This window comes from Falco punctatus (genome assembly GCF_963210335.1).
Source record: "Falco punctatus genome assembly, chromosome: 10".
Taxonomy (NCBI): Eukaryota; Metazoa; Chordata; class Aves; order Falconiformes; family Falconidae; genus Falco; species Falco punctatus.
In genome coordinates this window covers 29810313-29954491 of record NC_137590.1, presented here as the reverse complement: position 1 = coordinate 29954491, position 144179 = coordinate 29810313, and the positions used below count along the sequence as shown (strand labels likewise).

Sequence of the window (144179 nt, the reverse complement as noted above, 5' to 3'; positions counted from 1 at the left end):
GTGCACAACTGCACAGCTGCTTTACCCTCGACATCAGCACCAGCGGGTCCCTGCCTGGCAGCGGGGACCTGCGGGACTTGGCTGGGCTGGTCCAGCCATTTCAGGAGGTGCTGAATGACAAATAGGCAGGCACTGAAAAAATACAAATGCGTCCAGCCCTCTGAAGGATTTACTCAGAGGTGACCAGGTTGGTACAGCTAGCTTTCTGTTTCGGCTCCCTGCAAGGACGTTTAAGAATAAACCAGGATTTGGCTGTAACGGGAGGCTTGGGGAGTTCCCCAGGCACAGCCCAGAGCACTCCCTGCCAGAGTCACCGCTGGCGTGAAGCAAGGCCCCCAGGAGCACTGCCGGTGCTGCCAGTACCTAGAGCTCCTGCGCAATAGAAATCCAGCCGGATATTTACCCTAGCCTGTCCAGGCAGGCAGATGATATGAGGTTGTGCTGCGAGCCGGTGTCCACCACAGCCTTCAGCTCCTTCCCCGCACACTGCAAGAGCAAGCAGAGATGGGAGACAATGTGGGACAAGCACGGGGTGTCCAAGCTCTCCACGACACACACACCGGTCCCTGCTGAAATGCCAACATCTCATGCCAGCCCACCCCAGCTCCACTGCATGCTCAGTGCCCACAGGGTATTGCCTCATCCACCCCAGGCACCCGAGTTGACTCTTGAGCTGCTTTTTTAATAAGTTGGTGCTGCTAAACAACATGGTGTTGGGTCCTGAGCCCTTCCCGGCAGCATTTGCCCCTGCAGAGAGCAGAAGGGGCAGCCCCGGCAGGAGGGGATATTGTGGAGACCAGGAAATACAAAAGAGCATGGTGGTAAGGAGGAGCAATGTGAAATTACTCTTGGGGAAAGAAAAGAGGGATGTCACTTGAGGAAAACAAACAGGCTGTAAGCACAGGGATCTGCCACGGATAATTACTCCCCAGTGTTTCAGCGTGCTGCCCCAGCCTGGCTACTCCCTCCACCCTGATGTCCCAGGGAAGACATCCATCAGACCAGTCTTCTCTGTGATACCCAGGTGGGCATCCATGCCGCAGCAGCCCTGAGCTGCAGAGGAAGAGCATCCCCACAGCTGGGGATGACGGCAATGCGACCCTAACCGTGAAGCATGGAGAACAAGAGCACGGTTTGAGGCAGTCAGAAATAACATTTGGGGGGGGAAAAAAAACAACCATGAGGCTGGGGAGAGACTGTTACCTGGCAGCTCACCACTATGAGCTCTTCGTCCTCCATTTTCCCGGAGCCGTCTGGTTTGGTTTGATTCAGCTTGTTTGTCTGCGCTGAGGTATCATTCTTCAGGGTCCAGCTGCCTCGGCTGCTTCGTAATTTTGATAGATTTGTCTCCATCAGGCGCTTCTGCAGGATATTATGTGGTTGCTTTAAGAAAAAACAAACACAGAAGAGCAGGGTGAAGTCAGAGGAAAGCCACGAAGTGACCTGCATCACCAGCCTGTTGTGGTGCCCACAAGCCAGCACCGCTCCATGGGAGGGATGCCCTGAAGTCTTGCTCTCCTCAATTCCCAGGCTGCATGTACTCTTCCTAGCCTACACCTGCTTGCTCTCCTCCCAGCTCTGCCTTACCTGGCTTTGACTAAAGAGAACTACTTTGTATTGGCAAGGGAACTATCCTTTCAAAATATTAACCAGAATTTGGAGGCATGCCTTTCATTTTCCAAACTCACATTCAAGATTTGATTTCATATAGGAATTAAAACAAGTCAGGCTTTTCCAAGCTGGTGTTTCAGCTGTAATCACCTTCATCTGTTGATAAGGATATGGAGAATTCTGCAGTGATATGAACAGTTAAGAGGTAACAAATTACCTTTGCAATTACACGCACCACCCAAGTATGAAAAAGGTGTACGGACTTACAGAACGAAGTAACTAGTGCCTTCATGGAGCACTAGCATTGCTGGCATAGGAAACACCCGTGCCCAGCCTCCCCCTGTGGCAATGCTTTTTGCGTGAATCAACACAGAATTTAAGAAGCTGGTTTGTTGGTCTGTGCATTGGCTTTTACAGGTGGGAGTGAACGAGGCACAACTGCAAGAAGAGAGCTACAGAGGGTGTCCACTGTCAGAGCTGGTCTGGCCTTTAGATCAGAACTTGGTCTATAATTGCCCTACATCTCTCTTCCCTCCACCTTTGCACTTAGCTGCCGAGGGTGAGAGAATGGGACCCGTCCCAGATGCCACGCTGTGGGATGGAAAGGAGAGGAGGCGAAGAGGTAAGATCATCTGAGGGAGGGAGGGAGGTATTCTCCTAGGAACCTGCAACGTTTTGTACGGCAGCTTCTTGTTTTCTCTGTCATTTCCATTTGCTCTGCGAGAAGCACGCTCCCTCTCAAAATCTCCCTCAACCGCTTTCCCAAAAGCCTTTTTATGTTTAATGTTCATCACGGATGGATGCACATGCTCTGCTGGAGGTGAAATGACTCTGCTTGATTATCTGCTCATTTCTCTGCTCAGCTAATCTCCCCCCGCTCCCATTACTGCCCTTTTCTTCTGATTTTAATTTGTCCACAGTGAGACCTTCTTACCAGTTTATTCCTGAATTTTTGCATTCGTATTAAATACGTCTGTGTCTGCTGAGACATTTAAACCAGCAAACCTCCTCATCTTGAGGGAATTTCAATGGGATCAGGATAACTTGGAAAACCTCAGGCTGTGCTACCATGCCTTGGTCAGCGCGCACCGTGCGCAGTGCCTCATCTAGGAAACATAATCTGTGGGGCATGTTAAATAACAGCACTCACAAAAGGCTAATGCAGCTTGGCATCATCCTAAAATAACTGCAACCGCATCAGTGCTTCAGATCCTGCTGTAGGCGTAACACAGGCTGTTAAACCAGACCTGACTGACAAGACTGGGTAGATGCAGCTAACACCAGTGGTCCCCGGGACATGGAATCTCCTTTTTTCCCCACTTTTCACTTTTCTTACTTCAGCATACAACCCGTGACTTTAAAAGAAATAAAATTTGATGACCTCTTTGGGTTGCAGAGGCTTTCGCTGCCCAGCGCACCAGAGTGTGTCCTGTGCAAAGGCAGCAATGCGCTGCACTCCCAGCCACGGCGAGAGATCGGGGCCGATGCTGTGCCATCTCCTTCATGCACAAAAGGTAACCAAGCTCAGCACTGCTCTGGTGACCACTGCCTTCCCAGTGAGACCAAACAGCAGAAACTAGTATTAGAACTACATTAAAGGCAGGCAGACTGGCCCCACTAGTAATGGACCCTGTGCTGAAGGACAAGCGTAGCGGTTTGGAAGCGAGGGCTCCCTTACGTGAGGCAGAAGCCATAGGTGCATGGTCAGCACGGTGTTCACCTCCAAGGCTCCTCAGCTGAGCAAAAATGCAAGGCAGGGTTTGCTGACAATGGATGGTATGTCCTTACCCTTTATGTTTGCCTGCAACTCAAGCATGCATCTGGAGAACTAATTCTTCACATCATCAAAAAAATGGGGGAACAGGGGACCGGAGAAGCAGATGGGTGAAGTCCCCGGCTGGCCAGAAGACAGCCTGTCACACAGCGGTCACCTCCTCACACCCAGCCCTGCTCACCTCCTCACACCCAGCCCCGCTCGGCTGGGACCGAGAGCAATTTCTGAATAGCATCATCCAGGACAGTCTGGGTGCTCTTCTGATCTGCCTGGCCTCAACCCCATTGCCAGATACCTTTGAAAGAACATGCTGGCGAAAACAGTCACCAGCACGCTCATCATTGCTCTTTTAATTGTCATTTACCCTTGATTTCAACCTAAATTCCTTTTGCTACAAATTCTCTTGTAGATCATTAACCAGTTACATACGTGGGTTTTCTCAGGCCCTGGTTTTATGAATCCTATATGGGATCTATCAGCAAAAGGCAAAAATCCAGCACTCAGAGAAGACGAGCTGCCACCACAAACGGGACTGTCTCTTGCTGATGCTTGCTCTTCTGAGAGCTGCAGCGAACCCTGCCTTCAGGGGAGCAGATATTCCTTACGTTGTGCTCCAATACAGAAATAATCTAGCAAGAGGGGACCGAAAAGGTTCCCCACAGCACTATCCTGTCTCAGGCTATTAATTTGTTTGCTTTAACTTGTATTTCCCTTGACTTGTGTGCAACAGAGTGAGGATGTTAGTCACGGAGATAACTCAAGTGATGGATATGTACTTGCTAAACAGGTAACATGCCAGGGGACATTTGCAAATGCACATTTTGCTGGAAAACTGCAAACAGACCATGTCTGGGAGGGAGGGAGAGGAGGAAAACCTCCCTGTGACAGCAATGGGGAAGGTAGCCCTGTTCTCCCTCCAGCACAGGCTGGACACATAGCCAGGACTGGTTTTGAAGTTACCCAGATTATCTGGTACCATCTTCCTATGCATTGCACAAAACTGTTGAAAGTCTTATAAAAAAATAATATACAAGTGCAAAAAGAAAAAGTTATTTCCTAGTGTCATTCAGCAGTTGTCATAAAAACAAACCAGATTTTTTTTTCACAAGGTATCTCCCTTTCCATCCCTGAGACTTTGCAAAAACCTATAACCCCCTAAAAAAGTGACAGTAGAAACATAAAAGGAGCGGAGACAGCAGCTACCGTTGAACCTATTTAGCGCTCTCTGTCAAAACCACGAACAGTTCTGTCCAGTTTTGTTCCTTTCTGAGTTACAAGCAAGCACATTACCGCTTTTGCAGTGTCCATCTCTCTGGCAGGTTTCCCACTATTTTGGCTTCTGGATCTGGGGATAACAAGACCTGTCAACAAGAGTTTCACTCGGGTGCAAACGAAAGGCAGGGGAGATGCCAGCTCCTGCCCTCCCCGAACCCATCTTTGGAGGTTTGCTCTCTCTTCTGTACGTAGACAGTAGAAAAAGTTTTAAAGCACTGACGGAGCTCAACCCAAGGAATAAGCAATTTCTCTCCCTTCTTCCCACCCTTCATCCAAACTCACCACTTCTACCAGCAGCCTGTGCTCGCGTTCTGTCAGCCCCTCGCGCAGGGGGATGAGGTGGGACAAGAGATGCCCCCATGCTCCTGCACCGCTGGGTGCCCTGGCAGCAGCCCAGCCTCTGACCAAGACAGCGCACGCAACATTAACTTGGTTTGCATTGCAACCAAGGCACCACAAACCTGAGGGAGTGCACAGGTGCCCAGTGAGAAAGCGGGGAAAAGTGAATGCGCTGCCATTGCTGCAATGTTGCACCAGCGACAGGAGCGGGGGATGGGGCCACGGGGCCACCCAGAGCTGTGCTGAGGACCCAGGCACCCAGGAAAGCTCCGAGGGCATTTGGGGAAGGGGAAATATTTTTTGTTTGTTTGTTTGTGACTATTTAAGATGTTGTTTCCCAGCTTGTAAAGTGATGCAGGATTGTTTCAGGCAAAGCCCCTGCAAATTGCTCCTCAGGGTGAGGGTGAAGTGTCAGAGCACGAGGAGCAGCTGCCACCACCAGTGCACCCTGCCCAAGGCAGGGGGGCACGATTACGGTGTCGGGAAGCCCAAATCCCAGCTAACGACCATCTCATGCCAATTTTCTGGGCTTTGGGGAAGGGGCTAGTAGTGAGGCATCAAAACAAAACCATTTCTGTGCTATATATCCAGCCCTGCATTTGCCAAGCCCAACACATATAGTGCTATACTGTGGTTTGGTCTTACACTGGGAAAACAAGGTGGAATACCTAAAGGGAGTGAGGAGCTAGAGGAGTTCAGTCCAACCCAGAATAATGCACTGAAAAATATTGAAGGCTTAAGGTACATAATTGCAGGTATTTATCAAAGCTGCCTACACAGGGCATCACCAGGAGAGAGACGCTTCAGGAGCTGAACAAGGGCACACAAGCTGGGGGACGCCGGCACACCCCCCCGGTGACCTGCTGCCACCTCGCTGTGTGAGGCACCCCCTGCGCTGCAGCCAAAAGGAAGGGGATTTCTCCCCAAAATTGGAGCGGCCACTGCCAGCTGTCACCCTGACAGACAAGGTCTGTCCTCACCACCTGTCCCCATCCCCGAGGAGCTGTTACCTCCTCTCTTCTCCTGCCGAGGCTGCTGGAACCCGCCCGGGAAACCCTGCATTAATAATGCCAGGCACATCAAAAGCCCTTCCACCCACGCCACCGCAGCCCTCACGCAGCTTTAGCCACAAGAACGTGCTGCTTTGTTCGGATGCGTGTGGTTATTCACAGGGAAGGTGTGCAAACGCCCTGGGCCTCCTGATGTGCAGCTCAACCCCTCTGGACCTGGACCTCTTGGTTTGGGGCCATGCCCAGGTAGGGTCCCACCTTTTGGAGGCTCTGGGTGTTTCTCCAGTCTCAGAGACACGCAAGTTTCTGCTTCTCTGAGGGACAACCGTGACAACTGTCCTGTGACATCCAGGTGGCCGCAACACTGAGGAGACACGGTGGGTCCTCCTGAAGTGATGCTCGCTGCCATCCCAGCCGCGTGCAGTGTGAGCGTGGCAGTGCTGGCAGCGCTGACCCACAGCAACGGCTCTGAAATTCATGGCTGCTTCCCTGGGGCTGAGCATGTGTCAGCACTGTGGCTTTGGGGACTCCCCATACAGCCCCCAGAGCAGGAGGCTGTGGCCAAGGTGAGCCCTGGCAACATTTGCCCCGTCCCATCCCCCCTTGCTGTGGCATGGGGACAAGGCGGCTCTGCAGTGGGGTGGCCCATACCAGCTCGGTCCTCACCCCATCCCCGGCCAGAGACCCACCACGGCCAGGGCAGGCAGCACACCTCCTCTTTGTCCCGGGGGGATCGGGAGCTGTGGACCTCCCCAGGGCTCCAGCACGTCCCTGGAGGGACCCCCCATGCAGCCCGTCCCCGCAGGGGCTGTGGGTGCAGCAGGGGCGATGCTGCAGCTGTGGCTCAGCCGTCGCGGGCGCAGGAGCTGCGAGGAAGCCTGGATGCTGTTTCTGTGATGGGGCCATGGCACGGAGCCCCGTGCTCTGTCCCTGACCAGACCTGTCCCTCGCTGTGGGAACAAGGAGCTCAGTGCCCCTGGCTCCTGCTACCTGTCGCCTCTCGTCGGGGCAGAGCAGAAACCCCTGTCACCAGGGTCTCAGCCCTGCACACTGTGGGCTGCTGAGCCTTGACACGCTATTCAGACCCTGCAGGTAACAGCAATAACCCCACCATCACACTCAGAAAGGCGCTTTGTAGCTCCCCGATGGGGAGCCGCTGATCAGGGGTGACCAGGAAAGCTCTTTCTGAGCCTTTCCCTGGGCAGGAGCTTCACTCTCTATAACTGCAAAAGATTTGGGATGTCAAAATGAATCGCCTCCATGCACGCTGCAAAGAACAGCCAACTCATTCCACTTACCTCAGCCAGGCAGAGCTAAGCCGAGCCCAGCTGAGCAGGAAGGCAGTGGCAGAACAAAACTACCCCACTCACAATAAAAAGAGTCATTTTTTCTATGAACCGGTATCAAGCACTGAAAAAAGCAAATATTGTATGTAACAAGGTGCAAGAATTTTGCAACGTTTGGCCAAAAAAAAAGTAAAGAAGCTTTCCTCGGTAGAATATTTTTTCTAGATTTTGCTCCTCACATCAGAACTTTTGATATTACATTTTAAGTATCATTTCCCATTAGAGAAAGCTCAGACATTTGTGCACAGTAGTATTTATAAATGCTCTCCAGCCCCTGGACACGATGAATAATATTGTATGTTAGCTACAGGATCACATGGATCATTGCCTACATAAATATTTAAAACCAAGAATCACATATATTCAATTATTTTTTTAAAAAAAATCATATATACATAAGCTTTTATCAAACTCTAATCTCAGCAGTTTTATATTTTGAAGTATTAGCGACTGCACTTCACTGAATCTTACACGATTATATGTTGTGCATATACATGCATCACAAACTTATGGGTATATATGTTTGCATTATATGAAGCCATTTTGATTTACTCTGATTCAGAAAGGATTTTTGTACTGGAAACAGCATCCCATTTTCATGTCAATGTAAAAAAGAATGAAGTCCTTTAGATCTGAGTACCAGACATCTGAAAGCACCTACTAGCAAAAAGCAAGCCCTGGTGACAACTAGCATCATATTTCTACTCCCTCCCTTTTACATACAAAAGCCTCTTTTTTTTAATCAACTTCCACAAACAACAAACTTCTCCTAACAGAAAAATGGCATGAAGAAAACGTCCAGACACTGCCCTACCAGCTACTTAAGTCTCCTTCCAGAAATCACAATAAAGTCTTACGGTATCTTTCGAAGTCCCCAGCTTCTTCAGCCCATCCAGAGGGAGGAGATCCGCAGAGTCCTTGTGAATAAACTGAACCGCCTGCTTCATCCTCCTCTGCTGGCGGAGAGATGCTGCTTCCCTGATCTCCACTTCTTTTCTACTCGGCTCTGTCAGGATACCCGAATAAAACATCTTTCCACCCGCGTGCAGCTGGCTTCTCAAAGATGCGCCTCTCCGAGAGACAGAGCCAGGGAGATGCTCTGTCGCCTGCGCTTTATAACCGGAGCCCGGTGACGTTTGGGGACGGGCAGGTACGCCAGCCAGCGCCGCCGAGCAAAGGAGGGGTTGGGCACGTTGCAGTATGTTGCACAAACGACGGTGGGTGAGCTCAGGCTCGGTCTAAAGGAATAAATCGGTGCTGTTCCTTCTCACTGCCCCTCCTGAAAGCAGATCAGCTGCAGGCATCCGGCAGCAATCAAAGCCCCCCAGCAGCTTCACGGGCAGAAAAGACAACACCGGAGTGCTGGCATGGTGCTCCAACGCTCTCCTTTCTGCCCGTGAGGCTGCTGGGGGGCTTTGAGAGATGCAGAGAGCCCCGGGAGGCAGCACACCTCCCAGCCAGCCTCTGCAGGCACAGCTTTTTTTGGCTTGGATGGGTGGTCTGAGGTGTCCCAGCAGGTGAGGGCTGCCCGACACCCACACGAGCCTGGGTGCTGCTGCCTCACAGGGCGGGGGGATGCCGCCCCGCATGGACCACGCAACCGGCCACACTGAGCTTTGCTCCCTTGTGCGGGGTCAGGGCAGGCTCTGGATGCCACTGGCCTTACCGCAGCATTGCAGACACCAGTCTTCATCCTCACTGTCTACTCAAGGCCCCAGAAAGGGTAAAGACTGTCACAAAAATTGTCCCAGTGAAACTGGGGCAACCCAGCATGGTTTTATGCAGGGTTCCTATACAGGTCAAAAGTTCAGGTACAGCATGATTTCACTGGTCCCCGGCATCCACACTATAATTACTAATCAGAGTAACACTTTGCAAAGTAGCTACGGTTTTGCAGCATTGTTGCTGCTTGTCCGTTGATCCAGACGTTGCTGGAGTCCGTCTTGCTACAGTCACTTATCTCTGACACCAGGTGATGCTGGGACAATTTCCAGGACATGTTTGAGGGTGAGGATGCTGGTGTTATCTCAGTTGTCCAGGAGTATCCTTTATCCTTCACGGGCAGCTCTAGGCTTCCAAGAAGCAAAGTCCCTACTTCTGGTCCAGGCTGTCCTTTAACTTGTTTTACTTAAGCATGCACAATACCAAAGTGTTCAGGTACAGTACCAAAATTCTGCTACCTCGTTACATTACAGTGTATAATGTGAGCTAATAAACATCAACAAGCTTAATACAGTTTCATAATGATTGATATAATACTTAGGGAAGGGGATTTTCTTAACAGGACTCACAGCACTTGTGGGTTTCTTCCACTGTAACAGTGAGGTTTTAAGTGATACATCATCAAAAAGAAACACTTTTTATTTCTTTTTTTTTCTGTTTGGTTGGGTTTTTTTCTCCAGAAGGGCCCACGTACTTTCAGCAGCAGAGCTGGGGCAGCAGGCATTCACCCCAACCTTCCACTTCCCAAGTAATTTGTTGCAAGGAACAGGCACAGGAGAAAAGGCAGCCATGCCTCAGAGAGACAGCATGGATCTGGAAGCACCCCCCATGGGTTTGGTTCTTGTTAAACTAACAGAGACCTTCAATGACCTAGATAAAGCACAAGAAGAGCAGAGCTTAGCCCAGGAGTTATGCCAAGCCAGACTTCCAGGGCAGTCCCAGCCTTCAGGAGGAGCTGGGGTGCTGTGCACAGCCCAGACCCACGCTTGCTGCTCACCCAGCCACCTTCAGCCTTTGGCCAGCTTCAGGGAAACACTCCTGTCTCCATCGGGAAAGGGCCAGGGGGTGCCAGGGGAGAATACTTTGGAAAGAGACCCAAAGTAACTTGGAGGGGAGAGAGGAAAAAGAAGGGCTCCCCTGAAAGCAGCCAGGAGATTCCCCTTGCAGCAACTGAGATACATTGGGGAAAAAAACAATAAATGAGCGCAATGCAAACACCAAGCAGGCAGAATCACTTAAAGCACAGCACCACAGCTTCTCCTTCCACCCTCCCCTGCGAGCTGCAGCCAGCCCCGTCCTCACTCCATCACCCCTGCAGCGTGCCCAGCCCCAGCAGCGCACAGCCAACCCTCGATTTCTTTTACCTTGGCACAGTTTAAACGTAAAGCTTAGTTGACACGAGGGCACCGAAGGCGAGAGCTGTCCCCTGGGGGGGGGTGACCAGCAGTAGCACCCACGGCCCAGGTGCCCCACGGCCCCTCACCCCGGCAGGGATGCTGACATGGAGCAGGGCTGGTACCCAGCGCTGCAGTGATGCCAAAGCAGCAGCATTTGGTGGGTAAAAGTACACATCCCAGCTCTGCAGCCACAGCCGGGCTCTACGCATTTCATACGTTTCTCATATGACCTGCGAAAGAGAGGGGAAGAAGGAAAAAAAAAAAATCAAGTCAGAGTGCAGAATACAATAAACCCCAAACGTGTTATTTCACAGCCCCACGAGAGGGCTTGTCACGCATGAGCCAGCCCGAGCTCAGCGATGGTGTCAGTGTGCAGAGGGGTAACAGGGCTCAGTCCAGCGGGGGATATAATTCTTCCTCCCTGCGCTGACTTGGCCCATTACATCACAGGACCTTGGTTCCGCCACAGGCAAACACGCCCAGGAGGATAAAAGCACCTTATTTGTCACCTTGGGAGCTATTTGGCACTTACCTGGCTGATCAAATAGAGACATCTGACTACATCCGCACTCTCCCAATGGCAAGGAGGAGCACAAGAAAGCAGAAAGACTGCCGCTGAAACCAGGAGACATTTTTTAAGGTAAAAGCTCCGTGGTGGAGTGGCAGCCTGCCTGGCGTACTAGCAAATGCCCAGCCAGCTCTGCCTCACGGCAAGAAAAGTGAGGCTGCAGGAGCAGGTGGAGCACGAGAAGACCCCCTTGCCACAGCTCCGTGGCTGCAGCCTGTGTTTGAATTCAGCAGACAAGCGTTTCGCCCGAGCCCTGCAGTGTCACTTCTGCTGTGTGTCGTAAATGTGCCTCTGCCAACAGATCGGAAGAAAACCTGCCCAGTGCTCAAGAGTAAGAAAGGGGATAAAGGGTCTAATTCCCCTCTTGATTTTTAATCCTGGGAAAAAGGAAAGCAGAAAGAGCAGTAAATCGCTGCTCAAATGACTCAGGACCCACGCTCACACTGAAACAGGGGCTTGGTTTGGATGCTTCAAAGCCGCTGGGTAACTTCTGAGCTGGTCACTTGCTTGTGGTTAGCCGGGGCATTTTGTGTTCCTGAAACTGTCACCCACCTGTTGTCTCTGTATGTGTCTCCTAAACCAGCACAGCTCAGCCACTTTCCCACCTGCTCACTGGAGACGCATCTGTGCACCAGCATTGCCCCTCGCTCAAGGAAAGCCCCGAGGGACAGAACGGCCTCCCCTGCTCCTTCCCAACCCCGGAGCCGCACGCACGCTTCTCTGCACAGCGCCGAGGCCGATGTCAAAGAGCTGTGATGGAGAAAATCCCTGCAGCCTGGATACGCAGGATAGGTGGCACGTGCCAGGGACCGGGGGCAACTGGCCCCGGCGGCTACCAGCCAAGCTGCCGCACCTTTGAAGCCGGCTCTGCCCTGCGCCAGAGCATCTGCTGGCCCAGCGAAGCCGACAGCAGTGGTGGGTTTGTCCTCAGTTTCCAAACCCACTGCAAAGAGAAAACAGAGGGAAACGGTGCTTTCCGCGGCCTTTCCAGCACAAACATGCCGCAGGGAGGGCAGGGGACACCGGGCACGGGACCCCCTTAGCCACCCTACAGGGAAGAAGCAGCGACACAGGCCCTGCCTGTAAACACAGTTTGCTTTACACATGATGTCAACCGACCGAGCTAAACCCCAATAAATTTATACCCCTGTTTACAGCCGATTTGTACTGGCTCAGCACCCAGTCACGCTTGCAGCTTCATCAGCATAAGGAAAGAAGAGCCGCAGATGCGTTCACACCCCCATTTCAGCTCTTCTCTTGATGAAAAGGAGAGCAGCAGTGGGGAAGCGGGTCCCTCCTTTATGTTCTTCTTTTCTTTGATTTCTCATCTTTCCTTAAGAAGAAATAATTTGTTAGTGGTTGCCATATCCTGAAGAGATACAGAGATTCCCCAGAAAACTCAGAAGAAAGGACAGAGTGATATAATTTAACAGAAACAGAAGCAGCAGCAAGCAAGAGTCCCAGAAAGAATAATTCACCCCAGCTCAAAGAAAAAACTTTAAAAGAGTCAGTTTCCAGAGGGAAGACTGTGAAGAGCTCAAGAAAATGAAACCACAATAATTAATGTAGGAAAACAAGTTATTCTGTCCATCAGTGCAGCATATGTAAGGGCTGACCCTTCCAGGCACTAGCACACTCAGACAAATAACTCAAATAATGTGGAGACTAGAAACCAGCCTTTTTCTAAAAATGTTGGATACAAAAATCCAGAAGGATTCAGTGAGCTGCTTAATCATCATTTGTAGCCAGACAGACTGCAGACAGAGCTGGAGAAACCCCGGCACATACAAAGGCAGCATCAGGTTGAGATTCTGGAGAGCTGTGTCCTGTTATTTGTACCGTAACTCCAGACCCACCATCTGCGTTTCCAAGAGAAGGAGGGTCCTGGGCTGGGGCACGGGGCAGCTCTCCCAATCCACCCTGGTGCCCGCCAGCCCCCTTCCCCAGCGTGCACCCTGTGCAGGGCAGGAGCCACGGAGCGGGGACTGTGGTGGTGCCGGGGGAGGAATCTGACACCGTGCAGCTTCTCTTAGGGGGCTGAAGTTATCCTTCTGCTTCTCTTCGCATATGAAGACAACAGGTGGGTGACAGTTTCAGGAACACAAAACCTGCATGTGTCAAACAGATTCAAATGGCAAGTATTGCAAGAGCTCCCTTACCTTTATATTTCCTGTTTTTATTAAAGAGGTTGAAACACATTCCTAAAAAAATAAATAAAAGCACAGGAAGAGTTGGTCAAGGAAACAAAGGGTACGCTTCCCAGCATCTCCTCCCAGGTCCCTCCGTGACTGCCAGCTCCTGGCTCGGAGCAGTTTGTGGCTGATGGAGCATAAAAGCAGGTCCTGCCTCTGGAGCTTGCAGAGCCGTGCTGGGAGCTGCCGCACTGGGAACGTGGGCAGAGGCCTTCCAGGTCCCAGCGAGCCGGGGAAGAAATGGCAGGGTGGGGATAGGGACAGGGGGGAGCTGGCAGGTGGATTGCCACCCACTGGAAGGGATGAGAGGACAACGCGCATGGGAGCTAGTGTGGGGGACAGAAAGCCTGGCCTCCCCGACCTCCACATCATAGAACTGGCAGGAACAACCGCAGTCCTTCACTCCTGCTCACAGGTCGGGGAAAAAAGGGCTGATGCTGCCCCCCGCATCGCTCCCTGGCTGCTTCCTCCAAGGTGAGATCCCAGCGCAACGCAGAAGATGTTGCTGCTACAGCTTAGCACAGGAGCAGACGTGGTCACTGGGTCTTTCAGAGCTTTCCATGGAGCTGAAGACACCAAGGGACTTTCCTCTCAAGCAAAAAGACAAATCCATACCCCTTTCTCTCCCAGCACGTCCCTTGCATGGCTTTCCTCAGGACCTCCACCTGGGCAGGGGGGCAGGAACCGGTGTACGTAAAGGGCAGGGGATGTTCCTCCACGCTAACTTCTGTTCATTTTGTGCAAGAATAAGATTATTCCAGTATAAAATTTTCAAAGTTATTAATTTTAAAGAAACATTAATACCTGCTAGTTCTCACCCTCCCACGTGTATGCTAGAGTTGAACGGTAAATATTTATTTTGAAGCAAGCTACACCTACACTCAAAGTGCCAGCCGTAAGTACGTCATTCAGAGTCCCCAAACCTCAGGGGCTTTCCCTTCGCCCTGCCCTGCAAAAGGCAGCCTCTGTGCTGCAGCCTTCCTCAGCTGCTGGGGCATCCCGCGCCAGAAATTTTCCATCCAGGTCATTAAAGATACAGGAGGGATCTTGTTAAGGCTAAAAGAGCGTAGGTCATGTCACGCTACACAAACACCATTTTCTTGCTCCTTTTCTAACCTTCCAGAAGCCCGACACCCACGAGCTGGGAGCAGGGGTGGGAACGCCGCTGCTGCTCCAGGTTTGGGGGGCTGGAAGGCAGGATGAAGAGGGCGCTGCTCTTCTTCACATCGCGTCCTCCACCATGCAGCGGGAACCGCTGAGGAGTAACGGGGGGGCTGCTGCTGCTCCCCGAACAGCATGGTGCTGGTGGGTGACACGCTGCCTCTGGGGGGGCGGGAGAGGGCAGGGAGACCCAGCTCGCAGCTGGGTTCTGCAGTGAGAAAGCTCACGCTTGCAATCGCAGGGTGAGGATGGGATGCCCTGGCTTGTGCCAGCGGCAGGGGAAGGCTGTGCTAGGTGCAGGGTCTGCGCAGACGCAGCTCAGAGCACCTGGGCAAAGCAGAGCCTGGCAGCGAGCCGGGAACCCCGGAGCTGCGGGGGCGCAGGGGGGGCACCCTCTGCCCAGCGCTGCTGCCCGCTTCTCCCACTGCTCCCAGCACGTCCCACCATAGCTCACAGCCAGCCCCAACAAAGGGATGCGGGCTCCCCACAGCCAGAGAGCTGCCAGGTGCTTTCGCTGTCACTAGCCATCGGACTAACGACACCTAAAAAGCGGAGTATCCAAGACGCCGATAAACAGCCATCGCAAGCACAAGAACAGCACCGTGCTTGCTCCAACAGAGCTATGCCATCATTTTCACCCCCCATGTATTTTCCTTGCCCCGTCAGCAATTTTTGCAAACTTTCTTCAGGCCAAGGGACAAAGGCTCTGCACAGCGCCCACCACACAGCCCCAGTTATATGCTGGCTGCCAGCAATCTTTCAGTGTTTCGTGGATACAAAGGAGTCCATTCTGGGTCTAAATACTCCAACACAACAATCCATTCCCATCCACCAACATGCTTAAGTACCTGCTTAAATGCTGTGCTGAACGGGGAATACAAGCAGAGGCTCTCTGGGCAAAACTCTTCCTTCCCAGCACAGTGAAAACCCACTCCTTTGCACGCAAAATGTCAGCACGCACACAAAATTGCGTGGGGTATCTGTTAGAGCGGACGGTACTGAAGCGAAGCCTTTTCAGTGCTTAATGTGTACATTACCCTGGGAAACTTAGGAGATGGGTGTTTGCTTTTAGATCTGCATGGCTAATTAATCACCAGGCAGATGGCCAAATTTTTCCTTGAGTCAACACCTTGAACATTAGCGGAGATGCAGTGGGGACAGACGATGGCCAGAACGACATCCTTGCCTAGCTACAGTCATGGAAGTAGTTCGCTAACCTGATCCTAACTTGGCAGCGAGGAATTTTAAATATTTACCCATGGATTGCTGCAAACACGGAACAGTAACCTGTCATTTTCTCCCTTGTACTTTCTTCTCACACCAACAAGGTATTCCCAGAAACAACCGGCACCACGGACAGGTGCCTTCAATGGGCCAGGAGAAGACCACATCGCATTCGTTATTTTGCACCGGGATCTAAGAAAGCACCTTGTCTCCCCTTAGCCATGGTGGTCGTGCCCAGGGTTATCTTCCCTGGAACGCCAGGACTTCACCAGCACGAGGCGCGGGCTGGCAGAGGCAGAGGCTCAGCACCCTGCCCTCACCATGCAGCGCCGGCAGCGAGGACGCTGCTGGAGCCTCACCTGGGTGTCAGAGCAAGCAAAGGTGGCCTGAGCGGGAGCAAAGTAACTACAGTACCTTACACAGCACACGGGACCTTCCAAATCTCTTGCCTTTGGGTGACAAGTTTTGAGCTGGCACTGGAGCATCCAGCTGTGGTGAAGCATCCAGCTGCTGTGAAGCAGTGATTGGGAAGCTCCCTGCCACAGGGGGGAACTCTTAGTCCTGGAAGGAGTTACACAAACCTCTCAAAGCTCTCTGCTTTTTCTTGTTTTCTAGCTAGAGAGCTCTCCTCTGCCCAAGCACAAAGCCGCTGCAAAGGCATTTCTCACTCCAGGTGCTTTGGAGTGGTGTGATTCCTAAAGAGCAGTGCCTGGGGAGAGGGAACTCCTCGGGCAGGCTCTGTGAAATTTACCTCCAAAAAAATGAGCGTTTTGTTTCTGGAACAGGACTAGTACGGGTCAGCCCCGAAACAGTGTTGCCTTTTTGCCTTTTGAAAGGTTCCTGTGTGGCATGCCCAGTTTACCAGGTGACGGTGACAAAAATGACAGAGCATCTCCAGTGATGAAGTAAGCGAGCTGAGCGGAGTCGGAATTTCCCAGCTCTTCTGCGGAAGCCCTGAGAACAGGTGCTCGCTTCAACTCCTGCCAGCGCGGGATTCACCAGCGAACAACATTCTCACTGTACTTCTCAAAAGACTGACTGTGCACCTCTTCTGCCTCCGCCAGTTAAAGGAGTATTCATAGAGGGCGTTCGTCTGGCAGATATTTCCTCCTGCCTAGGGAGCTCGGACCTAGGACAGCTTTGCACTCCAGCTTCAGGGGAGTGGAAGAGGGGGCAGATTGTTTTGTACAGGTTCTCTATCACGTCTGGAATTGCACTGGTTTCCCAACAGACCGATAGTCAATGAACTCAGGATCTGAATGCTTTAATAACTAAAAAAAATGATACGTGTGTGTATATATATATATGTACATATGAAAAAAAATGGAACTTAAAGCACTCAAACCTTGAGTCCATCAAACGTATCTAAATATCTTTACTTTGGAACTTTAAGATAAATCAAAATCTGAGCCTAGGTTGTTTTACAGTATCCATTTAAGATAAAAATATGATTTACATCAACATTAGAGGGGAGGTCACCACAGTGTTAGTCAAACACAGGATCTCTCACCTCTGTGGAGCTCTTATGTTTATTTTATGAAGCCAAGACTCCGCCGCTCTCAAGTGCTGCAGTGTAAGTGAGCTGCCATTGTATTCCCCTCCACACGGCGCATGCAAAACGGCAGCAGCTCATAACAGGTAAGATTTAATGAGACACGTTACTGGATACTCCGTGCTAATGTTTGCTAACGCACAGAATAGTCAACAGTACTTCCATGTAACTCTCCTAACACAGAGGTTGTGTTTGCCATGTTGCGGTTTGGTTAAATGCGTCCACCGCCAGGTCTGCTCCACTGAAAGGCACTTCAGCTTGTGCTGCGGGTGCGGACAGCGAGACACACGGCGCTATTGATGCCCCGCGCTTTGAGGTGTTCCTGCCCTACCTCGGGTGTAACTCACCGCCAGAGCATCCGTCCGGCCACCGACAGGAGTCAAGCCGTGATCCAGCCAAGCAGCCTCCCTGAAACGACTGAGGAAATCAGTAGCTGGTTATACACGCAATTTTATTTGGAAAGACAAATGTTCGGGGTCCATGATTCACACCTGTAAGAAGCGAGCGGCGGGAGGGATGGGGTCGGGCAGGGTGCCAGGGTCACTCGCTGTTCTTGGAAGCAAGTGACAGCAGCTGGAGTTGTGCCTTTGCAGCCCGTTCCCTCTGGCCTCCTCTGAGCTCTGTTCTGCCTGGAAGCCCACAACTGGCAACCTGCATGTTTCCTTGCCAGTAACTTGGGAAAGAAGGGGGATGGCCTTGACCGATGCTCAGAGCTCAGTTCAGAAGAAGGCCTCCTGCCACTGTCACCTGAAGGAGCAATACCTGGCCCAGCAGCACGGGTCTTTCTAGGCCCTGTCTTTACATTTTGTAAAAACAGAATAATGCAAAATATAAGGTCATATACAAAACCACTCCCTCCTCATCAACAAGATTGATTGGGGGCAGTGGTTGGGACCAAGAGCTGCTAAAAAAGAAAATCTGAACAGCGTATTTTGGCTAACGGTGCCAACGTTCTCAGAAAAGCTGCCTGGAGCTGGCTACAGCTGCCCGCAAGAGCCTTTCGTGCTTTGGCATGCCTGTCCTGCAGAGACTTGCCAGCGGACCGGGAAATACTCCTTTGGTTCCAGCCGAGCTGCTGAAGGCAGCCCAGGACAGCCAGCAGCGTTCCCCGCTCGCCCCCGCGCCGGGGCAGGAAGGCAGGAGCCGGCCACCAGCTGTTGGGTGAGCCAAGCCCCCAGGTTCCAGCTAGTTCAAGCTCTCTGCTACCAATGACCTATCCTGTTGCTGTTTGTCACCATGGGTCTCACAGCTTCGTCCCCTTTCTCAGGGCCACGTGCCAGCGGGGGGGTGGGACCCTGCTGCCCTACACAGCACAACCAGGGCAAGGACACAGGGAGCTGCCGTCTGCCAACACCCCCAGGAGCAGCATCCTCGTGTGGGCCACCACCACCTGCGCCTTGGTACCACAGCTACCCAGATCCTCAGAAATCCCATTGTCTGAGCCCTTCCCCAACATGCCAGGCAAGACCAGACCCCGAGAGGTGTTTGAGGGAGGGATGAGGCTCTAGTATCTCAGACGAAGGTGTGCCAGCGCACATGCCCACAGCATCCCTAAGCCAGACCATCTTCTGCACCAGGTTTTACTCCTCCATTAGCATATGTGGAAATGCATCCTGCTGGGACAGAGCGCTACGGGCCTTTGTCACACACCCTCAGAGCAAATGCTCAAGTTGGACATGTGCTGGGACAGGTATTTGTCATGTGCTGCTTTAGGCATTGCTGCATCCACCTCGCACCATGGACATGGCCGAGGGGCTTTCTGGACCAGCCGAGGAAGACAGCAATGCCTGCAGTGTTGAGTGTTCAGTTCCTAGAGCTAAGCTTCCTTCTTGCACTGAATGAAGTTGCTGTTCTCAGCATGGATGAGCCTTTTCAGGGTTTTATTTTTGTAAGTTTGCTCAGAGAATTAGCACCTACGGGAGCCGGGGCGCAATAGTTACGCTCTGTAAACCAGGCAGGCCCCCTGAGCACTTCTCTGCCGGTCCTGTTTTTAATAACTGGTACCTCTCAGCTTTTCCACACAGCCCCACACACCAGCTCTAGCTCAGTAACAGCAACTTGGGGGCCTCCCAAATTCATGAGCAGGGTTGTGTCCGGCTTGTCTGCTGGACAGAGAGATGCTGAATTCCCAGTTTTATGGAGCGCTTCCTTAATTTCCACATGAAACCCCAGAAAAATCATGATCCCCTCTCTTGCCCTCAGCTGCTCTCCATGGCTGGGTTTTACCCCAGCCAGCACCTCCAGAAGCCAGCTGAGCTGGCATGTTGCTACAGGTCTTCCAGCTGGTGGTGGGACATGTGTAGCTAGAGCCTGGTCACACAGAGGGCGTGAGGCAGATGCTAGTGCTAACGCAGTGGGAAGCAACTCCCAACCTCTGGCCCTAAACCCAGAGCAGCCTCTGTGGCTCGGCTGCTGTCAGCACTAAAAGGGCTTCTGGTACCTGAATGCAAATGTCAGGCTGTTTGAAGCCTCATTTGCTCTTGTGCTTAACCCTGACTCCTTCCAGCTGTTTTGGGGGCACGTAGACAAATGCAGAAAACCACATATAACAGCCGCCCACCCCTGCGGGCCCTTCGGCAACCCCCGAGGGCTGCGCCGAGCCAGCACGGGGTGCCCCCCTAGCCCTGTGCTGCCTGCTCCCTTCTGTGCTGCCTGCTCCCTGCCCTGCCCACCCTGTCACGCACCTCGAAGGCTCCCCTCCTTTGAGACCTCCTGTTCTCCCCTTTGCCCAGGCACAGGTTTGGTTGTGCCAGCCCTGTCACAGCCCCAGCACCAAGCACGGGGCTCCAGGGAGCCCTGCCCGTGCTCATGGGGGGGCCCCCAGCATCACCCCGCTGCCGGGACAAGGCACCCGGGGCCCAGGAGGGCTGTAGGAAGCAAAGCCCCTCGTTGTCGCACGGCAGGTGCCTGCCCCTGAAAACGCCACGCAGCAGCCCGGGCAGGCACTGAAGCAAACAGAAGCAGTGCCCCCAGCAAGTGCTGCACCCCGCCAGGCACCCACACGCTGAGCCCGCTGCACACACCCTGCCCGGCATCCCACTCCTCCCAAGTTTATCTCCCAGGCCAGCTTCCTGCTTTTTTAAAAACTTTCACTCATTTATTTCTGCTCCAGAACTGTATTTTTGGCTTTCTCCTTTCATGACAGCCATTCACTGTGAGGGCAGCCAGGCGCCGGCACAGGCTGCCCAGAGCAGCTGTGGATGCCCCATCCCTGGCGATGTCCCAGGCCAGGCTGAATGGGGCTGGGGGCAACCTGGGCTGGTGGGAGGGGGCCCTGCCATGAACTAGGTGATCTTTAAGGTCCCTTCCAACCCAAACCATGCTATGATTATGTTGCACACATGGCTAGCTTATTGTCAAACACATACAGAATAAACATACAGACACACGCACACATATACATGCATGTATTTAGCACACCTCTACACTTCACCTCCTGAACTTATTTCCAGATAGAGATTCTCCATCCAACTCACATCAAAGCTCCTGTCCATGCTTAGTATTTAGTTCCATTTCTTTTAGCACAGCAAGCGGGAAAGAACACACAAACCCCACATTCAGGCCACCGCTGCTCTATCAGATTCAGGAACAGAAGATGAAGCTTCCTCTAAACCTGGTCTAGCACAAACTTGCTCTGTACACAAGTGTTTCACAGATGTTTCTAGCGTTCTTAATTCAAGTATTCCATGTTATACCAAGACTAAGCAACAAACTGCATCTCAAGTGACCACTTCAGAATATTTCGCTGCCAATGCAACATTTTCTCTCCTTAAAACTACAAAACCCCTATTTCATGATCCCCAGAATCATCACAGATGGGAAATTTTATGGCATATGATTAGTATCCAGGTTTGTAAGTCTACATTGCCTAGTGAAAAAAGCAGGCTTCGCTTGCATTAGATCAAGCTTAGTTTCCTTAATGAATTCTCTATTTATAGACATGTTCAATAAGAAAAAAGATTTCAAGGTCATCTTTTATGACCGATTTTTTTTATTGTATACTAAACACGGACTTACAAAAAACTTTATTACTCTTCAGTATTTAATCAGAGCAACAACTGCACTAACATATATTTAAACTGAGATTACCGATTTTCTTTTTAAAAACTTAAAAGTGGTTTAACAAGGTAGTTTAAAAGAGCATCATGCAGAAAGTCACACATAATTTGCACTGACGTGGAAAGAAACTAGACGAACTTACCTTCTGAGAGTGGAACGTGTCCCTTGAATACTCAAACACCTTCTGCTCTCCCCACAGGTGCTGTATTTGTCTCACTGCTCGCGGGCACTCTGCAGTGACAGCAGAATGCACATCGTGGAAGCAGAGCTCCACAAGAGAGAGTGAACATCTGCTTATGAGCAAAAGAATAATTCAAACTAAATGGGCAGTAGCAAGATGTGTTGTAGGACAGGTTGGTTCCAGGGATGCCTAGAAACAAACTTAATTGTACCAGCCCTGAATTTAGCTCGAGTTCTTTAAGACTTACTTGTCTCCTCCAGCAGCAGCCTCGCAAGAACACAGTTTGAATGCAGCAGCATTAAAGGCAAGATAGAAAGTAGATGTACGTTTTAGTTGTGACAGGTTTTACATTCAGCACCTGTTGCATTTATAGGTTGTCATCTATATGCATAATAGAAAAAGCATTTGCATTTAAGTTTGTTTCATTCAGAAGTATTTGTGGACCACTATCCTTGCATTCTGTTCCCAAGGATTGTTGTAATACCATTCCTTCCTCCTTATCTGCATCAGACCTCTTCTGATTCCTTGGATTTAAATAAACTTCAAGTCTTGCTTTCTATATTCCACTACTACTTATTTCTATTATGCAAAGACCCAGAGGTCCCAGTCAGAATTTCAGCTCCCACTGTTCTGGGAGTTCACAAGATAGTTCATATTGACATCCCCTTTCCTGGAGGGTATCCGAGCACTCGTGTCCATCACTGCAATCTAGCAGGTGACAACATTCACAGTATCAGGAGAAATATTTGAATACCACCGTTTTCTGCTGTGATTAGCTTGTAGTCATCATACTTTTCCATGACCTCTGTATTCCTGTACGTCATTTACTTTGCTGCCTTTACCATATAAACCACTGTAGCTTTCTACAGCCAACAGCTGAATTACACAGTTGTATCCTCCAAAACTGCACCAAATGAACCTGGATGGCTACGCTGAGTTTAATACAAATCAGTCCTTGTCAAAGTCCTGTGATCAAAGGAAGCTAAGGGTCAAACAAACCATTTAATAAATTAAGGAGAAGATAGCTGGATTATTTTTATGAAAGTTTGATAGCTTGACTACAACTAATAATCTCAACTGTATAGCACAGAAACAAATACAGGAAAACAGTATTAAAAATTGTTATAGATCAATTAATTTATAATTTCCTATGACCTAATTCTGTTTTTTAATTCTAAAAACTGAAGCCAGTGGATTTAAGGAAAAGGTCTCATGAAACTGGTGTGATCTTAAAAATATTCTGGGAACTTGTGACTTAATACAGGTTTTACCTTATTTTTTTTTATTATTATTATTATTAAGTTTAAACAAGGGGGTTTGGGGCTGTGTGTGTTTATTTTTTTTAGAAAAAAACCAGCTCAATCTACAAAGTAATAAAATACTTTGGACTTACTTTAAGTAGTTTATTCCACCTTCATACAGCTGGCTGCAACAGGCCAATTGACTCCAGCTCATCATATAGGAGACATTTTTAGCATAATTAATATTAATACCAGGATAATTCTGGTATTCTACTAGCCAGAAATATGCGCACTACTAAATATATGAAGAATTGTATCTTTATGGGTATAGGTGCAGGCTAACAGTATATTACATGAAACAGAACATTATGGTAAGCAGACGTTCCCAAGGTAAAGTCTATCTGATGCACCGTAACTTGCTAGACAAGCATTAATTTTGTCACGAAAGTATTATTTAGCACAGCAAAGACAACAAAAAATATTACTTGAGGTTTTCATGCAACTAAAAGTTCACTGATTTATTTCTCTTATTAAGAGTAACAGTCTGAAACATTTTACATTAATTTACAATCACGAAAAAGATCCTTATGTTTATTATCTCATGTAGGTGACATGACGTCATCCAGTTAACGCTAATTATTATTTCAAAAGTTAAATCCTGTTTTATAAGGTTAAGCATTTTTTGAATAATTTCTTGCCAAAAAATAACATCAGTCTACAACCACACAGAAAGTAGAAATTAAAATTTCTACAGAGCTGCTACCATCGCTATGAAGATACAATGCCAAGTGTTACAACATTCTGCAAGTGTTTTCACTTCTCCCAATATTTAAGACTGCAAAAAAAATCCCTCTTCGCTTTTTACTGCACACATAGGATCTACAGTAAAAGGGAAAATTTTGGTTCATGACATTAGATCAAGGGTAAGAGAAGTGCTTCTGAGTCACGTACTTATTATGTAGAAACGAACGGGGCTGCGGAGCAAAAAAGGATTCTTCTTCAAGGGCAGGCTTTCCTCCTCAGCCTCGGACTGTACACCACACTTACTCCTCTCCTTGCACAGATGACAACGAAAATGGCCTGCGCACACGGGGGCAACGGAGAGGCAAAGCTGAGGTCCGCGGTACCGACCGAAGGCGAGCTGCTGGCCCCGGAGCAGCTGTGCAGAGCTACGACAGCGTGCTGACGAGACGAGGTGCAGTGCAACAAACCCAGAGCCCGGGTCAGTACCCCACGCACAGAGCATGAAAGCCCAACTTCACCAATTAAAAATATTCGGATGTTTCACCACTTTTGTTTTCTGGAACCCTGGTTGAAACCACTCACTCTGATTTGAGTGTTGGTCAGCAACACGCAACAGAAACGTTCAGACCTGCAGCCTTCTTGGGAGGGAACACAGCAGGAACTGGCACGCTTCCCTGGCAGAGGGCACACAGGGCACAGCGAAGCCACTCCGCTGGGCTTGGCCCAGAAGCTGGCACACCACGGTCCTCTCCTCCCAGCGCCCCGCCAGCAGCCCTCTAGCTCAGCCATGCACGGGGGGCAGAACCGCAGCATCTCATCGCTGTCAGCGTGCTCCACCACCACAAAGCGACGCTTGGTGGGTCATTGCCACTCACTGACACACCACATCTGGCGTGGGAAGCCACCAACAGTGGAGAGGTAGGGGGTGTCCAGCTAGAGGGAAACCATCTTCAAATACCTGCCTGGGATCTCAGCACAACAGCACGCTTCACCACAAAGGCAGCAAGCCCTTCCCACCACCCTCCCTCTTGCTCTGGCACCCCTTAGCCATTCCTCTCGCCGATCACACCGCCTCGTGCCTCCTTCCCGATAGCCTTGCCCTCCCTCCCCACGCGGGCAGCAGGACCCCGTTCCGGACGAAGCGTGCCAGCCAGGAACGCAGGAGGACCTGGGCTCCTTGCTCTGTTCTGCCAGTTCACCCCCTGCTCTCCCACCGCCCCCAAGCCTGCCTGCTCCCCTCCTCCGCGGGCCTGGCAGCCCCGTTCCTGGAAGGGGCACCCACCACCCTGCCACAGACACCCACCAGCAGCTCTTGAGCTGGAGCAGGAGCCGCAGAGCAGCCGGCCAGGGCAGAGCTCTCCCTCCCGGCACCGACACCAGCCTCTCCCACCTCCGCCCGGAGCGTGGCATCTGGCGGGGCAGCAGCAAGAGGAACACAGCATCACATCGCCTCATCCTGCCAGGCTCTGCTCCCCAGCCGTGGCCCGAGGCCACTGCCTCTTCCCGTCACACCACGACCAAGACGCGTCCTCGCCACGGGACAGGCTGCCTCGCACACCGCAGAAGAGGGCTGCCGCGGCACAGCAGTTCCCCGAGGCTGCATTTGGCAGCATTTGTGCTCCTGACAGCACAGAGAAGAGACTCGGGCCCCAGCTCTCACCGAGGGTTTCATCTGTCACACTGCGGATGTGGTATTACTCACACACAGCAGCCAAATACCACATACCAATGCAATGAAACCCAGGCAGACCTGACTCCGCAGCCTAGGAAAGGCAGCATTTGTGCTGGCCGCAGTAAGAAGTTTCAGCACCTCTCCTAAGGGGGCACGCAGAGGGAGTTTGGCACCCATCGCACCACGGGGCACTGCCAGTGACCAGAAGATGGAGGCCCCAAGTCCAAGCAGGACTGCGGCCATCTCCTTCCAGACAGAAGGCCCAGAAGGCACATTACACTGAAGAAACAGTTTGTGTGGCCAGAGGACAGCAATGTAGTCTGAAGCGCAGACAGGAAAGCACTGAGACAACATTTAGATCAACACAGTTCTCCCTACAGACCTTTCCAGAATAGCTTTATCTCACATAAGAAACACAACCTGAGGAAAAGGACACAGAGTTTGGGAATCTTGAAAGCATTTTGCCATAGATGACTTCTGTGGGCACAGTCTGGTTGAGGAGTATCTTTGTACACCTACTTCACTCCAGCAAGACAGGGAAAAGCTCTTCTCTGCTCAACAAGGTCATCACAAGGTGCTCAGGCAAGATAAAGAATATAAGGATTGAGGCTTATATAAGAACCTTATACAGGTTTAAACAGTGATGTACAAGAGCTTAATCTATGCAAAGCCTGCATTTAAAATGGGGCTTGTGTGTTCAGCTGCAGGTGCCTGGAGGACAGAATTTTACACCAGCTGGAAGAGCCAATGCCTCATGCTGCCCCAGGCCTATGCACAGGGACAGCACTGGAATTTAGCAAAGAATCTGTTCTGTTGTAACATTTGCAGCCAGTCCAAAATGGAAGTGTCCAGTGGGTCAGGGTCTCTTTTCCATTACTGTGGAGCACTGGCTTTATTCTGGGATCACTCCATTTAAACCAATAGGCCATTCGCAAGAACACAGTGTGATCCAGACCCAGAGCATTCAAGCTTGTATTCAACCCTTTGCTTATTCCTCCATATGCCTCATACAACATAAAGTTCAGAGAAAACTTACACCTTGTGCAATTTTTGGACTCACTGGTTTGGACTAAAACTGTTTCAATCTTAGCTCTGAATTTCCAGCATAGCAAAAGGTAAGAGAGACATCAATCTTGTTCTCACTTTCAGCAAGACCAAACATGAACCCAGCCTTGTTGAGGTAACGTGCATTAATGGCAGCCCAGAGTTTGTCCCAAACCACACTACTTAGCCTGTCTATCCTCGTTAGCTTTTAGAGTAACTGATGAAGCAACAGGGCAGAGCTCTACAAACTTCTGCTTGGCATCATTCAGTTACAGAAATTATGGGTAGTCTCTAATTCAGAGACCCATGAAGTATCCTTGGTACCCAAAAGGTATTATCTGGAAAGGAATCAAAATTTTGCTCGCCAAAATATTTATATTAGCTGAGAAAGCCAAACTCTGCCAAGAATGGAGCTGGCAAGCTTCCCTGGAGTTTCTCTGCCAGTGTGTAAAACACAGAAAGCAGCCCCACCTACCACAACCCCTCCGTGCATGCCCAGGGCTGGTTCGTTTTTGAAGTACAGTGCCAACTATTTGTAAGGCCTCAAAAATCTGGAAACTTTAGAGCGCAGCAGCCGAATGAAGGACCTTGGGAACATCTCTCTTGACTCTTGGGCTGTGTACTTGAAGTAGTTTTGTGGATGTGCCAACACGTCAAACAACGCTTTTATCAGTTTCTTGTCCTAGAAGGAGGAAAGCAGATTTTTCAGTAATTGCACAGAGGGGTAAGGGTCAGTACAACCAAGCTTAATGACTGATGAACTCATAAAAGATGATGGGCGTTTTGTTTTTCAAGTACTAATGTTTCAGGAGCTCAGAAACTAGTGGAGCAAGGCTGACATTCAGGCCCCAGGGAAGTCACTTGAGTTTCACTTCTGTCATCAGTGGCACCAGGACTTCTCCCCTCCTCATACTTCCAAATCCAGCAAACACGGGGGAGAAAGAAAAAGGAAAACACACAAAAAAAAAAAAAAAAAACCAACAGCAACCCAAACCCAAAACAAAACACAAAGCTGGATCTGATATCCGGCAAAAGAAAGGTTTACTTGGGATGACAGCCATTCAGTCTGCCCATGCAACTGTCCCCTAACCCACGTCAGAGAAGGGAAATCCACAACGAGATTTTTTTTTTGGCCCAGGGAGCAGAAGCCCATGCTAAGCTACAGGCTACAAGTAGTGGCACCAAGTGCTTCTCCTACAGATTAAATCCCACATCCCTCATTTTGCTCCACTGGTTCCTCCACAGCCTGCCTGAGGCTCAAGAGGCTATCTTCACCATAGAATTCACTAGCAGGTCCAATCCACCTTTAATCCCCCTGGACAAGGGGTCTCATTTCTACTGCTCTGCATGATCAGGGTGTGGTGATTCACCCCACTACCCTGAAGCAGCAAGTGTCTAGCGCACCAAGGAACAGATCCAAAGCAGAGCAGGAAGCAACCTCACTGGCACAAAACAGAATCATTTTCAATCAAAACCAACACATTTAGTGGAAGGAATATACCTTAAGTATCTCTTGATGGTTTTCAGATGCATAAAGTCTGCCATCCCGAACAATGTCTTCTATTAGTTCTTGGTAGTCCTCTACGGGGAATGCACAAGAGAGCAATTTGCAGGGTCACTTCACTTAAAACTCAATACCTCCCTCGGTTGCACATGTAAGCCCCACCCCCAGAAAAACCAGTGGCCCTCATATTAGCAGTCCAAAAATATTCCAAATGCTCTTCTGTAAAGAAGCTACAAATACTGTTTACTAAGAAAACAGTGTGTTCTGTCGAGCTGCTCAGCACCAATCTGTCAAAAGCAAAAGAAATCATAATGCACGTAGGACTGGGTGCACACCGTAACCAAGCAGCCGGCTTCAAACCAGCTGCGCTGCAGAAACTGTAAATACCCACAACCTGTTACTGACTCTTTTTCTCCAGTAAGAAAGAAAAAAAGAGAAGAGGAAGCTTTCTCAAAAGGCAACCCCCCTGGTCAATCAAAACTTGAAACGCTTCAGAAGAAGAGGTCTCCCCTGAAAAACTAATTTTCCACTGTTGATGAAACGCTGCAGAGCGGGGCGAGGATGGCTCCTTCACAATCAATCCAGCAAGAACAGAAAGAAGCCGTTACCATTTTGACATTGCTTATGCTGAAGCCCAAAGCCTCAGCTCCAGTTTCACTCCTGGTGACTCTGACAAGGACAGGGTGAAACTCTTGCTCCCTCAAGCTTCTTTTCAATATAGGTATTTTGCTACCTGATACTAGATCACAGGTGGTAGCAGCAACACAATAAATCAGAGGCACTTGGGCTCTCCCCAGTTCCTAACTAGGGGCAGTCCGCTGGCACCTGAAGAAACCCAGAACTGGGGAGGCACAAAAATGCACAAGCCCTAGATTCTGGTTCTGAGCTCCGCGTTTCGCAGGTCGGAGCCCAGAATCCCAGCTCTTTGTTAGGTCTGTTGGAAGACTGGAAATATGGTGGCATTTAAGATGGCCACGCAATGCAGAATTCCTTAAATTAGCTTTAAAAGAAAAAAAGTCACTGGAAGTAGTCTCATAGCGACACTGCTGAGAGCGCGGGGTTACCCTGCTGCTTCGCAGGGTCAAGGAGCCCGCAAGGAGTTCTGCAGTGCTGCAGCTGCACTAGTCCATACGGGCCCAGCTGCTCACAGCCACTTACCATCATACGTTACATAAGGAACTTGGAATCCTTTGGCACTGTTCCCTTCGTTCGACTTGAACTGGATCCACAGCTTCTTAGACCTCGAAGTGAAAGCTATAGGGCGTTCGTAGGTTTGGCAGGTTTCATACGTGGTCACTGAGTTGGAAGAAGCTTTCAAAGAAAAACATACAACAGGCAGTTACCTGACAATCTGTCATTTAAAGAAATTTTTACTCTTAAGTAGAGGCCGGCCAGGCTACATTTAGTTTACGTAAACAGCGATGCACGTGAGAAACCTGTGCTGCACACCAAGATAGATACCGTATGCCTCAGTAGATATTTCAGACTTACAGCTTTTTCGCATCACCAGGTAGTCTCCGCATTCATCTTCTATGGGTAGAAATATTTCTGGAACCACAATCAGAATACGGCGCTTTGGCGGTGGGTTAATATTCCAGGTGCACTCAGTGTTTGCAGGATAGTCCCCAGGGTAGTTTGGTGATTCAATATATCCAGTGTAATCTCCTAGCTCACCTCCACACTGCCTATCTGGAAAAGCAATACAGTAGGCAAGGCTAGGCAGCGAGGTCACCGGCAGCTCTCTGCCGTCACCGTCAGAACAGCACACGGGTGAGACACACAAACTTCTCTGTTCGCATCTGAGGCAGGTACACTTCCCTTTGCCAGCTTCACTGCACACTGCTGCTTGCTTCTGCCTGAAGCAACGTTGAGACATAAAAATACCGACTAGCTCCAGTTAACAGAGCAGGGGCTATCGACCAAGTCACAGCCGAGCAGCAAGGCAGTTGTAAGAGGAGACAGAAATGGTAGAGCAAGGATGCTCCACGTACTTACACCAGACACAATGTGTTTACAGAAGTATCAGCTGAAGTTTAACCCTAGTCTGAGTCACTCTGCTCGGGCACCACGCCTGCAGCAGCACCGAACAGGCAGTACAGCCGGCCCTTCCTATGCACAGATCAGCACCGCGGGCAGTAAGAGAGGGTGAACTCCGGTGCAGGATGCTTTGCCTGCGCTGCCAGCCGGGCACTGCAGCACTGTAACAGTGATCTACCAGTGTGACGTGCCCAGGGAATGGATTCTTTAAGTGAGAGACATGCAGCTCCCAGGAAAATATGTCTATGTAGGTATGTGTATGTATACGTCTGCGTGTACATAAGCGTCTCCAGAGATTTTTCTGAAGAGTCGCCTCTCTGCCCTCCACTTTCCCTCTTTAGTTTACCCTCAGCTTCTCACGCTACAGCTACCATAATCTAGAACAGTGGTTCTCTTTGTAATATCCTCTTTCAAAGCCTGTTATTAAGAAGAAATGGTTACTAGAGCTATTGAGTTTTGTGAGCCAACTTCCATTTCTCTTAATAGAAGGGAAAGAAATCAGGGTGCCAAGAACACGAGCTTTGCTATATCATGGGGGACAAGATTTAACAGCAAGACCCAGAGTGACCCAGCACCAACTGGCAAGACACAATCACCACTTACCTTAACAAGAATGATGGAACCAGTCTGTAAAATGGACTCTCACGGACCTCAGTAAGCCATGTGGGATGAGATGCAGGCAGGCAGCAAAAGAGATGCAATACCACTGCCCTTTCTCCAGGCTCCCTGGAGCAAAGCTAAATTTTGCCCTTAGGGCCACTCTGAACCTTAATGGGCCAGTTTTTTTACTTGTAAGAGATCATCAAAACCATCTTAATATACTTACTTTTGCACTGTGTTATATTTGTTGACCCATCAAAATCAGTAGTGGTGTTTCCAGGGCATGAAATACAGTAATTTTGTCCAAACTCAGGCTGGTATGTCCCAACTGTGCAGCGAATACACCGATGAGTTGTGGTATTATAAAAATGGCCAGGTGAGCACTGAACTGGACAGTAATTAAATACATAGCATGGTTAAAGAAGTGGCAATAGCACATTAGAATGTGATTTTATACATTTTTATAGGACTTTGCACAATTTCAGTAACTGAAATGCCATATTCATAAACTACAAGGGTAATAAAGCAGAACTAATTGAACAGATTTTAGTTTATCAGGTCACTTTGTGCAAGTTCAGAAGTCCCAAACATAACACTATAGAGCAGTTCTGTGTGGAAGCAGTAACAAAAGATATTGGGGGGCAAGTATAACCACCATGAATTTGTAAGCAGGCCACCAGGTAGAACAGTGTGTTACCAAATGGTCTAGACACTGACATTTGACTCAGAAGATGAACTGTAGGTGGAAATACTAAAAACTGTTTTTCTTTGCCAGCTCGTGCCAAGCAGCCTGTGCAGTGCTGCTGCACCCCAGTATATCCCTGTGATCAGCTCACCACAAGCAGAGGTGAAAGACTTTGGCCTTCTACAAGTGTCACACTGCAACAATATTAGTGACTGAACTGGTACGTTGCCTTCTCTCATGTTCACACCCTGTCTTGCAACAACAGATGATGACTCAGGGCACAGCCACCTCCACCAGATCTGCTGCTACATTATCTCATGATGTCATGCAAATCATCATGTTAGCTACACACATCAACTATAGCCTTCCCAGGGCTTGCTGGGGATACCTCCTGCATCACCAAAGTGAGATCCCATTCTGACACACAAACTCTTTCATAAACGTTAACAGATCTTACAGAAGTTTTAGACATGAGATAGACATAGGGGAAAAATCCTTCCTAGCACACTCACAACTTTTTTTCTAGGTCCCTGCATACAGACAGGAAGATTTCCTTCTCTCGTTACAATCTGAGGATACAGCACCCCAAACATCTTTGCAAATCTCTGATATGCTTCTTCTAATTTGATTTTGCTTAGCTATTCTGCATCTGCACCTATACCCATCACCATCTGTACTGAAACCTGACAGGAAGCAGTCAAGAGCATCAGTCATGTATTAACTTTGCTTTTAACTCCATCACCACCTTGCTTCTTTTTCCTTGCGGCACTGAAAAAAAATAATCAAAATAAAATCTTTTCCTATTCCTTTTACCTCATTTGGCAAGTTTACCTTTCTCAGCTCAACATCAAAATAATATACTACCTTGCTTTTCAAATGTACTTTTCTGTGCTGCACCAGTCCCATTTTTAAGGTACTTTTACTCACAAATAACTCTAGTCTTGTCGAGCTTTGTAAGCTAGCTCAGCCTGCAGTCCCTCCCTACACGCTCCACCCTCCAACGCAAATGCTTCAGATACAAGTTCCAAATAGTTCTTACATCTGTCATTCCGTGTCTCATGTGGCCTCTTTCACATGCAAATCCCTGAGCTCTTCATTCCAGTTAATACAAAAAATTCCTTTAATCGCCACTCTAATTTAAAAACTGAACCTCATTTATAGACCTGTTTTTGTTTAGGTTAAATAAAACTGCAATCAGTTCCTCTTATCATGATCCAAGGTTTTTAACGTGGTTTTTTTAGTGCTTTAACTTTGCAAAATTAGGTATTAAACAACAGCATCTGTGGATTTAGTGATTCTTCACTGAATAAATCTATTAGCTATCACATTATTTCCAGTAATATTAATTCTTCAACCATACTGCAAAATTCTTCTATCATGTTGCAATTCTCAATAGTAAACATATCTTAACTGACACTAGAGAAATCTCTTAATCCAAACCACTACCAAATGTTTGCATCAAGACCTTATTTCTACCCCTTATTTCTGCTCTATGGGAGATTTTCTATTAACACTTTTTCTTCAGGTGATTTTGGTGTAAGTGATGGTTTTTTACCCATGCTTTAAGACATTGAGCAAATCATTATACTGATTAACATTTCATCTCTCTCCATGGACACACAATTTTATCAGCATTTTCAAAGACAACTTCGTAGCTGTCCTTCATCTTTTTACATTTTAGATAACTAAGATGCTAACAAAATGCCTTCTTTTTTAAAGACGTGATCCCCACCTGATTTTCACTGCTGTGAGGAAAACCTGGGGAGCTGACTGCAAGTCAGCTCACTGTGATCAGATGTAGAGTGCTCTCTGAGGTACTGCAGGGCTAAGCTGAATGCTAGCTTTTTGGATATATCCCAAAGCATCCAAGCCACTTTCTCATTATGAAAGTGAAGAAACTATTTTCTGACTTATCCTCCAGGACTGCAATTCCCTCCTTCACAATTTCATGTTGCTGCTGTGCTCAAACCCCAAATGTCAGTAAGGCATACTAGTCTGGATTGTTTTTTCTGAGACTTTTTTTTTTTTCTTCCTGCTGTTCCTCTATATGACTTTTCACACATCAGCAACTTCACTGACCAACTTTCAGTATCTCCCAACCCCTTAAGTCTTGCATAAAAATCACTCATAGAAAGAACTGAAGCTTTATTGAGTTTTCCTGCAGCCAGCCCAGGCCAGCCAACTACGAGACCCCTGGAAGGATTGATCCCAAAGAGGAGAATGACCCTTCTTTGAATGACCCACTTGTAGCAGTTAGCAGTTACTTTTGCCTCGGAGCAACGCAGTTCATCAAATAAATGTTGACCTTACCTTTGGTCTCACAGTCCTGAAACAAGGATGCACTGCTATGCCTTGTTGTTAGACCTCCTCCGCAGGGAAAGCAGGATACTCTCCCAGCTTCAGGCTGGTATGTTCCAAGGGGACAGGGTAGGCAGGGTTTGAAGCCATCAGGAGAATATTCACCTGGTGAGCACTGATCTGGGAGAGGAAGAACACACTTGCTTCAACCTGTACGTTATAGGCGAAGGTAAGTCAGTGAGCCTGCACGGGACCTGAAACCCCGTGGTGAAACTGCTTTCCTCTTCGCTTGGGAAGTGGGAGCCAGAGTTCAGGATGGCAACTGATAGATGCAATGTGCCCTGTAAAACTGAAATAGACACTGACAACTTCTGGAGCTTCTTTGGAAATGGATTTCACATTTTGTCACAAGGCTACGCTGGACACGAGACCTGTCCAGTATCTCCTGTCATTCTGTACAATGCAATTATAGAGTGATTATCTCCTCCTTATAGCTAAAGGCTCTCAGACTCCTCCCAAATGAAGTAATTTAGCACTGGGCCTAAGATGCCAAAAATATACATCCAGATAGGTATTTCAATCTTAATATTATTGAATATTCATACTTCATAACCACTGGCATTACTGAAGTGTGTGAAAACCTCAAGCATAACAACTAATTGCGCAGATTCACTGAACTGAACATCATGCATGCCTCAAAGACTTTTAAAGCAGAAAGATTCTTGCCATTCCTCTGATAATGGATTATCTGTGCACTGGATTGCTGTGTTCTGTATGGTGCATAGATAGCACTAACCGACTGATTTTACTTAAACACACACCTCAATATTATCTAACAAGCCCAGCAATATTTATCGGTATCTCTGAAAAATTCTGGTTTTCAAACCTTTCACAAAAGTATTGGCTTCAGTGCCAGTATTTAATAATTACCCTGCTCTGGAAAGGCACAAAACACTGTTGCAGTTGTTCAGCTGTGCTGAAGAATTCTGTCCTTTTAAAGACCTGTTACGATAATAAACTGCTAGTTTTCGTTTATAGCGCCAATAAATCACTCAGTGAATAGCTGTTTTGTTAGGAAGTTAAATTGGCCTTGGCTTCGTTTCAGGATATATGACTAACAACAAGCAGGGCATTAACTACTGGTCATGATCAATGATGAAGAGTTTTGTTTATGGCCGATACACTGAGTGGAATAGTGAGTGTTCCCCCTTAGCTTAAAAATAAAATACAGCAGGTTAAGCAATGCTCTGTAGCTTATCAATGCAAGCTAGTAAAGAAGTCTTAGGTCTTGGTTCTAACTTTTGCCGCCACATGTTACTTCTGCTCTCATAAGGACACACATTCATTTGCTCCCACACTTCTCAAGTCTTTCTTCATTTTATAAACATTCCTATGGAACAGCCATCTCTGTGCTCTTGTGCAACTCAACAAACAAGACTGAATGAAGGCTTTCATTGCAAGGCTCCTAATAAGGTAAGGAAAGAGCACTATTTACAATTCCGTGACAAGGAAAGACAATCAAGGTTAGTAAAGGTGATTCTGAGAAGTGGCTACTGACTTCAGAAACCCAGAAGCACCAGAAAAACCACTGCGGATCTCCTTCCCTCAAAAAACTCCATGGCTCTATGAGAAAGCAATGCTCTGAGTGGCCTCACTGGAGACCATCTGCTCTCTGCTATCCCCTTAGCCTGTCTTTTTCCCTTCATTCTAATCATACGTCAAGTTTGGGGTGCTCTGCTTTTTTTGCAGAGAGTGTGTGTGTGCGTGTGTGTGTGTCTGTATACTGTCTGTGTAGAATGTATATATGTCTGTGTAGAATACTACTTTATACTGGCGCATGTAAAACCATACAAATTCCACCTTAAAACTTCACTTCAGGTTTCCTGAACTTGCTCAGTCCAGCATAACGCCAGGTCAGCTAACAGAGCTCAAAGGGAGCCTGTCCCAGGCAGGAACCAAACCCACCGCCGATGTGGGAACGTTACATTTGAGAACTTATCCTATCAGATCTCTCTTGACAACTTTATCTTCTGCACACTGCTTGCCTCGAAACCACGTGTTGTACAACTGTAGAGCTCCCTGTGGAATAAAACCGAGTTAAAATCTTCCAGGGTTATTTAGCAAAGTGCCTAACTTTTGTGAACTAGCTTGGAGAGAGGCAAGGCGAGAGGACAGAGGACAGGATGACCCAACACGGAGAGAAAGCCATGTTAACGACTACCCAGCATTTTCAGTGCAGACTGCTGCTTAGAAATACCTGTCTGGGAATCACAGAATGACTTGGGTTGGAAAGGACTTTAAAGATCAGCTAGCCCCAACCCCCTGCCATGGGCAGGGACACCTCCCACCAGCCCAGGTTGCCCCCAGCCCCATCCAGCCTGGCCTTGGACACTGCCAGGGATGAGGCACCCACAGCTGCTCTGGGCAGCCTGGGCCGGTGTCTCGCTACTCTCACAGTGAATAATTTCCTCCTAATATCTAATCGAAACCTGCCCCCTTTCAGCTTAAAGCCACCACCCCTTGTCCTATGACTATCTGCCATTATAAAACATCCCTCTCCAGCTTCCTTGGAGCCCCCTTTTAGGTGCTGGAAGGCGGCTGTAAGGTCTCCTCAGAGTCTTCTCCAGGCTGAGCAACCCCAGCTCTCTCATAGGAGTCTTCATAGAAGAGGCGCTCCAGCCCTGTGGTCACCTTCGTGGCCCTCCTCTGGACTTGCTCATACAGGTCCACGTCCTTCTTATGTTGGGGCCCCAGAGCTGAACGCAGTACTCTGGGGCTGCGTGTCTCACCAGAGCAGAGGGGGACAATCACCTCCCTCACTCTGCTGGCCTCGCTTCTTTCGAGCAGTCCGGGATAGGGCTGGCTTTCTGGGCTGCCAGCGCGCATTGCTGGGTCACAACGAGCTTCTCACCCACCAACAGCCCCAAGTCCTCAGGGCTGCTCTCAATCCATTCTCTGCCCAGCCTGTGTTTGTGCCAGGGATTGCCCCGACCCACGTGCAGGACCTTGCACTTGGCCCTGTTGAACTCCATGGGGTTTGCACGGGCCCACCTCTCCAGCCTGTCAAGGTCCCTCTGGATGGCATCCCTTCCCTCCAGCGTGTCAGCTGCACCACTCAGCTTGGTGTCATTGGCAAACTTGCTGAGGGTGCCTCAACCCCAGCGTCCATGACACCGACAAAGATGTTAAACACCACTGGTCCCAGAACCGACCCCTGAGGAATGGCACTCATCACCTGTCTCCACTTGGACATTGAGCCATTGACCACAACTGAGTGCAACTATCCAGCCAACTCCTTATCCACCGAGCAGTCCATCCATTGAATCCATGTCTCTCCGGTTTAGAGACAAGAATGTACTTCGGGACAGGGTCAAATGCTTTGCCCAAGTCCAGGTAGATGACACCCATCACTTTTTCCTCATCCCCCAACACTGTAACCCTGTTGTAGAAGGCCACCAGATTTGTCAGGCACGATTTGCCCTTAGTGAAGCCATGCTGGCTGTCACCAACCACCTCCTTATTTTCCATGTGCCTTCGCACAGTTTCCAGGAGGATCTGCTCCATGATCTTGCTGGGCACAGCGGTGAGACTGACCAGCCTCTAGTTACCCGGGTCTTCCTTATTTCCCTTTTTAAAAATGGGGTTTATATTTCCCCTTTTCCAGTTCAGCAGGAAATTCACCAGATTGCCACAACTTCTCAGATATGCTGGATAGTGGCTTATGCACTTCATCAGCCAGTTCCCTCAGGACTTGTGGATGTACCTCATCAGGTCCCATGGACTTGTGCACCTTCAGGTTCCTTAGATGGTCTCAAAGCAGATCCTCTCCTACAGCGGGCGGTTCTTCACTCTCCCAGTCCCTGCCTTTGCCTTCTGTGACTTGGGTGGCATGGCTGGAGCACTTCCCACTGAAGAATGAGGCAAAAATGTCATTGAATAGCTCAGCCTTCTCCACGTCCCAGGTAACCAGGTCTTTCATTTCCTTCTGGAGAGGGCCCACCTTTTCCCTAGTCTTCCTTTTATCATAAACTTACCTACAGAAGCTTTTCTTGTTGCCCTTGACATCCCTGACCAGATTTAACTCTATCAGGGCTTCAGCTTTCCTGACCTGGTCCCTGGCTGCTCGGACAATTTCTCTGTATTCCTCCCAGGCTACCTGTCCTCGCTTCCACCTTCTGTAGCTTCCTCGGCATCTTGCTGGAGACAAGCCAGTCTGACAGAGGAGTCCAGCTGGACAAGCAATGGGCTTGGTTCTGTGTGCCCATGGGATTTGGGTTCACAGGATAACACCACCCTAGGTGCCCACTCTCTGCTCAGAAATCACATCATTATCAGAGCCCCAGCGTGTAGAGTGGCCTTACAAGACGGCGCAGGCGAGGGGAACGCCAGCTGCTTTTACAACAGAAGTCACTGGTTTATGAACCAGCGTGCCTCCTGGAATTGGAGGGACTAGGCTAGAAGGATACATCTAAGAGTGCTCCACACATATTCACATCTGATGTTACTACACGCAATAATAACCCTTATTCTCAAGGGTGTTAAGCACCCATGCTCAATTTGACATCAATGAGACCTGAAAAAAGCAAGCAACTCCAGATTATGTTTATAAAGTATGTAAAATACAGAGACTGGAAAAATTAAAGTTTTAAATATTCAACTGCCTAGAAAAATGCATAACCCTATCTTTACCCCCATGACTTCTGAAACACATCAAATCCTTCAAGCCTTTACAGATCCTACATGCATATCAGAAAAGAGGTTAAGACATCCAGATACAGATTTAGCTGTTTACAGTCTAACGAATACTTACTCAATGCAAATATTAAAATTACTCGCAGTGATGCCCAAGCTTTAATGCCTCTTAAATATATCAGTTTCTTCACATGACTACCTCAAACTAAGCTTTTCAAAGTGGTACAAGCATTTAGAAACCCATTCCCTGTAAACTGCTCCCAGTTCCTCCCCATCTTCCATGCAGAAATGTTCCAACACAGGCCGCCCACCTAACCCCATGGGAGTGCAGAGCAGGGGTAATGAGGAAAGCCTGTTCAGAAGTTTACAGCACTTACCAGGGCCCAATTTAGCATAACAAACAGACTTGGTGTTAGGTTCAACTATAGTAACATTAATTTTAGTGACTTTATGTCGACACACAAACCATCCCATGGAAATCCATAGGACTGTGCATGAAATTAGGATGACACAAATGAATCCCCTCTAAGAAAAAACAAACAAACCAAAATGAACAATAAAAAACCAACACAAAAACAAAACAAAAAAACCCTAAACCCCAAGAAACACCTCTAAGAGTTCAAACTTCTCCTGTCATCTGTTTAAATTAAATCAAAAAATTTTATGAGCTTCATTTCACAAAACTAGAAATGGCACAGTCCCACCTGACACATGCAAAATACCCAGTTGAAACAACATCTGAAGATTTGCAAATAATGGCATTAAATCAGAATTCCAGTGGCTGGCTTTGCTTTTTTTTCAGAAACCTGATTGTTTTTCTCCACGTGAACAAAAGAACCAATTGCCTCTAGTAGACTTCATTTCTGAAGCCGCTGTCTTTGTTTGTCTTCAATACGCATTAAAAACCCAGTCTTGAGGCTCATGCAGCTGTTTTAAAGAAAAAAAAAAATACGTGAAAGCTTTTCTGATGCAAAAGCAAGAAGAAAAGGGGGGGGGGGGAGAAGAGAGGGGCCCACAAGGAATCAGGATTAACAGTTACAAAGACATTGAAGGGCTCTTCCCCTCTTTTCAACAGTTAGCCTTTCAGCGTTTGCTCCTATAGACAAATGCTGCAGTACCACAGTGGCTGAGAAGGTGAACCTCATAAAGGAGGTCATGATCCACCAATTCACCATTTCCTTAAGAATGATGCCTTGACTTTATAAGGAAAATCACCAACAACTGATGCAAATTGATTCTGAAGTGGCATCCTTTAAGTTATTGTGTTTTAGCGGTTCACAGATTTAGGTCACATGAGATGGTTACACAACCCAAGGATTTATGTCTTAGATCTATGATTGTCAGAGCAAGAACATCAGCAGAAAAATAGCACCCTTTCTCCCATTTGTTAATTAATTTCTTCTTGCCAGTTTTTTATGAAATTCTAAAAAAAAAAAAAAAAGCAACATGCAGTTCTCTGTAACACAACTATTAATTGTAACAACTGCAAAGAAAGGCAACACTTTGCTTTTCTCTTTGAATATCTCTCATACTTTGACAATACTAGTATAATTTTGTCTGAAATGTTAAGATTTTATTTGCATCCCCTTAACTAAGGGGACAAAACCTGATGAATGCTGAGCAATGAAATGCATCAACACTTCCCACACGAGGTAAAGGTGCTCAGCGTTTACATCAGAGCACTGCCTATACCAGTGCTGCTCACGCTTGCTGTTCTCTGAAGTGACAGCTGTTTGGATGAATCCACTTGCGACTACCATGCAAGCAAGGGCATGCTCACATCTTCTTTTATGCAGCAGTTTCAGGGAATGGTACTTTTCATTGTCTCCTTCCATCTCTCAAAGGATTCATGTATCCAACACAAAAAAATATCAAATAGAACAGGCAAGGTGTACTGTCAACTGATGTTGAATTGTGATACTGATGTGATCAGGGTATGACAGTTTTAAGCAGTGGAAAAGCAGCTAAACTGCTTGTTTCTCCCTCAGTGAGAGTAAGGCAAAAGCGTCTCAATAGATATCAACTTCTCTTTCAGTATGAAGGTTTCTGGTAAATCAGTTTCTGATAAGAAATTGCTAGTACCTGAACAGTTTGGTCTTTGGCTGTTAGATCTGTCTAAAGCCTAGCTCACACTGGAGAAGGAACACTCGTAGCCTGGTTAACGAATGAAACTGCATTCTCCCCAAGACAAATCTCTGGAAGAAGCGTGTAGCATATTTCCAGCATCCTCAGATGGTTGATCCAGTCTTAAAGCACTGTCATTCAAATAAGCATGTTTTTTACCAGAAGATCTACTTCAGTATGGAAAGGTCACACTCCTGCTACGAGAGTCCAGTTCTCTGGGAAGGTCAATGAAGGTTTCATTTTGCTATATGCATTTCCTGTGATATACATTAGTAGAGACCTACTGCTGGTTGCTCCTTGGAAGCCATTCACAAGACTTCATGGAATTAATCAACATCAGCCAGTGTTAAACACGCTTACTCATTGATACAGAGCTCACACAAAACAAGGTAGACAAATGCAACACTTGAACATCTAAAGCATCAGCAAAACCCAGGCAGAACTGTATGTTTAATAAACTGGAAATAAAACACACCACTACCACTCAGAATTAACAGTTAATTCCCTTTTAGCATCAATAGCTGTTTAAAGAAGAGCAGACACACACATGTAACCATTCAGCTTATTAAGAATGATGAAATATCTTGAAAATCACATCTAATCTGTTCCTGGTGCCTTTCTGGAGCTTTTTTTTCTGTGCTGTGCCCCACTGCAAATAGTACGAGTTAACATGGGAACATCAAGAAGAATACCGCCTCACCGACAGCATGAAACTGAACGAAGTTTAGCTTACTGCTGCAACTGCAGGCCAGTCACTCAAGACAAAATCTGTCAGAGCAGGAGCTGGACTTTCCTTCTTACACTGCTCAGCTACAACTAATATTTCAGAGAGTGCTGTGCCTGCAGAAGTCTACCACAGGAAGAGGAGCAGTACAAGACTATCTGAATCTATAAAACCATATCTAACCTAGCCATACTCCAAGTATCTTGTTTTAAAAAGTGTATTTGAAAACAATGAACTGAAACCTGCGCTTCACTCACTATCTGGATCACAGGAGACGTATAAATCCCTGGACTTTGTTCCTTCACTACTTCCTGCTCCTCTGGTCAGACTGAGCAAAATCCCTTTGCCAAATTTCTCTGCCTGTCCAAAGACCACATCTGCCACCTGCACTGAATCCACCCTGCTAACCTGGTATCTCTTGCTATGGAGTCACTTTCTCCCCAGACTCATTAGCATGTCTAGATGAGCAGGGCCCCAATCCTACCCAGAAGTTCCCAGCAGCTCTGCAAAACAATCAGATGAAAACCAAAGAAACCCCCCCGACTCTCCCACACCCCCCTGAGCTAGCTTCTTCTTCTTCTTCCACACTGCTCCCACTCCATTCTCCTCTCCCCAGTGTATTCCTTTGCTCCTTCTGACTGGCAGCCACAGCAGGAGCTGCCTGGTGCTGCCTTCACCACACACACATGGGGACAATCGGCTTTTTCTAAGGAAATGAGGCGTACCTAACAACACTGCCTCTGGGCATACTCTTATGCCCCCTCAGCAACCAGTGAACTTTCTGTCCAAGTTCCAGCAATCCGACAAAGGATGCGGAGAGGTTTCAAAGATATTAAGTTTCCGTACATTTAATGTAAATAAGCGAGGAACTTGCCGGTGGAGTAGAGTTCGTCTTAGCACCCCTGCGAGTAAAAGGCTACGGTGCAAGTTCCATCTCCTGTTAGATCACAGCAGATCTACACAAGGATATGGTCTGAATACTCCAGCTGAAGAAAGGAAGATTCATTTAGTGATTGCACGAGCAAATCAAACCGTAAGGATGAGACCCACAGGGAATCACGTCTTACTAGTTCTACTGCTCCCAGCAGCACCTGTTAAGATGTCCAGAGCAAACTGTGACACCAATTCAGCGACAGAAGAGGCCTGACTTTTACAAGTTGCTCTTTAAAACATTTTTCTTTATATGCTCAGTGTCTCAGCTTTAACCATGGACAGGCTATTTATGCGCACCATACCGAAGAGTTTTCCAGGCATTCTCCAAAAGACCCCTTTCTCCCTGAACTAGCACAGAAACGTGTGTGAGCTTCTCATTTGTAATGAGACATGAAGCTGGCTCTGCAGCTACCTAAAAAAAAAAAATAAATAAATTTATGCCTCTTTGTTGTTCCAGTTCCTAACTGTAACTCACATTGCTTTCTCTACCTGTAGTATTGTTACCTTACTCATTGCTATTTTTTCCAGATGAGATAATATTGGCTCAAAAGCCATACTGTGCTCTGTATGATGAACTGAGACAGTTTTTCAAAGCCTTCCTTCAGTATCCAACACAACAGCTTGTAAACAACCATGCAGGCTCATCTTGGTGAACTCTCCAAAGTTTTTCAGATTTACTACAATGCTACCAAAAAAAAAAGAAAACTTACCACTTTTCCAACAGAATTCCTGAGTAATTCCCTAGTCTGCTCCCTTCCACAGATGTTTTAAACACCACTAATTCATTTTTCTATTCTATGAATCCAAGCTTTTCCAGAGCTAGCAAAACTAGATTGGAAAATCTATTCTTAGACCAAATGGGTTGCTGCTGGAAGATGTACTAATTCAATCTGACAAGCATTTTAAAGGCTTGCTGATTCACAAAACCATCTACATGCTGCCTACCCTATGCAGCCTGAATTGGCGGTCATGCTTGTTAGGTCCCTGTTAAGATAACATCTGACCCCTCTCCTTAACTTTTGTGCTTTGGAAGTATTTATTACAAGCTGCATTATGGTGGTGCCCTCCAGTGCCACAATAATTAAGATTTTTCTCAGCACTGGCCTATAAAACCCCTATTCTTCATGAATTTGAAACTCTGTCACAAAGATTCTCTGGGACTCAGAGCTTAATCAGCAAAGAGAATGTGACTGTATCAAATCATGCTCAGCCTTGTCTTTGGAAAAAGAGAGAGATGAAAAGTTCACAACTTCCGAAACAGTGCTGCACTGAATATCAAACGTAGTCTTAAAAAATAACACTGGTGACATCACGGCCATCGGTGCCTGATGCTATTCCCACATTTTCTACCTTTGAGCTTATTGTAGTCTGTGCATCAACTATAACGACGTGCAATGCACTGAGCCCTTGTTCTTACTCTGTAACACAGCTGTTGCCCACCACAAATACACAGAAGGGCACACTTCAGTAGCACAAATAGTAACCCTATCCTCACACGCAGCCTGCCTCTCTCCTGGACAAGCACCCCGTGATCTCCCCAAGCTCACCAGACCTGAGGAAAACAGTAAAACACATGTGATGGTTTGTTCCTAATTTACATTTACTTACCACATCTGCTACCCACATGCATCTGTCCCACGCCACAAGACTGCTGTGGCTCTGATAGCTTGAGAGGCTTTCTGGCCACTTCGTGGTCAACGTCAGAGACGCGAATGCGGAACTGGTCCCTGCTGACTGTCTTTCGTAAGGTTCGAATAGTTTTACGGAATCTCTTCTCAGTCTTTTTCCGAGCACAGCGTACATCACATGTGTCTGAAAAGTATCAAGGGTGAAAGGTGCTATAAGTGACCACGCACAAAAATGCACTCAAATCAAAAGACCAATCAACGAAAATCACCGAGAAAGCAACTTCTGTGAACAAGTCTGAAATCCTTAAGGACACACCAGGCTAGAAGAAAATTAATCAGATCACAAGACTTGAATCTCTGTGCAGTTCTTTCAAACTATCCCCATCCCTCACTCTTTCTGAAGCAGTAAAATTCATTTTCAAAACAGGAGATACTTTTTCTTATTATTTTGCATACAGATAGAAATGAAAAAACAGAGAAATTAAGGAGCAAACAGCAAGAAGCTTCAAACCGCACCTGGGATTACTTTCCAACCAACCTGTTACCTCCTTTCGGCTTGTTTCAAGCTCAAAGTCCGCAGTGATAAAAATTTCTCTAGTCGCTGTCAGTCTACTGAGGGCTCCATGAACTTTCTTGCCAGAGTTGCATGTTAGGTTTACATAGTGGAAGCTCTCCATTACTGAATTATGTCTCTCTGTATGAACAAAATTAAAGGAAGCAAAAGCTTGGCCAGCTCTGTTATTGAACATTCACGAGTGCTCAGCACACATTGTCACGAAGGGTTAACTCCACATGCCAGTAAACAGTCTGGCCAGTTTCTCAGCTGGTACACCCCTCCACAGACTCAGACTCCAGTGCACCTACAGGCTGTCAGGCTGAGATTCGGGTACTGCAGCGGCTCTGGGGCACTATTCACAGCTAGGGTGAGAACCTGGCTGCAGCGCCCAGCCTGCTTCCCCAGGATTTGGCTAGCAAGTTCTAATGAATTGCCTTTGCACTGTGCAAAGCATCTTAAAACCAAGCCAGTGTCTGCTCCAGGCAGGCTACTCCAGGGAAAAAAATTACACTCATATGAAGCGTATGAAAAACATGTTAGCTTACTAAATTAAGTAGTGGCTGCGTACACAGGACACTTGGAGACCTCTGTCAAGGTTTCAATGAGCAAATAAGATTCAGTTAAAAAAAACACCCAGAACAAGCTTTGGTAATGGAGCATGTAACTCTTCACTGAGCATCTTAGTGGTTTCTCACTGTTACTCTTCCAAGGACAAACAAATGGACATGCTGATTCACCATATTTTTTAGTGTCTTCTTCCCCCAGCTCTTTTTTTTTTTTTTTTAACCGTACTCCTCCTCATTTTCTGCTGACTTTGTAAATGCCCAGGCTATACTTTCTGCGTTGTAACAGATGAAAGAGTTGACCTCAGTGTGTCTATCTGGGGCTGTTGAAGTACAAAAGGGAGACAAGAGAAAAGAGAAATAACCCTTTGGCAGTAGAGTCAGCATAGAAGGCCAGGAGATTCTTCACTGAGGCATCAGACAGTAAGGAGCAGGTGAGAAAGCACAGAAAGAATGGATAGAGAGAGAAAGGAAAAGAAGAAGTCAAACACATGAAAAGAAGGTTGATTTTACTGGGAATTTATTGGCAGTGGTACAAACGAAAAAGGAGAAGGCCTTTCCTAGCAAGACTGTAAGGTTGTCACAGGGAAGTCCTGTGATCTGCAATAACTATTGCAATAATTGCGGCTGGGAAGGAGTGTGATTCATGAGGTCAGTGAAGAGCACAAAGTCTGCAGTCCTATATGCTTTGCTTATGGTGTACTTCATATCTGGAAAACACTCAACAATCCCCTGAGTTATGGCTCTAACCTGCTTACCTGCATTTTTATATTCATACCTGGTATCATCTGTTCCAGACCTCCTTGAAACTTCTCAGTCTTTTTCAAACTACATTTTCCTTCATTTAATTTAAAGGTTACACTTATCTTGATGGCTGAAGTATCTTCAGGAAGAAACAATGACATGTTATTTTGAAAAAGGAATAAAAAATGTAGATAACCCTAATGTCACATCATAATGATGACATTAAAAAAAACCGCTGATATAAAGTGAAAAAGCAGTCATGACAGAAAACCTAGAGGTGTCACCTTCTCCTGCTGCGAAGCTGGTTCACAACTGGAATTAGAACCAAGTGTGACAGAATTTTATTTAAAAAAAGAAGAACGAGATCAAGTCCAGATCTGCTATTGTGTAAATCAAATAAAGATTAGTTGAAATCAAAGGAGATACTCCAAACCGGTCCAGAAAGTCTATATAAAATAGCATCTCTTATCTGTTTAGCTTTAAATGCTTTCTAAATTTTATGGTCCAACAGCTCAACATAAACGTGCTGTATGTTGCCAACACTGTCTGGTTTGGACATCTAAAAAAAAGGCATGACCCTCCTGGCATAGCTGTTTATTTCACTACTGATCTTTTTCTCTTTGATTTTTAAGTCTTAGTTTGAGTGATGATGATGCAGCAGTACATGGGGATTTTCCTGCTGTAATCATGAACTGCAATCACAAAGAAGAAGGAAAATCAAAGACAGTATAATGGAAAGGGAAACCAGAAAGCCAACAGAAACACCCTTATTTCACAGTTACCTAGTAAAAAAAAATCAGTCAAATCATGCAACAGGAAATCTAGTGATTACCCAGCCAGCTGGATGCATTTGTATTCTGCTGCTTTTTCTTAAGCTGAGATGACCTGCCACAGGTGAGGGTGTAGGCATCTTGTGTTCCTAACAGACAGACCAGACAGACAGACAGTAAAGACACAGGCACTATGCACAGACTGAAGACCCCTGTAGTACAAAAGACATTTTTCATCTGTTGATCAGCATCATCACCTTCACCTTTTTCAACAACGTTGTTCATCCTATACTCCACATGAGGGCTTGTCTCTTCCTAAGCAATTTAAAGGGTTGAGGAAGAAAAGCAGCATCCATCCCATAAACACCGGCCAAGTCTGCAAGCTGTGTCCTGTGGGGTGGAGGGGCTGTGCAGGCAAAATCTCAGACCCCACGCAGGGCTGGAATGCCTTCACCCCATTCAGCAGCGGCTCCAGGGCCAATTAAGGAATGGCCCAGGGAGCACAGAGAATTCTGCCCTGTCCTCCCCAGCTTCAAAAAGACAGTTGTCATGAGAAGGGAATCTGAGAGTAGAGCAGTTATAAAAGACAAGGAAATGGGGGGTTTCTTGGGACACTGGCAGGGATACAGCCCTTTATTATCTATAGTGAAAGAGGAAAGGTCCCTGTTGATTGTCTACTTCTTGGGGCTTCCATGAGAGTTAGGAGGTTTGGTACTTTTACACTCTCTACAGAATCATATGCTTGGTTTTGACTTACCAGAAAACGCTTGGACATCTGAAGAGCAGCTTAAGAAGCATCTATCACTCCCACCACTCTTACTGCAGTGCAGCAACACCTTGGGTGACATGTTATCAGGCAAGGGACCCTTTGTCTCTAAACAGGATAAAACAAATACTCACAGAAGTAAAACATCTACATACACACTACCAATAAATCAGCATGCAGCTGCTTTTGTAGCTGGTACCTGACAGCACCCACGCAATTAATATGCTGTCTAGATAGAAAATCGAAGCAAAATAAAATCACTGAAAGATCACACACTACACAAATATTTCCCTTTCAGGTAAAGCTATCATTAGCAAACCTCATGCAGAGAAACAAAAGGAAACAGAAGAATGAGCTAGATAAAAGCACAGGAAAGAAAGTATCAAAATCCCTCAAAGTATCTCCTGTTTTGGGGGTTTAGGGGTCTTTTTCGCTTGTTTTTACCAGTTTCAACAACATCAGTACCATCATGACCCACTAGTAAAGTAAAGCAGAACAATGGGAACAATGACTCACGCCACTTAACTGGACAGATCAAGACTTTGGGATTTGAGTATAACCACATGGCCATCAGACACATCAGGAGCAGAAATGTATTCATTAGGCACCTTACCAACACAATCCTTTTTATTCCAGTGTAATTTGTAGTTAGAGTGACACAGGCATTCGTAGTCTCCCAGCGTGTTCACACACAGCTGTTGGCAACCACCATTGTTGACACCACATTCATTAATATCTACAAAGGAAAGGTAAAAATACTTTTAAGAAGTTACTCTTGCCAGACTTCTGTACTCTAACTCCACTAGGTAAACACCTACACAAATACTGCTTAGTAGGGTTTGGAAAAGATCTTAGGAATGCTGGACACCCACCTTGAAATAGTTTTATTTTCACAGAAATCCTCTGATAAACGTCAAAACCGATTAAATGTTGTCAGAAGAGAGATGTTAGGTACATCCTTACACCACACTATTAAAAAAATCCAGCCTCAGCAATATGACAACAAACTACGTCAAAGAAAAGGAGACCAAATCGAGTCTGCATTGCACTGTGTCTGGTTCATTAATATTTCTAATTTGGAATAGAAACAGACAACATGAGCAGGATTCATACTGATCAGTCCTCCAAAGTGCTCAGATAGATACAACTACTCAGAACACTATGTGACTCCATGTGGGTAAATAACACCATTGTATCACCACTGCCCCTTTTAACCAGTTCTCCAATTGCGGGGCCTTGCCCTGCCCAATAAATGCCATCAGGAGGAGAAACTCCTGGCAACACAACATACTGCCTTTGGTGCAAACTTGCACGCTGATGCAGAATATGCCATTCACCAGTGGTGTATCCCAAGGGTCAATACTGGGGCCAAGACTATTTATTCTCTTCATTAAACCTGGATGATGGGACAAGAGTTCACCCTCTGCAAGCCTGTGTATGATACAAAACTGGGAGGAGTGGCCGACACATCAGATGGTTGTGCCACTATTCAGAGGGACCTTGACCGGCTGGAGAAGTGGGGTGACAGGAACCTCATGAATTTCAACAAAGGGAAATGCAAAGTTCTATGTCTCTGCTTCTCAGATCTACCCTGTGACTGCTTTACTTGTCTCCAGTAGCTTTATGGCAATTCTTGTTATACATGAACCTAGAAAGCTGCCACCAAGAAATCTCTTGTGAATTCCAGAAAGTTTGTGCAACCGAGGGTACCCACTTCTACGTATATTTTTCTCAATGGTAATAAGAAGTTCTTGTCACTGCTGTCCCCAACCATTTGTTCCCCCCTCTAGACAGGTAACAATTTGGTAGAACACAACATGAAACAGATTACAAAACTGAGCTGATTTCAGGGGAAAGACATGCTACTAACAGAACTGAGACAGCAGGGGTAGCAGTGAGCAGCAGAGGAATAATGGAGAAAGAAGGGAACACCTCAAATTGGTACTGCTGCCTAACATACCACAAAATCAGCCCAAATCTTTGGTTTTCGTTGACCTTTTGTCAGGACGGTGCATGCAATGGCAACTCATTATCTGCAGCACTTACTAACTTCTTCCATATATAGGTCAGAAGGTGTAGACACAGTATCCCCATCAGCTTTGACACATCTTGTGATTGCCAGTAAATAAAGGCCTGCCTACGTTACAAGGATTAGCATCTTCTGCACAGAAGTATGTTACGAAGAGGCCAGTTAGCAGCCAACAGAAAATTACAGTTCCTTTCCCCTGTTCCCTTCCTGGCGGCCACAAGAAATAGAATTAATGCAAAGGAATTAATGAGAAGAGACTTCTTTTAGCAAGTAGAACACATGAACAGTGTTACTCCCCACCCAGACACAGTGATGCTGCAGCCCTGTAATCTTCTTTGCAAAATTTCTAGAGGCAGAGGTTAGAACAGGTCAGGCTCACAGAGATGTCCTAAATGTTATCTCCAAGTTCAAGTGTGCTCCTTCTGCCTCAGAAACAGGTCTTACTCAGAATTAAGTAGGCACATGGAGTCAGTAACGTCTTGCCTAGAGCTTACACAAAACAGATTTAATTCCACTTAATGTCCAGTTGTTCATGTTTCCTCATGTTAATTGTAGGAATCTGTCAAGGAAATATTTGCACTTGGCATACACTGAGGTTCTGTGAACATCTTTCTCTCTTTCCTTGAGCTTTTCTTACAGGAAAGGCATAAAAGATTGAAGGGTATTAGGGTATTAATCTTGGCCAACATAAATCAGTGGTACATCAGCTAAATTCCAATCTACGTCACATGAGGGTCTGACATATGTGCAAGGACAACCTGCAAAACCATAATTTTCTAAGTCATCCAGAGCTTCCTGTTCTTTAGGTCTTATACACTGACTTTTCATTGCAGTCAACGAGACTTCTGCATGTGAAAATTCTATCACATTATGGCTTTCATACCCAAGTGCAAAATGCAATGGTTTGTTCTAATAGTTGTAGGTGCTTTCTGGATGCAGAGTGGGAAGGGGAAATCATTTGAGCAATGACAGAAACAAGCAGGATTAGTTTCTGCTTTTGCTGTGTCTCCATATCATGGCAAAGAGTAAAATTTACTCGATACACCTAGTGCACATACATAGGCTTGTGTCCTTCACAGACACTCATTAGACCTGTGACAACGGCACTCTACCAGCATTGCCTGTAGTCTTTTTATAACTCACCTCCACAATGTGTGAAGCCATAGAGAGCGTATCCTTTGTTACAAGTACACTCAAAGGTGCCTGGATGATTGATGCACGTGTGGTCGCACGTCCGTTCAAAAGAGCATTCATCAATGTCTGCAAGTTTTAAAGGGATACATCAGTATCTTTCAGCCTGATGAGGAAGCACTGGTGAACTAACAAAGTTAGGACACAGAGATGTGCGGATTTATGTAAACTAAGCAAATTCTTTGAAAGCAAATAATGTAACATAATGAAATGACAACTTTTAAAAGAACAATTAGTTTGCCAAACAAGATTTTTCTTGGCAAACAGAAAAAGTGCTACTACATTTTTAACAATTATGTTTAAAAATCTTTCTCTTCTATGGAAGAAAAAAAAATGCTGACAAAACTTTCATTTCATTAGGAAAAGTCTACGTAAGGTCTGAAGAAATAGGTTTACAAAAGAAAGTATTAGCTTTGTTTTTTCCTATAAATGGAAGCACAGTTTCAACTCTACATGAATATGCAGTGCCTGATTTAAGTCTGCTGACAATCATCATGTTCTCCGAGACACATCTGAAGACAGATGACTGGAATAATTATACTGTATATTTAGGCTTCAGTGTCTGCCTCTAAAAGCTGCTGACATACCTGTTCTCTCCACTGAAAGTTTTCCTTGGCATTACAATCACTTTGCACCCATCTTCTTTGTAAAGCATAGTGTAACAGCCTAATCATGATCTCAGTGAATTGCATGGTAAAAGAATAACATTCCCATCACCTTCTAAGACACTGAACGTTTATTGTATCACCAAAAGCATCTAAAACTTTGATGCTAGTATATTATGCATGATATGTAAGAATGTTGCAAGTTACAAAAAAGTTCACAACATCATCACTGACACTCTTTTTACATCACTCTTTTCTTGGGCTTTGGCATGCTTCAAGATACCACTTTTGGAACAATCTAGGGAAAGCAAAAGAAGTCACAGGGACAAAAGGGAGATGCAAGTCTTTAAGTTCGTAAACAGATTCCCTTAAAAAAAAAACCCAAAATCAAAACCAACCAAACAAACCACAAACTATCTTGAAAATCTTACATTTTTATAGTAAGTTTGTCCCATATAAATAGTTGTCCTCCTTTGTCAGATTTCAAAAGGACAAGAATGCACCAAAAACCCAGGTGAAAATTATTTTCTGTTGGTCAGTTCAGCTTTCTGAAATTCATCATTAATGTCAGCTGGTTGTCTAGGAAATGTAATTCTTCACCTCCCCAGCTGGCTATACATTGTTACATACTGTAGCTTTTCCAAAACCACAGACCATTTTGATCTTTGTATTTTAATATATTTAAGCATCTTAAACAGGATTGCTAAACTCTATACATACAACCATTATACAGAAAAGCAAATAGGCTTTGCAAGACCACAGGAGAAATCCATGCCATCCCAAAAGTCAAATGCTCTATGATGTTTTAGGGAATATTGATTCCAGACTGTCTACAGGCCTATAATTTCATAGACCATGAGTTACATCTTTTTTTTCTTTAAATAAGGAACTCAAGGCATCCAAATGTCTCGTTCACTGCAATGGTGAACTAGTCAGTAAGATGGACAGAGAGATACTGTCTATTTTTGCCTGTAAATTATTTCAAGGTAATTAACAGAAGAGGGGGAAGCATTATCCTCATAAAAAGCTTTTTAATATGATGCTATCTCTGTCGCTTCCAGATAATAGTTCATGGTGCCATTGAACATACCTCCTACAACAGTATCAAGCCAACTGTATAAACTCAACAGCTGTTTCAGAAAAAAAAAAAATCCACAAAATTGAGGCATGGAAATTATTCTGGAGTCCATTATCACTTCATCATTGTAGTGGATGTCCAAACCACCCTGATTTGTTCTACTTCTATTGCCTCTCCACTGCACATACCTTGACAAGACTTCTCATCTGTTAACAATTTAAATCCTTTTCTGCAGCTGCAATCAAAACTGCCAACAGTGTTTTTACAGAAATGATCACAGCCTCCATTACTGGACTGGCATTCATCAATATCTGTAACAAAAAAAGTACTTCAGCAAATAAATGCGGTACTTTCTACATACTTCCACTGCCAGATACAGAAAACAGTCACGTCCAATCGGTTAGAGAAGCCCAGAAACAAAATCTAGCGAGACTACTACAGATTGTAAGGAAGATCAGATCCAGCTTTTAAGAATGATCTGGCCCACTCAGCCCCATGGGAGTGTTATTTGCTTTCATTTAACATATTGCTGTCGGATACATTTGAGTACAGGTATGCACAAAAGACCATTTCTCCAAGTTCTGTTCGGAAACACTTTTGACTTAAATGCTCTCTAACAGGTTTTAGCTTTTTAAACACTCTGTCTGTTTCCTCTTCCTAAGCCCTGCAGAAATCTCAGACAGAGGAGACCTCCTGTTCTTTTCATGCCAGTATTAGAATGAGTTCTTTATCTAATATTAATTGACTCAGGCATGGGGATTCCATTATTTTTGCCTAGCACAACCATGTTAACATCCAGTTACTGGAAAAAACATAACCTAAATGTCCCGCTGCTCCCTTCCAGTACTCTCATTATTGCTGCTTGGACGAGCGTAAGTAATTCCACTCACACATCCCTGTTTACACACTGATATATACTTATAAACCCAGCTGACTGCTGTTAAAATAGCAGACTATAGGTCTGTATGCCTGTAAGAACCTACAGCCCTACCCCTCCCAATACCAACCTCTGCTTTACTACAGACCTGTATTACCTCCTACCAAGTCTCACGTATGAAAAATGAGGCTACCCTGGCAGGAAGGGTGGAAGCGGCAAGAGGAAGAACAGAGCAGCAGAGACTGTCTGAACATGATGCACCTGACGCAATGGAAACCATGCGCCTACCCCTAGCTGCAGTCCTTGCCTAGGTCAGATTACACATACCAGCTTTCCTCTGGACACCAGATGACCTTCACTTGGAGATGACTACCTTACAGCAAGGTGTTGGTACGTACGTGTCCTTAAGTACAAAACTCACCTTTACATGTCTTCCCATCAAACTGGAGCGTGAACCCAACAGGACAGCTGCAGTGAACCCCGGTCGATGTATCTTTACACGTACGGTCACAGCCACCGTTATTTACTGCACATGTTTCTAGCCAACAAGATAAAGTTTGCTCAGGGATATTATAATGGTAATAAGAAACATCATGCGATACAAGGCGCAGTTCCAAGCACGCTGCTGTTCAACCACATTTACTCTGTATACATGAGCAACTACTAAATACATGTGTTGGCAAAAACCCTGTCTCTACTACATCCAGTTTTTTGCAGACACTCTACAAACTAAGATACTGTCTCTGAATATTCTGTCCTTAAACACAGATTCCCGTTCCTCAATGATTAATTTGTTCCTGTCACTCTGTCTCCTTATGCCTACACTCAACCCTGGCTGATCCTCTGACACTTCCTACCAATGCTCAGACACCTGGTTACAATCAACACTACCAAACCAGTTTTCTAAAATCCCTCCCAACACAACTCCCCATGCTACCTGTGCTCCCAGTCATGGTGGATTACACCACACTGAGTGTTCCTTCAGGCTTGTAACCCAGGTGCCATCTCAGTCTAACGTTCCTGTAACTTCCCTCGATGCAAACTGTGCCTAGATCTCACCAAATCTTTCCAGCAAACACCCCTAAAATACAGTTCTTCACATCCAGCTAAACAAAAATAACTCACTCTCTGGCATCCATCCTCTTGTAGTCAGTCTAACCACCTTTTTACTGGCTGGACAAATGCAATTTTATCTAGCACATACCGATTCAGACAGCTGCAAAGATAATTTTCTATGTCTGCTTTTCAAAATCCTCTTTCTAGCTCTGTCTCCTGGTTTTCTGCAGCATCAAGCATACACTACTTATTCTCAGGTTTTAAGACCTTTACTGATTTATTCCCTCCCAGTCTCTCTCACATTCAACATTGGGAGGCTGTGTCCAACCTCTATGTGAAGACAGAGTGCCTCTTCTTTCTTCCTCTTTGCACAGAAATGCCATTTTTTGGAAAATGAGGCTATTCATTTAGATGTCTAAATACGGATCCAGGAGCTCAGAGCTAGCCCTATACCTTGGGTAGTTTCTTCCTCAGCCTCCGTGCCACCTCTGTGGCAATGTCAATACGCACAGTAAATCACCCTTATTGCCTGGAGTAAGGGCTGGTGAGAGGTGGACATCCACTGACCCAGCTGCCCCGAGACCACAGGGACTGGTTCTCATGCCTGTGCCTCCCCAGTAGTGACAGACCCTCAGAGGCTGGCATTCTGGGCCAGATGTGAACACCTCTAGGAAGAAGAAGATGGCCTTGTATCCTAATATGGCTTCCTAGATGCAATCCACCACTAGACCCAATCCTCTTCCACGTACAAGTACAATTTCAACTGAAGAGAAGCAGGTAAAACACCGCTTCCTCCAAAATCACTTGGCTAAAACTGTAGCACAGAAGGGATTGTACTGCATTCCCATGATGAATTAGAACTGTGGAAACACAGACTACTTTAAGGGCAACTACCTGACACCTCCTACTGACCATCACAAACAATGTACATAGTTTCTTACACATTACGGAATAATATTATTTCCTTAAAAGGGAGTGGAGCATCTCAGGCAGAATTCAGCCCAGAGCTACGATGGTTATAATAAAAAAAAAACCAAACCCAAATCTTCAATCTAAAAGGTTTCATCACAAAGCAAAATAATTGGGAATAAGCACTTTTACCCATAAGCAACCGTCGCTTCACCCTCTTGTCTACATCGGCTCCTGATGTAGTGTTTCCCTCAGAAATTTCAACAGCAGCCTCTTCCCTCTCTGTAAAGAGCATGAAAAAAAGCAAATGAGTAAGTGTGCCCTGACCAGAAGCTTCATCTGATATCCAGTATGCACACACATGCAAACAGCTGCATCGCATGCTGAATTATCAGTTGGAACTAACTAGGCAGAAATATTTTTTTAAAAAAAAGTAATAATGAAAATAACTAAGACTCTTCAGTCAAAACCATGAGAATCTTTTGCTTTTGTTGCTTCCTTGCAACTCATGTTTGCTTCAGTATTCTTAATAAAACAGAAGATGTGCTGCAGATGTAGTGAACAGCAGCAAGCTGAAAGAATTACCTGAACTGTCATGAACTGTTCTGTTAAGAGCACGCTGTCATCATCTATCATGGACTAATACAAGCACCAGCCACTTACGCTTGACCATTTCTTTACAATCAATAAAAACCAAACTCTTCCAGAGTCTGAAAGGGTTTGTAAATTTTAAGTGCCTGCTTTACTGGACAACTGCCTTGCAAAAATTGTACTTTAATTGAATTCAGAGTTCTAGTTTTAACAGCTGTACGGCTTGGATACACTCGCTGGCTTATGCTATACAAGAAACTGAACCTAAAATATCCTAGAGGGAAGGGAATCTTCTTTGGTTAGCGACAGGCCTTGTGTTTCAGAGGGACCAGGCGTAGTTACGAGCTGTGCTAGTATTAGGTAGCTACTTATATAGGGAAGCATAAGTAGCCTGGACCCAACCAATTCACTCGTGCACTAGCAGGCTTCCTTTTTGGATCCCTTGACATTTTCCAGAAATACTATTATCAGGAGCATTAATCATACACACACAGCAATGCTACACCACTCTAGAGTCAGTCATCAACAGAAAACTACTTCCCTCCACTGTATACTGACCCAGGCAGGTTTTCCCATCCGTATGTATGATGTACTTGGGGTGACATCCACAAATCGGCCCATTATCAGCATCATCACATGTATGTTGACAGCCACCATTTCCATGATTACATGTCACTAGAAAGAAAACATATGTTACACCTCCCAAGTACTTCCAGCACCTTCGAAAGACAGTGTGTAATTTTGTCTCCATGTGACCATCCAATACACCTTCCCAACACGCCCCTTGCCCGAAGAACTCTGTTGAGAGCGAAATGCTGCAGAGCTCTCCTGCGGAGCTGAACTCCCTACCGCTAGGAATGATGGTGCAAGTCCTGAACTACAGATACTGCAGCAACCAACAGACTGCTGTGATAGCGTCCAGCAAAGCCACTGATTCTAGTTTAATTCAAATGCACACAATTTAGGCACGTCATCCCAGTTTAGCTGTAACATACCAAATCCCATATCACTGCAAACAGAACACTATTTGTTCACTTTGGGAAACCATAAGCATATGCAGAATGTTGCATACAAATGCAGCTCCTCTGGTTCTTGGACAGTTCAAATCCTGGTCGGCATTCACAGGCAACTCCTCCTTTGGGTGTTTCTCTGCAGATGTGGGCACAGCCATGATCTTTATTCATGCAGCTCATGCCTTCTGCAAAACAGGACAAGTGCAAGAGCATCAGCATCCTCAGTATCTCTGAATGCAGGCAACAGTCAAATAAAGTCAGTTCAACACACGCAGAGACGACAGCCTGCTACTTCTGGGAAGACTCTGTAGCGTTAGAACAAGAAGTATAAGCTTACAGACAGGAAAGGCAGGTAGTCCAGTCCTGCAAAGTTAACGGTCCCAAGGTTTCTCCATCTGTGATCTTTTCTGTGCCCATATTCTTTGACTGCAAAGTCAAAAAGCAACATCCCTAGATTTGTGCAGCATCTGCATTATCATCCAATGCTCTCAACTTCAAACCAGTGTTTATAAAACCTCATTTCTTTCATTAAAATTGCAAGGTGGCTGATATCTGGCAAGATCAAAGCCTAAAATGAAGTTCTTATCTCTCTGCTTAAAAGAGCAGCCACCAGACACAGGAATGCCTAGGCCAACAGTCATGAAAGTCATCCCTATTTCAATTACTGGCCTACAAAGTAGATTCCCAAAGTCATAAGTACCTCAGCAGTGACCAAGCAGTGACCGGGTAGACATGCACATTGTACGTATGCCGTGTGTCAATTCTCTTTTGTAACTGTTTTGTTTTGATTTTTTTTCTGATTTCAATAAATACCTCCCAAAATAAGTCCACTGGGGATTATCACAGCGTTCTATATTTCTACACAACTTCCTGGCTGGACAGAATTTAAAACTGGCCAGTGCCTGTTTTAACCAAATGAAAAAGCAATGTGACACTAGAGACTTCCTTCTTTTTGGTGCACCTCCTAAAAACATCCTATCATTTTTCTCTCTAATAGTTACAACTTGTTCACGCACCAGCACTCAACAACTGCCTGAGTGTCTTGTCTGGCTTTTGCAAGAAGTTAAAGTAAATTAAACAGGGAGAAATTATTCCCAGAGTTACTGTAAAAACTTCTTTCACCTGGCCCCACCGTTCAGCCAAATCCATGCCTTTGCCATTGGCAAGATGGTGACGCATTGTATACACACAACTTAAAACTACACAGCTGCGGGCTGAGTTATCAAATGGGTTCATTAGACCAAATTAAAAGAATATTTTTTCTTCTAACAGTACACCATAGATTTTTTGCTGAAATATTCTATAGTGCTACAAAACTGGGAGAGAAGACAACTGAATGCTCTCCTCAGGTATACGGAGAACGCACCTTTGCCATCAAATTCTCTGCCTTGGTGCACTTGGCTTTTATAAGACATGTTACACCAAAATGCTCTTTCTCCTTGGTGATAACACCTCATCTGAGAAGACTAAGTGGGGCACTTTGGCTGCAAGGGCTTAATCCACATTACCTCAGTGGACTTCCGCAGAGTTGAACAGATGCACCACCAGAGAGAGAACGAAAAGGGTGACCATGCTAATGAAAAGGGTGACCATGCTGCTGAAAAGGGGCTGTGTGAACACCCTACATATTTGTCAAGCTTACACAGCCTTTTTTGCAGCCTTATTACCAAATGAAACAAAACCACTGTGCTGGCAAGCCGAGGTCAGCTTTTTCTCCATTATTCCACTGCACTTCCATCAGGTCCTTGCTCTGCACACGACTATTCCTGCTATCTGAAGCACAAGCTACAGTACCCTTTCTCTATTAAGACAGCCTTCAGCCACAAAAGAATGGATATTGCAGAGCCTAGATTATTCTGCTCTACTGGCTTCTTGATTCCTTTCCCACAGTGAGGACTCCAGAAGTCTAGCAAGACAATGACACCTCAAATCCTGCAGCACAGACAGAGCCCAAGGAGCCCACAGAAAGCTGTCACCCATTATTGTGCTGACGCTCAAGGAAGGGGACAACCCATCAGGCCACAAATTAGCTTCATTAACTCCAGTGTTTCTGTGACATTTCTGTTCTTAGCATGCAATACGATTTGGACTGTTAGCTCAGAGGTGTTAGAAAGCATTAAGAGAATTAGCAGCTTGGTTTTGTTAAAGTTGCCCTTTTGTCTCTATCAAGCTCTGTTCAAGCACGTACTTTGGTAAAACAGACAAAAAGTTTGGTTGCTCCGTTCTGAGCAAGCAGAATTCAATCAGGTCTTCACAGAAAGCTAAAACTGCCCTTCCCAAACCAGGGCACTTTTTAATGACGACGTAACCATTGTGTAACAGGGCACATGACCAAACCCACCAAAATCTAGCTGACCCAAAAGACAGTGCATAGAAGATACCTACATCCACACATTCTAGCTTTTACTATGAACCTGCTGCTTGTTTCCAAAGGTGGTAGAAGATTTCCATTCAGCACCATTTTATAAGGTTGTATTAAAGAAATGTCTGTAAAACCGCAGCTGCTGTGTGACTGCAGACTCCTTCATGGACAAAGTCTCCCAGGTCACATTGCTCCAGAGCTGTTGCAATGGCAGACCGTGGTCCAGAACCAAACAAATTTTGGTCAGATCCCACCACATGCTTCCCAGACACACAATTCCTCTTGCAGGAGGCCCTGACTGACTGACTGACACACAAGTGTCTTGGCATGGATGAGTCTCTTGATCACCACATTCACAGCCAAGAGAGCAGAATCCAGTGCCTGGCTTAGCAGACCCCAAGCTGGTCAAGTCCCTTCTGATGACTGGACCTTCACAAAGTTACCCAGCAAACTTCAGTGAGATCCGAGCACTCCTCTCACCAGCAAGATACAGGCAAAAAGCCAGCCCTGTATTCCCCTATCAGGTCATGTTAAATCAGTATCTTACATTATGATCTGCGTTTAAATCTTTGTCTTTTTTACACAGAAGATGTGGGGACACCACCATCCATCAGCTAAGAGCATTAAGGCTCCATTTAGGGAACATTCAAACAGGCGCTCAATAGGACAGAGGGAGAGGATACAACTGAACAAAGAATTACCAGAAATCCTCAGAGGCACCCTCTAAGAGCCAAACGGTGAGAAGAACAGCACAGCCAGCAGCACAGGACATCCCAGGAACGCTTTAGTCTTTTTTTCACGCTTTCTACACCCTTGCGTTAAGGCAACTTTTTCCAAAAAGCTTTCTAGTTACCGCTGCTCTCCACAATTGGAAGGACTCTAAAAGCAACAGCTGAGATGGTCCCCTGTGTACGAGCTTTCAGTGCACACTGTGATGTCAAATGTGGCTTTCAACTTGCAGGTCCAATTCACTCCCATTGATTCAGCCCAACAAGCAGATAGCTATGACTGTGAAACACCACAAGGGAGAGTAGCAAGATATATCATCCAAAGCAACAGCAGCCACAAAGATGAACTACATATTTACTCACAAAAAACTGTTTTCCTTCAAATTTTTGTGTTCTGTGATATGGAGCAAGTTAAACTCAGAAACAGGCTACATGTGCACGGCTGCCCTGCCAGCTGCTGTAACAATCTCCCAAAGTAAATCCATTCTCCCACACACAGATGAAGAAGAGCTCATTCAGAGCAGACAGGCAAGGAAAAAAAAAGACTGTGCACAACTTCCCAAGGACACTCTGAGTTACTGTAGTGTAAAAGCAGGGGCTAGACAGAGCTAGCAAGCCCCTCAGAGCACCTCTGTGCTTCAGACCAACACAGTCATATCAGATGAAGCATCAACTTTATGAAACTCTCCTCTAATACCTACCTGACTTTGAGTCCCATGTCACAGTAGGTGACATGGAACCCAGAGAATAATTGCAGATAGACTTGGAAGGCCAGACAACTCGGGGTTCCCCCATTACACTGGTCATCAGGAGGAGCACAACAGCCCCAAACCTCTCTGTTTCTCCTATCTCCACTTGTTTTCTGTCTATGTAAAGACCAGTTTTGCAGACCACCAGGAAGGTCTGTCAAGTATTAATGTATGCACTCTTTTCATTGGCGTGGGAGACAGGGAAGGAAATGCTCCCTTATATTATAGATAAGAAGCAAAACTGAACGGATGGTCTAGACAGTAGGTGCCAAATGCTGTTTCGATCAATGCTGTGAGGTCTCAGAACTAACAGAGTATATACAGAGAGATGTATACACAAGACAGAGAACAGAAGACGTAGCGATGAGCAGAAAAGCAGAGAACAAAGTGAGTGGAAAGATAAAGCAATGAGATTTGGCTTACAACAGACCTGCCCACCCAAGGGAAAAAAAAAAAAAAAGTGGGGAATCCCGTGGAGTACTTCTTCACAGTAATGGTGGGGAGGGGAGAAGGAAACAGTCATAGCATAACAACTTGAAAAAATGGCTTTTAAAGACAAACAAACACTTGTGTATTTCAGTATGAAGAAAAAAAGCATTTTAGACAAGAACAGTAAGGGTTTTTTTTCTTAAGGCTGGTTTCTATAAAATATAGAAAATATAGTTTTTAGGAAAAAAGGCATCTTTTTCTTCTCTTGCCTTTCCTCCCCCCGCCCCCCCCCCCCAAAAAAAAAAAAAAAAAAAAAAAGACTAAATCAAATGAAAATTTGGTATTATGGGTATTACAGAAAAATGGCCTTTTTTGCTACAAGTTCAAAGAAATTAACTGCATCTTTAAAAAGAACAGAGAGAGAGTTCCAAAGGTACAATTTAGGGAACAAATATGAAAGACAGGAAAATGCTGCTGCTGTTAGTTCGGGAGATTAGAGGGTACTCCAGCAGCAGCAAATAAGAATAGAGTTGGAAGGTTTTTCTTCCCTTTGCATCAGAAGGAGTTAAGCAACTGATTTTCATCCTTAGATTCATCATCCATGGACACACACCCCCCCCCCACTGCTAGCAAGGCAACACGAAGGGAAATGCCTTGCCTACCTCTGCAGCCTTCCTGCTTGTCCCCACTTGTCCCCACACCTGGCTCAGCTCCTGCAGTGGCAAGCTGAGCTGTGGCCTGAGAAATGGCCACGCATCAGCAGACCCCTGTGAGACCAAATCCAGTACCAGAGAAGCTGAGAATACAATTCTTAATTGCAACAAAAGATCAGTTCAGCTACGTCAGATGACAGCCACCTCAGCGCACTCATCTATGGATGGCCATATATGTCTAGAAATGTTGATCTCTTCACTATGGGGATCTTCAAAATGAGATTTGTTTATTCGTGCTCAGATTCCTCTTATAGTCATGCCAACGATAAGCCATAGATTAAAGAAAGCTTTGCAGCTTTAAATACTTCTTGGTAACATATTCACTGTACAGTTCAACGGACAACTCCCTGATCTGAGCGACCACTTTAAAGTATTCCCTAAGGGCATCCAAAATAATTTTGTTCAAACCAATGTCTAATTAGATATCCAAGGCTCTGTGATCTCTCAAAGGTTGCTTCATAAAGGTTTCACTCAAAATAAAGAACACGGTAAGAATACCTTTGGGGCTGACAAATAATAAATCTCTTAGCTGAAACCTAAACACTGTATCAGGGAATCTAAAAAGTACCTCAAGGTAACGCAGGTATTGCCCTGCAACTAAAGCCAATGGAAATGGTCAGAGCTCATTGTCCTTCAGTTTGTTGCCCTTCCCTGCATCAGGACACTGCTTAGCTGCACAACAGGGCGGAAAGCACTTGGGGAGTACAGCGGTACAGCTGTTAACAAGCACAGCACCGCAGACATACAGGTGAGATCAAAGGGGCAGAAGGGATGTAATGCTTTCAAAGTCACTTAGAAGACTCTGACACTGTTCCTTTTAAAAAGAGTGAGGACTTCAAGACCCTTTACAGCTTTGAAAAACTCAACCTAAAAATACTTTTGAAGCTGCTTTAAAGATTTTTGCAAGTTAGCTTCTGTCAAAAACTCCTGCTTGGTGACTGGAGGGAAGCAGTCAGTACCTTCTGAGCGGTGGATGCAGGTATGCTGGTTATCACTTAGAAAGAACCCTTCCTTACAGCGACATTCATAGCTCCCCACAGTGTTGACACAAACATGCTGGCAACCGCCGTTGTTGAACATGCATTCATCTGTATCTAAAAGAGAGAGAGAGAGAGATCAGCGTTGTACTCACACCAGTACATTCAAATTGGCAGCAGCCGCTCAATAGGCAGTACAGACACCTACTTGGCATGTAACCACCCAGGCTGCTTAGACACCCCAGGCTAGCCTGTTGTTGTTGTGTTGTTACCCTTGGGAAAGCATGTTTTTGCTGCTGCTCTTCCCCTGTTCACAGTTTGCCCAGTCAGTCACAGGGCTTGCAAGAAATGCTGGCCAACTAACCAGAGTTACTGGTTACAACTAAGGCAGAGTCGCCTTGGTGGAGCCAGAAGCAGGGCCCCACACCACCTAGGTGAACGTGCTCTGCCTCTCAGTGCAGCTGGACAGTACTACCAGCCCGCAGCCTAGCACGTTTACATCTAGGTTGAGCATCCATACATGGCTCTGCCTTGCTCAGCGGGACACAACTTTGGCTCAGAACCCATCCAAGCTATAAAAGCTCCCCATTCTGAAGCAAAGATGGAACAAGAAAAATAAAAACCTCAAAAGAAATTTAGCTTAAAACCTGTCCCCTGCTCCTTACTTTCACTCTAGGTAGAATTCACACATGACATCTCTTCTGATGCTGCTTGATTTATGATCCTTCTCCTTCAACTCTAGGTCATCACCACTTACCATCAAGGCTGCTGCTGTGTTGCCCGACTGCAGTCAAGGACAAGATCAGAAGTTCTGAAATAGTTTTAATGTTGATTTTGCAATATTCAGAGCTTCAGCAATACCAGAGAATACAGAAGGGCTCTGCTTGCAAGATAACCAAGAAAAATAAAGAATAGAAAACCTTCAGCTAAGCCTCTGAACAACAAGATGCTCACCCCAACCTGCAATTCTTTGGAATTCTACCCCTTAATAAGCGCAGGTTTTTGTAACCACTACCAGCAAAAGAATTTTCCTACCCTAATTTTCAGAAATGTAAATTTGAACAAGAAATAAAAAAGCTCGGTCCCTTAAAAAACAGGACAAAACAGTGCTGAGGCAAAGCACTGGTCTCATTCGCAAATTCATATGGAATGCTGTGTTTGCTCCCTGTTTTGTTCATTGTTTCTGTGCTAAAAGTACAATGTTTTTAATTTAACATTGTAGCATTTCTGGCATAAAACAGCTGTCTTCTAAAAAAGAAGAAAGAGAAAGGCTTTTAGTAAGAAGCATAACATAGTATTACAACAGATTTAATTTCTAGTGAAGGCAATGAGTAAGCCCATTGGATGCAAAAGAATGTGACCTGCTGTAGCAAAAAGAGCGGCTGACATATCTCCATCACAAAGCAGCTGAGTATTTTAGAGTTCTACACTGATGTGAATGTGCAAACAAGCATGAATAAACAGCCACCATGAGTCTTTAGTCCTACAGATTTGAACTCCAGCAGATGTTTCTGTCTTATAGACCCTTGGAAAGCTTTCAAAAAAATCATCTTTCCAACAAGTAATTGTCTATTTGGCTTAAACCCAGGCACACAGCCGAGATCTTAAAAAATATGGGTGAGAGGAGGGCAACCCTAGCGTGAACTAAGTAAATAAGCAGATTAAGAGAAGATGTGATCCAATTTGCTGCATGCCAAAATATTTATTTAACGTTTACATCACATCACAAAATTGGCAGGTCAGTACTAAAAACCGCGTTGTATGTCAATGACATTTTCTTTTATTTTAGAAAGTCTGCCATGCAATACTGAGCATCTTCCCAGTTACACAGCAGGTGGCAGATTTTGGTCTAAGTTATGTTTGTGATCAGCAAGACCTAGACAAGTCAGCTGAAGTATGCTCTAGAGGGGCTACTGGATGCAAACAGAATACACCCTTTGGTGGCACTGTAAGAGGCAATGTGTTCGTTCACACTCAGCCCTTCACGGTAACCTCAACTGAACTCCACTGTGTGTTTATAGAAACTGCACTAGAGAAAAATAAGTTGGCCTTCCTGTTATTTTAAAGTATCAGCAGATATTTTTCTTCCCTCTCTACTTTCTTTAGTGAAATACTTGGAACTTAGTGACTTCATCCTCTCCTCCGCTTACACTGTAACAAAGTTAATCTGTGGGATCTCTGAAAAAGTAAATGGGACAGGTACCACCGCACAGGGCAGAGCCACACAGGGTGGACAGCTTCATCAGTGCGATGCTCTGTCCCAGGGAAATAACGCCAGCAACATACTGCACTGCCAACAGGCAACTCATGCGTTTCTGTACACTGCTGCACTGTGTGCTGAAGAATGTTATCACAGTAAAACCACAAGGTCTTGTCACCCATTGTTAAGGATTTTCACCTGCTGGTGCACCAAAAGAAGGAAACTATCAAGGTCTTAAAGAAAGAAAAGAAAGTGGGTGAGAGAGAGTGTGTGCATGCAGGGTCAAGGGAGCATTGTCACAATTGAACACATTTCCAGAGTTGCATACTTTTCTCCCCACTAACCACCCAAGGAAACTCCACGCATTTGGCTTAGTCCCTCTGTACTCCAGTGGCCTCTATCATATACAGCTACTGCATGCTCCTAGTTGTCCTTTCCTTATAGCTTCCATGTCAGGAAGTATTCGGACACAGCGAGAAGCCCACGTGTTATACCTGTAGGACAGGGAAGATTTCTAAGCCCAGAAACACACCTGAAAACTGATCCTAAACTAACTCTGGAACAGCAAAGATGACAGCACGTGGTTTTTAAAACTCATTTAGCATTAACAACAAATGGCATTTCACACATTTTAACCAAAGCACTTAACAGAAATGTAGCACATTTACTGTGGCGGAAAGAGCCAGCTGGGATGGTGCATCAGTACCTGGAATACATTCTTCTCTAGCTGAGCTGGTTCAGCCCAACAGATCAGTATGCATCTCCCATGGATGCAGTTAAAGGGTTATGTTAGCATCACTACTCGCAACGCTCGTGAACATGCTTCTTACCCAGACAGTTGTGGCCATCGTGAGCCAACATAAAGCCATCATAGCAAGTACAGCGGTAATTTCCCGGTATGTTGAAACACTCGTGGACACAGCCTCCATTGAAATCATTATCACATTCATCAATGTCTAAGGAATAAAGCAAAAGTCAGTATGATGGATGCTTGCTTGCTTGAGTGTTATAGACAGTTAGAGATGCGACTGTATAAACCTGTCAGCCTGACTTCTGCTACAGAAACTGTCTTCTAAAATCACCATTGTCTTGCAAATAGACTATACTTAACACATTATTTGCTGAATGTTTCTAAAGAGTGACAAAATGCCCTGAGATTCCCCTGTAAGTTCACCTTATAGTTTTTAAGGCTGCTAGTTAAACAACAGACTAGTTATTAGACCAAATGATATTACTAGGTGAAAAGCCACGCAATCCGTTTGCCTTTGGTTTGGTAAATAAGATCAGGTGAAGAAATTATGGCTATTTTGATTTAAAATCGTCCTCCATATTCTAAGCCATTATTTTTAATGGCTCTGCCTTCTCAGAAATACCTCTCACTGACAGACACAGAGCACAGTGTTTCAGTCATCTTACCTTCACATTTCTTCCCTTCGCCAGTGTAACCCACTTTGCACATGCACTTGTACAGCTTCGGGGTGTTCTGACAAATAGCATCTGGGTGGCAGTCATCGAGCCCCAGGGCACACTCATCCACATCTGGGAAAAGACAAGGGATTCAGAAGGGATGTCAGAAGGTGGAGAACAGGGCACGTCTCCTGTACACATCACTGACAGATGACATCGGGCTGAGTGCCTGTTTGTGGTGTGTGCGCGCCACGTTATATGAGTCACGATGGAGACCGTATCCAAACGTAAATTTATGTTCTACCTGCATATAGATGTATCTGTACGTCTTTCAGATAAGGTTGTGTTAAGCTTTTGTACCCACTTATAAACACATCCAAAATAATCTAATATGGGCTAGATCCTCCGTGAGATTTAGCTGACAGTTTTACAGAGATTCATTAGAGACTGTTAAATCTTTCTGGTTAACAAAAACCAGTTATGGAAAGAGTGCTTGATCACATCTGTGATATCACCCTCAGGAAGCCAAAAGATTTTTAAACTAACAAGGGGAGTTTATGGAAACATACTTTCAAAGCCACCATCAACACGTTAAAAAACTGACTTACCATTAAACAGATGCACAATTTATAAATAATGCCATTTTTTTCAATACAAGAATAGTATCTGGTGAGCAGCATTGCCAAATCACCTGGCCAGCCATCACAAAGCACAGCACACTGAAGCAAAATATCCAGGTGGAAACTTCAGAGCAGAGGAAATGAGGAAAAAAGGAAACACCAACAGGAGGAAGTCCTGGAGATGAAGAAGCGTAGACAGGAGAAGAGGAAGAAAAGTTAAGGGCAGCAGAAGATATCAGTAGAAGTTTTTCATACAGCAGAACAGAATTCCAACATAGAAACAGGAAGATTTCCAGTAACTGGCTAAAAGGAAGAATTGCAGAAGCAGCACCCCACAGAGATATAAAAAAGTGACTCCTAAAACAAGAGGAATTGCAGGAGTATCAGCAGAAGGTGACTACGTAAATAGTCAGCCACTTTTTATAATGGGGATCACTTTTTAAAGGGGAATTTCAGCCAGCATGTCTCCCATTTACAATTACAGCATTCATCTTTTTTTTTTTTTTTTTGTGGGTTTTTTTCCTTTCCCCCAGTCACAAAATATGCCTGTAGGTACCGCGGCAACTGCCAACTGCAGAAAGTATTTGCTCGGGTTTAACTGCGAACGGTGCCCAGCAGTGGGGAACAAGGCAAAGAGCCAGTGCTAGCGCAGCGGTGCTCTCCAGGCTCTCAGGTGCACACAGAAGCAGGAACAGCGATGGGGTCCCACCAGAAAGCAGGGGGACGGTGGAAAACGAACAGGGAGAGTGGCGAAATCCACCGTGTCTCCAAGCAGAAAAGTCAGGCTTATCAAAAAACACGGGAGGCAGTGAACTGCGGGAACAGGGAGGGGTGCAGGGAGCTGGCTGAGGGGCCGCCAGCTAGCGGGGTGCAGGTAGATGGGAGGAGGGAAGGGCAGGCAGGGGACGGCAGGCAGGGGACGGCAGGCAGGGGACGGCAGGCAGGGGACGGCAGGCGCATTAGCAGCCCAGGCTGGCAGCGCGCCTCCTGCACAGCAAGCGCTCCCAGTCCTGCCCGGGCCAGGGGGGCAGCGGGGACCCCTGCCCCGGCGGGGGGGACCCAGGAGGCACACGGCAGGGAGGGGGCTTCCCTCAAGTCTATGACACTGAGACATCAACTAAATCACACACCGCTGGCAAAACGGCCGTGCTACTATTTTATTTTTACAGTATTCCTCTATGATGTGCGGGGAAGAACAGCAGCAAAAACCCCAGCGTTAACGCATACAGAAGCATAGAACAGAGGACTGGGGGCGGGGGTGGGGAATAAACCAGCAGGCACAGGGAGCAAGGGACTTGCAGGGCCAGCAGCCTGAGCTGGAAGAAGACCCTTGGTGGGGGAAGAGGCTGCGGGCGGACATCGGCGCCCTGACCCCGGCGGCGGCTGCAGGAGGGATGCACCGGCCCCGGCCCCCGGCCGCCAGAGGCACGGCTCCCCGCTCCTGCGGCACAGCGGGACGGCAGCCCCGTGCCCGGCCCGCGGCGCTCAGCCCGGCTCCCCCGCCAGCCGCTGGGAAACGGCGCGCGGCAGCCACCCCCCGGCGGGAACGGTCCCCGCTCGCCCGCGCCTCACCTCGCCGGGGCGGCCGCTCGCCACCGCCTGCGCCCTTCCCTCCGCCAACGGCCCCCCCGCCCGCCCGCCCCGGGTGCTGGCGGCGGCACCGACGGCCGGGCGCCCCGAGGGCAAAGCCGCCCGCCCGGTGCCCCGCGGGGGCAGCCGCTGTCCGGGGCTGCAGCGGGCACTCACCGGGCGGCGGCAGGGCGGCGGGGGCGCCGGGCGCGGGCAGCAGCAGGAGCAGCAGCGGCAGCGCCCGCGCCCCCGTCGCGCCGCGGCGGCCGCCGGACCCCATCGATGGCGCTGCGGCGGCTGCGCTGCTGCTGCTGCTGCCGCCGCCGGGCGGGCGGGCGGGAGGTGTCTGCGGGCGGCCGGCCCGCCTCACACTGACAGCGGGCGCGGGGCGGCGGGGCGGCGGCGCGGGCTGGGCGGGCCTCCCCTGCCCCGGCCTCCCCCGCCCCGGGCTCCCCGCCTCCCGCCGCCCGCCCGCCGGCTCCCGGGCGCGGTGGGCGCAGCCCCTGCGCGGAGCCGCCCCGTCCCACATGAAAACCCGCCGCTGCAGCGCGCCCGCCCGCGGCACCGGCGCTGAGGCACCTGCACGACGCCCCAAACACAGATGGGTGTCCCGGGGGCGCCCCGGTACCTCACACGCGGCGGCCAGCGCCAAGCGTGTCTGCCGAGGCGCCCCGCGCCCCCCAGGGCGGCCATGAAACGCTCTCCTCCTCGCAGGGCCAAGCCCCTGCATGGCTGGGCCCCGCCGCAGCCCGTGCACAAACCCCTCTCCCCAGCCTTGCCCGCCTTTTGCCAGCATCACAGCATGGCAGCTCTTACCCAGCAATGCCAGCCCGCTGCGGCCCCTCAGGCACCCGCCTGCGGGCCCTGCCCGTTCCCCTCGCCCTGCGGGCCCCGCTGCGGGCCCTGCTGCGGGCCCTGCTTGTTCCCCGCACCCTATGGGCCCTGCCCGCCTTCCCCAGCCTGCACGCCCTGCTGTGGGCACTGCCTGTCCCCCTCGCCCTGCGGGCCCTGCCCGCCTTCCCTGGCCTGCGGGCCCTTCCTCCCACAGGTACAAGCTGCCCATCCGCTATTCACTGAAATTATAATCTCCAAAATGTTGTTTGACCTTTCAGGGTGCAAGTGAAAGCAGGCAGCATTCTTTTCCACCCCTCCTTTCCCCTCCCCATTTTGCTGCCTTTTCTCTTTTGTTTTGTCCTGTGAGAAATACCAAGCTATTTCTAGTTCTAAGCAGGGGTTACACACATTAGTAAATCTTCAGAATGAAACTTTCCCTCAGTCTTTGTCTTTGTTTCCTTAATGGTAGCTATAAATTACCACTTGCCTTTCTCACTGGAGCATCAGGCTTCATTGCTTTTGAAATGATCAAAGTTATTCTCTTTTAAAATCCAATGAGAAACAACCTATTGTATCTCCCGGACGGTTTCACTCTTAGTCAAACTCATCTATAAATGCATAAAGCTTCTCACTAAACACTCCAAGGATTCTCCAGCCCTGCACCATACCCCAAGCCTCCCCTTACCAACAAAGTAATAAATGAAAGCAGCCTTTCTCCACAGTTTCCAAGATCTCATGAATAGACGTTCACGCTTCCAATGGGAATTCACACACCCACGCATCCCTCATCTGCGGGTACCAGCCCAGGCGCCTACAAACAGCTTGCCCCGATGCACAGAGAAGCCATCTCCCACCGAGGCCCTGGGCTACAAGCTACCAGACAGAAAAGCTGCTACATATTTCAGGCACTTTCCAGTCAAGGTTCCTCTATGAACTTGACCAATATTAATTTAATTAAAATTCCTCACAAGATTTGATGAAAAACATAAAATCTGCGTATGAAGAGTGTAGCAGAAAATCCAAGACACTGAAGAGCAATATAACCAAACAACTAAAGCTTTCTGAGGCACAGTAAAGTCAAAGCGTATTATTTACTTCTGTAAACAAAAATATAAAGTGACACAAATATTTGGGAATGCCTGAGCGAGATCAAAAGATCTCAGCACAGCTTGGAAAACAAACAGAAAAAATACTACATTTATCTAAGTGAATGAAACCATGTCTTATACATAAATCTCAAAGTGCTTTGTGAAGGATCCTAGCTATTATTTCACTTATAACACTCATTTGTTTATGTTGAAGAAAGAACTGCCATTAAAATATTTCTCTGAAGACACAAAACAGACAGAACCTCAGACCTCAACTTGGATGTCTTTCTGTAGCCTCCTTAACTATTTCTATTCAACAACAGAGTCACAGTGACAGATGACCAAACTGGGTACTAAGATCTTTACTGGGAGAGAGAAGCTAGAAAAATTCTTAAGACTCAACTTCAGCAATAAGTTAAGTATGATGAAAGAAAAACAAACATGCCAGGGGCAGTTCAACAGGAAGAGATATCAAATAGCAGCATTTGAGGGTTTTTCCACAAATTGAAAATAAAATCACAAAGTTTTAGGTAGGAAAATAGCTCCTGGTAAGTATCTGCAAGAAGTGTATGCAAATGGAGTATTTTCATACATTATGCATGCTGATCCTAAAACCAATAGCAAAGTTTTTGCTCACCTAGATACTACACAGCATTTTAGTCTTGACCTAAATTTTCTCAGTGTTGCATGGGCCAGAGTCCCATCCAGTTGTTTCACAGATGCTTTGGGGAAAGAGAGGTTTGGCTGTTTTGTATTTGGAGAACAGCTGCACCTCAGAACACTTGTCTGCTTTTTCCAATTGTAGCAATGTATGCGCTGCCTTATAATCTTGCAAAACCTAGAACTTCTTCCCACTAGCGCTGTCAGATCTCTTTGGACCACCAGGAGCACGCCACTGCTATGAACACTGCTGCTCCGAAGGAACGCTTCCATACAGATAAGACCCCCAATTCCTTCCGTCCTCCACTTTAAGTAATCACTTGAAGTTGCTTTGCATTGAGAGATCACAACTAAGCTGCCGCAGAGCAGCTGGACGTAAAAAACGTCCCAGAAATTCTGCACCCAATCTCCTGTGTTGAATACTTAGTCTGAAAATCTGGGATAAAAACTGCCTTATGCTTTATAATTCTTGTTAGATTGTATTATTTAATGATAAGCAAACATTGTTTGAAGACATCTAGATTGCCATGTCATTATACTTTAACGTAGTGAGAGGTTGTGGATCTGCTAGGCTGAGTGACAGTGCATCATACTGACCCAAAATTTAACACAACTGAGCGAGCACAATGAGGGCCTGTGACAGAAGGTGAAAACAACTTGGGGGGGGTGGGGGCAGAAGGAGATGCCAGAACAAAAAAGAGAAAGGGGCAGACACAGACAAGTGAGGAAATACTTTCAAATATTGAATTATTCCACAGCATTTCACACACACAATGTCTCAGAGCTGTAGTTTTAAGTCGTACGCATCTCCGTATGTATAGTGGGTTTTGAACAACTGTTTTCCTTTGAATCACTCAAACTTTTGCACTTATGCTTTCCATCTTAGTAGCCAAGAGTCTTCCAAGCTACCAAATAGGTTGTTGAGTTCTACATAAAATGGCACATCTTCAGTAATCAGCATTCATTTTTGCGATTTTCACAGTGCCTTTCCTCAGGAGCATGACTTGCACATGGCTTATCTCAAACAGGAAATCTGGGGTTCCTCTGGTCACCAGAAGTCTAAAAGACCCTCTCATGTAATTTATACTCTTTGTCTAAGTCTTTTTATACCACTGGTAGAAGAACAGCTTCCCTGAAACAAACATCAGATCCACCAGTGACATTTTAAATGTTGTACGATCTCCACCTTAAAAAATGCCAGTGGCACTGAAATGAAGAACGGTTTCTGTCTACTGCAGTGCTAAATGCAGTATGTTTTATTAATTAATATGCGTCTTTGAGTTAACCAGGAAAAAAGGAGACTTTTTGCTAGGTGAAATAACTTTTAGACGAAGATCTGCTTGGTGCACCTCTATGACCTTGGTATTTATTTGTGAGAACTTTCCAAGTCATCACTACAACAAATCATAACATTTCTAGACCCACGTGTTTGGACCCATTACCCAGCAGACAATCAAAGCCTAGCACTCAAGCTCTCTTCTCCAACAGACGTTAATTAGCATCACCTTCTATAAAACCACCTCAGACCTGACATTTGGAAAAGTGCTGTGAACCCAGCAGTTGCACAACACACTTGGCTCACCAAAGCCCCCGGTTCTTTTTGTTCCTTCCCCCTTTTGCAAGAAGTCTGAAAGATTCGTGGCCACCTGTGATGAAGCGAACGTGTTTCTGAAGCTGCGCTTACCTCGCAGCTCCATCCAGGCCTGCCCCACGTCCAGCCCCACGGCGCCCTGCAGAAGAATCGGAAGCGGCAGGTCTAATAAGGCTCGGGAACTGAGCTGGTCTCAGCTTCCATGAGAGGCGGGTTTGGCATTTGCACAAGTGCAGCATGCCTGGCAGCAGGTACCAAGTTTACAACCGCATCCCCCAAAACCTGTCCAAGGGTCAGGCCACCAGCACCACCTCATCAGGGCATGCGGCAGGCTGAGTTCACCCTCTCAGCATCTCCACCAGTGTGCCCATGGGATGACACCATCACCTGCAGTAGTGCAGAATCACCACCAGCTCAAGACGACTGATATGGTTCCCCCAAGAGAGATCTTAACACTTCTTATTTTGCTTGGCTTAATACAATGCCTCCACCACAGACCAGGCTGTGTCCGTGTGCAGAAACAGAGGGAGGTGAAAGAAGCAGAGATACTTCCAAAAAATTATCAAACTTCTCCCTTCTGTGTTTTCCCTCGTAGTTTGAAACAACCAACAATGATCTCATACGGTTTGACACGGTTTGACACAGAGCGAAAGGCAGCACATACACACGTGGGTACTCACAGACACTTTCCAAGATCTGCATTAGTCCCTCTGCCTTCCTGTTCTCCCCAGTCCCTGATTACTGAGAAGGCATCTCTTCCACCGAGAGCAGTCTGACCCACAACAACCGCTTGCGAGAAGGCTATGCTGGTGCCGGGAGGGAGGCAGGCATCTAGTTGAACAGATCAGATACAAAACCGCACAAAAACCATCTCCTGACATCAGGCACTAAAACGTCATACGTACCTGCAGCCTGGCAAAGAAGAGAAGATGATTAGCCAACTTAGAGGCTTTCGAAAATAGCACATTAATGCTATTTATCATGTTAGAAGACAAATTTTATTGCAATTCAGCAAATAAGCTACACCTGTAAATCTGTTTTGTATATTCAACTCACATTTAATGTCCAATGGATTGAAATGTCACAGAAAAAATAAAAAAGGAGAACAGTACCTGGTTTTGTCATTATAATGTAAACTTCGATGCCCGCCCTTAAAAAACACAAGCCAGTGGTTCCCCCATGTAGTAAAATATATAGTTCATAAGGTATTGATGCTTTATCGTAGTTTAACAGCCAATGTCTAGGTATAAAATAAAGAACTACAAAGATGTGAAGTACGTGTACAATATCTTCAAGTATCCTATAGTATCTTGCACTATGGACATAAATCATTTAACAATATACAGAAAAAGTTAACTCTGAATAGTTTCACTGCAGAAATCTTAACATATTCATGAATTCAAAACACATCAAAAATATGGATCACCCAGCTACTAGGTCCCATTTGAACAATGTGAAAAATACTCTTCGTAATGGAAAAAGTTGTGGAATAGTCCCCAGTTGATGAATATATTTTCAGCTACAGAATATCAAGATGGTTAAATTTATGGCAAGTAAAGGCTTTTTTTTTTTTGTATAAACTTATCACCATAGTATTTCATTACATTTAAATTGTCTTTATTAATTTGCATTTTCTTTTTTTATAAAGTATCGTTTTATCAACTCTGACAGCATTAATCAAAGAAGCAAAAATAGTTGATAGGCGATAGCCTCTTTTATTTCCTCAAATCAGGTATGTGCCTGTAAATGCTTGGCCAATTTAGCACTGTATATTTACTGCATCATGAACTACTCATTTTTTTATCATTCTACTTCTCTCTACAGAATGCACGTGTGCCGTTAACAAAACATTATCTTTTCCCATTAACTGTTACCCAAAAAAACCCTAACCTGCATCTACCAAACCTGCTTCCCCTTATTTTAGAAAAGTAACAGGGGGAGATAAAAAAATTACAATTGCATTACTCTATAGCTCATTTCTGAACAAAAAACAACACAAGTTTTAAAAAGGGAGATGGATTTTACAAAGCTCTAGTTGAAAAGATGCTGACCACACCACTTGTTCTTATACAGAGTCATCCAGTTCAGCAGAATGGCATGGAAGGAGCAAATGCTGGGTCCTACCATTATTTTGTGGGACTGATGCTAGCTACAACACTGGAAGAAGTAGGTCAGTTTGTGGTAAACACTGAAAAGTCACACGGATTATGGCTGCTACTACAGACTGAACTGTTCTTAGATCTGCCAGGCAAACCTCTTCCCAAAACCCTAGCACAAGCTACCACATAGCTATACTTAATATCTCAGTCCTCCTTGGTGGCCTCTGGATCCAACAAAACCAACATTTTTTTCTGCTGCATTTCAGAATCTTCCACTGGTCCTTCAGTGGAGAAATCCTTCCAGACTTGAAGGAAGCCTGCAACGCAAAAAGTGCTTTGATCCTAATAGGATTAGACCCCCTGCCAGAGAAGGAGAAAGCGTCTATCACAAAGTGATATTCCCTGTGAAAATAAAGTAATGGAGGAGCTGGGAAGATGACCCCTGCACCTTTCTTTTGCATCTGGACAGCCAGCACATGGATAGCTGTCACCGACGGACAGCTTCATCACCACGCGCCAGCCAAAGCGCCCACCACCTGGGAACCAGTAAACCCCAGCGTTGTCCATCCCAGCTACCGCTGACTGTCACAACGAGGGCAGAGACCCGCAACAAAGCAAGCCATCCAACCAACGGTATCGTGACACACTAGGCGAACTTGTAAAGAAAAAAGAACCTTCATTCAGGGTTAATTACCTCAAGCAAGTTAAAATTAATCCATACTTCATACTGTGAGAGATACGGGTTTAGCAGGATCAACTGATCCGTTAAGGTCAAAATAATTAATCCAACTCTCCTTTCTTACGTGGACGTATTCCCTGTGAAATACACAGGCCAAATAAAATAATCTTAAATATATATAGCTGAAAGCACTGTAAAACTGGGGCTGTGTGTTTGCTATTATTAATACATAAGCAAGCAATTCAGGGCAAACATATAAACATTATCCCAACATATTAAGTTGAATACACAAAATTCTTAGAATAAAGTACATCTGTTTTATTTTTGCCCTTCCAAATATGGAAAAAAACCCAAAAAACCCCAAAAGAACAAAACCAAACCTGCACACACAAAATACTTCTGTGAAATGCTCCTGTAAGCTCCAAACTGCAAAAGAACTCGCATCCACCCAGCACGAGGAGTGGCTTGGACACTGCCCTCACGTCTTCCTAATGCTACTGTGAAATCAAAAAAGAATCTTGCTCTGATAAGCAGTGACAATGGAACTTCTCAGTTTAATAATGAAATAAATAGGACAAAAGTAAAAATATTCAAAAATTTAATACATGTGCTATACTTATAAATTATGGAAATAAAACTATCACAAGATGTGACTACGCTGTAGGTAAAGAAAAGGTGCTACAACATTGTATGAACCAAAAAGTTGGACTCGGCTTCTCAAAAGAGAGACAATACTGAGATAAGTTTATACAGTGGAGACCTCTTAAATACATAGCCCTGAATTTCTGTACAGTAATTTGTGATGCTGATAAATCAGCCTGTTCTTCAGTCACATCTTCATTTCAAAGAGATTGTTATCAGAGGACTCAAATGAACAGAGATGCCTTTTAGGCATTTGCCAAGTTCCAGATCTCCAATAAATTAAGCTTTCAAAATGTTTGTGTTTTATTGTAAAACAGACTTTATGAAGCTTTCTCTGCTAAAAACAAAAGCATCCCAAACGAAGCAGACTGTGATAACAGGATCCAAGAAATATTCATTCATAAGGAAAAGAAAAAAACCTTACTACTCACTGTCTTTTCAAAAAATTAAGAAATCCTTATATATGTTAGTAAGGTATACTGTTATTAATTTGTGGGGGCATAAAATTCTTTGTTTAGTCATGTGGCATTTGGGGAACTCATGTCCCTCTTTATTAGCAGTTAAGAAAATTACCAGCAGCAACCATAATAGCAAAATTCAAAAGGCTAGTTCAAGTGGAAACACTGTTGTGTTATGAATACTTATTCCAGGTTTTTCATTTAAGTGGGCTGCACTGTAAATTCTGAATTGCAACATAATATAGCCAGTTGTATAATAGAAGGGTTTTTTTAAAGACAAACTTACAAAACACAACAATAGGTTAAATAAATAAAAACATCAGTTAAAAAACACACTTAATTTCTTTTGTGCAATTACATACCAATATGAAAAATATTACTTTGATCTCTGCACATTTCACGGTTCAGTCTCCTGGATTTCACTAAAAATAATACTGACAACAAAAATAAAGGAAAAAATGATTTGTTGACAAACCAGTGCTTTGGAGCTATTAAAAAAAAGCACACATCAGATTTGTAGTTCCCTTGCAGCAAAACATGACCCAATACATTAAAAATCAAACATTGGTAATAATGTTAATATATAAAATATTAGTTTAAAAACTATAGAATGACCTTCTCAGCAGAAATGGAGTGTATACATTGGGGTCTATGACATACAGCATATCTGAAGGCAAGTTCACAGAATGCTGAAAGGCTCACTGCACATTTTCTATGGCAAGGAAATACTGCAGCTTTAAAATAAGCTGCACAATACTCATCTCTATCTCTTTCACATGAAAGTGTGTAAAAAGCAAACCAGCAAATAAACTCTAAAATAGATTTATACCAAAATCCTCTTTTTTTTACATTGAGTTTACAGCTTCTATCCATTTGCCTGTACTATTTTTGGAGTTTCCTTCAAGAAAAGTCAAAGTTGTATCTTGGGGCCATGAACAAGTTCACGATACAATGTACTGGCAAGACAGAACTTTTGCATACTAACGAGATTCACTCCTTGTTGCTTTTTTTTTTTTTTTAAAGATAGTTTTTCCTGTGGGACAAGAGGTCAAATATCAATTCCTTTGACAAGAGATGCCTCCAGCGTAATGTTGAACTCCTGCAAGGTCTGCAGCACGCGAATCAAAGAATTCACAAGAGTATGATCCTTAATCAATGCTATGTCTTCATACATCTGTGCTGTGATCGGGCAGTCCGCGAGTAGGGCGATCCAGTGATGCAAAAGGTGGTCTCTGACAAAGTGACAATTGTAATTTGGAAATAAAAAATAAAGCCAAGTTAATTTCTCATTTTCACTGACATGGGTTTTATTCTTTGCCTTCTAAACAGACCTACCATCTTCTCTGTCTACTGTTATAAGCCAGGAAAATGGGAGGTAACTGTCTGTGGAACCTGTTTAAGTACGGAGCATCCCCAACAGCCATGTTTCTAGGCCTTCCACCCCTCGCATCCAAAGATGTATTTCCCTGGAGGCCTGGAAGTCCCAAGCAGGCCCAAAGTCACTAGCCTTCCCTACTGACTTTGGGTCAAGAGGCTTCCAGATGCCCCCATCTTCCCTCTCACCCATCTCCTATAATGAGAAAGGAGAAGGTGGGAAAGTCACCTAGCCATCACTGACCAGACCTCAGTGATGATGGTTTTCTATTTTCCGACCTTGCTAGTGGTACACCAGAGGGAGGCTATTCACACCAGCTTACTACCTTTCTCTCTTGATTCAGCTACTCAGCTCATTGGGAAACTCAGGTTTTTTATCTCCAATTTCCTACACTTCACATGCCCAAGAACTCAAGTCAGGGCACGGTTCACTCGACCCATCTTTAGTTACAAAGCACTGTGTTAAGTAACAGCCAAACTGCACCACCCAGTAGTTGCGTGGCTTTATCTTACTGATGTGCAACACTTCATTTTATTAAAATGTCAATAATAATAAAGAAGTTTCTCTATACCTGGCTCCAAGACACACCAGCATCTGAAACTTGCCATCCTTCCCAATGTTTCTAGGGGTGTTGTTGATCGCAGTGATAAAACGACAGAAATTCCTGGCCCTTGTCTGCCAGTTCTCTTCTGGGACCATCTCATTTTGCTCAAGGGTCTCATAGTATGTTTGTGCTTTTTCTTAAAAGAATCATAGGAGATAATGAAGTTTCGTCAGCACATATAGCAGTCCTAAAATATCATTCTCTTGTGCTTGGAATAAAATAATTACGTACTATGACCTTCAAATTTAGATTATTTAATTTGATACCATCTCAATATAGTTTTTTTCCCAGGAATCATGCTTACAAATCCACGAGGCTATCGGACCACTGGCAAAAAAGCATGAGTGTCTATTACAGAGTGGACAGGTAAAAGTTGAAAGACCTAAATTCAAAGCTTGTCCATGAATTTCCTGAATGATTACATTTAGGCATTGGGGTTTTTTCATGTTTGATTCAGTCTTGTGTTCCCCATGTGCAAAACTGGGATTCCGCTTTCTTCCCTCTGAACCATGCTGAAGAGGTTCTTGTATCTACTGAATTTTGAGATGCTACAGCAAAATGGTGACATAAGGAGAAAAGTAATGTCAAAGTACCTACTCAAAACAACAGAAACACCATTAAAAATAATTTTCTAAAAGGTCTTTGTGTACTCGGTTGATTTATTCAGCTTTATGTCAAAGGATCTGGACAGTGTGAAAAATGTATGCTTATAACCCTTTTATTACAACATCCAGTAAGTACCAACAGATCCATCTGTTGTGCTTTGTAAGGCAACTCAACCTCTTAAGCGTGATTTATTGCTTTCACCATGCTTAACTAAGAACAAGGTTACCATGTCAATTCACCACCTTATTTAAATAATTCTTCCTCACTAAGAAAAATTTTTTTTTTACACTACTACTGCTAGAAGGACAAATCCAGTCACTGTATTAAGTACAGTGTCAACTTTGGCAGAAGACAAATGCTCTTTCTCTCAACAGTTCAAGGCAAGAGCCCTTATGGCAATTCAGCTGCCAAGATGCCTTCAAGAAGTAGGCTGTTCACACCAGCTGAGACACAGTAACAATGATAAAGAACACACAGATATATTTCAAAGCCACAAACCAGCTCTGGTATGTCTTCCTCCCACTTACCTAAAAAGTCCCAAATAAAGACGTTTTTGAAGAGTCTTGGTGATTTAAATCCATGCTGAAACACTTGCTCAAGAGCTGAAACAAGTCCACTTTCTCCACACAGCAACAGCGTCAGACTGCCTCTCTGCCAAGCACACACAGAAAGCCCACACACTTATCTCAGTTTGGAAGTCTGGAAAACAAGTGTCTCCTGCACCTACTACTGAAACCCATTTTTAAATACATTGATGCCCCAGGTTACAGTCTACTGTCAAACAGTGGTCTCAGACAGGATCAGGATGACCCAGTTCTCACAAGTCCTGAGCATTCAAAACAGTGTTGACCTCTAAGAATGAGGCTGAAGAAAGCAATCTCAGTGCCTCGTCATCATCAAGTGAAGCCATGAAAAAGCCAAGATAAAGATTATGAGCAGACTTTACCTGTAATAACGACCACCATGCAAATAATTCATAAAATATTTTCCTCTTTTACTAAGCAATAAAGACCACAGGTCCATTGTAGCAGGTGCCTCAGACTGTTTGCTTATCAACATTTAATGCAGTTTTTAAATCTCAGAAAAAAAGCCAAATTCTTACTAGAACATGATGGCAAATTCTGTTTTGCAAAAACAGTGCATGACCACTTGAGATTACTGTGTAAATAAAATCATCAACCAGAATTACACTGTATATGAATTTGCCATTCTATATTGAGCTTAGAAAAGATGGATGCAGAAGGAATGGGACGACCTATTTGTAAAAAATTAATAACTCTCCAAGAGAGATCCTCACTGGAGTCAACTCTGCTCTACATCCCCCTGGCTCACAAGGGCTGGGTTGTGACAGTTTGACAGAGGCATGCTTCTTAGGTTTGTTTCAAGAAACAACTGCCAAGTCAGTTAAGATGATTACATGTGTAATGAGAAGCATACCAGAGTCTTTGACAGCACTTCTGCTTCACTTGCCGGGGGAGGTGTGGGTGTTTGGGCGTGGGTCTTTTTTGTTTCTGTTGTTTTTTTACAGCAGCCCACGGGTTTTCATGTTTTAAGTAGCAAAGATAATGCACAACAGGCATACAAAAAACTACTCAGCACTCAAATGTAAATGTAAAATGTCAGTTAATCCAGAACAAACTAAACAAGAGGCACCACTCTCAACAGTGGTACAGGCAGAATCCTTGGCACAATTTTACTAATAACTCAATTTCCAATACCAGAATGTTAACATCTAAATTAATGCTCCAGTTAGCAGCAAAACTGAGGCACTTGAGGATGTCCTCTTCCAACGGTGTAGTCTCATTACCTTATTTTTGCTCCACTTAAGAAATTTTCAAACAGATCACTGTTCATTCAGTTTAGTTATTTCGGTTATATATTCTCCAATCCTTACTAAGAAGAGTTTTAAGACAGGAGTGCCACTACACACACAAATCCTCACCTCCTTCTCTGGCTTGTGGAAATGCTTGACAATACCATTGACAGCTTCACCAATAGCTTCTTGTATCTGACCAGTATTTAACTCTGCAAAATACAAAAATATATCCAGTCACTCCGTAACAGCTTTAGAAACTGTACCTGTGCACAAGGGATAAGGCATACCACAAAAAAAGAAGAGGAGCACAAATCTGTATGACTCCTGCTGTTAGTGAAAAGGTGTTGGAATGTGGGTAATAGAAATCCTATTTTATTTTTATTTACTGTGGAGGAGGTAGAAATGGTTTTACATTGAAGCTAACACCGTGGTGTTTCAACACGCCAACAGGTGGAAAGGGTTTTTATGTCTTACGTGATTTTTCAGACCAGGGCCCAAAGTTAAGAAAAGGAGCTGTGCTTCAATGAGGACCACCAAATCTGAGCATCCCGGAAATAATTCCTGTGATAGTTTCACTGTAAACCCAAGCATGCTTGGGAGCAAAGCAACCACCGGGTTTATCAGGAATAAGACAACCCCGGAACAGTATCTCAATGGAAAAATAAAGCCCATGAACAGAAACCACTAGCAAGCTTTCTCATTCATGAAGGAGAGACAGAGACAGGACAGAAAATTTCTACCTTCCTCCATAGCACTGTGTGGTGGGTTGACCCTGGCTAGACACCAGGTGCCCACCAAAGCCCCTCCATCACTCCCCCTCCTCAACTGGGCAGGGGGAAAAAATACAATGAAAGGCTTGTGGGTCGAGAGAAGGGCAGGGAGAGGTCACTCAGCAACTACCATCACAGGCAAAACAGAGTCAACTTGGGGAAATTAGTTTAATTCATTACAAATCAAATCAGAGTAGGATAATGAGAAATAAAATATTAAAACATCTTCCTCCCACCCCTCTCTTCTTCCCAGGCTTAACGTTACTCATTTCCCTACCTCCTCCCCTCCAGCGGTACAGAGGGACAGGGAATGGGGGTTGTGGTCAGTTCATTACACGCTGTCTCTGCCACTCCTTCGTCCTCAGAGGCAGGGTTCCTCACACTGCCTCTGCTCCAGCCTGGGGTCCCTCCCAAAGGAGACAGTCCTCCATGAACTCCTCCAACGTGAGTCTTTCCCATGGGTTACAGTTCTTCATAAACCGCTCCAGCGTGGGTCCCTCCTACAGGGTGCAGTCCTTCAGGCACAGCCTGCACCAGCGTGGGTCCCTCGTGGGGTCACAGCCTTCTTCAGGCATCCCCCTCCTCCAGCGTGGGACCATCCCTGGGCTGCAGGTGGGGATCTGCCCCACATTAACCTCCGTGGGCTGAGGGCACAGCCTGCCTCACCGTGGGCTTCACCACGGGCTGTCGGGGAATCTCTGCTCCGGTGCCTGGAGCCCCTCCTGCCCCTCCTTCTGCACTGACCTGGGGGGCTGCAGGGTTGTTGCTCTCACACATTCTCACTCCCCTCTCCAGCTGACACTGCGCAGTTTTTCCCCCTGTCTTAAATAGGTTATCCCAGAGATGGTACCACCGTCACTGATGGGCTCGGCCTTGGCCAGCAGTGGGTCCATCTTGGAGCCGGCTGGCATGGGCTCCACTGGACACAGGGGAAGCTTCTGGCAGTTTCTCACAGAAGCCAGCCCTGTAGCCCTCCCTGTTACTAAAACCTTCCCGCACAAACCCAATACATATTCATTCCACAGATGAAGTACAAGGATAAATAAAGCACCACTAGGGCAGGTAAGCACTGGACCAGGAGTCCAGAGACATCTCCCTTCCATCCTCGGAGACGGTCAAAATTTGAGTAGATAGAAGAGGTTGTTCAGGATTGTAAATCAGAAGTTAGCTGGGCTTTGAACAGGGGGTTGGGCTAAGTGAGTTTCACAGGTCCTCTCCAAGCTACAGTTCTAAAATACAAGACAAGCTAAAGTTCTGTTGGCAAGCAGCTCTCCTCAGGCAATGATGCACAACAGTACAAGACCAAGCGTCCCCCACCACTCACTTGGCTTGTTGTTTGGTGATATAGTGACAAATCTTCTGATCATGCTGGGTGACTGCTGCAAAGGAGGGGTTCGGCACTGCCGCTCATCAACCTCAGTGTGCGAAGTCAGCAGCTCTCCCACCAGGATCCTCTCTAAGCTGCCGTCATCCATTCCCTTTCCAAGCCACCTTCCACAGGGAAACCTAAGAACGTAAAGGAGATATGTGGATCGAATCCTTCAACCCAGATTCAGTTTTCCACGCCAAAGATTTTCAACTGCGGTTGCATAAAACCCAAATTCTCCCAGTACAGTCATTATAACTATTTCACTCATCCAGCAACAAGTAACAAAGTCTTTGGTTTGGCTTTTGCCAGCAGAGGGAGCAAAAATAAAACAGCTTCTTTGTTCCAAGTTTGTACTAAATGTTGCACTTAGATGACCATGATCTACAAAGCAAAATGTGGCAGACAGTCTTGTGTCTTGCCTCTTGCAGAGGCAAAAGAGGTAGAAGAGAAAGACCCACTACACCCTATAGATGGGTCAGCCACAAAAAAAAAACCCACCAAAAAACAATACCCAAACAAAAAACCCCAAACATATACTTAAATGCCAAAACACCAATACATCTATTGGAATTGGAATATTAAGTCAGACACTAGAAAGCACATGTGCTCACTTGCTCATTATCACTCTCCATGAACCAATGTTGATGTCAGTTTAATCAGCTTAATCAGAAAACTGAACAGCATCCAAAAATAGAATCTTGCCTCTTTATTTAATTACAAACTGGCATGGAGAACCGAGTGGACTTACCCGCCAATTTGTCATCAACATGAGCCTGACAGTTTCTCTAAAAAAAGGCCAGGGCATCAAACTATGCTGTATCCTACACAAATAAACATCATTCTTACGGAAATCTCATTTCTTTACCTTCACTGTGTAAACACAGGTTTCTAACACTCATAAGTCCTTGTGTTCCAGCTTGTGTCCAAAGACCTCTCTGTAACACCTGCAGCACTCAGCCTTTAATACCAAATACCGCCCATAGTTGGTAAGCAGCAAGCTCTAACTTGCTATTTCTTCCCTGGGCTCAAGGCAGATCATTTTTAAGATGCCCAACAGTCAACTCGTCTTCTCCACCAATGTTTTGAGGCTGGACACAAGCATCTGCAAACTGAAAACTCTGTTCAATTTTTTAAGAATCAGAACATGCCAGAAGCCAAGTGATCTTTCTCTGCCTTCAGGTAGCAGCAACTGTAGACACAGAGTCTCTGGACATAAGACCTTTCTAATCAGCTCCCTGCAGAAATTCTACTTACCCAACATGAAACATCAGGATGATACTTACTTGTAAGTATGCCCTGTTATTTCATTTCTGACCATAACATATTCCACTAGCCACTTGGCATACAGTCCTGAATTATCATGTCCTATTTGGACTGTGGTCAGTTTTCCCAGGTTCTGGCACTGCAAATTGAACACAGAGTTTGTCAGAGTAAACTGAAAGAGAGCAGCATGCCAGAGGAGTAAACTATTAGGGAACATGCTAAGACAGGGAATCAGAAACGTGGTTCCCCTCTTCTGAAAGCACAACCGATTCTGGGCTTTTTAGGGGTAGGCCACTTGCTTTGGTTTTGTTTGGTTTGCTTTGTTTTGTTAACTACTATTTTGACCAGCAGAGACATCATCAGTTGAAATAGCTTTTTCAATTAAATTTTATCCAGTGCATGCACACACACAAAAATCACAACAGAATCACTTGTTTCCAATAGAAGAGGGTATAACACCTCCCACCATTACAGCACAAAGCTGTAATATAAAGATAGTCTTGTCCATCCTTGCACCAAGGATTTGTCAGTCATTTTGCTCTGCATGTCATTAAATATAGATTAAATGTGCTATGTACAGGCACAGGAAGTATTTGTGACTAACCACACAGACTAAAGATATGAAATGTGTGGCAAGATAGCACAGCAAGGGGAGAATTTTAAACTGAACAAACAGAACATTCAAAGCATTTTTTGTATCAAGCAATACCAACCTCAAAAGTCATTTCTAATATATTCCTGGGAATCTGCAGGACTCCTGTTTCACCCAGTTCTCCCGAGATACAGATCCAAGGATTGGCTGTAAACATTGAACCACCAAGTTTCTTGCTAGGAACAATCAATATATGGTATGGTATCACTGTAAAAACAAGAAGAAATAACACTTCAAAAATGAAGGAGGATAAATAGGTAACTTCTTTAATAAAGAGAGGGGGGAAAGGTAAGTCAAAATATTACTGCAGTACCATGAAATGTTAAAACATCGTCAGAGCTGCTATTTAAATCATGCTGCTAACACTTGCACACTAAGCACTGATTGACAATCAGAAAGTGTACACATAGCAGTCATCAAGAAGCACAGCTGACAGCAAACCACTGTCAAGTGAAAAAAGAAATATGGATGGAATAATGCCTCCATATGGGTATAATAATTTTTCATTTACCAGCCTCAACACGTGTCATGAAGATGGTTACTTGTCCCCAGCTTAAAGACAAGGAAGTAAAGACAGAATATTCATGTATCCAGAACTTCAACGTAGTGCAGCATGCCAACTCCATGCTCAGCTGCTTAACTGCCTCCTTTTGTGTGTGCATGTGTATGCACACTACATGACAAACACAAATTCCCATTCAATTACTAACCAAAGCCTTTGCTTGCAGGGCTTGCTTGCAACAGCGTTCACTGCTACGACTGAACAAATTCAGTGAAAACATATTATAAAGCTGCAAGTTTCCCTGTACCATATTGCTCTTAGTTATGCTAACTGCAAGACTTCCTGATTTTAAAAGAACAAACAACTTTCTTCCCCTCTAACTGACACCACACACACACATGCTCAAATGCCTTCTGCCCCCCTGATTTATCAGTAACTAATTCAACCTAGTATCACCTGAGTTACAGCCCCTTTTCTAACTCATGAGGCATGTGCTCCTGGTGAAATGCATGTGCTCTTCAATCGCCTAACATCTCACACAGCCCCCTATTAAACAAACTTTTATAACAAAATCTGATTATCTGAATGGTCATTGTGTTTCTTGGCGATCTGCCCTTCTTTTATAGTGCATAACTGGATTACAGTTAGGGCTTTTCAGCTGAGGCGTTTAATACATTTCTCCCCCAGCATCTCCTCAGTTGTCAGTGCCCTCAAGAAAGCACTTGGTGGTTGAATTTTCTTAAAAGCTTGATGCTCATAGCATTTAAGAATTAATTAACATTTCCCTTTTTATCTTTTGTGCCAATAGCCTTAAATGAAGTGAAAATTTAACTGCATCCAGCAGACCAGATCTTAGCATCATCCAGAACCTGCCGACAAGACCAAAACCTGTTTTGCTTACATGTCTGCTTGCTTTGTCTTTCATGCACACAAATATGGATCATAGCCATCAAGGGTGGCTCCTATCATGGAGCCACAGAGGTCCTTTCACACACCCCTACCCATAATTTTATAAGCTTTGCTGAAGTCTTTCCTTCCATCTTACTAGTGAGGTCCTGTGGCAGCAGGCACACAAATGCATGAGAACTCTGAAACACATTTAGGCATCAGCAACAGGTTAAAAGTTTCTCTAGGGCTTTTGTTTTGGTTTGGTTTTTTTAAGTACTTCAATTGTTGCAGAGTTCTGAAGTAGCCCTGGATGGGCATTTCGTTGTTATCCCAAACTCAGACACACACGTGACAAAGTAGGCTGAGCATGAAAAGGAGAAAGTTTTTTGTTTTCTAAGTCCTAGCACATGTCAGTATTCTTACCTTGATAACAAGCAATCCATACTGTTCTTGCAAACAAGCCCCCCATCAAATTTTCTGTTGAGAAATCTCCCCCAACTAAAAGGATTAAAGCTGTGTGTTTTACGAAGGCAGAAACAAAAGCCTTTAGCAGCACAAAGAGAGACTACTGCCCACCAGAGAGGATCACAGAAATAGTGATACAGCATACACAGACAGATACCAGGAGGAAAACAAAACAATTAGCTTAAGATATTAGGTTAAGGTGTGTTGATCAAAGCTGTTAAGATTTTTGGATAAGGACTCAACCAAATCTGGAAATCAGGGATCCAGGGAAAGCAAATACTTACAGATTGTTGTGAAAACATTGGTAAAGCAAAAGTAATCAACAGCATTGAATGACAGGAGATGATATAAGAATTGTTCTTTCTCATCATCACAGCGGAGGAATGCATAACGCTTGTAGAGTTTTCTGACAAGGCAAAACAAATAATCTGTCATAGTAACAAAATGCTTTCTGTGAAATATTTTCTATAGTGCTTATTTATTAGGTAAATCCTGAGGAATGGGCAAGTGATTACAAATTACTGGTAAAGCCAATAGTATTTAATGTGCCAAGACATGTTGACACTGCAAGCCTGAAGTCTCCCAAGTGCATCAGCCCCAGACTTGACATTATTTTCCACCCCTTGAAAGCAAGGTTTGGGGTGGTCCGAGAGTCTTTTCGCACCAAAAACCACCCCAAAATTTAGAAAAAGCAATGTACTACTTTTGGCTATGTAAAATGACAGAACTGAAGTAAAGAGAGTCCTCTTAAGTTACTTCCAAGCAGATGGTGCCGTGTGGAGTCCTCGAGCACATGCATAAGACAGAAGACTATTTTCAAAGGATACTAGGGCAAACACTGGGGCCATCTGCTTGTATTAATTTATAGGTGATAACCCAGGGCCTACAACAACCTGCACATTAAGCTAGGGAATAGCTTCAGTGCTGACAGCACACAGCTCCTGACATAACCAAAGTCACAAGCGTGCAAAAGGTGGCCTAAAGTTCTGCTGTTCCCTTTTACTGGGTTGCAAATTCTTTGCTAGGACTGCAACACCTCACAGAACTTCCAACTTCTTTTAAGTGGAAATGTCAAAAGATGCTGCTCAGTAGCCTCCTCTCACTAGTGGAGGCACTACCGCCCATGCAAAGAATGCACTCAGTCTTACTGAAATCACTCCAACACATTAAGAGAATTTCACACTGCAAGACTTGCAACTGAGAAACCCTGAGAAGAATTTACAACCTCAACCTTTTCAAGTGCAAATTTGGACTGGAAATTATCTTACAGTTACTCACTTGACACAGCAATCACCACTATTTTTGTTAATTATGCAACCAATAAATAATACCTGTGTTGGTGAACAATCAAAAGAGCATGCCAAGATACATCAAAATCCAACTGATGCTAGAGGAATATTCAAAACATCACAAATGCATGAACTGGGCATTAGAAGTGCTGACACAGCCATGCACGGGTTGCTCTTGCCAGGAGGGCATCGGGACAACTCCCCTCAATTCCAGATATCAATTACAAAAAAAGTCAGCAAGTGACTCACAAGTCAGAGATTTGCAAAACAAATCAATGATGATTAACACACACAAACACACACTCTCACTTACATAACAAACCTAACAATGGAGATTGACAGGAACTGTGCAATGGAAATAAGGATACTGAGCCTTAAACCACCACAACCTGCCTGTAGCCACAAGTGTAGCAAACCCACAACGGTCTCACGGTTGATCATGTCCATGTTTCATTTGAATAACCTGAACCACGCGTTCAGACAGTCTATCCACAAAGGTCCTTTTCAAAGTATAAGATTTCTCAATTTACTAGTGCACACAAAGGCCACTGGGGAGTGAGGCTATGTGATTTCCTTCCATGCCCTAACTCTTGTCCCTTTACAGACTAGGAAGAAAACAAACATGTTTCAGTTTTCTTGTATTTTTTAGAAAATGCAAAGTGAAGAAAAAAGGGTTAATTAAAATATCTAACAGTTGCTTTGAAAAAGAACACCACACAATCACGATAACTGTAAAAAGGCAGAAGCTGTACGATTACTTTTAATACCTCACCGAACCTGGTACTGCTTCCTCTAAAAACAAACGGAGCACACTTGAAATCCATGCTGCCTAGAACACCTTTCTTTAACTAGGACATCTAAATGCAGCACAAAACACGCTGGATTACAAAGAATTTATGTCACTCCTATGCAAGTTGCTCCTTTGCTCATCGCTTCCATTTTAAACATCTTTTTGCTGCTGTCTCACGCTGTTCTAGAGAATCAGAATCTGTCTCAGACACAAACAGTGCATTGGCCAGTGTCAAGACAGTTGGGGTTTGTTGGTTTTTTTTTTCTTAGGGGGGTGGGAGGGTGTGTGGAGCATGGTGGGGTATGGAAACTCCTCTCATAGCACTTGTTCTGCATGGCACAAGCACTGCTAAATTTAACCTGATCTGGACTGCTGACTTCACTGGAGAGGCTTAACCTTAACTTAAGAGTGCAGGTAGATTCATTAGCTGTCCTCACTCTGTCCTTCAGCTTTGCCTTGCTTGCTGTTGGAAAGCCACAGATTCATCAGGAAGTCCAACATAATTCAATACAAGGCAAATCTCAAATAATTAGCAGTTAGGGTTTGGGGAGATTGAGAGGGGGAGACAGTTCTTGCAAGCGGGTGTGAGTGGGAGGAGAGGACAGGAAGGGTAGACAGCACAGGTTAAGCTGCCTCCAGGAAGAAGTCTTCAATTAAAGGTAACGACAATTACTAGGGCCCATACAAGAGAACCTTTAATTTCCACACAGTAAACAGTATAACCAACCTTATCAGCAATACATTTTTGTGTATGTAAACCTCAAACTGTTACTCCTACAACAATTAGTATTAAATATGGCCTGTACTCCAATTTGTGGTACTATTTACAAAATAATTATTTACATTTACAAAGATAATAGAATGTAAATGTGCTCTGGACATCATCAGGTAAATAGGTCCTTGTACTGAGCATTTCTCCTTTTGCCCTTCAAGATCCGTACTTGCACAAAGCACTAGTACAAAGTACTTTTGCCACTATTGCCAGTTTAACTCAGCAGTACTTGAAATTACTGCAGGTCCAAGTCTTCAGCTTTCAATCACATACCCCCTTCCGCTCATACTTAATGCACTTCTCCCATTTTCTTCCTATGGTACAATTACTCTTTAAATCGTGTTTTGGGTCTCAATGGTTGGGTCTTTTCATAATTTTTTTAATTACTTCATATGCAAGGAATTGAAAGTCATGTATTTTGAAACGTTTAGGAGAGGAAATAAAACCCCAAACCAAAAAAAATCATAATAGCAGATATTTTACTATTATGAAAGCAATTCACCTTATGTTCTTACACAGGCTCTAAATGCAAAGCTGTCAGTTTCATCTAGAGATGTGGACAATCATGCTCTGAAGTATTAACATGGAAGACTGCAAAAGATTACCAGATCTCATCCTGAGCTTGTGACCCAAAAATGAGATGCAAGAATTGATCATCACAGCCTTCCTAGTCACCTTCAAAGTGCTGCACGTACACCATTCATCAGTTCTCTTTAAATCAACTTCTAGTGTGGTTTATCTACATTGTTTTACATGGCACTGAAAAGAGTTACAAGAATGTCTCAGATTTGGAGACAGAAGTGAGAAACTAAGGAATGGTCACTTTGAGTCACACTGATCAGAGAACCACAGAAGCACATCTGGATGTGCCTTTTACGCTCTTCATATTGTGACAGAACTGCAACCAGGACCTAAGCTGCACTTTGCCACACGTTGCAAAAACACAAACAATCCAAGGAAAACAAAATCACCCCCCAGTTACAAAAAGGGGGCCAAGATAAAAAGCTTGACTCAGCAAAGTAGTGGCATTTAGACTTACGCTCGATTTCATTTAATACCTAGCAGTTTTTGAAGATTTCAAAGTCGCAGACAGTCTATGCTGACAAAACTGATTCTGTACCTGAGAAGCCCCAACATTGAATCATAATTCCCAAATAGCTCACACACAGGTAGACACACACTCGGAAGGCTGGTTTATTCTATTCCATTTGCACACTGCTAAGCAGACGGAAGAATAGGCACTTCTGCGTTTTTGAAGTCTAGCAACTCAACAGGTTTAAATTTTTAAAAGCTTTGCCCAAGATAAATCATCTTACTTTGTGAGTTCATGATCTGAAAGCAGTTGTTTTAGATGCCTAGAGAGCAACTTCTTTTCCATGGAGAGACGAACCCAGGCTCTGGCCTTGCCAACATCTGTTTTGATCTCACTAATGTTCTGGATATGCCTGGAAAAAACAAACAAACAAAAAAAGACACTGCCCAGTATTTTCAGTGTGACAGTTCTTTTGAACCAAGCTAGGCTGAAGAAGAAATTTTGCATTCTTGGCAAACTACTGGAAAAAGAGACATGATCACCTTAGTATTCAGCACCATCTAAATTCCTCAAATATCTAGCTCAAAAACAGTAAGAGCCTGGAAAGGAAATATCTGCAATGCAGTGCCCTATTTACAAAATTCTAAACCAGACCCATTGCCTCACATGATTTCAGGTCCAGAATGATTCTTATCACTGCAATATTTATGGCTGAGTGCTTTGGAAAATTAAATACTGTCTTTGCACGCTCAGTAGTAGCTTTTCTTCCATACAAGACACAAAGGGTATATTTTAAAAGGACAACCATGTCCCTTGAAAATCCTCATATCACTCCTCCCTAGTGAAAAATATCAGATGTTGGTAAGGAAAAAGGAGGAAAGAAAAATCCTTTAAAAGTTAATTCACAAGTTAGGCATATTGTTTTTTGACATAATGAAAAGAAGGCATTGAGCAGAAGTTAGTGTTTTATTCACACTGCAGCACCCAACATCAGATAGCCCATCCTTTAGATCAAACAATTTCTTTAAACTGCTTTCTTCACTGAGAAGCAAGAATGAGCTCAGAGCTAACCAACCAACTTGGCAATGACTGGGAAAACACATATGCTACACCCACATCTCTGCGGAAATAAAACAATACAGAATACTTTATAAAGATGAAAACTGTGTCAGGGTATTTCTATAAGCTAGTAGATGCGACAATATACAAACTTTGCAGTACAAAATATCTTTTTGTGGAGGTCAATGAAAAGGTTGCACTATGTACTTTAAAACAGTTCAGCAGGTTCCTTCCCCATATCCATCTCCTGGTGTATGAAACACAGACTTTTCTGTATGGTACACATTATACACAGACACAAATATGCAGGTATCATGGGGTTTCTGTATTGCTTTTAATAGTTTAAACTCACCTCATATCCTGGATGAGAGAGATTCTAAGAGGTGACATGGCTGGACTGGTATCAGACTTTCTCCTTTCCGAATCAAGAAGTATTCCTACTTTCAGAAGAACAGAAATCCTTGTTAGTAGAAATCCATCTAAAGATTTTAAAATCAATATAAGAAAGAAGGTGAATTAACACCGCAACGTGCACTCTTACGTTAATAATGACTCACTGCTTTGTGAAGATATTGTGGCATTATTTCCGCTTCAAATAACATGAAAATCTAATACGCTACACAGATGGTTATGCAGATCGGCACACACTGAGCATTAACACATTAATGAGCTTAGCTTCAGCTGAAATTGGTATGACATCAAATGGCTTAAGACATACACTAATCAAGTATTATTTTCTAAAGACTACCCTGTTTCCTTTGTATGTAGTAAAACTGACTGGCACTGTTGACGCCAAAAAATAGTGTTCAATATGTTTTACTCAGTACACCACACATGGCCTAACTAATCTATCACTTTGCACACTCCTGTAACACTCTTAATAGCACACTTTGGGTTTTTTTTAAACAATATTATTAGTCTTATCTTTCAACCACTACTTTAGAATCAAGTTGTATGTTAAACACAGTCCCTGCCCTCAATCCCAAGTCAGAACACATAAAACTGATTGTAATTTCACTGTCATAGACAAAAACGCTACAGACCAAGTGACATTCAGGAAACCCTAATACGTTCCAGTTCTTTGGTTTTGATTGCTTATAGGACCTTATGCATTTTAGTAATGTTCAGCTTTTTGCCTTAAGCAGCTTAAAAAAAAAAGGCACCCACTGCCTCCCCCAAACCCGTTGTTCTCTCCAAAGTTGTATCTTATGCCCCCATCTGAAAAAATACGTTTCTTCAGTGTTATCTTTTAAACCACAAGTTACTGTTCAGTTATTTTTCAAGAGAGAATATAAAACTTCAGGATGCATAATACAATTTTATATGCTTATACTTGTTTTCCACCCCCAGCCGTAACATAATATGCTTTGCCACTCATGCAGTGACTATGTGTCATATGGAGGATGGCGTATTGGAGCAATCCATTTTAAAGCCTATCTTGGAAACATCAGATATTTCTGGTATCTGACTACTGCAGTCAAACAAGTAGGCTCAATCCAAAAAAGTTTATTTTTCACGAAATATATTAAGGCAATACACCAGGTCCCTATTAATTTTGTAGCGGATAGAAAACTTGATTTAGTTATATTGAGTGAAGGGTATTTCCAAGGAAATGATCTCTGCGTAGTGCAAATGTGCATCATCTTCCAGCAGAAGCTAACCTTACCTGAGGTACTGAAGCTGCCCGATGTAGTTTTTCTCTGTCTGTTTTCTAGGTAGTGTAACAGATGAGACCACAAAGCAGACTTTCCCTAAAATAAATAAAAAAAAAGTTAGTTAAAGAAATCACTATCAGCTGAATAAATAACTAACAAATAAAAAAGAATAGTTTAAATCATCATTGAAAGTATCAGCCATAGGAAAAACTTGCTTTAAATATGTTTATCTCTGTTAAAGTCATTGGTAAAAACCAAATGAGACACAAGCAGAGGTGCTCGGGAGCTGTAAAGAGGTTAAGGAAAGCATGAGTCAAACTACTGGGATCTAAGGATTCTGGTAACAGGAAAAAGTAATTTGATCTTCATAGTTCATTAACATGACAAGAAAGTATTTAAAGGCTTGTAAAACACTGTGTTTGAGAAGAGTTCTGAGGCTGAGGCTGTAACCTGCACTATGTGCCTTCCCCTTCCTGCCTCTCCAGCAGTGCCATGACAAGGGATGCAGAGCCAGCCGGAGTAATCCATCTCATACCCAGACCCAGCCTTGCGCATCTGTTGCCTTCAGGGTAATCCCGGGCTACAGATGTATGCTGGAAAGTTTTAGAACCTCCAAAGATCCCACTCAATTTCATCAGGCAAAAGACCTGGATAATCACAAACACAGTAAGACAACCCAGAACACAAGCAGGAAATGAAAGCTTATCAGCAAGAATACTTCAGCTCTACACATCATGGAAAACCAACTTAAAAGTTAGAATTCGGGATGTACTATTTAGGCCAAGATAAATGCATTAAATGATGTTAAAAGTGCAACTCGCTTGTTATGTTGCCTTCTTAAAAAGCTCTGGTGGCTTAAAGCAAGGTGTGCAGAAATCTTTTGCTGGCAAACTAAAAAGATTCTTGGATTCATCCTAAAATATCCTGCATGATAAACCAAAATCTTGCAAAGCCACAGAAAGGCAGCGGTAACTGAACAGGGGCTCTTCAGCATATCAACTGGCATTACTTACAGAGGAAAATAATTAGTATTACTTATCACCTTCCTAAATTATTACATTAACTTGAAATCCCAGTAAAGATTTAGCAATCCTGCATTTCAGAAAAGCAGTTCTATTATAAAGCCATATTTTTTATTACAACATTTTGTGCAGAAACCCTAACTGTAAAGCACAGTTGACAATTCAGCACTATCAAAGTAATCTAAAATCATCTAAATGCCTTCCTAAGAGGTGCAGTAATTACGGTTTAACTCTGATTATTTTTTTTTAATACTGTCTTTTTAAAAAAAATCTCTAAACACTTCAATCCTATAGCTCACTACAGTTGACATAAAGAACTATGAGGCATTATTCCTGAAGTGGCATGCTCCAGAAGATAAAGCCTAGAGTGTCTGTAACATCTGTATCAAGATAAATTAAAAATATGCATTCAGTGGTGAAGATACAAAAAAATCCAGAGAAGCGCAATGCCTTCGTTGATCCAACATGGAAAGCCAAAATTTTAAGTCTTATGAAAAGAGGGCATGAAAACTATCAACCAGGGAACAAGTTACATCTACAACAGCATTACTCCCAACAAACACACACATGCACACACAGTCTAGTGTTCAGCTGCCATGGCAAGGAGAACGGCAACAGTCACATCAAGCAGCAAACAAAGGATCTGGCAGCAAAAATGTCAACAATCACGATGAATGTCAGAACTCATGCAGTATCTATCTGCCCACTTCCTTTAACCATCATGTTCCTCTTCTTTAACTTCACCAAATAGCAATGATGATGCAAGCTATATCTATAAGGGAAAGGAAGGCAGCCTAAGGAAAGCAGTGGGACATAACGGGCAAGGGAATAACCAAGGTCTGCAGAAAGTTCAGACTACTTCAGTCATTAGACCCTGTATCCAACAACTCTCCCGCGTTGCTCTGGGCACAGGAAGGTGTGGGTTTACTTTGCACGTGGAAGAATCAGTAGGTAGCTAATGTAGAACTATCAGGGTTCATCAGCAGGGGAGAGGTAAAAGCTGGGATTGGTGGAAGGAAAGCCATCTTCATTACTAAGGTCAATTGAGAAAGAAGAGTTCTCCTTGGGTCATTATTGATAAATAAAATAAAATGGATAAAACAGCAGGCTTTTGCATATTTAATAAAGGCCAGAACACACAGAGAATTGGTGGTGCTTTTGTGTTAGGCCTTTGGTTGGGGTTTTTTTTTGTTGGTTTTTTGTGGTTTTTTTTTTTAACTGTGGATCATAATATGAGATGCACTGCACTTCCTCCATCAGGCCTCTATTATATTCCACCACTCTTTATTCCACCATTCAGCACCATCTGCCAACATCTGCAATCAATCCAAAGCATTAACCTTATGTAGGGTTGGCCGTCTGGTGGTCTGAAAGGCCCAAATCTGAGTTGAAGCAGAGTATGCTGATGCTCTGTCTTCTAAGACGAAAGCAGTACAGCTTCTATCCTAAGTGATATACAAGAGGGAAGGGAAAGAATCACATGATAAATCTTCACACAGAGAACTGCTACATAGTTTGAAGGAGAGCAGATTTAAATGCTGGCGCTTGGGTGCTGGGAACAGAGATAATGAATTACAGTTGTCTGGATTATGTACATTTATTCTGCATGTTCTTTTAAAAAACGACAGTTACATCTTCACTGTCCTTGCTATTCCTTTGTACAAAGGAGGAGGAAAGGATAAAAGCCTTTCAAGCTCCATCTAGTCCCACACGCGACTCCAAACAGAAGAGCACAACAAAATTATTAATTTCATAGGAAAACACCTCTAACTAGTGCTTGACAATAGTCACTTAACTATCCCTACACCATTCAGAAAAAAAACACAATAGCAAGTTTTTTACTCTCAAAAACTAAATTATCCTTCATGAAAACAAATTCCCCACACCACATCCCACCGACAGCACCTTTGGCACATGCTGCCTTCTAGTCGACACAACTTCACAAACAAAAGTACTAACAACACCGAAATAGTTCATTCACCATCCTATTAAAAAAATGCCAAAACTCACAAATCAAACCAAAACCCCAGGTTAAATGGAAAGAGTATCCCAAGAAGTCATCTGTGGAGCACATCTAGATGTATGCTTGCACATAGCCCACAGCAAAAAGTGAAGACAGACAAGGGGGCAGTAAACGACATAAAAAGGGCTGGGGACACACACACAAGTATTTTAACACATCTACATACACACAAAAGGTATCCTCTGACACGTGATTTTAGGGAAGTGTGCTCAGATAACATACAGGATTATTCGTTCCTCACCTGTTTGACTTGCAGACCATGGCTCCATATCCTCTCTAAGAGGTCACACAGACTGGCTATAAGGGTATTCTCTTCTACACCTGTGATATTCACTTCACCATGACCTAGCTCCACAGCTTCTCGACCCATCTTTTCAACCAACATCCGCTTGGTCTCAAAAAGGAGAAGGCAAAAGAGTTAATTCTTTCTGCGGGAACTTTCAAGATCACTTACACTTATTAAATAGCCAACAAGGAAGCACACAATAGCAAGTATCTGGCAGAATAACTGGGTGTACACAGTACTTCTGAAGCTAGTGCATTTCTTCTACCCCTGTTTTTCAAGCCATGGCAGCACCAGTGTTGACCACTTCACTGGTTCTTCCACTTTTCTGACAAGGGGCTTGCAAAGGGGCACATAAGCCTCCACAGAGTAACCCCAAAGGGAACAGCAGGCCACACGCTGACAAGCTAGAGGTGCAGCAGCGAGGCCCTGCAACACACGTCTTGGGTGGGTTTGAAGCCTGGGGAGGCTGGACCAGGAGCAGCACACTGTGTCTGTCCCCTGCCAGGGGAGGGGAACGTGCCCAAGTGCTTCCAAGCAGCAGGGGGATAGGTCATTCCTGTAAGACCCTGTTTTACCAGATGAGTATCTGCATTTAAACCAAACCCATTCCGGAGCGTCTCTCTTGAGTTTCCTGATGAACCACACGCTCCCAAATAGTGCACAATTTCATACGGATCACCAAAGCTCTAAAGTACAGTCCCCCAGTCACAATATATTAATCATACAGTTATCTGGAGGGGGAAATGACCAGGGAATCACTTCTGCTCTTCTCCTACAGGTTTTTTCATCTGAGAGCTACTCTAGAATAGCAACAAAAATGACTAATACTCCCTTGGGCACCTATGCACAGTCCTAGCTGAGACTAAGCACTCCAAGTGAGTCTCCAGCTTCTCCTCCTCCTCACCTCCCCTGGTAATTTCTCTCTGCTAATGGCAAGCTCACTACATTCACTACAGCTGCATTCCCACGGTGAAAGAGCCAAGTCTGTCCCTACGGATTTTCACCCTCATATGCCCCTATTAAGTGAAGGTGATTATGTGGACTGTTTCATACATACGGAAAACTAAAGTGAAATCAGAAGTAGATGCATGTATTAAACATGGTTTTATGAAAAGTTGTATACAATTGCTGTATTATCTCCACTGACGGAAGGCAAGAATGTGTCTACTTGATAAATATTCTCTTTACCGTGCTAATATAAACATTAACACTTAATTCAGATTAATATATTGTCAAATATATAATGGTGAAGCATGTCAACGAAGAAATTCTACATTAGTTTGTAAAGTGCTTGAAAACTAACATTTCAGAAGTTTGTTAACCCACATCCTTCAGTATGATACAAGCTCCTACATTTTCACCACAACCTCCTCTTTTGGAATATTCACTCTCATTGAAATAGTGTAATCTCGTTAGTGAGAAGTGAAATACGCTATAATAGACATGGGCAGCAGGATGATGAAGACCCATCAGAGTATTCAATCACTTTCTAACATTTCACATTCTCTGTCATAAATCTGCTTGATAGTTTCCACTCCTTGTAGAATTTCTCAATGTTATCTCTTAATGAATTTCTCATTACCATGCAAAAATCTTCACATGGATACCAGGCAAAAATGTTTATAGACACAAAGCAGAAAGAGATGGCAGAAGAAGGGGGTTCAAACACATTGACCACGAAATAGTCCATAAAGGATGGCCATGAGCTGCAAAAGAACAGAATTATTCTCTGTATTACCTTATTTCGGCATTCCTTCAACAAGCCTTCTACAAACTTCCAGTTTGTTTGTGCAATTACCGATGGGGAGAGGTTAGACAGTTTGGGCTGCCGAATAGTGCTGCCCAGATTCCTGGCTTCTTGGATATACTTCTGTATTGGGGTAGAAAATTGACAAATACAGAGAAAAGCACAAGTGAGACTACTTTGAAGAGAAAAGGGTCAACTTATCTTTAAAACCCACCCCTGTACAATGAGGGGGAAAGGATCACGTGGTCTTTCAGAAAAGGCCCCTTGTTACATCCAGCACTCTATTGGGCTGAGACCCTTCAGGTACTATTTCACCGGAGATCAAATCCCCGTTTACATCAATTAGTATTAGAACACACATTGCTGAGTAACAAAAATGCAACACAAACTGCCAAGGATATTGAGATGCATAGAGATTCAACTACTCCGTCCACCACTGAGAACTGTCTTGTTATTTTTTCATATAAAATGACAAGCTTGTAATAATTACCCAGACCAAGACGATTCGAATGGCACGCTGCTTTACATAGGGATTGCAAGAAAAATTTGCCTGCAGCTTTGACAATACCCAAGATCTGTGCCATGCCCTGCATTCCTGCAGATCTCCTGTTTCTCACCCACCCTCCCAGGAAGCAGCTGCAAAACGCTACACACAGCTCTCAGCTGTGAACCACCTGCATTTCTGAGCAAAATGATTTCCTGAACTCACTATACTTGAAAGAGCTTTTCTGCTCCTGTTACTGCCATCAAGGAGTTGCCATTGTTTACACTTCAGAGACAGTAATATGACAAATGTTTTGTAAGCCAGGTGGATTGGTTGGGGCACAGTTAACTGTGAATAAGCGCTAAAGAGAAAATCCTGTACAGGCACTGACAGGATACGCAGCATTAGTACACATTTCAGATTATCTAGGTAACTTATCTAGCTTACACTGAAATAACAACCAACTGAAAACTTGGCAAATAGACAGATCTGTCCAACATACGATCTTCGCAGAGGGAAAACCACACCTTCTCCATCAGCCTTGCAACTAAACAGCTATGATATATACATTATATTGTGCATCTTTATCCAGAACTATGATTAGAGTCATATTGTGCATTCAACATACCAGATAACGCTCTGAGACAGATTTTATACAGGGCATGAAGGGCCAATCATGCTGGTCCCAGTCTAAACAGAACTGCAACTGAAGCTCTGACATGGAAAAGTCCAGGTGCTGGCAGAACAAGTTGGTAGCAAAAAGCCAAGCAGACCATGTAAAGTGAAAGTGGTAAGCACATATGAAGTAATAAAAGCAAGCATGCAAAACAGAAAAGGAAAAGAGTGAAGACATAATACAACGCAGAACTCCCAAGCATTCAACATAAAAATCAACTTGTAAGTAATGAATCTGAAAGGAAAAAAGAAAAGATGGCACTCAGTCATTGGATTGGTATAAACTCTGTCTCCACTGGGCACAAAGATTTTCAAGTTAAAAGCCACTAAGTCTCAATTCCACAGATTTTTTGTTGCCTGCTCCAAAGCTTCAGTTTCTCTACAACTCACAGCACTGCACTTCAAAACCATTGCCCCCTGCCCAGCCTGACCTCCAGTGTTGGCCTCAGAAGGGCCCCCTCCCCGTTCTTTCCAACTTCACAGGAAAGCCTCTGGTTCACCTGGCAGAGGGAGGGCAATGTTCATTCAGTATTATAGTTAAAAAGGTACAGCACAAAATGCTAAAACACCAGCACAGATTAATCTGGCAGTTGGTACCCTCACCTGAACATGTATTTGTAATTTTTAGTACTGTATAAATATCGTAAATTTTATTCCTTGGAAATTATTTGCCTTGTGTGACAGAGTAATTCCTATAGAATAATCAACTTGTGAGGAGTTAGTTAAAAAGTAAAACAAACAAAATAACCCACAGGCTACAAGATTTTTGCCTTTGTAATTACCTACTTGGCATCCCAGAAGTTTGTATGTGCTAAACATCATAATTGTTAAAAGCAATAATGATGTCACAAATCAACTAGTCTTCATTTCTGTTACTTCTAAGTACTTTAGAGTTATCGGAATATACAGAATACATCAAAGCCAGAAACTACTCATAGGTTTTTTTATTATTATGCAGACATTCTTCTATTACATGGTTATGGATGACATAGGCAACACTATACTTAAACAAACTTTTAACAAACCAGTGAGAAAATTCTGGCAATGAGTACACAGGAAAGGAAATTAAACTAACCACTACCATAAAAGGATGAACTGGACAGACAACGATACTTGACTTTGACAACACTACCCTGACACAAGGCTACAAAGTTCCAATTAAAGCTTTTTTGAAGGGTATTTAAGCAAGGCAAGAGAATACTGTCTTCAACAAACAATATACATTTAAAGAGAAGTGAAGCTTTGGGATTACTACACACAAAAAAAAATTCTGAAATTTTAAACCAGATGATTCTTGGAATTACCTGTACATCAACATCCAGTATAACAAGTTTTCAGTCTGTATCACACAAATCAGAAACTGTACTGTAATTAGTTCACACCACCCAGATCCTTCAACATCCCTTCACCACAAAGAATAACTGTGTCAGCTGCAGAAGCACTGGTGGGAGAAATTATCAGTGCTGTGTTGGAACAGGCAGACACAAACCCGACAGCACCGGTGGGGTTCACATTCCCACCTTCACAGGAGGTTGTGTGTCCATTTGCCACCTTAAGACTTCTTTTATGGTCTACAGAAGAAGAACAGGCAACTCCAAAACGGCAATGCTTCTGATTTTAGGATGAAATTAATCACTCTCTGGAGGTGGTTATCTTTCCTCCATCAAACATAAAAAAGCAGCACAGAGTGACTGAGTTATTTAGAGACAGGAAACAGCTAAAAACAAAACTGTTAAGGTTAACTCCCCTCTTCTGCCTTGCCTCCCTGCTTTCCCCTCCCCTTCTATAATCTTTACAACATGTGATGACATTTTCAGGGAACGCTCATAACACTGGATGACATTTTTGTCCTTAGAGGGGGTAAAAATGGTGTAACTTTGAGTAAGCAAGTTAGATATTTTGGTCTGCTAAGGACCACGAACTTAATTTGTATTAGATACACATAAGGGAGGAGCAGAAACTGCAAGGAACTGTCTAGACATTTCATAAAGGTTACAGAGCATTATTCAGGCAATTAGGGAGGAAAAAAATAATCAGATCTCTATAGCTGAACAATTTTCACCTCTCTCTGATCATTGTCAAGACGCAGGTGCTCTGTGTGTTGCTTCTGTCTGTCCTTCCGCCTCCACTGTGCGGGAGCATTTCTCTTCGTCCACCTACAGATGGAAGAGTATTATTAAGCTAATGTCAAGAGTTAGGTGAAGGGCAGCGGCAATGAGGGAAATAAGTAGTTTCTATCTAATTTTATATTGAATACATTGACATCAATTACATCAAACAAAGCACAGCTGCAAATACATACGGGCAAACAAAGGATTTCAGAAAATTAGATCATTATACACTTGCTTTGTGTTTTTCCATTATTTTACGATACCCAGTCACAATTAACACCTTTTTCCTTTTCTTTCAAAGTTCTTCTAAGAAGATATTCTAAAATACTTGCTAGGCCTTAACTGAGATCCAGTAAGAAGATCTGCTTTCATATTGACAGCAATTATAAGTAACTCAAAGTAAATCAACTATAACCTCAAACATAATAGGGCTTTCTTAAGTAAATTTGCCTCTGGAAGCCCAGATCTTAAAAAGAAAAAAGAAAGAATGCAAGTGATGTAACAAAAAAAACCCCACCACACACAACCCACCCATACAATCTGATTTGATCTCACTTTAAAAAGGAGACACTGAATATGCTTTCCAGCACCTCTTGCCCTAGGTTACTCACTTGTTGCTTGCTGGTCCAGTGGATAAAACATCAGACTGCAGCTTGGGAAAAAATCCAAGCTCATATTTCCCTTGTCCAATTTTCATGTCCAGCAAGTGTGGGTGGACTGCAGTGTGATCTATTTTTGCTAGCCTTAATTCAATAGATTTCTCTGAAACAGTAAAAAAGTTTATGTTTTTTAAAGTTGTCTTCATCAGACATGTATCTATAATCACACATGCTCAACTAAAAGTGGATCTCAAATTTAGCAGGGGAGGTGGAAGTTTCTTACTGACCCAAACAGGTACACTAAGTACAACAGTATATTAAACATCAAAGAACTGTCACCAAAAGGAAAAAAAATGTTTATATTCTTAAGGTCAAACATTTTTCACACAAGGCATGCAGGAAAACAGTCAAGTTCAATTAAACTTTAGAGGAATTTCATCTCACATCTCAACTTCCTACATAACATTTAGTTCAGCTTTGCACCTCAGCTTTTTTGGTCTATTTTTTTTGAGGTTTCAAAGCATGAATTGTTACTTAACTTTAATGTCTACAAAAAACAGATGTGACTAGTTGTATTTTCTTAAGCATCAAGAAAGTGGCTTATTACTCTTACCAGCCTCGTCAATGGTTGTGCATTTTTGATACATAGATGTGCGCAGAGTTGGTGTCCTAACGTTTAGCAGCCTGATTTTATCCACTCTAGAATCAAATACTCTCAAAATAGGGTCTTTATCATCCTCATCGTGGCACATAATCTTATTGTCAATAAAAGATGCAAACATTTGGGTCTCCAGGAATCTCGAGAGGAAAGGCAAGTAAGGTTCAGGCTGGTCGGACAAGAAAGATGCCTAACAGACAAGAAGAGATAAGAGTGTTTGGGAGTCTGCAGAGAGAGTTACATCCACCAAAAGCACCGATTTTTTCTAATTAAGGATGTATGAGAGAGCTTTGGTACCACTTAAAGCCTAGTTTTATTACACACACCAATTCTATCTCTGAAATAGTCTACATGAATTCTAATTCATGACAATCACCTACTATACAGCACAGTAAGTATTAAACTGTGATTTTAGCATTTCCTTAATTTTCTACAAATTTCAGCAGAATCCCAGCAAACCACAACAACAGTACCACAGGTGCAGATATTATGTTCCGCTGGCTGAGCTCAAAGCTTATGAAGTTGATGAGAATCCTTCCATACAATTTGATGGGAATCAGAGTAGTGTTTTAGCAGGCAGAGCTGCAACATAATCTTCACCCATGTGAACTACCCTGCTGACAAGTATCTGATCTCCAGTAAAGAAGACAGCAGCAAAATTTGAAGAACGAGGTCTTGCATTCCCTAGAAAAGAGCTAGGAGGACACCGGTGTGTATGTATGTGTTACATGAGGTCGTGGCTTTATTCATTAACATATTCAGCAATTCTTCTGGTGAAAAAGATAAATATCCTTTTCACTAGTAACATTTAACCTTAATGTAGAGGTTAGCAATAAAGTGAGGTTTTCTAAGCTATTTCTCTACTGTAAGCTGTATTCTTCTATAATAAAGTAAAGATACTCTTTTAAGGATATTAAGTGTGCTCATGTATATATTTTTCCTCATAATACACATGTGACTTTTTTGGGGGGAACACTGAAACTTAAGGAAAAAAATTACAATTTTGACAGTACTGTTTTCCATTTCACGGCCCTGTAAACAAATTCTTAGGTTTGAGTACTGTTTTACTTTTTTACATTGACATATCTTCTTATTACAACTTACTTTATCAAAATTTTGCATCTGTTCCCTGTTAGTAAACCAAGATTCCTTGTCCTGGCTGGGTTGAATGACAAATACTTCATAATCTGCAAACATTTGCGTAAAGCGGTTGGCAAAAACTTCACGGATTTGAATGTTCAGCTGGTAAATCTTGAATTCTTCTTCATCACACTGAATTTTAAGATCCTTTTTGCTACTGGTCTCCTCTCGCACCTCCAGCTGAGAAGGAAACACACAAAAAAATTGTATTGTTGCTTTGCTAGGTATTCTAGGTATACTAGATCTTAATCTGCCATTCAGCTGCTACTCCTTAAGTTAACATCCCAATTAAAAAAACCCAACAACTTGCAGTTTCAAGCACTGTAACAGAACAGCAACATTAAAAAAAAAAATCTAGAAAAAAATCTTTGCCTACAAAAGCTCCAGTTTCAATAATAAACCATAACCTACTTTAGTACTGGTTGCACTGGATATGCTTTATATCGAGATGGGATAGATGGCAACCATATACATACCCACATATGCCATACACTTAACTTACTACTTTTTACTTTTTAATCACCTGCATAGGCTTTTTAGGGGGTTTTAGTACTGCTGCATTATTAGGCAAATACTTATTTCTGCCCAGTCTAATACAAGTCCAGGTTTAGTGCCATTACAGTTTAACACATACCAGCCTCCAAATGCAGACAGAATGCACAGCACAAGGAAGCTGTATATGTCTAGTAGCCTTAGCAGCATAACACACAATTCATCACTACACAGCCCAGAGCAATCTTTGAAATAAAATGCATTTTTAGTTAATATGTGGGCTAAGATTTATGGGAACAGCAGCTGAGATTCAGATATTCAATTTGTGTCAGTTTTGATAGGAATTATCTAGGAAAAAAATAATCAAAGCCACAAGCATTCACGCACCAGTTTGAATGCACATTTGCTACCCCTGCCTTCATTAATTATTGTAAGAGGCACCACCACACATAATTAGATATAACATCTACAGCTTACATCATTGGCACAATGATGCAGTTGCTGCAGCTGTCCCATGCTTCTTTAAGCACCTTGGTTACAGCAGTCGAAGGCCAGCCATACATGGCATCGTATAGCCATGCTCTCTGCTAGAGAAAGCTTTGCTATTCAGTCATTTCTTCTAATCGCATCTCGAAAATAGCCCTTGGCATCTATACATTCCCCATTAACTGGGTATTTGGCATTAAGCAGGTTTTTTTATTTACTCATTTGAGAAAATTTTGACAGTTATAACCTATACATGCCTATCATCACAAAAAAAGCTACTAAAATGAGACTTCAACTACTATGGAAGAGAGTACAGAGTAGATTAGGGCCTGAATGTGCAAAAACTTACAAGAAATTAAGAAGCACCATACTTTTCCCATCACTTCCCAATCCACTCAGCAAAAAACCAAATGCTTCTTACCAATTTTCTCCTGAACAAGAAGACGACAATGCAAAAGAAAAATCTGAGAAGAGGAACACAGCTGATTTGAGCATCTAATCCTGTCCAGTAACCAAATGCTTCTTCCTGTACCCCCCCAGAGCTCCCTCCCCACCCTACTGTAGGTCACAATTTCTGCCTCTGTTCAGGTCCCACCTGTAGCCCAACTTACAGTCACATGGGTAGGAATCAGACCCAGCAATGAAGAACCAGTCATGATAATTTAAACATGGAAGAAATAAAACCTTTGCTGAGAAAATCTTATCTCCATTCCCCAAAGGCCCAAAAAAACCCCACAGTAGTCTTTCAAGTGATACCTTTTATGCAAAAAGGGCCAAAACTTTTTTTTCCCAATTCTGATCACCCAAAAAAATCCAACCAGAGTCACCACGAGCTGTGCATATTCACTCACTGGGAATCAGACACTAATGCATTTTTACAACATCAACCAGAATAAAGCATCACAATATCCCTATGGCAAGCACATTATATACAAGCAAAATTACAGATATTCTACACACAATGATAAAAAAAAAGAAAGATGAAAAAAAATATGAAAAAAGATAGCTGTAGAAACCAAGACTGGATTCCAACTTCACAATTATCTGGATGTCAGTTTTAGCTATGTAAAACATAAGAAATTGGTGTAAATTTAGAATAAATCTTAAACCCAAGCATATACAAGGCAAGGTGTATTTCAAAACAAGTTATCATGGCAAAGAAACTGGAGGATAGCCAAAGGTCTCACTAAATGCTGTGGGCCCTCTCTCACCCAAGCTTGCCCTTGTCTCTAGAGATGTTCACAAGGTTGTGAACGTGTTAACATAGAGTTCTCCCTAGTGAAGCCAGACAAATGGCGTCCTCGGACAATGACTTCAGACCAACTACTACTGCAGGGCCAGAGAGAATGCAGATAACTTCAAAACTTACCTTTTCCAGACTCACACCTGTTCTTTTAACAAGTGCTTGGAGTCTTGCAATAGTCTCATTTTCCTTTAGCAGCTCATAGGAATTCAATGGTGAACCTGCTATGTTCCCATTTCTTTTATCAGAAACCAGGTCACATGCTCTGAGGCTCTTCATCTTGGAGGCACTTTCACTGCAGTGAAGGTTTCCCTCGGGTGGGATTCCAAAAGCCATTAGTATCTCTGAAATTTCCTGAATGAACTCAAGTTTATTTGGGAATTGGGGTAAATCTTCTGGCAGCTCAATGAAATGGTTGTCTACATCCACAAAGCACAGGTTAGCCTGGGATTTAATTTAGAACAGGATACTGTTACAATATCACTAAACACAAGGGTCACATCTTTATTCATCTTTGGGGTTTGTGCTTATTAAAAGATTCAAATACACTTGCATTTGTTTGGTTATTTTCTAAAACAGACTTGCCCCAGACATAACCCAACTGGCTGGTGTGAAGAAAGCAGCACAGCCCTACCTCTTCAGGTCTTTCTTTAGGAAAGAAAACTCATTTTAAAGTTGCTTACCAGGTACAAAAGAGATTGTAGCATATACTAGGTACAGGTATGTGAATTTTTTCATAGATGAACAGCTAGATTTTAACTACAGGATATTTGCAATACTATTTTAAACACATGCATATGTGAACAGGTGACTGCCCACTGCCTGGATTATCAGTCCACTCTAAGAGATGTGGTGAATTCCATTCTAAAAGGTACACTGATATTGCAGAAGCTGCAATAAAGTTATCTTCTCTTTTTTTGTAAGCAATTTGAGAACTAAGGCAATTCCTTCAATGAGTTTAGAAATTTGTTTCCAAAGGGAAAAATGAATTGAACTAGTTTCAATTCTCTTTTCCTGTATCAACCCCTATCTCATTTACCATCAATAAAGACCAAGGGGAAAAAAAAAAAACAAAGGAAAAAACACCTATGTGGCTTCCACAGCAACATCAAAAGAAGCTAAGCATCTTTCAAGCATTTTTCTCACCCTGTAGTTGGTGAGGAAGGGGTTCCCCTTTCGGCTTCTGCATTGCAGAATCTGCATCAAACATTTTCATGATATTACATACATCACAGCAAGAACCCTGTTCATTATGTGGAATCTACATGGTAAGTTATGTATAAAGAAGAAACAGTGCTTTTCGGGAGAAGCATTTCAGGTTTTCCTCACTGCAGAATAAATATGGATTGTCACTTTTCCTGTTTAGCCTTCCCTATACCAAACCCCTTCACCCAGATTACGGGGTAGTTTTGACCTAGCTTCACTGCATTATTTTAGGAGACACCTGAACTCAAGTCTCACTATACCTTTGTAGCAAAAATACATACCAAGTCATGAAAGCTAGGAGATCTCCAGTTATTTCTTACAATTCAATAAGTGCAGAAGGAAGCACTCTCACAACTGAATTGGAAGAAATTAACCTCACACTGAATGAATGATGGATGATCCCAGAAATCAGAGCAATGTATACAAACAGCAAAGCATCAGTAAGCACAAAGTACTTCCAATAGGATTTTGCTGTGGGATTGATCATGGGTAGGCTAGGATAAGCTGTACCTGACAAGATCCCTTCATTTAAGTAAACTGTTGTGAAGACAATCATTTCATACTTGTGACAGAATTAGCGCTCTTGGCATTTCTACTGAACAGAGCCGAGATGTCAATTCTCCTTAACACACAAGTATCTGCTGTGTTTGATTTCTTGAACTTCAACATTAAAATTTTAAAAAACACCGTCATTCTTAAAGCAGAACTCCACCGGACATACTACACTATATTTGCACAGCACTTTGCATGAAAAAGTCCAATTTATGCTCTGCTACAATGTTACCCATAGTTACAAAGGTAAGCAGAAGAATTCCAGTTCTCCATTTTTTGATGTTTTAGCATTTTAGTACTGGGATTGATTTCTTAGGCTCAAAGGAACACATAAAAAACAGTTTAGTAGCTCTTGTATAGATCCTTTACTGTAAATTCAATCCCAAATTGAATTAGGTCTTACAAAAGGACCCAAGGTCAATAAATAGAACGAAGACCTTTATTCTGAAACAGCTTCTGGTGCACCTTAGAAGAAGTTTTTATTTTTTAAATAAGACAGGTTGGTGGTGGTCAGATTTCCCCAGTACCAGCATTTCTCAAACACAGCGGGCGGTGCGTGTGCCTGCAGCAGGCTGGGGATGCAGGCAGAGCGCATCCACTTCTCCCTCAAAGAAGCATTTGGCACAAAGGGACAGTATGGACACAAGAACTCTCACGTTTCAAGCAAGTACCTAAATTTAGGAACTTCAACATTCCTACAGTACACACGGTTCTGTGATGATCAGGATTCAAGTCAGCTAATATTTATCAGGAACGCTGTAAGGACTTCAAGATATGAGAGAAATCAAGCCTTGAACCTAGGCACAATGACTACCAATTGGTGCTGAGGGAAAAACAAAAAATACTTAATTCGTCACAAGCTGTCTGTGAAACAGCAAGACAGACTCATTAACAGACTCTTCAAACAATTTAATTGTATTACTTCTTTTCAAAACTCTCTTTAAATTGATGTCTTTCAACTTGCCTTCTGTTTTGTATTATCTTAGCACAGATTCTGCAGAAAACATCGCTCTTCATTAAGCTTGGCTGTACCTAAAAAGCACTTGGCCAAAAACTAACCAAAGGTTAACTTTACCAATATAGAGATTCTAGTCCTCAACTAAAAATAAACCCCTTGCCAACGAAGAAAAAGCCATAATGCTTGCTGAAATTGCTTAAAAGTATCTAGGCTCATCTGCCTAATTCTTCCAATCAATAAAATACCCCTTCTGCAGGGTTTCTCTTTAAGAGCAACAGACATAGTTTAAACTCTCTCAGCCACTAATGATGATTGCTTATCATGCAACTTACTATGACACTTCCCAGAATTTGCCCTATATAAGAGCATTAAAAAAAGAAGAAAAAAAAAAAAAAGGTTAGTGTGCAGCAATACTCTAAAGAGTGTAAAGAATATTTCTGGGGACACTCTACAATTATTCAGTGCCTGGTTAATAACCCCTAAGACAGAGGACTACCTAGAGCAGCACCAGCAAAGGAGATTCAGCAGATGACTTCAACTCTCTTAGGGAGACTGAGGTCACACTCACAAACTACATAAGCACTTCTGAGAGGGCCATGTTCCCCAAGGAACAGAAATGGCAAAGTCACCTCCCTTCACATGCCCTCAAGAGGTACCAAAACTACATTTTTCTGTAAAAATTAAATCCTAAGTAAATAAACCATCAGTAACAGACACCAAAACAGTAAGTCTCACAATGCTGCTACACTATACAGATCCAACAGAACAGAGTACCAGTAAGGACAGAGGGGGCCTCTCCCTTAAAAAGCAAGAGAAATTAAATGGCACATTTTTTTCTTCAGTCATAGCCATCCAAAGCATTCTGCATGCTAGGAACTGGGCAAGTACACAAAGCAGAAAAACAGATGAGTTCTCTGACCACAAAGTTTTAGTTATTTTGTTTCTGGAAGCAGCACAGTTGAGTGAGCTATGAATAGTTCACCGCTCTGTACGTAAGCCTCCACGGATACACTGATCATCACTTTACACATACAAAATTAAAATGATATAAAGACTAGATACTTAGCAACATGTGTCAGTAAACACATAATTGAAAGAGAATCCTTAAGTCAGCTTCTTGGTATTTCAGGTCTCTAGAACAGTCAAATATGGTTGTATTTGTTGCTGAGGTACCAGTTTTCTGACCAAAATAAAGCCTCGGATAGTTACACACCACTTCAATGACAGATTGTCACAAGAGGACACACAACAAAATGTCCTCCTGAGACACTACACTAAGGAACAAGGATGTCGCATCCTAATTTAAAAACTTGTTTTTCCCATAAACTTTTATCATTGCAAATAACAGCGTGTCCAGGTGAAAGTCTTACAAACCTCAGGAATGTGAATGCAAGCAAATCAACGTTCACGTATCTGAGGCCAAAGCCTGGTCTCCCGAGGTCAATGTCACAACCTCCCACTGGCTCAGTGGGGTCTGGACTACACCCGTCACTTGCAAAGCCAGAGGACAATTGCAATTCTTTAGTTTGACCTCAAGCACAATAAGGGCCAAACCCACACACTGATCTAGCCAGGCCTGCAACAAGCCCACATCCTTCCTTTCAGCTCTGTTCAAAAATACTGAAGGAAATTATTTAGGTTCTGCCAAAAGGACATCTAAGGAGGAGCTAACATTCACTAATAACGAGTAAGCTCCCCAACCTACTGACAGCCTAAAAAGAAAATATGCTTTATTTAAAATATTAATATATAATTACATGGTATGCAAATAGATGTCTACAGCTATTTAGAACAGTCAGTTCTGATAGCACAATCACCACTACTTGAATTCTCCGTGCAACCCAGGTGCTCAAAGTATATGTCCCATACAGGTTTTCACATCCCCTCCTAGACAGTTAGATTGAAACACAGTTCTGAGTTAAGGCTTCTGCTTGAATACAGCATTGGAAAAATCAAAAAGCATTCATCTACAGCATTTCTACAGCACGTAGCACCTTTGTGCATTAGGTTTCAACCTTACAAATAACCACCCACTTCACTTAACGTGCAGAAAACATTGACATGCAAATCGATACACACACAGCTAGCTTGTGGAAAGTGTGTTTACAGTGGTCTTAAATTCTAAAGGATGCTCCCGTGCCATTCCTGTAAGCAAATGGTGAGCTTTTGCATTTATTCTCAGCACTGCTGTTCTTTGTACCAACGCAGAATCTGTGACTGAGAACAACTTCTTGCTGCAGCTTTCAGAAACATAAATTTAACTCAAGTGGCTGTTTAACACTGAAACACAGGAAAACATAAAACATGAACTCTGTCAATAAATCTGCAGTATTACCAAGGATCTATCACACCAGCAGATAGTCTGAGAATGCATACAAAGCAGTGATTATCTTTCAAAATAATTATCTTGGTCAGTCTGATCTAAATGTGTTGGCATCAAGAGGAAAAAGGGCTTTTCAAGAGATCTTTCTTATCTTCTAAAACAACATACAAAAATAGAAGCCTGCAGAATTTGTTAACATTTAGCATTTAATCTTTTTAATGGTTGAAATAAAAATACTGAGAGCATGTATCCATCTTGTACTAGTAGAGAACTGGATTTTAGCTTTTAAAATCTTCCAGCTTTTCTAAAAGAAAAAGCTATTGCCCAAGACCCTTGGGATAACCATTAAAACCAAGCTTTTTTTAACAAGATAATAATATTGTTTGATTTAACCAGTGCTGAAAGACTCAATCTTCCTAATTTCCACTCAAAATAATTACTATTTCCATCATTCTCCTGCATTACAGTGGCAAGATGCACATGCAAATCCAGTATCATGAATCTGCCCAGATTAACTTGCTTTTAAAAATGCATGGCTATAGCACTGCAAAAGTGTCTTTAAAAGGAAATTCAAAGACACATCAAAAAACAATCTTATGTTAGTACTTGCTATGTTTATGATCTGCAAGAAAGCTAGTTTAACCACTTTTTCTGATCAATTTTACCGATAAAGAAACCACAGTTCTACCAGCAACATCTGAAATGGCTACATGTTCTTCCCTTCCCCGCTGATCTCTGCAGCACCTTATTCTAGCATCACTTTGCCCATGTCCCTCCCTTTCTCTCTGGGTTCCTTACAAGCCTCTTATGCAGCTATCAGTGAAACCACAAGGATGCTCATGCATACAGAAAGAGCCCTAAGCAAAGCAGCAATACGTGTAGGAACAAGCTTAACTTCAAGTGCACCGTATCACTGACACGTACCAGAAACTCGCCCAACCCTACAGTACGCCTTCGCTACAATTTTAATGGGCCACAGAGAATCAGATCTTCAAGTTGTTGGTGAACTTCAATGAATTCCCCATCAGGCACTTTTTTCTGAAGTACCCAAGGGATAGTCTAAACTCAAATTTTGTACTAACGCTGAGGATTTAATCATCGTCTGACAAAGCATCAACTTCAAGGATACAGCTGGACTTCCACGTTCCCATGGTAAAGCATTCCTTTAAAAGCACTAGACGTGACCAAAATATGGGAGGCTGCCACTACAGGTAAACCAAAACAAGCCTTATGGTATACGTGTGCAAGACTTAAACCAAACCTGACCAAGTCAGGACAGATAATATTTCTGCATATATTAACCTAAAACATTATGAGCAAAACAAATTAGTATTTTAAAAACGTCATTATAAAACCACAATCAAGAAGCCTACAGTGACACTGATGCATCGAATGCTACGCTAGATAGCAGTGTTATGTTCTTCCACAGTGCCCTTCAACTGAGAAGCACTAACTAGGCTTTCCATCAAAGCTCACTTCTGCGGCCCTTGTCCAAACTAGAGATTGCTTTCTTTAACAGCCACTGTCCCGTGAATCCCTGTAAATAGATTAGCAACACAGACCACAGTTTATGCAGTTTCAAGACAACAAAAAAGACTTTTTTTGCAGAACTTGTAATAAATAAGAACACAGAACAGCTCTTCATACACCATTTGCAGTTGGTGAGGAAAATTATGATACTTGCCGCGTCTATGAATCAGAAGCCTAGACGCAGGCCTTGGAAATTAAGTTCCTCATCTAAGCCTGATGATTTCATAAAGGATCACATACTTTCCAAACTTTAGAGATAAACAATGTTAAATATTAATATCTCTTTTGTTACTGATGATAAATCTGTCTTTACTGAAGTACAACCAATAGAATCCACATGCCCTCTTCCGCTGCTCTAGAACAACACATTTTATGCATGTTCCTTGTCAGCTTCTAATGTCAGGAATTAACTGTAGAGCTTCTCTGGCTCTCTAAGTGAAGAGTATCTGAAAGCCTAATCATAAAGCGAAGTAGCTTTGAGATGCACCTGTAATCTGCAGTGCAAAATATATTAGAGCTGACTGAGTAAATTATTAGTATCAGAAATACTGATACTGACCAATAGTTTCACTTAGTGAGACCAGTATGCACTTTAACTCTGCTTTACATTGGAAAATGGCCCATTTACATCTTGTTGCAACAGCAGGTTTTGGGGAGGCAGGGGTTTGTTTTGGTTTTTTGTTTTAAAGTAAACTCTCTACAATGAAAATCTCAACAACAGTGAGCTCCTGATCTTCCCAGTCTAATTCGCCTCTCAGATAAGCAAATCTATTGGTACAGGATAACTTCTTAGTCATCTTTGAAGTCTCCAGCACATGTTCAACTCCATTTCTACGTCATAGATACATTCCCAGCCTGTAGTGCTAAGGACTTCACCAGTTCACAAGAAACCTTAGCTAGCGTTGACTACCAAGGGGATTTGTCAGTTTAAGTCTTACTCACGCTGTACCAATTTTTAAGAGCACACTCTTCAACTAGGAAAGAGAAAAGCTGAACCTTCAGAAGGACAAGGTTAAGACCTGCAGCAAATTCTATCACAGGGGAACACCACTCCTGCTATCTTAATCCTGTGTGTCCCCTCTCCCTGCCCTCCCAGACAATTCTGACCTCTAAGATACTATCAAAAAAATCTACTCCTCCAGCTTCATAAAAGGCTATCTGTAAAACAAAACGTAAACTGAGATGCCAGATTATTTTTTATTACTAATCTAATTTCATTTTAAAAGTCTAAAAATAAATCAACCGCCTTACTTTAAACCTCCAAAGTAAGCTGATAAAGCTCTTCAAAATAATTTACCTTTTAAACAATTGAAATACCTATTTGAAATTAAAATATGTTTATTTAGTTGGAAGTATTATAGTGATTTCAAAATGATTTACAAAAGGAGGACAGTCACTTCACAACAGTGAAAAAACCCATGGTGCGTATTAACATGCATATCCACATATGGATTTTACCTCACCAGCTACTCCCTCTAAAAAGTATACTAACCATATCAATTAGGCCTGTCAGTACAAGCAAAATTTTGTAAAGATGTAGTAAAACAAAGCAACAGACAGTTTTCATGGCAAGAACACAGACTACTCTGTTATTAATTATGCCAGTGTAAAAAGAAAGAAAAAAGGAAGAAAGAAATCAAGAGATTAAATACTTGAGTTTTCATAGAAAAAAACAGACATAGAAAAAAAAACCCCACAGTTTGAAGAGAAGTTTTCCTTTGAACTTGCCAGGAAAAACAAATGAGAACTATCAGCATATGGATTTGAGAAAAAGAGCAATGTTGGTATGGTGACCAGACTGGAGGTTCACAAAAATATCTTGTCTTTAATTTCACGCAGCTTTTTTAAGATATTATTTTTTTTTGCATCAAGCTATGTTGCAGCACTGCTTGATAAAAAAAATAAAACCCACCACCACAAAGTCCTCTGCCTGTCACACTTCCGCTTCCTCAGTAATGTAAATGATAATAGAAGAAAGACAACAACCAGAGAAAACGGCAGAGATTAGAGAATCCTACCAGCGCCTGCAAGTAGTGCGTTTCCCACAGTTTACTCCCTCCCTCCCCAACAAAATTACACCTACAAGTAAGCAGACTCTAGCAGGGGGCCAGAGCTGTGTTGTTCTGCAGCTAGTGACTCTGCAAGCACTCGCTTCCCACAGGGTTACCTGATAGAGGGGTCCGGCTTCCTGACAGCAGCCAGCCAGACCAGCCAGACAGCGTTTGCTATATACAACAGCAAATAAACCATTCCAGGGCGACGGATGCAACAGCCTCACGAGCCAGGCAGACGCCAGCCACACTTCCCACACGTGCTCAGTGGCTCCCGCTGACATTCCCTTTGCTACCTCAGGTAGGGCTCAACCACCCTTGTTCCCCTTATCCTCACAACTAGCCACAACCCTAAAAAGAATATTTTAACAGTGGGATAAAGTACATAAAAACAACCTCTAAACAGTTTGAACGTAGCGCCTGCCCCATGTATGAGTTGCAGAACCCTTACAGACCACCTGCATCTCCTTTATGCAGCGCCTGGTGCTGACAGAGCCTCACCACAAGGGAGGGCTTCCCAGGCACTATCCCAATTAGCACCAGTATATGCTGACATTTTGCTGCAGACTGAAGGATGCATTCTAGAAGAAAAAGTCTGAAATAGTTTTGGTGCAGGCACCTGACAGGCTGAGTCTGTGCAAACCAACTCAGAAATGCAGCGCAGGGAAAGCCAGCCTAACGCCGCGCAGCCAAGAACCAGCACGGTACAGCGCTGGAGCCAGTCGAGGTTCGCTCCCTGGCACCACATGGAAGCTGCTGCACAGCCTTTTGCCACAGCTGGGGGTTCATGCTGCGCTTGCCTGCGTTTCCTAGCACTACAGGGCTAGGGATAAGTTTTGCAGCACAAAAATATCATTTCTGTAATCCCACCACATCAACACCTGTACAATTAGTTTAATCAAAGCACACAATTTTCAAAACAGGGATTTATCTATCTATTTCACCAGACTTTCTCCAGCATCTCCAAAAAATAAAGTAAGCATTATCCCAAACCAGAGCCAGCAAGAACTTCGTAACAGCTGTTACAGTTAGCAGTAGTGTTTTGGCTCATTCCTCCCTTCCCTCATAGTCGTGTACAATATTTAAACAATCAAGACGAGCTCCTCTCACCTCTTGAGGAAGTTCCAGCTTAGACCTGTCATCCAGCCCATTAGAGTGCAAGCCCATGAGGTAAGGGACAGGAGCATCTAGAAAATGAAGGAGGGATGCTGGAAGGATAGGAACATACACATGCTGCCACTGAAACGGAAACATTAGTGCTGTGATGGTCTCTGCCACAGTCATCAGTCTCTGATAATCTGAAAAAGATCAAGAAAAAAAAATTCTTTCACAACCATTTTTAAGTAAATGAAGAGATTTAAGTTAAAGACATGAGAGCTTGCTTTAAAACAGAAACCACAAAACCCACTACTAGCTGAGCGGCATGTTAATGAAAGCCCAGACTTGTACACCCAAGCACATTTTGCTGAAACAACAAAAAGAGCTCAACGCAAAGTAGGTCATTTTACAAGTCATATGGAAATGAGCAAATTGAGTCTCAGCATCCATTAAGTCACCTTTGCTACCTATAGCAGAGTTACCAGGAACACCAGTTTGAGTATGGAAGCAGTATTGTCATCAGTTAAGAAACACATCGGAAATAATTTCTCTTCCCTGTGCTTACGGCTTTCTGTGGAAGCCTTGGATGAAACCCAAGGCATCTGGTATGTCTCAGATAAACATTTTTCAAAAGAGCATTTAAATGTCTATAAAGCATGCTGTATAGTAGCCAACCCAACAGCGCGACCAAAATAACTGTGTAACAAATAAAAAGCATCAGCTTCATTTATCCTTCACAAAGTGCAAGCAAAGCCTCAGTTCAATGTACCAACAACTCATCTCCTAGAATTCAACAGCAGTGCTAAATGCACCTGTGCCACACGCACACCAAAAGGTCTTTTCACTCCACAGCTGGTGGATGGAGCAGTTAACGCTGCAGTATGCTGGGCCAACACCTCACCCTCCTCTTTTGTACTACGGAACCATCTTTAAACATTTTTTCCTATCTATGCAGTGTAAAGGAAGAGGCAACACCAGATGAACTCGGGGCGTGTGGTCTAACACAACCGCTGATTCCTTTCGAGCTGTCAGGCTGGACTAAGTATAAAACAAGACAAAACAATTCCTACCTTCCATCAAGCTATAAATACAGTACAAATTAGAAGCATAGGATGCCTTTTTCACTACTCAGCAACAATATCCAATTCCAGCTAGGAAAGGGAGGGGGAGGGGGGAAGTAGGAGGAAGGGAAAAAAAAAGTATCTGTATCCTTCATATGTGTGTTGGGGTGTGGGGTATGCATGTCTCCTAACATGTTCATAAAACTACAGAGAGTATGAAACTGGAAAAGACACTTGAATGCACAGGTTCAGGTGCTGAGGTTTCTGAAGCTGTTGCACACTGTCGCGGAGTGCAAATGAAAACTGCAGGAGTAACATCTGTTCTAAACAAATGTTCTGGAAAAAAATTAAGCTTAACTGTGTACTTCCTAAGGTTATGGCTTTAATTCTATCCTTTAGCCATCCTCCACTCAAGACTTGCAGACAGCAAAAGACAGGAGCCAAGAAATTAAGTTCCTGGCATTCATGATAAATTTTGCTTGAAGATAAGAGTTGCAGAGTTTGGGGTCTGCAAATAGTCCCACAACCTAAGTGGAACTGAGCATAGGTTTTGCTAACACCAGTCCTAATTCTGCAATCTAGGCTTTTGATTTTTCTTTTGAGACCAAGCTCTGGTGGTGGAAAAGGTGACTGCACAGAGCTACCTGTCACTGCCCCACAACAGATCTACCATGACTGAAGCCTTCCAAACAAAACAAGAAAGAATAGCTTAAGCAGTTTAAAGTTTTTACTAAACACTTACTCTGACTGAAACACATTAGGGAACAATTAACCAACATCACCAGCATCACTCACCTATTCTGCCTGGATACCAGTTTCTGCCTACACAACTACTTACTGGTTTGCACCTTTAATCACAACCTGACTGCAAAGAACTGATGAATTAATGATAAGCTTTGGGAAGAAGAATCCATTCCATACCCTATTTTCTTCAGCTTTAAAAGGAACTTTAAATGCAGCTATAGATATACAAACATTCCAGCTGGTTTGCACTCAGCTTGTTTATTTGAAAGAACAAGTCTCAGAATAGAAACAGTGTTTTCCTACTACACAACACCTCCCCTGTCTAACACTGCTGGCTAACTCAAATAGAACTTCTCCCTCTGCCATTAAGCTAACTTTAGTATTAGCCTTTCAAATTAATTACAAAGTAACATCAATAATTCAGATTTTCTATCCACTCAGCAGCTACCTCCTGCAAATGAGTTATCTGCAAATGCAGCTCTCTGATCCTGGATATCCACACAGCTTCGGCCATTCCCAACTATTTGGCCCACACGGTCACAGCACGCAAGGAACAATGACTACATTCTGCAGGCTTTATGCAAGCCAGGAGCTGCTGGCAAAAGACAAGGCCAAAGGCAAGAAGCCTGAAAACATAAACCAAAATAACTTACTTGTTTTCTTAAGTTACACCTATGCTGAGAGGGTACGGAGTTACTTTCATTTTAAAAAAGAAGCGAGCAGCACACACTCCTCATACCAAAGCATTCCATAAGATTTAAAAATAACAACAACAACAAAAAATTTGGAAGAGGGACGAAGCACTTCAGTAGTGGTCTTGCTCTTGCTTTGGAAACTGGAATATGCTTATTCTGGTGCAAATGCCACAGTCTTTTGGCCTTGTGCTGTACAAGAGCACTGGCAGGGAAAAAACAACATACCACTAGGGCGGTATTCGTTTGGAAAGTACTTAACGATGCAAGGAAAAGAAAATCCACTGTTTTTTAACATGGCTGCTGAAAAGCACAGAAAACCACCAATTTGTTCTCCTAACCAATTACTGTAGGTAAAATACCTTACCCTTTCAAGTGTGTATGAGGAGTTATTTACGCTAGTATTTATCTGTATCTAGTCTATCTAGACATTTTTGTTGATCTGTAAAAGGCAAGTAAATCCAGGAAAAAGAAGAATGGAGGGGTCTTGGGTCTGGAACAAGAGGAGCAGGATGGGAACAAGGTGGCACTGTAAGAACCGTGATTCCACCTCTCCATTCTACCGGAGAGAAGTCTACCAAGTGCCTACAGAAATTCTCTGATTTGGCCAAATTTAAAACATGACATGACCACACTCTGGAATATTTTTTTCCTTCTAATCTTCCTACTTCGCAGTTCACAATGAAATACTGTTGTGCTTGTCAAGTAATTTCCATTCCACATGCAACTCCCATATTGCTGCTTTAAGCAGAGAGTCGCTCCTACAGTGGTGGATCATTACCACAGACAAGTTAGGGCATCTTCAGAAAGCATATGGATAAACCAGAAAGATGGGCTACTTGCCAGGATTAAGCTTCTCGTTATCCTGAAGGTGAACAGAAAGGCACAAAATTTTATATGCAATCCGTATGGACAGGCAGCATGCAATGCAGTTGAGCCATCAGAATACAGCCTTCCCTAAAGAGATTGCTTTGGGCATGCTGTTCATAGCAGAAAGCGTGGTATAAAAGAAACATTTTTTAATGAATTTTTCTGAGCACAGCTCAGAGAAAACATACATTACTTCAATTGGGCCTTTCACTTAAAAAAAAAACAAACCTGTAACTGCAGTAATAACAAACTGGTTAGTACAAGCAGTGGGTCAAAGTGCCTCCTGTTTGCATTTACTTCTGTGATTAAAGATGCCTGCACCAAGCAGCAAGTTTCCTGAATCATTGGAGGCATAAGAAGAAAATGTCCTATCTATGAGATTAGAGTTGGTCAAAATAGAAACTGTTTAAGATCACAGTCTGTGGCAGTGGCACATCACACTTCTCCTTTTATTTTTTTTAGCTGTTTAGAAAATCATCATCTCCAACCAGATTTCACAGCTGTCTAAATTCAGGGTGCCCTTTTCAGAAGAGCTCTAAGTGCTCCACAGAGATAAGGAGTAAGTCTATTTTACAGATATAAGAACAACATAAATTGCAGGAATACAAACCAGCTCCCACAGGATGACCTGTGAGGGCACTACTGAAGGCCTCCAGCAACACTGTCTCTCTGCCGAAGTTCCTCAGCACTGGCTCAGCACTAGGAGTAGTTTCAGATTCTTCACTGTCTTACAGGCACCTGCATTCCTCTAACACTTTTTCACACGAGAGACAACTCTCTCAAGAGGACAATCAAATCGAGGTATTCATTCCCTACATTTGGCTTACACTGCCTTACACTTAAAGGCTGTGCCAATATAGTGGGACAAAAGAAGAATTTCCAGAAGCACAAAGTCAGAAACATGTCAAAGGAATCTTAAAGCAAAACACATTCACTGCCAAGTGAAGTTACTCCTATTCCAAGGACTGACTGCAAGTTAAGATGCTAAAGAGTTTCAGAAAGAATTTCATTTGGCAGCAAAGTCCTCCAAGAGTTTTGGTTGGTTTGGGGTGGGGTTTCTTTGTTTGTTTGTTGTTTTGTTTTTTTAAAACTAAAACTTACAAGCGAACCCTCTGATCCTGACACGTACTGTTCTAAATCTGAATCCACCCAACGAATATTGCAATCTCGTATGATCTAGGAGAATGAGAAACGATCCCAGCCACCTCAACTGTTACAGGTTTGAGCACCAAGAGATTTAACAAACCTAAAAACGTTTTTAAAAGTTAAGATTTATATTCTGAAGGACAACCTAGAGCTCACACTACTACCACATATGCAAGAATTTGAGAAAGCCCTTACAAAAGTTCAACCAATTTCTGAGTGCACTTAGAACAAAGTGCACCATTAGCTGTATCTCCATTCAACATTCCCTGTTAAACAGCAAAAAAAGTTAGTCAACCATACAGAAGAAAGAGCAGACTGTATTAGGAATATTTTCCAGTTAAAAGCAAAACAAAAGAAAAGAAACAACAAACCCAGACTTAAAACGAAAACAAAAGGAAACCAGTAAGTAAAAGTATCAATAATCAGAACCTCAGTCACAAGTTCCATTTTCCTATTGATATCCTTTTAAGAATCACAAGCCATCACTTTACTAAAACACTTTTCTAATTCACTGCCATGTAGAAGAAAACAGAACGTCCCAGCAAAGACAAAACCAGAAATTACAGGAAGAAAAAGCTGACTTTTTGAACTTCAAAGTATTTCACACCCCCATTTCAAATAATATGAAAATAGAGTACATTTGTATCAAAAGCATTTTAGAAGAGTCTTCAACCTGGTCATTGGCAACACCAGCAGTACGCAGTAACTTCTGTTATTATCTCACTAGGAGCTCTGAAAGTATTCAGAACATTAGCAAACTGCACCAAAAGGCTGTAAACAGGATGCAGATTAAGCAGCCCAGTATTCACAAATTTCAATGCAGAAAAGTGATACCGACACCATATTACTTATTATTTGATAAACAGATGTTATTTCAGCTTAATTGCTGCCTATCCTCTTTCAAATCAAGCTTCATCTACGTGACTTCAGCAATAACTGTTTCAAGGCCTTAACAGAGATTTGGGATTTAAATTCAGTTAAATAAAACTTTTTTCAGATAATTTTATTTCAAAATAACAACTGAAATGTGACTTTGGGTACTCAACGAGAAAATTATATTTGCATCATTAATTCTTCTTTGGAACCCTATATAACTAACTGTATCCTCTCAGAATGCATGGATAGTTTGCAGAGGTAGGAGGGAATTCAGCTAAGCAGCTGGAGAGGAACATGGGAGAAGGCACACTACTCTACCCAACAGCACATTTCCAGAGACAACAATAAAGGGGACAGTCAGTCCACAAATACAGGAGATTATGCAAAAGCCCAAGTTTTAAGTTTAGGTGCCTAAAACCAGGAGCCAATGCAACACTCTCTTTGCAACTCAGGTCTTTTCTTGACATCAAAACCTGCACATAAATCAGCCTGACTGCATTAGTATGCCAATGCCACTTTAATGCAGCTGTTCTGTTGTTTGTGTGTTTTTTAAAATTCAAGAAACGAAAAGACCCTGTGCCAGTACAACTACAAGGCAAGAAAACAAAACCCAAGTACTCACGCTGTGAATAAAGCAGTATCTGAAATTCCAAGAGGGCACAGGTAAAAAGTTGAACCACATTTTCTACTCCAAGCAATTCAAAAACTTCTTTAACTGGAAAATCAAATAACGGTAGTTCACTGGTGCTTGGCCTCTGGCAGATAATTGGTCCATAAACACCTGAAAATTTTAATGACCTTCCTGCTGGAGGAAGAGGAACCTCATAGAGAATATTGTAGATGTAGCTTTCTAAAGGTAGAGGTGGCGGCTGAGGTGAAGTCACTGCTTGGTGAAGTTGTTCTAGCACTTTCTTACAAGCTTTCATAAAAGACATTGGAGTAATCAGGCAAATGCACTTTGAGACATAGAGTGTGTCTCTGCTGATGTCATAGGAGTTAAAACGCTGTAGCTTTGAAACAGAAGTGCCATTGCAGTCTCCAGTGCTGCTGCAGCTATCTTTGTCATTTGTGGGTGGAGTATGAAGAATGTCATATTCAGCATTGTGCATATGATACAACGTCTGCATTGCACTGCAGATCTGTTTGCTAGTAACTTCCTCAAAAAACGTGAGAGAAAATCCAAATGTCCGTGAGCCATCTTCACGAGTAATAATAAAAGAGTGGAACTGAGGTTCTCTGGAATCTGCTTGTGTCTTGAAAGCAAGCCCTTTAGGCATACACAGCTACAAAAGAGGGAGGAAAGGAGATAATACCAATTAATACACACTTTTCTCTCCCCTTGCCTCCAGGAGCATTGGTGAAAACAGGATTTAGAATCCACAGATTGCCATCGTATTTCACTTTAAATTCCATTAAGTGTTAACGCCTCTGTACAAGAAAGTAATATGCATCTAAATCAGAAAAACTAAAGGAACATATTAAAATAGCTGTATGCAGTTTCTATTGAAACCCATAACCATTTTGCTACCAACCTCAACTGGAATAAAATAATAGAATTCAAACTCAGACAAAGGAAAGTATTCTGGTCACCAAGCCCAGAAACTTAACAGAGAACAGTTCTATGTATTATCTAAATTAAGAAACTACACCACATTCTATTAAGCAGAAAAGTCATGCACAAACAACATTCATTAATTGCAGACTAACTTGTTTTTCTACCAACTCTCTAGAATCATAGAACAGTTTGGGTTGGAAAGGACCTTAGAGATCATATAGTTCCAACCCCCCTGCCATGGGCAGGGACACCTTTCACTAGAATGCAACAAAACAATTTTAAAGGAACAAAAAGACTCTCCCAGGGAGTAATACTTAGAAGTTTTAAGTTAAATTTCCTTTAAAAAAGTCCCAATTAAATGAAAAGTTCTTTTGAGCCTGCACAATTTAGAGAAATCCACTATTATTTCCAATCTATAATAGACTCCACATTTTTGTCAAAGAAAACATAGATGAATACCTTCAATTGTTAAGGTAGTCTTTTGTCTTAAAAACATGTGCCATTAAGTGATACTGACCATTCCCACTGCATCCTGGTCAAAAGGGTTCCATTCAACATTCTCAGGATAGCGAGCAAGAACTTTGGATTTAAATGTGCGTCTTAATGGAGTCTGTTCAAAGTTCTCCCCTGCAGGCGAATGAAAAATACAGAAGTAAATATTTCATTCTCTTTTTAAGCTCAAATAAGGCCAAAAAGCAGGACATCAGCAGGTAGATGTGAGGATAAGTGAATTATGCACACACTCCTTGTAAGAGAAACAGAAAACGCAAGACAGTTAGTTAGCATATAATCAGACAGCAGATATTAGCAAGGATTAGCATTGTAACATTTCTCTATCGTTAAGTATCTGTGCTTTTCTTTAAATGTGGCTGCCTTGAGACTGTGGTCATGACAGCAGTTCTCTACACTACTCTTCAGATATTTCAGATTCTTATTAAAGCATAGCTAAAGCATCAGTTTCAGTGGAATTTTGTTACTGAAGAAAAGCACAAATAGACAAGATGCAAAGACAATGCAAGTTTAAGACAGACAATACAAGTGGCATCACTTAATTTCTTCAAGACTTAGGAAAAAAAGAGTATCCACCGTCTATTACAAGAAGTTAGCTGTGAAGAAAAGAGTCTAGAAAGTCAAAAGATCAAGAACCACATAAATGCCCATGAAGACAGCGTATCAGATGAACAAAGAATTGTGCTTTTTTTTTTCCCCACACTTTTTCCTTTACCTTCTGTTGCACTTGAAATGAAACGGCTGGCACCATCTCGGGTTTTAGAGGCCTGTATATACTGGCATAAAGCTATATAACAAATAAAAACAACACTGCATTATAAATTTCATACTGTCGTCTGTAATTACGTAGCTAACACATACCAGTAAAATAACAGAAGTATTCTATAGAGAATTAGCATGCATAATAGTCTACTCTCCTAATACGCTTTTTATACATACACAACTTTATACAAATTTCTCATTTCAGGTACGTAGTTCTTGAAGGAGATGATCAGTATGTAACAGAAGCTCATAGTTCCTGTATACACAACCAGAATACCGATGCAGCAGTAGGAATTACCTGCTGGTGAAATGAAAAGGTTTACATGTTAAACTATAAAATACTCCTGAAGAGCAGATGAAGAAAATAACCCCCAAAACAAGACCATTTCAAGGCCTTTAGAAGTCTATGAATTTAACTGGCTCGGTCCAATTTTTCACAGATGCTATCCCGTACATGTACAGTCTTGTTTATAAGCTCTCAGATCTCCTCCAGAGCAATGATTGTTCATTGTGATAGCACAGAACTTTCTGCAGAAAGTCTTCTGAGCATGTGTAGTTGCTTTAAAAAAAAAAAAAAAGCACACAACTGCGTATCTTAAAATAAGCTTAGCTATCTTACTAGAATGCAATTAGTTAAATGAGCATGCAGCTGTTGACAGCTGCACTAACAATCAGGCACAATTGCATGAAATCATATGCTTTAAATAAATGGAACTATTTCAGCAACACCTGCAAAAGAGAAAACACTTCAACTCCTCACTTGTTTTCTTACATGCAGCAATTACATGGCAATAGAAATTGATTTCAGAATTGGTTGGGTTTGTTCTGTACTTTTACAGTAATATTTAAAATGTTCAATTTCTAAGCCAACTCAGAATCTTCATTTCGTGTATTTACTTCCACAGAGTAGCCACACACAGAGACAGTTATAACACCGCCTATACACAATAAAGAATCTAACAAACACATTACACCAAACAAAACTTTGTCCTTTGACAGCTGAGAAGTCACATAACTCTGGACTTTGTTTAAACTAAGTCTTAAATATTACCTCAAACAGGGAACTTACCGTGAATCAGGACCTAGGACAGGTCTCAATACCCAAAATATTCACATCTATTTTGCTAATCCTCTGGGTTTTAGCACTGAAACTGAGAGGGATTGTGTTTTTTTCCTCTTTGTCTGAAAAATCACAGGTCAGCTGATTTTCATACAAAACCACTCAGCTATATTGTTTATTACTTTGTTCAATATCATTGTTCAGAGTGAATAAAAAGCATATTTGGGAAAATCTAAAGAAACACGTATAGAGAGGGGGATAGTTAGGAAAAAACCAACACAACTTCATTGAAATATAACCATCTTGGGAATGAGCAGAATCAATGACAGAAATCGTAACAGCATTTCTGCAAGAGCTAAAAACAATCTTAAAAGATGAAAATAAGTATTTAAAGAAACTTCCAATCTCCCAGAAAGAGAAAGAAAAAAGGACATAATGACACATCCCTGTTCACCAACATACACTCAAGTAAAGACAGTCCTCTGTAAAAGAGGTTTCAAAAATAAGTCAGGAGATTTAACATACCTATTTTTATAAATATTTTCTATTTTTACATCTGTGCAGATGATGTAATGTCAACTTTTAGATAACTGAGGAAAAACCTCAGACATTTACTAAGCTGGTTTGCTCCTGTTGTGCTTTTTTCTTCCACAGACATAAAGGAGAATATATCTGAAAGCTAAATTTTCTCATGAACTTGGAAACCACACACCACAATCATCGAGTTCACCTATGTGCAAGGTCACGCATGTTTTGGAAAAAAAAACCAAAACCAACTGTGACTTGAAGACCTTTTCATTAAGACGATTAATATTGCAGAATACATGATGCTGCTCTTCCCTTCTGATTAAAAAAAACACAAAACCACCACTGAATGGATGCTTATACTTTTTAAGAAGCCTTGCCCCATCTCCTCCCAAGAGATATTCTCTCCAACACACACTTAAATTTTTTTAGACCTGAAGTCTGCTATAATTTAATCAAAGTACAGAAATCCATTTCTGGAAACCCACCAAGACTGATCCAAACAGAAACATAAGGCAACACTTAACACTCCTTCCTGTAATTCATCAAACCATTCAGCTGCTGCACAGCAACTGCTCTTGCCGGAGTGCCTCCATATTACACTTCTTTCCCAGAGCCATGCTGCTCTGGTTATCATATTTATCGTGTTGACTTCCACATGAGTGTGATGCTCATTTTATCTTTCAGAGCAGCACAGTCTTCCATCTTTAGCCATCTCTTTTTGTAAGACCCTTCACGCTTGTAACAAAGGAAACCAGTGGACCTTCAGACCAGTGATGCCAAAGATACTGACAGGGCAGGGAATCTCAAGTGACAGCTCACCAACAACATCTGGAAAGTTCAGCCCAGGAACACAAAGGTGATCTGTGCAACTCCAGGATGTTGGCCACCTTGTTCTCTTGCTGTTGCAACTAATGAGAACCCGAGCACCAGCAAGTCCATTGCCTAAGCTCCCCCTTCGGTTCTCCCGCTAAGCAGCTAGTGGGCGTCACTGGGTAGCCATCAACAGACCAGGGACGGGGAGAATCCACAAACGTTATTTGCTTCTATCCAGAGCTAAAAAGCAATTAACCCTAAATTTCTAAATTTATGATCAGTCAGAAGCCTCAGACACAAACGCCCTGCTCCAGCAAAATACCAACTGCAGCAAATCTCCAGCAGTCAAAAATAACTCATGGTTTCAAAATCTGTCCGTGTGAATGAGCCATCTGATTAACTCAGCACTAACTAAAATGGTTTTGATAAAAATACTGAAGACAAGTGCAGGTTTAACAAACACAGGAGACAAACCACAGCAAAAATGGACAAAGTTTTATTCTAGAACTGAGAAGATGAAGACGTTAGAGAAGATAAATTGATAAAAATATGATGTATCCCACAGTTTCAGAGTGAGTAAGAGTTCCACACTTCATGATTATCAAAGAACTGCTACCATCAAACCATGCTTTTCATAGCTTCCTCTCCTCTAGCAGAAGTGATGGCTAGAAAGTACTTTCCTTACTGATCCAAGTTACAATTAAAGAAGTCCTCAAACATGATTTCTCTGTAAATAATTTCTTTTGTGCAAGTTCCAGGTAAAAGGGACTCTATTTATTTATTTATTTATTTTTAATGGAACACAGTATCACCTGCTAAAGACTAAGGAGGCCTTTCAAAAATGTTTGATGATCCTTACATACCCATTATTACTCAGCTGTCTGTCACAGCATAGGAAAAGTTCCACAGAAATGAAGATACAAACTGCCCTACAGGCTACAAACTTGCAATTAGTTTGGATTTAAAGCAGAAACAGTAATCAAATTGCTACATATACATAATTTGCTATATACGTAATTTGTCAGGAACTGTCATACAACATAAAAAAATCCATAAACATACAAAATTCCAGGACAAAGGAAAAAAAACAGGAATACTTCATGAAGTTTCAGGTCAACACGCTTCTCAACATTAAACCTTCAAAGCAGTAAGAATCCCATTGTATTTTGTAATGTAAATAACATCATGAAAACATTGAGAAATATCATTTCACTTGGCACTGTACAAATCCACAAGCACCAGTTCAGAATGAGACCTGGTGCTGCACCCAGCAAAGGAATGACAGTGAAGCAGAGAACCTCAAAATTTCTTTTTCATTGGAAAAAAACACTATCGGTGGCATCCCACTCGAAATAGGATCAGTGAAACAACTTGGATTAAAAAATAAGTAGAGAATGAAGAAGGGGTTAACAAAGATTAATGTTTCACTAATCCAGTTTAGCCCACGTCTGCACAAACAGCTTAATCAGCTCACAGTGATCCCACAAAACAGGAGGGAAGCAGAGAGTAAACCACAGGCACAGAGGTTCTTAAACTGGCGCACTGAACAGAACACGGGACTATGGTGGAGTTTTCATAATTTACAGGGGTAACTGAGTGACTCCTACAGCTGCTGCTCCTCCTGAGGCCCAGCTCACCCACCTGCTGGCTCCTTCCATGCTGGGTAATAGATTTTTCAACACCAGCAACCACCATCTGGCTTTAGTAATGCCCCTTCCTTCCTCTCCCTTCTTTCACACACTTCATCAACCCTCTAAGACTCCACCACAAGATGGAAGAGAAGCAAAGATGCTACAGCAATCAGTGACTTGAAATTATTTTATCCATCTGAACTGTAGCAAAAGCAAGCTATTCCCCCTGTTACGCTATGCAGGCAGTCACCCTCATTATAGTCCTGTATCACTCTCCCCTTATTTGTTACCATGTAATTTAAAAAGACATGCATAAAAGACTTAAGTTCTTAAGAGTAAGCCTGCTTATCAAAAGGGAAGTCACCAGCTGGGCATAAGCTCCAAGGCAGCCTCCCAGCCGAGGGATGTCCAGGATGCCCAATGCTGGACCGCCAGCCTGGCCCAGCTCGTTCTGCAGTGGGCAGAGCTCAGCTCACAGCAGTCCTGCACCGCAGCAAAGTGCACTCAGTACTGGCTGGATTAAATCGCACCTACGAGGCAGGAGATTCTCCAATCCCTCCCTCTCACCTCTTCAGTAAGCTGAACTCAATGGACTGTACTGCACACATACCAACCTGTTCAAGATGACCAAAGAGCTGAAAGACATTACATTTAGCTGGAATATGTAGTTAAAACCAGCCCCTTGAAGCCCCCATCACTCCTCTAAAAACCATCTGATACGATTTGCAGTGTATGGAACCATAAGGCCTGACAGACTTCCAGCTCTAGCGTTAGTTATACCACCTTAAATGATGCTGGCCTACATGTCTGTAACGTGGGATGTCCTAATTACAAGCACATTAGAACAGCTAATGCATGTACTCCAAGTACCCCTACATTTGAGCTAGGAACTACACCTCATTTTATTGAGTGATACCTTACTGAATCACCTCCTACTGAATGTCAGCTGTATCCCAATACAGGTTTGTACCGTACCCTAGCAACCTCTCTGGCTCTCATCTTTATGCTCCTCCCTGCTCTCACCTGTATGATTTCTCTTGCTGCTCAGCCTGTGAGCAGAAGACAGCTGGGTCTGTGTCTTGGTCTGATGTGTAAGACTTATGAACTCAGAGATGCTACATGGAGTTTGCAACCTGTGCAGGACAGCATTGCTTTGGAAGTAACTGCGTGAAACCATCCATATCAACGGATAACACTTTTCTACAAGATTATACAGAGAGAAAAAAAGTTACAGAAACCATAATAAACTGAAGCATTCTTCGATTCAGTAACCTGCAAAACCCTATGTACCAAGCTTTCCTCAGCTTTGAGGGTGAATTAAAAAAGTGAATTCTGCAAGTCTAATTTTAGCTCTTCCCTGATTTACTGCCTTCCATGCTCTTCTTCAGGAAAAGAAAGAGAGAGAAAAAAAAAAGTCTTCCCAACACAGTAATAAGAACATTGGTTAGGTTGCACAGCTGCAGTTTCCATTATTTATGAACTCCCCCCAATATATAAACAATTATGTTTCAACTGAGAGTGGATTTACTGTAAGTTAAAAAGATGAAATTTTGAATTCTCAACAAAAGATGACAACATGACCTTTTTAAAGGGCTGGAAATTCAGACTTAAACCCTGCCACCACAGAGACATACCTCTCACTCCATTCCTTTCCCTTTTTTGACTAAGCCATTTGCGAAGTTCTGTTTACAACACGACCATTTGTGTGCAATTTATGGCTGCTAACACTATTACTAGCTGCATGTAACTATGCTAAGTAGTAACATATTTCCTGTCAAACCGTCATGTGTAGTCATGAAATAAGCTAGACCTGTACTGAAAACTCTTAACACGTACACTGTAAATTCAAGCTATGTCTGCTAATCATATACATCCTCTCAGGCAGCTTATAGCAAAAGCAGCAACACATATCTAGATGGATTGCTTACAAATTTCTAATACAAATCCCGAAGAACACTTTTACATGATTGCAATGATTCAGTTTTCCCTGCTGAGTAGTTTGTTTCTTTATAAGTATGCTTCTAACCCCAGATTTTTTTCCTCTTCAATACATCAATCAATCATTCTTCTCTGTAACCCACACTCTGCCATGAAAAGTTTCCATTCATGTAATAAAGTTCTATCTAGTCCAGAGCAATACCATGTGTCCTAAGTTGTCTTTAATTAGAAAGGGCAAACTTGATCAAAAAAATTGCCAGGGATACTTTGCAAACAAAACTTTTTAAAAACTTTTTTTGTATATGCTGCCAATTCACTGTTTAGTTTTAGGTTTTGGGAAGTGACTGCAGTGGTGCAACTCTAAAAATTAGGCAAGACTAAGAACTGTACAGGAACTTCTCTCTGCACAATAGCTGGAAAAAAAGTCTCTGAGCAGCTATTTCAGAGATAGAATCTAGCTCAGTTTTCCCTCTATGACAGTAAAGAGCAAGTCAGAAGAAGATACACTAGTTACCAGAAAAAGTACCCGATGAAAGAACTAAACACTTGCACAAGACTGATTTTAAAGAATCATCAATACTGGCACTTTGTCTGTTCAAGTCTGCTGATCTGCTCAAAATAATTACAAAACAAAGACATCCAGAAAGCTACACTGATTCTAATTAAGTGGTTTGTTGCTTTCACCCTGCCACACAGCTTCTTTACATTCTTATGATACAGCCTGTTATTAATTCAACTCATTTGGTCTTGGTGTACAGTTATTATATACACGACATCCAAAACATTAACTTCATACTTTCCACACAAGGACACTCTCTCACCACACAGAGGTTGTACATGCAATTCCTGCTGCTGCTAAAATGAATGTCTTAATGAAGTAAATATAAAACAGCTTCCAACAGGCATATTGCTGTAATTAAACACATGAATAAGAACAATGAGAGTCTGTAACAGCAACAGAAACTACGAGCCATACACTTAGGGCAGCTTTCCTGTACTATGCAGAAAAACTGAACTTACGATTCAGAAGACTCCACAGAGCCCTATAACTGTACCCTTTACTTCTGCACTTTCTACACCACATTTCAAAGAATCTTGCAACAATGGGATTCATCCCAGCTTGCATGGTGGGGGGCGGGGGGGGTTGGGGCTTGAGATTGATCTGACCATGACAGCCAAAGAGTTGAGACTTTCCCAAGTGCGGGTTGCAAGTCAGACATCAGTCAACAAGGGGATCTGAATAGTGCAAGAATTATAAACACTACACAAAGAACAGACTAATTCTATCCTGCTTTCACTTAAATAATAGAATGAAGCACAAAGCCATCATACTTAGGTGAAAACAGACATCATAGGACATTTTGAAAACAATCTCTCTCATTCTTGGGTTTTGGATAAAAACAGAGCAACTGCAATAGCACACCTGTCAAAGGACCTAACACACAGGGGGAAAAAAAAGAAGTCTGAATTGTTTCCAAAGATACAAGAATGTCAGCAGTCCACAACACGTTTAGAATTAAGTTAATCTAAAACCAGCAGCTAATGTCATAAACAGTAGTAGGATTCCCACTTCAGCCAGAAATCGTTCTCAGCACACAGAATAAGGCTATAGATATTAAGATAATTATATTTACCCAACATAAAATTACTCCAGCTCCAAAATTTATGGTCCAAGTTTAAACAAAAATAGTTTGCTGGCAAAACAGAAAGTGTGCACACTTCTGGAATCCAGACTGTAGAAAGGGTGAAAGTACAAAGCAAATGAAAGCAATTTGGGGGAAGGGGGGCACTGGGGGGAAGAGGTGGTGTGTACACTTCTGTATTGAGGACTTCTTGGTTAGTCAAGCTGACAGATGACCAATAGTTGACATTGTTACATTGTAAAAGCAAAAACAGGTGCTTAAGATGCATGCAGGGAAAGACCATCAAGCCAAGAATCAGTATCTTAACAGCAAAGGTAAAAGAGTTTTGTTAAAAATAGGATTTGCCATGTTTCCACTTGCCAGTGGAAATGGTCAAATACTCTATTTCCAAGTCTTAAAAGTAAAACTGGGATAATCAAACAAATAATTAAATTATATGGCCTGTACCACACTAGATGTGAAATGAGACGTCAATCTGTTGATTCATTCTAGCCCTTAAAAAACAGACAACAGGAGGGAAGCTAAAATAACCCCACAGACCTAGCCCTCTGGAGAGCAATACCATTCTGATTTTTCAGAACCCTATATTCTAATATTAAAGAAAAGTCTGTTCAATACATACCTAGAGAGCTATTCGCATACTAACAATTAACCAAAGTTTACTTTAAAAACTAAAGAGTAAGTTTCTCTGATTCCTTCTTTAACAAATACTAAACCATATATAACTGCAAAAAAACCACCCTCTTCAATGTAGGCAATAAACATCCAAAGTTTGGCAGACTAAGGCAAGAAAGACATTGAACAAGAATTCTTGGAATAAAGACCATGCTTCAAGAAAACGTGCAGCTGCCAAATCTGTAAGCAAACAGGCACTCTATCCATGGACAAATGCCTTCAGATTATGACTTGTTTCCTTCCTTCCAGTTCCTCCTCCTCAACCAGAACCGCACGTATTTCTCATTAGAGAAGGCTCCCTTCCCCAGCAAACCTCCTCCTTGGATATACACAAAGAAGAATTCTTCCCTTTTATCCTGAAACACATAAACCCTCTGTCCTTCACTTCTATCCCCCTTTCCCCTGTTGGCAAATCCACCTGGCACAGTAAAGCTGAAGTGGTGGGACAAGTTTGTTACTGGAACTGGGACTTTTACCAGTTTTTAAAGCAGATCAGGTTATCCATATGAGAAAATCATGAGGATCACTTTCATTTTACTGCAGCACTGCTGTTTAAGCAGCTGGAATGAGGGTTTTCATTCACTGCCTTCAATAAATCCGGGGTTTCAACCACTGCCTCTGGGGGCTGTCATTCCATTGGATTTGCAACAGACCCACAATCCATGATTTTCACACCTGGGAGTTCCTCTAAAAATGTCTTTACACAAGTTAGTGTTCCACTTTCCCTGACAAAAGAGCTCAAAGGCAAAGGCTGTCCACTGTCTGCCTTGCTAAAGCAAAGGTGCAAACATGCACTAGGGACACGCTGCCCTCTCCTTAGGTATCCATCCTAAGTGCCGCTGAAATGTGTGCTGGGTGGAGTGCCATCCTGCATCTGTAAAAGCTGAAGGACTTTCCTTAAAGAAGTAGAGAGAAGGGGAAGGAAATAACCAGAGTGACGAAAGGCTCCATTTCCCGGCCCCCCCCCCCCCCCCCCCCCGGTTTGTCATCTAGGAAACCCAAACTTGCTTGTAACAATCCCTTATCCTAAACCCATGAGAAAACTCTCCTTTCAGCATATAACATACACCTGAATGTTGAATGGACAAAACGTACAATACAATTCTTCTACTGCAGTCACCAAAAAGGTGAGGACAAAGAGATAAGTTAACCCTAATCCATCAACTGTAAAAGAGCCTCCTGTTTTCCCATTTTCTTTTGCTTTCCCGAATTCAAGAATTGTAATGTTTCGAGTACTGCAACACCAAGAACCTCACTGTGAACTGAAATAAAAAACAAGAGAGTTCATCTCATTACTGGATGTGTAGTGTGAACTCCATTGGATACAAATAATCTCTTGATCACCCAGTGCTTTGATAGCATAAATTCTTCCAAGCCCTCTACAGCAAAGGAAAATTTAGAGGAGTTAATATATGTCCACTCATCATTTAAGTTCCAGCATTCATCGAGTTGATAACAGAATATATTGCCACACATACTCTGGAACAGTTTCAAATGCTATAACAATAAATTTAAAGCACCACAGAAAAACAGCTGAGGACATCTGCATTCTGTGATTGTAAGGTCAGGAAACCAAAAGCTTTTGTTTCTGTTTTTCTGGTACTGTCTCAAGGCAGGCGGGAAGAGCTGGGACAGGGAAGTGACAGAAGAAACCATCAAGAATCCACAGCAGCTTTTTAAAAAACAAACAGGAAAATCCCAAGTAAATTCCTCAGCTTGCATCTTTAAAAGCATCCTAAATCCCCCACTTTTTTTAAAAAAAAAAAAAAAAACAAAAACCAACAAACAACATTTTGCATGTAACACGGGAAGGCAGATGTACTCCATGAATTTTAATCAAGACTGCCTGGCAGAAATTTTCAAGGAAATGGTTCTTAAAAACAGAATTGTTTTACTGAACTACTTTTCTGTTCAAGCCACAGCAAAAAGACTTCCAGAAAGATATTTAGGTCTGCTTCCAACTAAACAACAGGAGCAGCACTCAAAATTACAATGACTGGCGTGTTCTCTGGGGCGGGGGGGGCAGGCACTCCCATTACACAACAGATATGAAATATGTGCACCAGAAGACACCAAGAAAGGAAAAGGGTGGCTTCACTTCAGAACAAAACACAGCTCTTTCATGTGTACTAGAAATATAAAACAGAAGTGAAGACAAGCACATTTTAAGTATATTTAATATAGAAATCAGCTGTTTCCTCATGCCCCTCTAAGACTGCCAAGCTCTGTGAGACAGAAAGCCCGAGCAAACAGAAGCACAGACCATCTCAGGCAACCCTCCTGGAACCCCTGTGGATCTCCTTTTACTGTGACATGTCCCATCCATTTAAATGTCCTTACTTGTTGTGCTCCCATTGCCCTCCAGCTCTGAGGACGGATGGAAACACATCTGTAAAAGCACAAGGACCAAATGTTATTGAAGCATCTGTCCAGTCCTTTAAGTATTTATTTCTATTCTTCTGGGATACCACTGAGGTTTTGCATTAAAGAAAGGCGTATTTTAAAATGCACATGAAGACTTTCAGGCAGGTTCCAATGACATACAGAGGTCAGCAAAAAGTTTTGCTAGACAGCCATCTCAGTACAGGGGTCCTGTGTAGTATGTTTCACCTTGCTATCTAACCTTTGAAACCTGGGTTTTGCAGTAACCTGCCTTAATAAGGACTGCCCAAACACCCTCCCCAAAAACCGCTCTGTAACAAAGTCATCTTTTTCCTTTTTTTTTAAATAGAAGTTACTTCTAACACCAGAAAATTAATCAGGTATCCATTGATCAGACTGTCAGCAAATGACAAAACTCCAAAGTTTGTCTTAGCTCTGACTATATCCTTCCTTATCATCTCACCAACCACTTGAGTTTTCTTCCTTTTACATGTACCACATCAAGCTTACCTTTCTTCTTCACTAGGCACGATTCACATTTTCAATAATGTTTTCAATACAAAAATCTGAATAGAACAGGAAGAGCAAAGTCCAGTACTTTTGTTCAGTGCTGAAAACACAAGTCACTGGCCCAAGTTAACCACCTGTAACTACCTACCACCCCTTTGTTCAAAGTCATGAACAAAGACGATGGCTTGTGGTTCCACAGAACCAAGGTCATCGTGACTTAAATCCCTTCCCTGGTCCAGCCTGAGGAAAACAAAACATTATGTTACACATCGTTTTACCTGTGGAAGACTTTATATGAAGAAAAGGGAAGAAAAGACACACAAATTGAAAAAAACAAATATCCACATACATACACACCACACAAGTACTTCCCAGATCACACACTGCCACCCACACATATAGACTCAGGACTATTCATGCAATGAATTATTCAAAGAACACTCAACACACCTCATTCAGTGGACACGTCCACATTCCTTCATTTTCCAAGATGAGATTTCCTCTTTTTAAGGCCTCACCTGTGAAATGGCAGCCATTCTCATGGCCACTAACACATACACGTGCAGACCTCTGTGCTGTGAAGGTGACTTCACGGATCCTGAGCACGCTTCCAGGGGAGGTGTGAACACTGGGACACCTCTGCAATGCCCACTGCCTGCAATGACCTTGCAGCACTAAAGCAGCCTCACAGAGCCGTAACTAACTCGCACCCTCTGCATCACAAACCCCTTAGAGGTCAGGTCAGTGCTCTGCAGACCATCCACATGGATTTCAGCCTAAAGAACTTTTCAAAAACGGCCCCCAATGGGGCTGTGCTTCAGGGCACCTATGCCAATTTGTTCAATGGCCGGGCACTACCCACCTCCTTCCTCACACCAACGCCTGGTGCTCCCTGGAACCTGCTACGCTGTACCACATCCAGCAGGACTAGCTAGTGCTTGTGCAAGGGAAGGAGGCAGGAGCACACAACTGCAGTAAGGACAGGAAAAGGGAGATGTGGTTCCACAGAACCTACAGTTAGATTGGCCTGGGCTGCTGTAAAATCTCTGCCCGACTCATTCTCAGAAATGATTGAGATACTGACAAAGAAAAATTTTACCAGCCTTCACAGCAAAACTTCTGAATGTGTGATTTCACATTCCAAGCTCCCAGACCACACACAAAAAAAAACAGAAAGGGACATGACAGTCTTACGCTGGTCAGAGCTGGTACTGACCTTGTTAACTTAAGGGACTTATCTCTTCCACAATGCAATTCTGGTGACAGTTCAGTAGGACAGTGCTGGGCTTGAGGAGCAAAATCAGGAAACAACAATTGGTAAGGGAGCTTGCTGAAAGCAGCAAGTTAAGGATGAGTATTACACGCAAACAGTATAACAGCTCATAAAAATTTATGCTTGTAGAGGATGGAAGCAATGCACCGATCATTACATTGCAGCAACCTTGAGACCTCTGACCACGCATTTCTGTAAGAGAGTTCAACTGTAGCCACAAGCAGCAGCAACTACAAGTGCAAAAAAACTTTTCCAAACTCATGTGAAGTCATGCTGAAAGAATATCTGTTTCTGTAAAACCAAACTGGTTTTCCTCAGACAGTGAAATGTTGCTATATCTGAAAATGAAGAGGTTGCTTATGACTGCCATGTTACCTGTCCGCAGATCACGTATCCATGAAATGCAATAAAGTTCCTTTTTCAAGATGCTTCAATATCAGCATGTAAAAGACTCAGTACAGAGGTAAACATTGTACCTACTGTGGCTGATCATACAACCAGCAAAAAACAACAAAAAAAAAAAAATAGAAAAGGCGATACGCTGCACTTCTACAAGGTTTGAAACAAAGGTCTCTGGACCATCGAACAATAAGCAAAGTGGCATTTTCCTGGACAGATTCAGCAATATGCCTTGCACAGAAGCACTCCAAGGAAATACTTCATCATTTATCAGATTGTGCTGGAATGCTTGATAACTTCTCTGTGCAGTAATATTTTAAGTCTCCCACGGGTTAACATTCCAATTCACTGCAAACCTGACTACCAACCACAAATCTGAAAGGGTTGTCAAGAAATTCAGAGAGAATAATTACTGCGCAACATCCATCACTAAGTAATTGCTTCTGACATTGTCACTTCATGTGCATTATTTCTGCTACATGAGCCCTGCAGGTTAGAGGGAATTCAAAAGATAAGTATGAGAAGTCATTACCAAGAACACTCAAGCAGGACACCACTAATTTCAAAAGGCAGATAAAAACAGTTGTAGTATTTTGTAACTACAGGATCCATAATTGGAAGATTTAAGAAGAAAAAAAAAAAAGTGTTTTATTATTTGTATACGGCAGTATTTCCCATAGAATCCATTTAAGATGTTCTCTTTGTGTAGTTCCTCATTGGCAAAAGAAACTGTAAAGAAACAACACAAAAAACCCGAAGGAACAAAAAGCCAAATCAACCCATCTTTGTATGCCTTGCTTTAATAAGGTGGAATTCCTATGGCTTTTTCAAAAGGCTTCAAAAGTCAGACTTGTAAACTCTTTAATTCCTTAGGCGCTGTTTCAGCATCTTTAGCCTACACTCAAATCAAGAACCTATAACCTTTCTCCTCCCCCACACCTTACCCAAGAGCCTTCCAAATAAGCTGAATTTGTAACCGAACACTGAAGCGTGGAAGAATGAAGAGTTCTGGGGGTTTTGAGGGCATGATTCTGCACAGCGCACAGCTCAATTTAACCTAAAATACAAATACAGTAATCACAAGATTGGCGTTACAGAAACATCATCTAATAAACTGTGGCTTCAAACGTAGTTCAGCAAAGTACAGCTGCTTCCCTCTTACATCAGCTCTCCCATTCTTTATTCTACATATCAGCTACCCTAGCACGTCTGCCTCGGTTCCCAAAGAGACAAAAGATCTTTTTGGCACTCAAACACAGCAAACAGCTCCAGCTTCTTGGGAAAAGATAGAGGGGGGTAGGGAGAAGCGGAATAAACTATTATCCGGATTAAAATGTTTCACATGCGCCAGTGTAAGTCCAGCCAAAACTTGTTGCCATCTACTGCCCATCGACAGTGACCTGTGTGAAAACAGTGTGTGGTCCAAGCCTCGGTGCTACGGGAGAGGCCCCCCACCGAGCCAACACCTTGGTTAGCAATCTCAGAGAAGCAGAGAAACTGAAAAACCTCCCTTTCAGTCTCAGAATGAATCCCCAAGGGAAGCGGCACACCATTCGGGAACTGTGGGAAGCCTGCACCAATACCATCCACATTATGGACAAAGAGAGGAAGAGGGGGGAAAAAAACCACCAAAAACAAAACCTCAAACTCACAGAACACTTCAGCCTTTGGAAAAAAAAAATCAAGCAATGGTTCCCACCAACACAATTCACTTCTGCAGCAAGCGATGGTACCACTACCATAGCAAAGATGGAGAGATTTACTCACAAGCTATTTACCCAAGGAATAAACAGTACTGCAGAGGAGCTTCACTGCAAGAACCACAGCTGGCTCCAACCCAAAATGCCATGTCTTAATTCCAATATAAAAATGCTCAAAAGAGAAAAATACAAAACAGATCAAATGTCAGACAGAAAATTGTATCTGATAATTTAAATTAAGCTAGCTCTTCTTCTTTCTCCTCTTTCCCTTTATCTACCCTTTACAAATACCTTTGGGGCAAAATAAAAGCCTGCAACTATTTAGGTCTGTTGAACTTGGAAACCAACATAGGTGTCGATATCGGCATACTACAGAGGAAGCTACCACCCTGACTCTGAAATACTAAGCAATTTATTGGTTTCTGTATTTGACAAATGCCTTCAATCATTTCATCACACCCATATTTTTTTAAAGCTTATGTTGATACGGAATACTGTTAAAATAAACCCTACCAACAGGAAACATATGAAGATAAGCTGTCATTTTAAGTCTGAAGCCAACAAAATAGAAAAATAATGACCCTTCAATTACAGAGAGATGAGGTTAGACAACATTTCTATTTTACTGGTGAGGAGAAATGCTCTAATATCAGTTTGTCAGTTTAATTTTGAGTGGAGCTAGATGAGTACTGTACACCAGGTACCAATTTAGAATTTCACACACTGGCACTAATAAAGTGGCTACTGTCCCAGCATACAGATGCCTTACTCGGAATCAGTCCTGTCACGCTACATCATCTACACACACAGTTCTTGCCTCAACACCATTAAATAGAAAAGAAGGTACGAGAGATGAAGAATGAAAATGGTATCACATCATCATATACTAGAGTGAAAGGAGATCTAACATGGATTCTGAAAAGGCACATGAAGGGTGCCTACAGGAAGGATATTTCCTGGACATACGGATGGACTCCAACTAATTTTCATCCTTCTTTAAGGATGAAGCTCATGATCAGATGGACAACTCAAAGCACCGTGATAAGGACCCTGGCAAAAGGCACACAAGTCCGTCTACCCAAGTAAATTAATTCTTGGACCAAACCTTAAAAGGCAAGCTCAGACTGGGCAGAAAGGCAGAAAGAAATACTGGTGACAGACAAGTCAGTAGCCCTAGTCTTCCAGATTAAGATTTTTTTAAAAAACACAATCTTAATATTAAAGCATCAATCTTTCCTTCATAGATTATAAGCATTTTCTTCCTTTTTTTTTTTTTTAAATGCTGTCTCTCTTTTATAAAACTGTTATTTCTGAAATAACTATTACCATCTTTATGATATGACATGCAAGACTCCTAAAGCATATGTAATATAGAACCTTAGATTAGAATATGGTGTCCAGGTATCTGGGTGAGTTTCATATTTTGTAACAATAACTCCCAGCATACAATTACCCATGATGTAATGCAAAGGCAAGCTGATCCTTTGTTTTGCCACTCTGTAACAAACTCCATCAACAAGTGATCCTTAAAGCCTAAGACACCACGGAGGAGGAAAAGAAAGCAAAGTCTTTAGTGAAAAAGAGTGCAAAACAAAAACTCCAATAGTTCCATATAGTATTTCCACCATCGTTCAGATCACACCTAACTCACTCAACAGATAAGGGACTCCAGCTGAAGGATGAGATAGGCACGACTTCATTCTCATTACCTTTCCAGGGTACAGTCATACAACCTAAATTAAGAAATCCTCTCGTAATGTTGCAGCATTACAAGGAGTTATATTGCAGACAGAAGATTTTCAGTAGTTGACACATTTCATGATTTCCTGGTGGACACCAAGCTGACCATGAGCCAGCAACACACCCTTGTTCCTAAGAAGGCAAACGGTATCTTGGGCTGCGTTAGTTGAAGCGTTGCCAGCAGGTCAAGGCAGGCGATCCTGCCCCTCTGCCTAGCGCCGGTGAGGTCACACCTGGGGTGCTGTGCCCAGTTCTGCACTCCTTAGTACAAGACAGATGAGTCCAGCAAAGGGCCATGAAGATGCTCAAGGGTCTGGAGCATCATTCACATGAGGAAAGGCTGAGACAGCTGGGACTCTTTAGCCTGCAGAAGAGAAGGCTTGGGGGGAATCTTATCAATGGACATAAATAGCTGAAGAGACAACGCAAAGAGGATGGAGGTAGGCTCTTTTCAGTGGTGCCCCGTGACAGGACCAGGGGCAATGGGCACAAACCGAAACACAGGAGGTTCCATCTGAACATCAGGAAACACTGTTTTTACTGTGAGAGTGACCATGCACTGGCATAGGTTGCCCCAAGAGGTTGGGTAGACTCCATCCTTGGAGATACTGAGCAATCATCTGGACACCGTCCTGGGCAACTGGCCCTAGGTGAGCCTGCTTCAGCTCCAGAGGTCCCTTCCAACCTCAACCATTCTGTAGTTTCCTCTGTGAATGGAATGTATCTGCAAGAGACCTTTGCAATATACTTAAGAGATCTCTGTCACCACTTCTAGCACACCCATCTGGAAATGTGGAAACGTGCCTCAGCTCCTCTCTCATCCAGCTCAGCAACGTTTTGACATTTCTTGTGTTGGTTTTGTTTTACTGCCACCTAGTAATTTTTTTCTATCTGCTTTAACATGTCTCCCAGTGGGAACACAATTATCAAACTAAGAAAGGATGTCCAGATAACCAGATCACTTTAATTTGGGGATAAAAAAAGCCCTAGTGATCAAGAACACACTGTCTTTAACCCATGCTAACTACGAAGTCCTAAATACAGTATTTCTCACTATATTAAAAGAAAACATATGCATATACATATACTGTGCATTTTTCATCAGTCTGGGAACTTTTTGAGGAAAAAGTGTTACAGCTGTGCTATTTAGTAAGCTTCCCACATACAAAGGAAAAAGGCTATCAGAGGTGTCTCTTCCAGCAAAGTAACTAGACGAAGCATCAATTCATGATCTTATGCTTCATTTACAAGTCTGCAGAAAACGCTGCATCATCAATATTAAGGTTGAATACCTGAAATACACAGTTTCATTAGCTTGGTGAGAACAAAGTCTGCCGGCAACATCCCTGGAGGCCCTGGCAGCAACCGCCAGTTCCCTGCGGCGGTGGGGTAGCAATGACATCATGCCACGCTGAGCTCCGGCAGCTCTGATGCAGGAAAGCCCTGGAGAGACCTGCCGTGCTCGGCTTCACCGTACTGGGGAAGCATCCCGCTCCCCACCCCTGCACCCACCAGCTGAAGTGCCAGCACCTCTCTTCCAACAATGGACACTTATGAAGCAAACTGTTTCAACAGTACAAGGATTCAGAATCTGTTTTTCAGCACAGAAATAAGAAGGAGGGGGGGGAAAACCAGCGCACAATAACCCTTTCATTCAAACAAGAAAGCCTTCCAGGAAGTACAAAGTGTTTCAAAGCTTTTTCCAAAAGCCACTGAAATCAACAGAGGCCCTTTCCATTTATATCAGTGGACACTGGAGAAGACTATAACCTAAGACATAATTTGAAAGCATTATCAGTCACACTATCATGCATTATTAATAGCACAACAAACTCAAGAAAATGCACCGGAATTCCAACTAGCTCATATATTGCGATGTTATCGTAAATTTATCTTCCTCCCCCTTGTTTCCCTCTTCTTTTTTTGAAACCCTTTCCTCAAATCACGCAAAAATCAGTCTCCCCAGTAAATACTAAAACCTCTTCTCCCTTAAACCCTGCACCTTGTCACAAGCAACACCATTACACAGTATCATGGTGGAGCAGCAGAGTCCCAAGACACTGCACGCTACAGTTTTACATACTATAGGTGTAGCCCTTGACCGGGGAAGCAAATACAGAAAGAACATCATAATCCAGCTTTCAGACCGGTACACTCAGACAGAACATTTAAGAAAAGGCACTGATGTCTTCCAGTTTACTATTAGATAGCTAGCTCAAAGTAATACACTGCTGGTTTAAAATTCAATTATGTGAGGAGAGTTATTCATGTTCCTATCAAGATCAGGGAGTATTACTGAGTGTGCCTTGCGCTATGTCACACAAATAGATACATAGTAAATGAAAAATAACAAAATTAACATCAGGAACCATTTTTAATCTAGAAATTCTGTTCACTTGTGATTTAATCAAGAAAAATCCATGGAACCTCACATATCCTTCAAAGAAATTGTATTACATTTTGTTCTCTTGGATTTCTTAAATTAAATTGGTGCTGTAAAGTGCTGTTATAGAGCAGACCATTATGCTGTGTTCACTCTTCAAGCCTCAAATTGTCGCCTACAGTTATTTTAACATTCGACAAACATAATAAGGTACTGCTCAGCATGAGGCACAGATGAGAAATCCTGTTTGAAGCTGAGAAGTTTCCATCATAGCCAAAGCTGAGGAGAGTTCAAAGTAAGAAGTCAGTTCTAGTAACACAAATTTCACTCCACAAGAAACAAGTGTTTATTTGGGTGGGGGTGTGTGCGTGTTTAAATACAGTGGTGTGAAAAAACACTCATAACATCTTATAAAAGCCAGCTAACTGGGGAAAAAAGGAAAGAAAAAAAAAACAAAAAAACAAAAAGGAAGGAATGTATCATTGGTCAAGTTCTGAGCTCAAATACACGAAACAGGTACTGATGTTAGGTCAGGTCTTCACCAGTGTATTCCTCTATCTTTCCAAAGAGAGATGCTAACAACAATCTAATTTAACTGAAGCCAGTACAGCGAAACTAAAGCTGAAAAAAAGGTGCTGCTAAAACAAAGAACAGAATTTTAATCTTAAAAACCCGGGTTTGACACAGTGTGGCAGGACAGATCAATCCGACTGAGCTGTGTAGGCAGTATGAACGTCCTCATCTAACAGAGTAATTACTTCTCAGCCTGATTTCTTTTCAGATACCGCCGGAAGAAAGTTCTTGTGCTGTGCTACAACACAACTCCACACAGGACAAGCGAAGAGCCCTCGCTGTCTCTCCGCCACCCGACTCGCTCGGACCCGGCGCAGTTCGAGCGTCCGAGAGCCCGGGCAGAGCTGGCGAGCGCAGCCGGGCCCGCGGGGCGCTGCCGGGGCACAGCCGCCGCCAGGTAACCCCGCCGCCCCCCCGTGCCTCGCAAAGGCCGCCCGCGGGGAAGGGGCAGCTCCCTGGGGCTCCTGAGGAGCTCGGCCACCAGCGCACACCGGCGCGGCCGGGCACCTCGGCGCCGCCGGGCACCTCAGCGCGGCAAGCGCCGGGGCAGCCGCACAGCGCGGGGCGGGGGCTCCCTCAGGCGCCCCGCAGCCACCGCGCCGGGAGGCGGCAAGGCCTGACCCACCCGCAGAGCGGCCCCCCCGCCGCCCCCCCGCCGCCCGTGAGCGGCCGCCGCCCCCCTGCCACTCACCGGAGAGCTCGTCCGGCTCCAGCCCGGTCTCGGTGTCCAGCCCGCAGATGACGAAGTAGTCGGCGAAGCGGCCGGGTGCCGAGGAGCCGCCGCCGCCGCTCATGCTGGAGCCCGAGGGGTGCGCGGGGCTCAGGGGGTGCGGGGCCGGGCGGCGGCGGGCGGCGGGGCTGCGCCAGCTGCGCCAGCTGCGCCGGCCGCCTCCATGATGGAGCGGAGTGGGCAGCGCCGCACGGCATTGTGGGTACAGCCCCCAGCTGTTCCTGCGGGGGGGCGGCCCGGGCAGGGAACCGCAATGCTGCGCCTGCGCGCTGGGCCCGGGGGATGACGTGCTGCTGCTGCTCCGGCGCGGGGCGGGGGGCGCTGCGCGCGCAGAGCGGGCGGTCTGGCGCGCCGCGGTCGTCAGGCTGGTGGCCGCCTCTGAGGGGACGGTGCGGCGGGCGGGCAGCCGTGAGGGGACGCGGTCAGAGCGCCGCAGGACAGCGGCTCTGCTCCGCGCCTCCTGGCCAGGGGCCCGCAGCTACAGCTCCGGCCTGAGCTGCGGG

The 144179-nt window shown here is 43.5% G+C and overlaps 3 protein-coding genes across 9 annotated transcripts in view; all 3 read right to left on the bottom strand.

The window, feature by feature from the left end:
* The window catches only part of NRIP3 (nuclear receptor interacting protein 3), a gene marked incomplete at its 5' end in the record, with an annotated part of 22978 nt that extends 14592 nt beyond the window's left edge, over positions 1–8386 (bottom strand). For both annotated transcript variants that reach the window (XM_080404837.1, XM_080404838.1), the window contains 3 exons: positions 404–486; positions 1204–1383; positions 8213–8386. In XM_080404837.1, coding sequence (XP_080260963.1) covers positions 404–486; positions 1204–1383; positions 8213–8386 — 437 coding nt within the window. The remainder of the gene's footprint in view (positions 1–403; positions 487–1203; positions 1384–8212) is intronic.
* Positions 8387–26636: 18250 nt separating this feature from the next.
* Positions 26637–75167, bottom strand: SCUBE2 (signal peptide, CUB domain and EGF like domain containing 2). 3 transcript variants are annotated; one of them, XM_080404645.1, is made up of 22 exons: positions 72693–75167; positions 65660–65782; positions 65074–65199; positions 62026–62160; positions 56145–56270; positions 55631–55747; positions 54674–54763; positions 52938–53054; positions 51828–51950; positions 49909–50025; positions 47350–47472; positions 46728–46844; positions 46033–46119; positions 45235–45339; positions 43876–44031; positions 43318–43521; positions 33249–33416; positions 30480–30641; positions 29108–29305; positions 28775–28927; positions 27614–27693; positions 26637–26794 (listed from the first exon to the last, which is right to left on the bottom strand). In XM_080404645.1, exons 1-22 carry the CDS (start codon positions 72712–72714, stop codon positions 26642–26644), a joined length of 2802 nt encoding a protein of 933 aa, XP_080260771.1. In that variant the 5' UTR covers positions 72715–75167; the 3' UTR covers positions 26637–26641. The 3 variants fall into 3 exon arrangements, with proteins under 3 accessions (XP_080260771.1, XP_080260769.1, XP_080260770.1); XM_080404643.1 differs by lacking the exon at positions 72693–75167 and adding an exon at positions 68017–68779; XM_080404644.1 differs by lacking the exons at positions 43876–44031; positions 45235–45339; positions 46033–46119; positions 46728–46844; positions 72693–75167 and adding an exon at positions 68017–68779.
* Positions 75168–75319: 152 nt separating this feature from the next.
* On the bottom strand, positions 75320–143940 carry DENND5A (DENN domain containing 5A). 4 transcript variants are annotated; one of them, XM_080404631.1, is made up of 25 exons: positions 143638–143940; positions 123652–123723; positions 122944–123053; positions 121494–122154; positions 115495–115682; positions 105891–106208; positions 103508–103723; positions 102359–102593; positions 101758–101908; positions 101098–101191; positions 98989–99096; positions 97868–97999; positions 96085–96237; positions 95161–95265; positions 92810–92894; positions 91496–91580; positions 90368–90496; positions 86485–86606; positions 84407–84552; positions 83714–83832; positions 82386–82567; positions 80418–80500; positions 79003–79126; positions 77837–78005; positions 75320–77122 (listed from the first exon to the last, which is right to left on the bottom strand). In XM_080404631.1, exons 1-25 carry the CDS (start codon positions 143738–143740, stop codon positions 76939–76941), a joined length of 4074 nt encoding a protein of 1357 aa, XP_080260757.1. In that variant the 5' UTR covers positions 143741–143940; the 3' UTR covers positions 75320–76938. The 4 variants fall into 4 exon arrangements, with proteins under 4 accessions (XP_080260757.1, XP_080260758.1, XP_080260755.1 ...); XM_080404632.1 differs by lacking the exon at positions 98989–99096 and having other exon boundaries at positions 143638–143938; XM_080404629.1 differs by lacking the exons at positions 95161–95265; positions 98989–99096 and having other exon boundaries at positions 91496–91583; positions 143638–143936.
* Positions 143941–144179: the final 239 nt, after the last annotated feature.

Coding starts and splice junctions, on each gene's coding strand:
- SCUBE2 (XM_080404643.1), bottom strand. CDS start 68,635: ATGCTGGCAAAAGGCGGGCAAGGCTGGGGAGAGGGGTTTGTGCACGGG. Junction 56,271..62,025: donor CTGCATCCACCGCTCAGAAG/GTACTGACTGCT, acceptor CCTGTTTTGCAG/AAGGCATGAGCTGCATGAAT. Junction 51,951..52,937: donor TGATGGGAAGACATGTAAAG/GTGAGTTTTGTA, acceptor TTTTTGTTACAG/ATATTGATGAATGCCAGTCC.
- DENND5A (XM_080404631.1), bottom strand. CDS start 143,740: ATGAGCGGCGGCGGCGGCTCCTCGGCACCCGGCCGCTTCGCCGACTAC. Junction 95,266..96,084: donor ATGGTCTGCAAGTCAAACAG/GTGAGGAACGAA, acceptor TATATCACTTAG/GATAGAAGCTGTACTGCTTT. Junction 80,501..82,385: donor ATCACCAAACAACAAGCCAA/GTGAGTGGTGGG, acceptor TGTATTTTGCAG/AGTTAAATACTGGTCAGATA.